The 137,449-nt window shown below is 55.3% G+C and overlaps 8 protein-coding genes and 1 non-coding gene across 12 annotated transcripts in view; 5 read left to right on the top strand and 4 right to left on the bottom strand.

Moving 5' to 3' along the window:
• The first annotated feature begins 4,021 nt into the window (after positions 1-4,021).
• Positions 4,022-5,631, top strand: IER5L (immediate early response 5 like). The gene has a single exon (XM_049774049.1). It carries the CDS (start codon positions 4,234-4,236, stop codon positions 5,590-5,592), a length of 1,359 nt encoding a protein of 452 aa, XP_049630006.1. The 5' UTR covers positions 4,022-4,233; the 3' UTR covers positions 5,593-5,631.
• An 11,984-nt stretch (positions 5,632-17,615) lies between these two features.
• PTPA (protein phosphatase 2 phosphatase activator) lies at positions 17,616-46,902 on the bottom strand. Of its 2 annotated transcripts, XM_049774068.1 has the most exons (11): positions 46,771-46,902; positions 46,382-46,443; positions 33,019-33,116; positions 32,030-32,116; positions 27,619-27,744; positions 26,193-26,310; positions 25,102-25,201; positions 24,124-24,248; positions 23,709-23,809; positions 19,486-19,593; positions 17,616-18,485 (listed from the first exon to the last, which is right to left on the bottom strand). In XM_049774068.1, the coding sequence occupies exons 2-11, from the start codon at positions 46,410-46,412 to the stop codon at positions 18,408-18,410; spliced, it is 972 nt and encodes a 323-aa protein (XP_049630025.1). In that variant the 5' UTR covers positions 46,413-46,443; positions 46,771-46,902; the 3' UTR covers positions 17,616-18,407. The 2 variants fall into 2 exon arrangements, with proteins under 2 accessions (XP_049630025.1, XP_049630024.1); XM_049774067.1 differs by lacking the exon at positions 46,771-46,902 and having other exon boundaries at positions 46,382-46,591.
• A 696-nt stretch (positions 46,903-47,598) lies between these two features.
• Positions 47,599-62,442, top strand: CRAT (carnitine O-acetyltransferase). Its single transcript, XM_049774029.1, has 14 exons — positions 47,599-47,835; positions 50,617-50,880; positions 54,075-54,193; positions 55,129-55,182; positions 55,579-55,744; positions 56,029-56,203; positions 56,900-57,078; positions 57,448-57,548; positions 57,871-57,990; positions 58,273-58,395; positions 58,498-58,633; positions 59,205-59,267; positions 59,783-59,920; positions 61,573-62,442. The coding sequence occupies exons 1-14, from the start codon at positions 47,809-47,811 to the stop codon at positions 61,786-61,788; spliced, it is 1,881 nt and encodes a 626-aa protein (XP_049629986.1). The 5' UTR covers positions 47,599-47,808; the 3' UTR covers positions 61,789-62,442.
• A 5,468-nt stretch (positions 62,443-67,910) lies between these two features.
• Positions 67,911-68,017, top strand: LOC126010419 (U6 spliceosomal RNA). The gene has a single exon (XR_007496449.1). It is a non-coding gene; the product is annotated as a U6 spliceosomal RNA (small nuclear RNA).
• Positions 68,018-71,898: 3,881 nt separating this feature from the next.
• DOLPP1 (dolichyldiphosphatase 1) lies at positions 71,899-80,313 on the bottom strand. Its single transcript, XM_049774089.1, has 8 exons — positions 80,237-80,313; positions 76,794-76,894; positions 75,914-75,998; positions 75,729-75,828; positions 75,548-75,646; positions 75,067-75,195; positions 74,772-74,861; positions 71,899-73,023 (listed from the first exon to the last, which is right to left on the bottom strand). The coding sequence occupies exons 1-8, from the start codon at positions 80,310-80,312 to the stop codon at positions 72,987-72,989; spliced, it is 717 nt and encodes a 238-aa protein (XP_049630046.1). The 5' UTR covers position 80,313; the 3' UTR covers positions 71,899-72,986.
• A 6,225-nt stretch (positions 80,314-86,538) lies between these two features.
• On the bottom strand, positions 86,539-110,882 carry MIGA2 (mitoguardin 2). The gene is made up of 16 exons (XM_049774040.1): positions 110,793-110,882; positions 108,620-108,859; positions 107,132-107,342; positions 103,828-103,940; positions 101,835-101,949; positions 101,566-101,702; positions 96,360-96,477; positions 95,087-95,193; positions 94,781-94,890; positions 94,426-94,498; positions 94,218-94,304; positions 90,907-91,005; positions 90,659-90,793; positions 88,565-88,618; positions 87,865-87,981; positions 86,539-87,744 (listed from the first exon to the last, which is right to left on the bottom strand). The coding sequence occupies exons 2-16, from the start codon at positions 108,713-108,715 to the stop codon at positions 87,538-87,540; spliced, it is 1,779 nt and encodes a 592-aa protein (XP_049629997.1). The 5' UTR covers positions 108,716-108,859; positions 110,793-110,882; the 3' UTR covers positions 86,539-87,537.
• Positions 110,883-116,004: 5,122 nt separating this feature from the next.
• Positions 116,005-126,514, top strand: SH3GLB2 (SH3 domain containing GRB2 like, endophilin B2). 3 transcript variants are annotated; one of them, XM_049774055.1, is made up of 12 exons: positions 116,005-116,163; positions 121,096-121,237; positions 121,321-121,449; positions 122,280-122,413; positions 122,517-122,609; positions 124,080-124,142; positions 124,849-124,872; positions 125,108-125,197; positions 125,288-125,388; positions 125,505-125,519; positions 125,608-125,848; positions 125,986-126,514. In XM_049774055.1, the coding sequence occupies exons 1-12, from the start codon at positions 116,101-116,103 to the stop codon at positions 126,091-126,093; spliced, it is 1,203 nt and encodes a 400-aa protein (XP_049630012.1). In that variant the 5' UTR covers positions 116,005-116,100; the 3' UTR covers positions 126,094-126,514. The 3 variants fall into 3 exon arrangements, with proteins under 3 accessions (XP_049630012.1, XP_049630014.1, XP_049630013.1); XM_049774057.1 differs by lacking the exon at positions 124,080-124,142; XM_049774056.1 differs by lacking the exon at positions 125,505-125,519.
• Positions 126,515-126,858: 344 nt separating this feature from the next.
• NUP188 (nucleoporin 188) overlaps positions 126,859-137,449 on the bottom strand; it is a 59,856-nt gene continuing 49,265 nt past the window's right edge. Inside the window, exons 26-44 of the mRNA XM_049773986.1 lie at positions 136,531-136,737; positions 136,291-136,460; positions 135,431-135,500; positions 135,129-135,196; positions 134,491-134,686; positions 131,981-132,058; positions 131,708-131,793; positions 131,477-131,622; positions 131,164-131,345; positions 130,014-130,214; positions 129,836-129,928; positions 129,507-129,668; positions 129,256-129,393; positions 128,296-128,370; positions 127,999-128,217; positions 127,775-127,906; positions 127,613-127,686; positions 127,399-127,528; positions 126,859-127,302 (exon numbers count right to left, since the gene is read on the bottom strand). Coding sequence (XP_049629943.1) covers positions 127,126-127,302; positions 127,399-127,528; positions 127,613-127,686; positions 127,775-127,906; positions 127,999-128,217; positions 128,296-128,370; positions 129,256-129,393; positions 129,507-129,668; positions 129,836-129,928; positions 130,014-130,214; positions 131,164-131,345; positions 131,477-131,622; positions 131,708-131,793; positions 131,981-132,058; positions 134,491-134,686; positions 135,129-135,196; positions 135,431-135,500; positions 136,291-136,460; positions 136,531-136,737 — 2,604 coding nt within the window. The 3' untranslated portion in view covers positions 126,859-127,125. The remainder of the gene's footprint in view (positions 127,303-127,398; positions 127,529-127,612; positions 127,687-127,774; positions 127,907-127,998; positions 128,218-128,295; positions 128,371-129,255; positions 129,394-129,506; positions 129,669-129,835; positions 129,929-130,013; positions 130,215-131,163; positions 131,346-131,476; positions 131,623-131,707; positions 131,794-131,980; positions 132,059-134,490; positions 134,687-135,128; positions 135,197-135,430; positions 135,501-136,290; positions 136,461-136,530; positions 136,738-137,449) is intronic.
• The window catches only part of ZER1 (zyg-11 related cell cycle regulator), a 253,222-nt gene continuing 250,577 nt past the window's right edge, over positions 134,805-137,449 (top strand). The window contains exon 1 of the mRNA XM_049774015.1: positions 134,805-134,814. The gene's annotated coding sequence lies outside the window, so the exon portion shown is untranslated. The remainder of the gene's footprint in view (positions 134,815-137,449) is intronic.

The following is a 137,449-nucleotide window of genomic DNA, read 5'->3' as shown; positions in this document are numbered from 1 at the left end:
ATTTACTCTCATGGCTGCCTGCAGGTCCTGCTCTCAGGGCAGTTGGCAGAAAAGTCGTGGGGTGTAGATCAAACCAAGGTCACATTCGCCAGCACGGGCCCTGCGAAAGGACTCAGAACTGCAGGCAGAGACTGAGGCAAGCAGTGATTCACAAGGGCCCAGAAACAATCGGGGTCCCAGAAATAATCAGGTTCCCAGGCTGCCTCCTGCCCTGCCTGGCTATGACCTTGATGAGAAACAGTTTCCAAAGTCTGAGTTTCCGGGGGTGGGGTGGGGGGGAGAACTCGAGAGAATGGAGTGAGGGTCGTCAAGCAATCTGGCTGACTCCCTGAACTCCTATAAGATGCCAGGGGCTCCCCCATCCCCAAACCCTGCTCCCGTCACTTCCCTCCCTGTTAGTGATGGCACAAAGGTGAACTTCAAAAATAAGCCTTTGTGTGCCTTTAAGAGCAGCCCAGAGCCAGTACAGAGCTGTTCAACCTATTCCTCCTGGTGTTATCGCCAGAAGCTGGCCTGGTCCTGCGTGTCCCATCACCAGGTCCCTGGCAGGAAGCAAACAGGAAGCCCTTGGTTGCTGTCTGCCAGAAATGTCAGTCCTGGCTACTGGGGGGGGGGGGGGCAAAGGGGGAGAATAGGGGGGCACAGGACTCAGGTGAGCCGGGCCAGAACAGTGTGGCAAACCTGGAACATATATATGATCATATGCAAAGTGAGGTGAAGGATCAGATCATCCTCTGTTTTCACCCCCTGCTCAGTAGAGTTGGAAGAGTGTTGTGGAGACTAATCCAGAGATTTCTTTTGTTTTGTTTTGTTTCCCTTTGGAGGTGCTAGGGATCAACCCCAGGCTCTCACACCTGGAAGTGCCTCCACCTCTGAGTCACACCCCTGGCACTTGGAAAATTCTCTCTCCAGTGGAGTGAGGGGAGAAGTATTCCATGTGGGAGCCACCAAGGATCACTCTTGGCAGGGCTCAAGGGGACCATATATGGTGCTAGGGATCAAACTAGGGATTAGCTGCATGGAAGGCAAGCGCCCTCCATGCTGGACTGTATTTCCAGCCCCTGCCTTAGAGAATTCTTTTGTTGGTTTGTATTTGGGCCACATCTGACAGTGCTCAGGGGTTACTTCTGTCTCTGCACTCAGGAATCATTCCTGGAGGACTTGGAGGGGGACCAGCTGGGATTCTGAAGATTGAACTCGAGTTGGCATTGTGCAAGGCAAGTGCCTGCTCTGCTGTGGGCTCTGCTGAGAATGTTTTGGTTTTTGGTTTTGTTTATTTTTTGTGAGGGCCACACCTGGCAATGCTCATTGGTTACTCCTGGCTCTATACTCAGAAATTACTCCTAGGGGAGCTTGGGGGGCCATATGGGATGGCAGAGATGAAATCCACATGGGCGGGCCCGGAGAGATAGCACAGCGGCGTTTGCCTTGCAAGCAGCCGATCCAGGACCTAAGGTGGTTGGTTCGAATCTCGGTGTCCCATATGGTCCCCCGTGCCTGCCAGGAGCTATTTCTGAGCACAGCCAGGAGTAACTCCTGAGCACAGCCGTGTGTGGCCCCCAAAAAAACAACAACAACAACAAAAAAGAAATCCACATGAGCCATGTGTAAGGCAAGGGCCCAACCTGCTGTAGTCTTGCTCCAGCCCTACCCTGAAAATGGGGGTGGGGGGAGGATACCTGGCAGTGCTTAGAGGCTACTCCTGACTCTGTGCTTAGGAATCAATCCTGACAGTGCTCAGGGGACCATTTGGGATGCCAGAGACTGAACCACCCATGTTGGCTGCATGCAAGGATAACAAACACCTCACCTGCTATACTATCTCATCAGCCCCTAAAAAAAATTTTTTTTGCTTTTTTGGGGGGAGGGCACACATGGTGATGTTCAGGGGTTACTCCTGGCTTTGCGCTCAGAAAACCCTCCTGGGGCCAAAGAGATAGCATGAAGGTAAGGCGTTTGCCTTGCATGCAGAAGGACGGTGGTTCAAATCCCGGCATCCCATATGGTCCCCCAAGCCTGCCAGGAGCAACTTCTGAGCGTAGAGCCAGGAGTAACTCCTGAGCGCTGCCAGGTGTGACCCAAGAACAACAACAACAATAACAATAAAAAGGAATCCCTCCTGGCTTGGGGGAACATATGGGACACCAGGGATCAAACCAAGGCCCATCCTGGGTCAACTGCATGCAAGGCAAATGCCCTACCTATCTCTCCAGCCCCTAGATTTTTTTTTTTAATTATTTCCTTGGTTTGGGGCCATATCTGGCTCAGAGGGAGGGCTCACTCCTCACTCTGCACTCAGAAATCACTCTTGGCAGGCTCAGAGAGAGCCATATGGGATGACAGGGATTGAACTCAGGTCGGCTATATGCAAGGCAATGCCCTCCCCGATGTCCTATCGCTCCAGCCCCTCCCCTGAGGACTCTTCACACTCCAAGGAGACCTGGAAAATGAAGTGGATACTCTTTACTGCCCAGGGACCAAAGGGTATTGAGACCAGCAGGCCCAAGAAAAGAAGGGGCTCGGGCATATTGGGGGGTCACAAATGATCTGCTCCTAGGACCTTGGGCCACCAGATAGGGTCTGAGCTCTGGGCCCCGAAAACCCCTTTCTCCTCTAAAGACCCACCCACAGGAACCTCTCCCTAGGCAAACACCCTCCTGACTATTTTGAGGAGTCTCCACTTGGTCACCTGGAAACCACACATCACATAGAGCATGAGACCTGGGGTCTCCCCCACCCCCTTTTTTTTTTTTTTGGTTTTAGGCTACACCGGATGGTTCTCAGGTGTTACTCCTGGCTCTGTGCTCAGAAAACTCCTGGCAGGCTCCGAAATTATATATGATGCTGGGGATCGAACCTGGCTCAGATGCGTACAAGGCACAAGCCCTAGCCACTGTGCTATCACTTTGGCCTCTGGAGTCTCCCTTTTATCTGACTGTCCCAATCCCCAGTTGAGAGGTGGCCCTGAACAATTCAGGATCAGAAGGAAAATCATGGGGGCGGAGTGATAGCACAGTAGGAAGGGTGTTTGCCTTGCGCACCAGAGTTCGATCCCCAGCATCCCATAGGGTCCCCCGAGGACTGCCAGGAATGATTCACCTCAGGGCTAGGAGTAAACCCCTGAGCACCTCTGAATGTGCCCCCAAAAAAGAAAGAAAAATCATGTCAATAAAAGGGAAAATTGGGGGTGGTGGCTAGGACCCTCCTTCGCTGACCCTTCTTTCCTGATACTCAGATTCCATGAGGGCCAGCGAAGGGGAGAGATTCAGCCCACCTATTGTCATTGCCAGGGGTGGTGGTGGTGTGTGGGGAGACACACGGGGCAAGCTGAACAGAGACAAGACGCTCCAGCTGGCAACCACTCTGTACCCCAGCTGGTATCCAGACGCTGGGGTTCCTCCTGCATGCATCACACACACCCCCCATCATGCGGACCCCGCTTTTCCCCTTAGCCTGGCTCTCCCCATTAGGAGATGTGCCTTTCAACTAAGTGAGAGGTGGGTGGGTTGCAGATCCAGAAGGACTCTCTAAACCACTGTCCTCCAGACTCCCCCCAAGATCCCCCTGGATTTCCCTAGAAGACTTTGGGGGGTGCGCTACAGGGAATTGAAGGCCTGCAGGTGAGAAGCGAGGCACCTGGCACAGGTGAGTGACCAGCCGCGCATCCCACCCGCCCAAGGTGCCCATGCACCAAACCGGGAGCCCTCGGCTGGGCTCCCCCGCAGCTCCACCGGGTTAAGCCCGGGGCGGCTCCGAGTCCCGCGCGCTGAGCCACGGCCCCAGGAGAGCGTCGGAGGCGGCGGCGGCGTTGGAGGCCCCGGGTCCGTTCGGTATTTGAATAGCACAAAGGAACCGCCTTGTTCTGATTGGTCCGCCGGGTGGCCCGGGGGCGGGCCTCAGCTGTCATTCGGGAGGATCGGCACGTTCCTATTGGCAGGCTGGGCGAGGGGCGTGGCCAGCCCGTCGGTTTAAATAGCTGGGGCCGGGGCCGGCCGAGGCTCATTGCTTTGGCGCCGTCTGGGGACCGCGGGCGCGCGTGGCGCATGGTGGCGGCGGCTCCGAGCGATCGGAGCGCAGCCGACCCGCTGACCCGAGAGCTCCGCGTTCCTTCTGTCCAGCGGGGCCAGCCGGAGGCCGAAACAGCAGCAAAACCTCAGCAGCAGCAACAGCAGCAGCAGCAGCAACAGCAGCAGCAGCAGTAACAGCAGCAGCAGCCACCGTCTCCAAAGGAGCATGGAGTGCGCCCTGGACGCCCAGAGCCTCATCAGCATCTCCCTGCGCAAGATCCACAGCTCCCGGACCCAGCGCGGCGGCATCAAGCTCCACAAGAACCTCCTGGTGTCCTACGTGCTCCGCAACGCGCGCCAGCTCTACCTGAGCGAGCGTTACGCCGAGCTTTACCGGCGCCAACAGCAACAGCAGCCGCTGCCACAGCACCAGCCACCCCATCACCATCACCATCACCATCACCACCAGCTCCAGCAGCAGCAGCAGCAGCAACACCAGCACCACCTCGCCTACCTCGCCGTGCCGCCGTCGCCGCCACCGCCACCGCCGGGCATGCCGCCGGCCAGCGCCGACTTCGGCTCGCTCCAACTTGGAGGCGGTGGTGGAGACGCGGAGGCGCGCGAGCCCCCCATCCGGCATCACCATCACCAGCTGCATCAGCTGCATCACCAGCACCATCAGAACCAGCACTCGGCACCCAGGGGCTGCACGGCGGCTGCAGCAGCGGCAGCGGCGGCGGCGGCCACCGGAGCGCACTTGGAGGTGCCCGGGTGCGCCGCGCTCCAGCCGCCTCTCCAAGCTCTTCATCGCGGGGCTCCCCCAGCCTTGGAGACGCTGCAACCCGGCCCTGCGCCGCCCCACCAGCTTGCCGCCCCTTGCACCTCCACCGTGTTGGGCCAGCAGCGGGACCCGCGCGCCCCGGTGGCCGGCTGCTCCGCGCCCTCTGCGTCCTCCTCGGCGCCTTTGGGGACCTCCACCTCTTCCTCCACCTCCTCCTCCTTGCCCGGCTTCTATCGGGGTGCCTACCCGGCCCCCTCGGACTTCAGCCACTGCAGCAGCAGCCAGACCACCGTGCTGGACCTGGACACTCACGTGGTGACCACGGTGGAGAACGGCTACTTGCACCAGGATTGCTGCGCCTCCGCCCACTGTCCCTGCTGCGCCCTAGGCGCACCGGGACCCGGCCTGGCTGCTGCTTCTTCGGTGGCCGCCAACGCCGGCTGCAAGCGCAAGTACTACCCGGGCCCCGAGGACGAGGTGGAGGACGACGAGGAGGAGGAGGACAACGACGACGACGCGGGTGACCTAGGGCCCGAGCCCCCCGGGGCCGCCCCGTGCAAGCGCGCCCGCTTCGAGGACTTGCACCCCGACGCGTCGTCCCCGGACGCGCCCAACATCTCCAACTTAATCTCCATCTTCGGCTCCGGCTTCTCCGGCTTGGTGAGCCGACAGCCGGACTCTTCGGAGCTGCAGCAGCCGCCCCAGCAGCAGTCGCAGCCGCCGCCGCCGCTCAACGGGCAGCTGTGCGCCAAGCAGGCGCTCGCCAGCCTCGGCGCCTGGACTCGAGCCATTGTCGCCTTCTAAAAAAAAAAAAGAAAAAGAAAAAGAGGGGACCCCCCCCCGAGGAGACCCCCCCTTCCTTCCTCGCGGGGGGCCAGACAAAAGACTTCTCTCCACCCTTGGGGGGGTTCGGGCGAAGTGGAGGAAAGCGGACAGAAAGCCCGGGGGGCTGAGCTCTCCTCTCCGAGGGGAGGCGACTGATGTTTTATAAATTGTAAAAATAAAAGAAAGAAAAAAAAAACATATCCAAGATCTTGGACTTTATTTTATTTTATTTTTTTGGCACAGAGAAAAGCGCCTTTTGTGTTTCTCCTACTCTTTCTGGGCTTTTTATGTGTCTGTGTGTGTGTGTGTGTGTTTTCCTTGCTTTTTTTATTGTAGTGATTGCAGTGGATGAGGACACAGCCAGCCACGTGAGCGTGAGGGCAGCAGCCGGCCAGCCCCCCTGGGGGGCAAAGCCATTTGCCCACCCTGGGTTTTAAACCCAGGGGCGCGCAGTAGAGCTTTTTGGAGAGGTTGGGCGGCCACGGTTCCAATCGGTTGTCAAAGCTTGGGGAAACCTGGCTCTTCGGGGGTAGGGGGCTTGATGAAACCCGACCCCCCCCCCAAAAAAAAAACAAAGGCAAAGTCTCTCCGAAAGGGATACATTTCCTCTCCGGGGCGGCCTCCCCGAAGTTCTCCAAATGGGAAAGCAGAAATGCAAACACTCCAACTTTCTTTCTTCCTTCACTCCCCTTGGGCGGGGGATCGAACCTCTCCACTCTCCGCCCCTCTGGTCCGCTCCCCTCCTCCACCCGGCTCGGCTCGACTCGGCTTGGGGTTTTTGCAGGGTGGGCGCAGGACACTCCCCCCCCACGGCCGGCCCTCTTTGGGGGTCCGCTTTTGGGGGTGGTGAGAGGGGGTGGTGGATGGGTGGGCACTGTGGACTACATTTCCCATCATGCCCAGCACTGCGGTCCTCATTAAACAAAAAAATAACGATAATAATAATAATAATAAAAGGAGGAAGCTGCTGCCTCGCTCCACCTGGCCCGGCGGGCCCCGGAGGGAGGCGGGGAGTGGGGCGCGCTGCGCTCCCGGCGCCCCAGACTTTGCTTAAGTTCCCGGCCCGGTGCGCCCTCGGCTCACGCGGATCTCTCCAAGTTGCCCTGTCGGGGCTCAGGGAAGCCTTTGGTTTGGCATTTCTTGGAACCAGCATTGTTCAAGCTCCGGAGGAACCCCTTGGCCTCCCTTATTCTGCACACACACAAACACATACACACCCTCACACACACACACACCGTCCTGTGTGTCTTCAGCTACACACACACACACACACACACACACACACACACACACTTGGTGGCAAAAAGGTGGGGTTCTCTGCCAGCCGTGGCCATGTGAAACACCCCCCCCCCAAAGAAAGAAAAAACAAAGTTGCCAACCCTTTCTCTGGCTAGTTCTCCTAGTTCTGTACTTCCGCGCATCCTGAATTGTATCTCGCCGGGTCAAACTGTTGCAACTGTTTACATTTATAATCTTAATAATAAAAAAAAAATCGGTTCTCAAGCTTTGGTGACGCCTGGTTTTAAGGTGGGGATGAGGAAGGAGGGAGGGGAGCCCCGCCCCCAAACACACACACACACACACACACACACACACACGAGATCATACACCCGCCCCCCGGCCCTGCATGCAAAGCCCTGTTCTCCGGGGCCTGGGAGGGTCTGGGAGGGCGGGATCCACCCACATCCGCAGTGCCCCGGGGTGGAAGAAGGGAATTGGGGGGGAGGGGTGGTGCCTGCTGCGGGGGTCGGAGCCTGGGCCCCGCTTGCTGGCTGGCCTGGGCCTTGGGGGCGAGGAGGAGTGACGGCTGGGTGGGTGGGTAGGTGGTTGGGCGGGTGGTGCAGGCCCCAGCCCCCATGGGAACCCAGGGTCCCCCACACCCCACATTCCCCACCAGGCCTGGCCTTCCTCGCCGTTGCCAGAAGGGGAGAGTGGCGTGGAAGGCAGCTGGGCGCCGGGGTGGGGGTGCTCCCGGCCACCCATCCACTGGGCCACCCAGCCCAGCGCCCCCAGAACCCCTCCACGACTCCTGCAGCAACTTGGGCAAGTTTCCCCCCCCCCTTTTTTTTTTTTTAAGTTGAGTTTGTTATCACAGCTCTGTGCCACTTGGTGGAGTGCTGGCGGCGGTCTCCCGCCCTCCCCGGCGACGTGGGGCTGCAGGCGGGGAGGCTAGGGGGGCCCCCGGGGCGCGCGCGCGTTCCCCTCCATCCGACCACCTCCGGGATGACCTCAGAGTGGGAGAATGCGAAGGCCCCGAGCGAGCTGCGCCTGATCTCCTCCAAGCTTTTGCAACCCGGAGCCACATCTGGAGCCGCGCACTCGGCCAACCGGGGGTGGGTGGGACGCACAGCTTTGCAAAAAAAAAAAAAAAGAGGGGGTGTCATAAAGACTTGGGGGGTCCTGCGGGGGAGGGGCACTTGCCGAGTGGCAGCTTGCTGTGTTTATTTGCTTCTCTCTGTCTTTTCTCTTTCCACCCACCCTTCCTCCCTAGGCTTTTGCGCTCAGGCCTGCGCGCTCCCCTTTGCAGCACCAACTCCCCTAGGAGGGCTCCCCCAAACCCCCAAGCTGCGAGAGCTCTTGGGGGTGGGGCTGTCGCCGACCCACCCACCCCAAATCCAGACTCTCTTAGGTCTCTGCAAGCCGGTTTCGGTTGGGGGGTTCGTTTGGCTCCTGGTCCCGGTTTCCACGCGTGGCTAAGTTCTCCAAGACGCACCATCGCGCAGGGGAGCGCAGAGGTCCCCGGTGGAGATGGGGAAAGGGGAGGACCGTATGGGGGGAGCCTGAATTCCGGGGAGCAAAGACACTTTGGGGGTCCCTTTATCTCTCCCCCTGGCCCCGAGGGAAAAAGTCTGGAGCTGCCGGGCTTGGGGGCAGCCGGGTGCCTCCCCTCCCCATTCTTGCTGCGCGTCCCCGGAATCAGCTCTTGGGGTTATTTTATTTTTCTTTTTGGTTTTAGTTTTTGCATCCGAGAGCCCAAGCCAGTTGCCACAGCTCCCCCTACTGTCGTTTTGAGGGCGCTGCAGCGACCAGCCTGGGAGGGGAGTGGGCGAAGCCCCCAGGGAAGCGGCTGGGCTTCGGGGTGGCTACGCTGAGCCCACCTGGGACGCCCAACCACCCGCCACGGGGCAAGCGGGGACTGGCACGGCCCGCATCTGGCACGGCTCCAGGGGGAGTTCGCAGGGGGCACGTGAGCAGCCGCTTTTGTTGGGAGTTAGGGCCTGCGCAAAGGAAGGGGACCCCCCCCACACCCCCTGCCATGGGGCTGGGAGCTCCCTATACCCCCATTCTAGGGTCCCTGAACCCCTGAAATACCCACGCGACACGCACTAGCCGCCAGGATCCGATTGATTCTCCCTCAGTCAGGGAGGATCCTGGCTGCCACAACCTGACCTTTTCCTAGAGCTGGGCACCAAATCTGGCCTCTCCAGGGCATAGAAACCTGGGGCCAATAGCAAGCTTGCCCGATGGGCAGAGCCCTGTCACAGCCCTACCGTAATCCAAGCAGCAACCCCCATTTTACCCCAACTGAGGGCGGGCCACAGTAAGGCTGAGGGGTGTTGATGGGAGATGAATCCTGAGCAAGGTGCCACCCAGAGTTGGTGAGCCTAAGGGCCTTCAGAAATGGGTGTAGATTGGTAGCAAACCCCAAATACTTGGGCCTAGGCCTTGACGCAAACCTCTACATTCCCAATGGTTTAAAACATAAAAAGCTAAATCCAAGGATGCTCCCACATCAGTCCGGGGGTGCTCCTTGGAGGAGATTAGAAAGGATTGGAGGCATGGCACAGGGAGAGGTGAGGGGAATTGCAAAGAACCATTCTGGAAAGGAGTCTCTCTTTTTTTTTTCCCGCCCGCCCCCGAAAGGAGTCTCTTGGGCGTACCCCCACCTCTCCCTGGCTCCTGGACCCCCCGCAGGCCGGCTGCCCTTGATGCATTGAGGACTGAGCCAGACTCCCCTACTCCTAGTGGCTAGGATGACAGCCCAGAGGCTCTGGGAGAGAGAGGTGGGCTGTGCTCCAGAGAAAGGGGGCTACCAGGGAGCCCCTGAGTTCTAGGGGGTTTTGTGTGCAAGGTGCATGTCTCTGACGAATGTGGGCATGTGTGTACACAGGTGTGTCCATGTGTGTGCATGGGGTGTGCGTATGCCAAGCTGCTCGGTTCTGTTTCTCAGTCTATGCGTTGCAAAGCAGACATTTGGAGCTGGTCTGTGGGGGTGCAGGGAAGCTAGGAATGACCAAACAGGCCTCCCTGCCTAGCTCCAAGCAGGTTCTTTCTTTTAATTTTCCCACCTCCTCCCCAGTAGGGAGTGAGCCTGTAATGTCCTTGTCTTAGAAAAAGGGAAGTTTGCCCAGAGACCTCAACCTGGGCCTGTCACCGTGCCTGGTGGGAGACTATCCTAGGCTTAGGCTAAGGAGGGGCCTGAGCCATAGCACAGTGAGGAGGGCGTTTACCTTGCACACTGCCAACCAGGGTTCCATCCTTGGCATTCCCCCCAGGAGTGATTCCTGAGCACAGAGCCAGGAGTAACCCCGAGTGCCACCTGATGTGGCCCCAAACAAAAACGAACAAAAATACAGCAGAAAATTTAAATAAATAAGGGAACTTGTGGGGTCTCCAAAAGAAATACAGGTCAATAGAAACACCTTTCTGACTGAGCCGAAACCATGTGTCTGGGCTCAGAGCCGACTCAAATGAGGGGGTGCAGTCTGCCCTCCCCCGGGGCTTCTGGCTGAGGGTGCCAGGAAAGGGTGGCGAGGTGAGACATGCAGGATAAGTGTCTGTGTCCCACCCTGCCAAGGTAGGGGAGGGGTTATTTCCTAGTCCCTTGTTGGGCCAACCCACTTACTCTCAACTTGCACCCAGGTCACCATTTCGCCTCCTGGTGCTGATCTGTGTGTTGGGTGGGAGCTTCAGGTACAGCTGGATCCAGAGGCAAGCCAGGAGGCTCCCCTTTCTGCATTTCCCAACCCTAGAGCAGGCCCAAGAATCCATGGTAGCTCCCAGAAGCCGCTCTTGGCTTCCCACCCAAGATATGTCACTAGGGCCAGACCAAGAGCTGGGTGGGGAGAACCATGCACCTCACATGCTCAGGGATCCCAGTTCAATCCCTGGCACTGTGTGCCCCCCCCCCACCCCAGCGCCATTAGGATTTCCTGGAGACACTGAACAGACAGAACCGCATTACTGGGTCTGAACATCCAATCTATGAGACTGAGCTGGAGTTATAGTACAGCAGATAGGTGTTTGCCTTGCAAGTAACTAATCAGAGTTCGATCTCTGGCATCCCAGAGTCCCCTAGAACTCCCCAGGAGTGATTCCTGACCATAGAGCCAGCCAGGAATAACCCCTGAGTGTGTCACCAGGTGTTATCCAAAAATCAAATAAATCTATGGGCCTGCTTGGCTGAGTAAAGGGGAGGGACGCCCTGGGGTTCCCTGAGCAGTGCTTTTGAGCTCCCCATATAGAAACAAAAACAAAACAGGCGAGGGACGTGACTTACTGGTAGAGCGCCTGCCTTGCACAATGTGTGAGCCCCAGCAATGTTTGATTCCCAGCAATGCAAAATAAATAAATAAATAAAGGGCTGGAGCAGTGGCGCAAGCAGTAAGGCATCTGCCTTGCCTGAGCTAGCCTAGGACAGACCAGGGTCCTTTCCCCCAGAGTCCCATATGGTCCCCCAAGCCAGGAGCGATTTCTGAACGCATAGGCTCATTCCTGATTCTGTGCTCAGAATTGACCCCTGGTCATGTCTGGGACACTGAAGTCCTAGGGATTAAACTAGGGGCCTTTGTCTTCTCACTCATTTTCCTAGTTCCCAAAACTTTTCCCATGAACCTGTATCCCTCCCTCTCTTCCCTTCCTTTTTCTTTTTCTTCCATTTTTCTCTCTTTCCTTCCTGTGTTTTATTTGGGTAAACATCTGGCAGTGCTCAGGGGTTACTCTTGGCTCTGTGCTCAAGGATCGCTCCTGGTGGTGCTTGGAGATGCTAGGTGGGAATTTCACCTGGGTCACAGCTGTGTGAAAGGCAAACACTCTCCCCACTGTGCTACTACTCCTAACCCTGCATCACATTCTTTTTTTTTTTTTTTTTTTGAGTCACACCTGGTGACACTCAGGGTTACTCCTAGCTATGCGCTCAGAAATCACGCCTGGTTCGGGGACCATATGGGACTCCGGGGATCAAACCCAGGTCCATCCTGGGTCAGCCACATGCAAGCCAAAGGCCCTACCACTGTGCTTTTGCTCAAGCCCCTTGCATCACTTTCTATTTAGAAAAATAATTTTTTTTGTCATTATTTTAAAAAAATCTGTCATGGGGACAGATGGAAAGTGTAAGATGTTCTGGCCCCCAGCGGGGTGTCATCCTGTTGGGGGGCAAGCTGGGGCGCCCAGAAGACTCCATACTAAGCACCCATCACTAGCAGCCCCTTGCCTGTGCTCTGGCTCTGTTGGGATAAGAATAAGAGGCTCAGGCTGGAGTGATCGCACAGCAGGGTGTTTGCTTTTCAAACATCCAAGCTGGGTTCGATTCCCCCAACATCCCAGATAGTCTCCGTAACACCATCAGGAGTCCTGAATTCCGCCAAACTGGCACATCTTGCCATGTCCTTCAGGCCACAGAGCACCTAGAAGTGCCAGGTGATACCTGAGATACCAGAGATGGCACCGAGAATGATGCCTTTAGGGGCACAATGGATGCCGAGTGAATGAAGCAGTAAGAAGTAGAGCAATGAGCTGGGAAGAGGGAGAAGTGTGGGACTGGCAGAGGCTGGAGCCATCGCACAGTGGAAAGGTCACCTGCCTTCCACACGCTCAATCCGGGTTCCATTCACAGACATCCCAGATAGTCTCCTGAACACAAACATCAAACTAAGGCTGGAGCGATAGCGCAGCGGTAGGATGTTTGCCTTGCACACAACTGACCCTGGACAGACCTGGGTTCGATCTTAGGCATCCCATATGGTCCCCTGAGCCTGCCAGGATTTATTTTTTCTTTTGTTTTTTGGTTTTTGGGTCACACCTGACATCGCTCCTGGCAGGCTCGAGGGGGGGTGGGGACGACCATATGGGATGCCGGGATGCAAACCAATGACCTTCTGCATGAAAGGCAAACACCTTACCTCCATGCTAACACTCCGGCCCCAGAAGAGAGATTTCTGAGCATAAGCTCAGTAACTCCTGAGCGCTGCTGGGTGTGCCCCCGCCCCAAAATCAAACCAAGAAACTTCTGGGCCAGCTGAGGAAGGTCCATGTCCTGAGGGATGGGAGGAGCTCCAGAATATCAGAGGGGAGCATCACCAAGATTTAGTCACCACAGGGACATAGTTGAAGTGGCAGAAGCATATGGGGGTCATGAGTGTGACCATGGTGATCCCATTATGTGTTTGAGGACCGAAGTGATGTGACGGCGGGGAGGGCACTGGCCTTGCACTGGGATGATCTTGGTTCAATACTCAGCATCCATGGTCCCTCTGAACCTTCCCAGGAGTGATTTCTGAGCACTGGCCCAGGAGTGGGCAAAAACAAACAAAACAAACTAGTTGGGTTTTAGATGAGGACCAGAGGGATAGCACAATAGGGAGGGCATTTGCCTTGCTTGTGGCCAACCCATGCATGTTCATCCCCGGCATCCCATAGGGTCCCGAGTCTGCCAGGAGTAACTTCAGAACACAGAGCCAAGAGTAACTGCTCGGTGTGTCCCCCAAAAAGATGTATCTCCAGAAAACAAAAGGGAATCCACTCAGAATTCCAATATGGTCTTGGGCTCCAATTGCCTCCTTCAAGGCACATTTTGGGGGTTTGGAAACAGAATGAAGGGGATACGTATATGGTAGATGACACACACTTTTTTTCCTGACCCTTCATCTTGGCTCCCTCTCCCCACTTTCCTTATTCCCTTACACACACTCTCTTTTTTTTTTCCTGACCCTTCATTTTGCTCTGAGGGTCACACCCAGTTGCGCACAGAAGTACCAACCACCCCCACCGATGCTTCTAGAACATTCTTCTCATATACATCGCCCACTCTCCCCTAGACTCCCAGTCACCCTCCGAATCACCACATTCACAGTGTGGGGGGCTCCTCTTTCCTCCACTGCAGTGTCGAGCCAGGCTTAGAAGGCTAAGGGTAGAAAGCCAGAACCTCAAACAATGAGCAGGGATGTGTGGGGAAGGGCTGGGTGGCTAGACCATAGCCTGGACAGTCCCTGAGGCGTTCTTAGAGGAGGGAGCAGATAGAGGGGTGGAAGAGGAGGAAAATGGAGGGTATTAGTAGTGGGAATATTGAACTGGTGAAGGGGGGGGTGTTATTTTTTTATAAATGAAACCCAACTACAAACATGTTTGTAATCATGCTGCTTAAATATAAAAAAAAAAAATAGAGAAGGGAGGAACCAGTGATAGCACAATGGGTAGGACATTCGTCTTGCATGTGGCCAACCCAGGTTCGATCCTGGGCATTTTATATGGTTCCCCAAGCTTGCCAGAAGTGATTCCTGAGCAGAGCCAGGAATAACTCCTGGGCACTGCCAGGTGTGCACCCCCCCCCCAAAAAAAAAGGGGGAGCCTAGTGTCCTTCCATGAAGGGTCCTGGGACCTTTGACCAGTGGGGTCAGGCACAGAGAATGAACACACAGGACTGTTCAAGATTTAGGGGCACCTGAGCAACCCCCAGTGAGCTCACAGGCTGCCCAGGTATAAAACACAATATAGTTTCCCCAGCCTCACACCATTAAGGACAGTTCTCAGGCACATCAAGAAATACACCGAAGAACACAGGCTGGGGCGTGCCACTCTGCCAAGTAGCAGGTGCCCACGAAACACAGAATAAGGCAGTGCCAACATCCTGTACTATTTGTGCCCATGCCACCTTCCCCACCAAAAAGACTGGGAAGAGCCAAAGTCTAGCCAAAAGAGTACTTACCTTGCAGGCGGCTGACCCAGGCTTCATCTGCAACAACTCTGATGTCCCTTGAGCACTGCAGGGTGTGACCCCCCCAAAAAGACCTATACAGAAGTTTTTTGTGCTTGGCTTTTGTCTTTCCGGGTCACACCGAGAGGGGCACAGAGGTTATTCCTAGTGGTGCTCAGGGGACCATATAGGATAGCAGGGATTGAACCCTGGCTGGCTATGTGTAAGGCAAACTTTTTTTTTTTTCTTGGTTTTTGGGCCACACCTGGTGACGCTCAGGGGTTACTCCTGGCTATGCACTCAGAAGTCACTCCTGGCTTGGGGGACCATATGGGACACCGGGGGATCGAACCACGGTCCATCCTAGGCTAGCGCAGGCAAGGCAGGCACCTTACCTCTAGCGCCACCGCCCGCCCCCCAACACACTCTTACCTGTACTGTTGCCCCACATTTTTTTTTTTTTTTTTTTTGTGGTTTTTGGGTCACACCCGGCAGTGCTCAGGGGTTACTCCTGGCTCCATGCTCAGAAATTGCTCCTGGCAGGCACGGGGGACCATATGGGACGCTGGGATTCGAACCGATGACCTCTTGCATGAAAGGCAAACGCCTTACCTCCATGCTATCTCTCCAGCCCCTGCCCCACATTTTTTTATACTCTTTTCCTGGTGCTCTTGGGCACATCTCTTTCCATCTAAGACTTGAACTATTTGCCAGGGACTATTCGACCTTGGCATTTGTTTTGTTAGGAGGGTGATTTTCTCAAGGGTTCTGCCCTTTTCAGACCTCAGATCCTTTTTGCGACTCAGGGTTACTCAAAGCAGAGCAGACAGGCTCAGCGTGAGGCAGGGCTGGGGATTCCCAGATGACCCCCCCTGGCTTTATCAGGTGCTCGTTGGCCTCCTGGCTTTGCCACAGCGGGAGCAAGATGGCCGCCTGCAGGAGGTGGTAGGATGGTGGTGGGCACAGAACCTGGGCTCAAAGCACTGGGTTCAGACTTGCTGAGGTTTGGTGCCAGGGATGAAGCTGGGCTCCTGCCCTTGGCTGCCTACTGAACCCCGTCACCAGCTGCCTCTCCAAAACTGAGTAGGCTGAAGTGCCAGCTGAGCAATGACATGAGGCGGTGGGACCTAGGCAGGTTCTTGGATGCCCACTGCTGTTCGAAGCCACCTCTAACCCACCTCAGGGTACAGGTAGGGTAGGGTAGGGGGTATGAGGGGGAGACGTGCCCGAGTTCAGTCTGGCTCAAGATCCAGCTTCAGTGCCAGCTCTGGGAAACTCTTTAACTGATACCACTAGTGCTGAAAGTCTCCGTCCAGGTGGGCACAGAGCCTGTTGGGGAGACCACCAAGGGCTGTTTGTTTGGGGCCACAAATGCCAGGATAAAAACAGCCGCAGGTCCTCCCATCTTCAATCTTCTGCCCCTTGAACCCACAGGAAGCCCATGGTGGCCCCGCTAGGGCCAAGTCCATGCCCCCCTCCCCTCCTGGTGCCACCCAAGGCGTGACACGGGCTCAGCATCTACTTATTGGGCACTCACCCACCTGGGCAGCCCTGCCCCATGCCCCAAGTACTGCAGCATCCACAGGCAGTCCCAGAGCTGCCCTTCTGCTGAGTGAGATGGAAACCAAGATCCCCAGTGCTGGCACCTTTTGGATGCGGCTGCACCATGTGGGTAATTAGAACAGAGGGATGGGGGGCCGGGCGGTGGCGCTGGAGGTAAGGTGCCTGCCTTACCTGCGCTAGACGGACCGCGGTTCGATCCCCCGGCGTCCCATATGGTCCCCCAAGCCAGGAGCGACTTCTGAGCGCATATAGCCAGGAGTAACCCCTGAGCGTCACCGGGTGTGGCCCAAAAACCCAAAAAAAAAAAAAAAAAGAACAGAGGGATGGGGAGCAGCAGTGTTGGGCTCCCTTCAGCAAGAAAAGTGATGGCCTCTGGCAATGTCACCCAGGGTAAGTGCAACAGGAAGGCCAGGCGCCCCCTGCTGGCGGTGAGGAACCTCACCAGGTCTGGTGGGTGGGTGGTAGGCTTTTGTGCAGTTCCATGGAAGGCAGGCAGGGTTGGGTGTGGAAAGCAAAGGGGAAGCTGGGGGTGGGGGGGTCCAGAGAGAGCCAATGGTGAGAGCTGATAGTGGCCGAGGTCCGGAGAGCTACTCCTAGGGCCCAGAACTCTGGGGCCGTAACCTGAGGGTAAACATTAGGTCCTGCTCCTGAGCTGGCGTTGTGGGAAGGAAGAATGGAGGGTCTCTCTCCCAGCGCAGAGAGGTCATTGTTGGAAAATGTTCCAGGCCGGAAAATGAGTGTGGTGATGCCTCTGTCCTTCACGGACCCCAAGGGCACCCGGCTCACAGTATGGGTGTGATGCCTCTGTCCCTCAGAGGCCCCACAGGGCACCTTACACACATGGCAAGTGGACAGGCTGGTCAGAGCCTTGGTTTCTCCTCTGCTCAGGGCACTAAGACACACCCAGGTCTGAGTGGGCAGAGAGGCCCCAGGATGGAAGCTGCACGTGGGGTCACAGCCCACATAGGAAGACACTCCAGGAGCCCAGAGGTCCCCCTGGATCCCCAGCAGAGAGGCCCCACCCCACCCCACTCCAGGAACTCCACACTGCACCCCACCCCGGGGACTCCTGTCTTCTTCCTTGGAGATCCCACAGGCTTAGGAGAAAGCACTGGGACAGGAGTTCCTGGAGTAGGGGGGTGGGGAGCACTCCGGACCCACCCGACTTATCTGGGACCAAGAGGTATGAATTAACACTCTTTCTGGTGAGTCCATCTCCCAGACAAGAAAATGAGGCTCGAGGTGACAGCAGGGCAGTAGCACCTGGAGCTCCCCATCGCAAGAGGGCCCCGGTGCAAGAGTCCACACAATAGCAGCAGTCCAGGGGCAGGAGGGAGGACCCAGGAAGAGGCCAGACCGTGGGCCGAGGGGCAGAGGCAGTGCCCACAGACCGCAGGGTCCATGTCGCAGCCAGTCTTGGCCAAGAAGCCCCAGGGATTACAGTGAGAATCGAGGCCCTGCCAGGCCAGGGCCGACTAGGGGCTTCTGCTCCCCAAGGGGCCAGACAGGAAAGGAGGCGGCACACAGGGCAGGTGCAAACAGGCTTTAATCCCAATGGCGAGGAGAGTGCGGGCGGCCAGGGCGAGGCGGGCGCGGTGTTCTGGGGGGCAGGCGCTGGGCCTCTCCGGACCAGATCGGGGTTCCTGTCCCAGCCCCTGCCAGGAACCTTGGGCCCCTCTTTTGTGCTTCTTGGAGGGCACGTGGACCCTGACAACAGGCAGGGATGGGAGAGGAGAGCAGGGCGGCCTGAGAAGGCCTAGAGAGGGATGGAACTGTCTGGGCACCCCCCATGCCAGCCTCAGAGCCAAGGCTGAGACTCTGGGGCCGTCCCTACCTTGCCCGAAAGGATTGGGGAGTCAGAAGGAGGGGTCCTGGGAGCAAGGAGTGGAAGCGGACATAACACTGCCGGGTAGGGAGGCCCCAAGCCCTGTACAAACCCCTTACGTCCCTGAGTACCACCCCCAATGGAAGCAGCTCTGCCTCTGGGAGCCCCCAGCACCCACCAAAGAGGGGAGAACAGCAAAACGAAGGGCCTGGGAGGGGAGCCAGAGTGGGCGCTGGTCAGGGGGTTCTGGGCTGGGGACGGTCTCTGCCAGATGTCCCAGAGCCCCAGGGCCAGCACTTGGGATGATGACTCTGTGGGGGACTCAGGCCACAGAAAGCGGGGGTTGGGTAAGATCACATACCCCAACTGGGGCACCGCACTGGCCGTGTGGCCAGCATCCTCCGGAGTAGGGAACCCCCCTTGTTCCAGCCCCCACGGGGAGTCAGGACACAGGCCATACTTTGGTCAGACCTCCCCTCGGGGTCCTGGCACGGACTAGCGTGAGGTGACAGGGTGGATGGGCAGCAGGCTCCCGAACTTGAAGTGCTGGATCACTGGGAACTTCTCCAGGCACTGCGGGGAGAGCAGAGGTGAACACCGGGGCCAAATGTCCCGGGTGGGGCCAGGAAGGGGTGCCCCTGGGGGAGGAGGAAGGTGACCTTCTGCCCCCCCATCTCCAATGTGCCCGACAGGAAAAGGCCCCAATGGCAGCCCAGGCCTCAGTCATAGAGGAGCCTCATGCCCCGGCACCCTGTTCCTGTCCTGTCTGGATGTCACTGGGCCTTGTGGTCAGCCTCTGGTATGGAAAGGACAATTGTGGGCTACGTGGGGGGGGGGGGCCAGCTTCACCTCAGCACAGAGGTAACAGAAGGGGGGGAGAGTGCAGAACAAGGAGCGACAGGAGGTGAGCAGGAAAGAAGACAGAAACAGTGGGTGGCAACAGGGAGCTGAGCTCATGGAGGAAGTAGGGTGAGTTTATACTGGGGGATCCCAGGGCCTGGGATTCCAGAGGAGTCAAAGGTCACCCTGCTTCTCCACTCCAGAGAAGCATAGAGAAGGAGCAGGGAGGCCTCATGCTCATCCTAGGGACCCAGCCTGGCTGGGGGAGCCCTCAAAGAAGCTGCTGGGTCACCCCAAGTCTAAGATTTCAGAGAAGGTGCCCTGCATCTGAACCAGCAAAACACACACACACACACACACACACACACACACACACACACACACACACACACACCTGGCTTGCCTATGGAGTGCAGGAGTGGGCTTCCAGCTGAACACACAAACACACACACACACACACACACACACACACACACACACACACACACACACACACACACACACACACACAGCTGGCTCGCCTATGGAGTGCAGGAGTGGGTTTCCAGCTGAACCAGCTCCCCAAGCCAGAAAGGGGGATGCAGGAGCTGAGGACAGGCAGTCCCTAACTGAGCCCAGAACCCTTGGACAAGTAGATGAGGGTGGGATGGGGGTGGGGTGCAGGTGGGAGACCCATTCACATTAGGTGGGGGTAGGGTACTCAGGTGCTAGGGGTTGGGGGAACGGCTCTCACCTCGGCTTTGTACATGCGGACCAGACCCTGGTTCACCTTGGACCAAGTGGGGACTGCGCTGATGTTCCACAGCTGGTTGGAGTGTTCGGCGAAGGGGCCTGTCTTCATCTGTAAGACAGCAGCCACAAGGCATACATGTAGACATTGCACACGGGCACACGTGCCCAGACACACAAAGGTTAGGCAGACGGTCAGTCTTAGCATGTATCTGCAAGCATCTATGTCCAAACATGTAGGAAAGTAAACTTGCATGCATGCCCACAAATACACAAAGGAGTCCACATGTGTTCACATGTGTGTATAGTACACGTGGGCACATGTGCACCCAAGCCTACTCAGCATGTGTTCATAGGTACATGCCATGCAAACACATGGACACAGGTAACGACACACAGATATGGCTACAAACACACTGGCCCAAGTGTGCCATTGTGTCCTAGGATGGCTCCCAGGCCACAGGAGACACATTCAGGCTCATTCCTACAGAGCACGGGCAGGCTGTGTCTGTGGCACATGAGCTGATGCAGATATATCAGGGCTACAGCAACCTACTCCCAGAAAGGCACGGCCCCCATCACCCGCCTCTTCCTTTCCCACAGTCCAAAAGCCTTTCCCCCCAGCCATAAAACCCAAAAGGACTGTTCCCACACCACCAAACCTCAAGTCAAAGCTTCACCCCAAATCCAGACCCAGCTCCCAAGCACTCCCTGGGTCCATGGAAGCCCCCAATCCCCACACGGAGGACTGCACAGGAGGGAGGAGCTCAGGACCCTGCAGACTAGAGGGTCCCTGGAAAGTCAGCCAGAGCCAGTCATCAGGCTGGAGGGCAGTGGCTCTGCAGGTGTCCCCTCAGCAGAGAGCTGACTTCCCCCAAGCTTCTTAGGGCCTGGGGACACTGCTTTACTTTGCAGCCCCTCAACGCTCCACCTGCCTACTGGCAGTGTGGATGCTGGGTGGAGTCTGGGCACTGAGCAGGAGCTGGTGGGGGTGGGGGGGTGGGTCTGCAGTTACATCCCAGGCTTCAAAAGCAAGGCTGAAGCTAGACTGGCAAGGAAGCCAAGAGCTGGACCCTGAGCGAGTGGAAGGTTCCAGAAAAGGTGGGATGAGGAGATGGGGAGGGGTATGCTGTGCCACAGAGCCAGGAGGTGCCCCAATGCTGCCACCACTCTGGGCACCTGGGAATCAGCAGGAATCAGTAAGGGGGCATGGAGCCCGGAGCCATGTCCCTCGCCCACCCACAGGAGACTCTACAGACAGTTGCAGGGTGGAGTGGAGGGGCAGTACAGGGGATAGAGGTGGACCTGCACATGGTCCATCCGTCTTCCACCCCCCGTACCCCACCTGCCCAGAGTGAGCCAAAACTCAAAACCAAACAAGCAAAACATTGATATTTAAGCCCCAAAGTCCAGCACTGTCATCCCTCTCCATGAGACCCCCCCAGAGGGCTGTCCAGATCCAGGGGCTCAGCAGTGCAGTGTTCAACAAAGAAAAACAAAACCTGGGGCCGGGCGGTGGCGCTAAAGGTAAGGTGCCTGCCTTCCCTGTGCTAGCCTTGAACGGACCGATCCCCCGGTGTCCCATATGGTCCCCCAAGCCAGGAGCAACTTCTGAGCGCATAGCCAGGAGTAACCCCTGAGCATTACCGGGTGTGGCCCAAAAACCAAAACAAAAAAAAACAAAACAAGAAAAACAAAACCTGAACCTTGCACCCCAAATCTCCTGCCTGGGGTTCTGAACTTGCATCCCCTCCCCAGCCTATATACTGCAAGGTCAGCCCAAGGCAGTGGGTGGATACTGGGCTGAAGGGCCTCTCATCTTCCTCTGCCTGGCCAGTGCCCTTTGGAGCACCCTCACCAGATATTGGGGCGCCCCCCCCACCCCCAGTGCAGCTTGCCGGGAGTCTGGGAAAGGGAAGCAGCAGAGGGGGCAGGGCTGAGGGCGAGAGAAGAGGGAAGGGAGAAAAAAAAAATGCAAACACCAAAAACCCCAGTGCCGGTTCCAGGCACAAAGGGCAGCCTGGCGTGAGTCAGAGCAGCAGAGCCGGCAGGAAATTACTCACAGCCGCGCCCGCGCTCCCCCGGGAACTAGGAAGGGCCTTTGTAAATGGTCCCTCTGTCGGCCTGCGCCTTCCTGTCAGCTCCTTCCCTCCAGCTGAAACCCGAGCCTCCCTTCCCAAAACTCCAAATTTAGAAGCCAGATAGAAACTCAAATTCTTCCCCTGCCTGTCCGGAGCTCTTAAAGGCGCCGAGAGCCCCCCCCCCCCAAACCCTTTGCTTTCCGATGCATTTCCCCTCCCTCACCTCCATCCAGGGGGTCCTGGGGGTGCGGAGGGTTGTGGGGACCAGCACGCTGCGTCCTGTTCCCTCCCCAGGGCCACCCTCCAGCTCAGTGCTGTGCTGTTGAAGCAGCCAGAACCGCTGGCAGCAGAGGCTGGCACGGGGACCCCCGCATCCCCAGCACCCCAGGCCTAAAGCAGGTTCTAAGCCCTGCAGAGGGAGGGAGGTGTGCACCCCAACTGCAGGGCCGCCCTGGTTGCTGGCCGCTTCCCCATGCTGTGTGCTTCTCGAGCCACCTAGTGGTAGCTCCAGACACTTCAGAAAGCTGGGGACAGGGTCCTTGCCCACCCTGACTCTAAGCAAACCCCAACTTCGAGCTCTAGCCTGGATCCACTCCTGAGTCCCGGAAAACAGGGCAAGCGAGATATGATCCAGTGCTGGTTGGTGGCAACAATGCTGTCCTGGGGAAAAGGAAGGTCCCAGAGCTCCAGGAGGCTTTGACTGTCCCTCCAACTCCACACACTGGGGTTTCCTTGCCTCACCACTTGGCCGGGCTCAGGCCCAGAACCATCCAGATGGCAAAGTCTGGGCTCCCCAGTACTGCTTAGAAACTTCCCCCAGGGGCCAGAGCAGTAACACAGCAGGGAGGGCTTTTGCCTTGCATGAAGCCAACCTGGGTTCAATCCCAGGCAGGGGCCCAGAGCTGCCAGGCACAGGGGCGCAGGCACAGCGATGACCAGGAGGACCCTTCTCTGCCCACTTCACTCTTCCTGCTCCTCCTGGGGGGGATCCTGCAGGGGTACAGGGGCCCAAGCAGGGATGCCTGGCTCTCAGGCCATGCACCGGGAAGCAGCACACCTGACCTGAGTCCTCCCGACCTTGTGCAGCTGCTGAAGGCAGCAGATTTGAGCAGAAGGGCCGCACCCACTCCGCCCGCCAGCCCGCCAACGCCACTTGCACTAGATGGGGAGAACTGCACTTTCTCAATGGGCCTGAGTGCAATGGCACCTGGCTGGGCCTGAAACTCAGAAGTTCAGCTGAGGTTCCTGCGTGGAGCCAGGGACTTTCCCAGACAGCTGGGCCGTTCTGGAAGCAGGTCCCGCCCGGGGAGGTCCTGGCTTTTTTCTTTTTTGGTTTTTGGGTCACACCCAGCGATGCTAAAAGGATCCATCACTCCTGGCTCTGCACTTAGGAATTACACCTAGCAGTGCTTGAGGCGGATCACAAGGGGTGGCGGGGACTGAACCCTGGTCAGCAGCATGCAAGTGCTCTAGCTCTAGTGTTGACATCTTGAAAGCTGTGGGGGTCCCGCTCCCAGGGATGAGTTTGAGCACATAGCCAGGAGTAACCCCTGAGCATCACTGGGTGTGGCCAAAAAAAGAAAGTTTCCGGCTCCTGTCCCCCAAGGCTTGAGACCTGAAAAACTGATCTGGGAAGGTGCATTTTCACAGCCTTTGAGCAACTGAAGTGGAGGCTAGAGGGGGTTGCCAAGCTCAGAGACTCCCATTCCCCAGGAACCATGGAGTGGCAGGAAGTACAGTCCCATCTGTTCGTCTGCCGATAGCTCAGCCTTCTCAAGGCACCTGGACCAAATCACCTCACAGGGGCCAAACTGTTTGGATCTTGCACATCACATTCCTTAGACCTGCACTCTGAACCATCCAGGCTACTAACTGGGCCTCAGTCTCTCCATTAGAGGACTGTGGGGGGGCCAGAGAGATAGCACAGCAGTAGGGCATTTTTGCCTTGCACATGGCCAACCGAGGACCAACAGTGGTTCAATTTCCAGCATCCCATATGGTACCCTGAGCCTGCCAGGAACAATTTCCAAGCGCAAAGCCAGGAGTAACCCGAGCACTGCTGGGTGTGACCCCCCCCCAAAAAAAAAAACAGAGGACCATGGGGCTCAGCAGGGACCCCGGGCCACAGCTTTGGGGGTGAGCTCACCTCCGTGATAAACAGGATGCACTCCAGGAACATGTAGTCCTTGTGGTTCTCATTCACAGCCTTCTCATCCACGAAGTGCCGGGGTTCCAGGTGCGGGTGATCTGGGGACATCACAGAGCAGAGCACGTGGGGCTTCTGGCCCACACAACCCAGCCTGGCCCGGGGTGAGCACCAAACAGGGCCATTTAGGGTGATGATTTTTTGGGGTCTCACCCAGCCCAGGGCCATGCTGAGCCCGGCCCAGACCTTCCAGGACGGCAGGAAATTGCCCACTGGCCCCACAGGTGCTGATCCAGCCTCAGTTTCACCAAAGATCGCACAACAACCATGCAGGGGGTGCACCACCCACCATCTACTGTGGTGTCCACTCCATCCAGGGCTGCTCTCACACAGACAGACAAACACACCACTGTACCTATCAGCTGGGAGCTGCCCCAGATGAAGGGTAGGAACTGGAAGTCGTCCAGCCCCCACACGCCCTGGCTGCCCGCAGGCTCCATCCGGTAGGTTTTCTGCAGCTTCCGCATGACCTCTAGGTACCTGTACAGGAGGGTGGGAAGGAGCGGAGGGTCAGTGGAGAGTCACACCACTGAGAGAACAGGAGGGAGGGAGCACACCAGGATGGAAGCACCTGGACAGGAACATGGGAGGAGAGGGGCATCAGGAGGGGAGGAACACCAGGACAGGAGCACAGGGGAGCAGGAGCACTAGGAGGATAAGTGCACAAAGGGTGGGAGCACCACGAGAAACAGGTACACGAGGAGGGTGGGAGCATCAGAAACAAACGACACTGAGAAATTGGGAGTATTAGGAGGGCGAAAGCACCAAAACAGGAGCATGGGAGGGTGACAGCATAGGAGCATGGGCGCACTAGGACAGGAAGATAGGAAGGTGGGAGCACCAGAGAATGGGAGCATGAAAGAGTGGAAGCATCGGGAGAATGGAAGTACAGTGGGAGCACAGAACGCCAGCAGTGGTCCCATTTCCATGAGAGCCACTCCAGTGAGGCTCCCGGGGGCTCCCCCACACTCCATGTCAATATGGGCCTGGCAGGGGCAAACCCATTGAGACCAAGGCTTGCTGCTAGCTCGACAGCACCAGACCAGCCGCATCAGTGGCTTGGCCAGGCCCCGGGAGCTGGTAGGAATTGTGTCCTGGCGGCTCCAGGCTCTGTCCAAGGGCTACTGAGAAGGCCCACCGGGCTTGGGCATGCGTGGTTGGGAGGGTCTGGTCCTCCAGGACAGAGAAGGTGGAGCCGTGGGGCCTCCCCGTATGCAGTCTCCTCAGTGCTGAAGTAAGGACCGCTGCTCCTAGGGCAGCCTGAAGCCTGGTTCAGTCCGTGCCACCGTCATGGGGACACGGGGGGGGGGGGGGGGGGGGGGGGGGCCCTCACCGATTGAAGACCTTGAAGACGATGGCGATTTGGTCATCCAGCCGAAGCACCCCGATCTTACAGAGGCAGCAGAGGAAAGCAGCAAAGGCTGCCTCGTGTCCTGGGGGGACAGATGGAAATGAGGAAGGAAAGGAGGCTAGCACCTTCCAAACCACAGACAAGGGCCTGCTATAGGATAACAACGTGGAAAGGAAGGTCCCTTGCCCTTTAGAAAGACCAGCCCGCCTGCTAAGGCCCCCAACAGGACAGACTGTGGGCTGCCAAACAGTCAACATATCCAGCCATGGGGGGGAGGGAGGGGGGGAGAGAGAGAGGGGGAGGGAGAGGGGGGGGAGAGGGGAGAGAGGGGGAGAGAGAGGGAGAGAGAGAGGGAGAGAGAGGGAGAGAGAGGGAGAGAGAGGGAGAGAGAGAGAGAGAGAGAGAGAGAGAGAGAGAGAGAGAGCACCCACAGTGCTCAGGAGCGCCAGGAGCGCCCCCTAGCAGTTCTAAGGAGGTCCTACTAGAGCACAAATGAGACAGGGGTCAGCCCAGCACAGTCAAAGGATCTGGGCCCTCTCTGGCCCTTCCACTGGACTTGGCTGGACAGACCATCATTGCTGCTGTACTGGCCACTCAGCACCTCTGGGGGGGAGGTGTGGTGTGTGGTGACACACAGTGTCACACTGCCCTGCCCTGATTGATGGCTCAGGCGAAGGTGCTAATAAGGCCATCGATTCCTCATCAGGGTTAGGTGAGAGGGATCTGGGCACAAATGGGACAGGTGGGTGCAGAAGGCCCCAGAGGTGCAGGAGGTGATCTGTGTAGGTGAAGAGGGGCCGGGCCAGGAAGCGCCTTGTTGCCAGGAGCAGCAGCTGGGCCTCACTTTGCAGAGGCCTAGGCGGAGATGGGAAGTAATGTGGTGATGGTGGCCTGAGGGGTCGGTCGCTCACCCTGACCACAGAGCCCAGGAAAGGGCAGTCAGGAGACAGGGTATGCCTCCCCACATACCCCAAGTCATATCCAGGTGAGGTAAGGACTGGGGAACCGCCAGTAGAGGGAGATGAGGAGCCTCAAGTCTCAAACCCCCATCCAGATCTCCCCGGCACCCATACCTGTGCCATAGTCGATTCGTGTGGAGTTCCCCACCGATTCCTTTAGATAAACAGCAACCTCAGGTACCGCAGCTGCTAGGTGGCTGGGGACCACCGTGGCCACCAAGTTTTCTGCTTCCTGGTGACACAAAAGACGCAAAGTGGCAGCAGCCCGTGATGTGGCACCTGGCAGGTTGTGCCCAGGTCCAAGCCTCTATGCTGGGCAGGCCTGGCTCTCGGTGGTTTAGGCCCAGAGAAGACCCTGGCAGTGGCCCTGCCCACTACCCCTGCCTCCAGGGACCAGGTCCAGGTGAGCGGAGATCCACAAAGAAGCCAAGCCAACTGTATGTCAACTCCTGGGGACAGCAGTGTACTCGTATCCTACCAACATCCAGATCAGACATTACCCAACAGGCAGAAACTGCCCCGAGCAGTGTCTCTTCATGGCCGAGCAGGAACATGAGTGGATGAGTGAAAGGGCAGGGAGGGGACCATGGTAGAGCCCCCCAGATTCAGGACCAAACAGACTCAGATGGACACCTTCAGCACACTCAAGGGCGGCAAAACTGAGGGCTGAAGACCGTAAGAGTCTTGGGGTCCAGAGAACAGAGTTCAGCAGCAGAATCTGCCTCATGCGCAGGCCCCAGCTTTGCTCCCCATTATCTGCACCCCCCTGAGCTGGGGGACCTAACCAGAAGGGCCTGAGGCCTGCTGGGGTGTCTTGGTATTGGCAGGCCGAGTGAGGACATACAAGGCTCCTGACGCAAATGTCTTTTTCTTTCCCCATTTCCTGCCCCAGGCAGCCCCTCTGTTGCCTCTGTAACCCTCAGCCCAGCCCATTCACCCTACAGTCACCATCGGGGCTCCAGGACAAGTGAAAACCTGTCCAGAGGCCAGAGCCCACAGCCACAGGTGGGATTTGGAGGGAATTGACCCACATTTTGTTATTTTGTTTCACTTAGTTTGTTTATTAAACCCCACCTGGTGCTCAGGAATCACTCCTGGCTGTGCTGGGGGGACCGATGGGGGATCCTACAGATGGGGGACCCTACTTGAGGCCAGAGATCAAACCTGGAGATTCAACTTGGAGATGGAACCTGGGTTGGCAACAAGCAAGGCAAATGCCCTCCCACTGCTCTAGCCACTCAACCCACATTTTTGTTTTGCTTTGTTTTTGGGTCATACCTGGCAGCACTCAGGGGTTAATTACTCTTGGCTCTGTGCTCAGAAATTGTTCCTGGCAGGCTCAGGGGACCATATGGGATGCCAGGGATCAAACTCAGGTCAATCTCGGGCCAGCCGCATGCAAGGTACACACCCTACCTGCTGTGCTACGGCTCCAGCCCTCAACCCACATCTTGACCAGCTCCTTGACCAGTGCCCCATTACTATGCCGAGCCAGGCAGTACCTCCACCCCCACCCCTGCCTGCCCTGTGCCAGCCTCACCTCGTCAAGCTTGGCATACCAGGTCCGGAAGGCTTTGTTCCCAAAGCGTGAGGGTTGGTCCACTGGTGGGGTCTCATCAATCCACCTGTCCAGGGTGTTGAGAAGAGCAACCAGCTTCTCGATGGCCTGTGAGGGAAAGGGAGTGGGGAGAAACCCCCAAGTCACAGTGACTAGTGGCCCCAGTAGGAGCCAGAGGGGACTCACTGGACCAGCTAGACCCCAAGTCACAGGTGAGCAGTACCTGGCACGCTCCCCAGGTCGAATGTGTAGGTCAGGGAGTGCACAGAACTTTCTAGAAAGGGACAGAGAGCCGATGCCCAGAGCACAAGCTTCTTGTGAACCCCGATTGCAGCTTATCAGCCACTGATCTCCAACACAGTGCCCAACCCCTTTGCATCATGACTCTGGCCCCTGTGGTCAGAGTCAGGATGCTCGCCTTGCCTGTGGCCCACCTAAGATGGATCCCCTATATCCCATATGGCCCCCCTAGCTTCTCCAGGCAGGATCCCTGAGCACAGAGCCAGGAGGAAGTCCTAAACAATGCTGGATGTGGCCCAAAACCCAAAAGAATAAGTTTTTTTTTTTAATGCAATGGGTTTATGATGGGAGACCTGGAGCCAATAATATCAACTTGCTGCTGTTTCTCATTTCTCAGCAGGCCTGATGCTCAGGTGGGTCAGTGGTCCTCCCTCCTCGAGGCTCTGCGCCCTGGCTCCCGACAGCCATGGCCCCGCCACTTGCTCTGTTCCCTTGTGACTTTGCCCCACTTCACCTCATCTGCCTGCCAGGCCAAAAGTGAAGAGCTTTTGCTTTGTGCACCTCTGGGCAGGGACTATTTGCACATAGCCACGAGCGAGCACAAGCCATGGAGCAAGGGCAGCACAGTGACACATGGCAGGGCTGCTGGGTCAGGCGAGTGACGTAGCCTGCTCCCTACTCCTTTCCCACAGGTCCTGCCTAGTACATTAGCACCCACTCAGTCACAATGAGGCAACCGGGCGTTTAGGGCTGGGCCTCAGCCTACAGGGCGGAGGGCACCCCAGCAAGGCCCACAAGCAGCCGTGCCAAGCCGGACAGCTCGCTTATGTCTGCTGGTACTACCGGTAGGAGGCAAGTGGGAAAGCCAGGAGAGAGGCCAAGCAGGAATGAGAGGGGAGAGAGAGCCCCTGGAAAGCTGCTCTTAGCAGGGCTCGGCTCAGGCCCTTCCCACCTGCAGATGCAATGATGGGGCCCAGAGCTGGATTGGGGTGGGCGGCAAGAGAATTTGTGGAGACAGTGGACCCCCACAAAGAAAGTACTGCCCAGAAGCAAGAAAAGAACCCAGCGAGATAAGATCCAGGGCTGATTGGTGGCAATAATGCTGTCCTTCGGAAAAGGAAGATCCCAGAGCTCTAGGAGGCGTTAACAGCCCTTTCACCACCACCACCAATTCCACACACTAGGGTTTCCTTGCCTCACCACATGGCCAGGCTCAGGCCCGGAACTATCCAGATGGCAAAGTCTGGGCTCCCCAGTAGTGCTTAGAAACTTCCCCCAGGGAGGGCATTTGCCTTGCATGAAGCCAACCTGGGTTCAATCCCTGGTATCCCATATGGTCCCCCAACACTGCCAGGAGTAATCCCTGAGTACCGCCAAGTGTGGCCCCCTAAACAAGAACCAAAAAACTTTTTTTTTCTTTTTTTTTTTTTTGGTTTTTGGGCCACACCCGGTGATGCTCAGGGGTTACTCCTGGCTATGCGCTCAGAAATCGCTCCTGGCTTGGGGGACCATATGGGACACCAGGGGATCGAACCGCGGTCCATCCAAGGCTAACGCAGGCAAGGCAGGCACCTTACCTTTAGCGCCACCGCCCGGCCCCCAAAAAACTTTTTTAAATAACAAAACCCTAGAAACCTTGTGATCCACTTTGGTCAAAATAAAAATTACTATTTAGGGCACGGAGAGATAGCACAGCGGCTTTTGCCTTGCAAGCAGCCGATCCAGGACCAAAGATGGTTGGTTCGAATCCCGGTGTCCCATATGGTCCCCCGTGCCTGCCAGGAGCTATTTCTGAGCAGACAGCCAGGAGTAACTCCTGAGCACCGCCGGGTGTGGCCCAAAAACCAAAAAAAAAAAAAAAAAAAAAAAAAAAAAATTACTATTTAAACAAAACAAAAAACCTAGAAACTTCCCTCAAAAAGGCGGCACTGAGGCCAGCAGGGTCTGCTGGGTGGAGCCAACATGGAGCTAAAAGACTCCTGGCTCCCATTCTTTTTTTTTTTTTTGGCTTTTTTTGGGCCACACCCGTTTGATGCTCAGGGGTTACTCCTCGCTAAGTGCTCAGCAATTGCCCCTGGCTTGGGGGGACCATATGGGACACCGGGGGATCGAACCTCGGTCCTTCCTTGGCTAGCGCTTGCAAGGCAGACACCTTACCTCAGCGCCACCTCACTGGCCCCCTGGCTCCCATTCTTAAGGGTGGGGTCCTCTCTGGTGGGATATGGGGGGCAACTGGGACCTGGGCAGCCAGAGAAAAACAGGCTTCGCCCTTCTACCCAGAAGCAGCACTTACTTCCGAGACTTCATGAACTAGGATAATTTTCTTCAAAATTTTACTTCTCAACTTTTGTTTTGGGGGGGATCAACACCCAGTCAGGGGTTACTACTGCCTCTGCACTTAGGGATCACGCCTGGTGGGCTTGGGGGATCATATGGGATGACAGGGATTGAAACTGGGTTGGCTATGTACAAGGCAGTCCACTGCCTTATTTTTTTTTTTTTGTGGCTCCATTTAAAAACAATGGAAATCTGTGCTTTTTTTTGTGGGGGGGGGGGGGGGCCCACACGCAGCAGCGCTCAGGAGTTACTCCTGGCTCTATGCTCAGAAATCGCTCCTGGCAAGCCAGGGGAACCATATGGGATGCCAGGATTCGAACCACTGTCCTTCTGTATGTAAGGCAAACACTACCTCCATGCTATCTCTCCGGCCCTGGAAATCTGTGCTTAAATAAAGATTTCATAACATAAAATAAGTATGAGAGAAAAATTCCCATGACAATAAATAAATGAATTAATGAATGAAAAAAGTAATGGATATCGGGCTGGAGCAGAGTCTTTTTGCCTTGCATATAGCCAACCGGAATTTGATCCCTGGCACCCAATATGGTCCCCCTGAGCACTACCAGGCGTGATCGCTGAGTGCAGAGCTATGAAAAAAGAAGAAGAAGAACAACAAAAAATGCTCAAAATTAAAAAAAATTAAAACTAAATAGAAATAGTGAAGATCACAACACAAAAAATAAACTTCCAGGGCCAGAGAGATAGCACAGGGGTAGGAAGTTTGCCTTGCACAAAACCGATACAGGACAGACTGTGGTTCGAATCCCGGCATCCCATATGGTTCCCCATGTCTGCCAGGAGCGATTTCTGAGCACAGAGCCAGGAGTAACCTCTGAGTGCTGCCAGGTGACCCCCAAAAATAAATAAACCTCCAATCTGCTATCACTTTTATAAAACTCCCAAGGGTTTTTGTTTTGCTTTTGTTCTGGAGAAGGAATTGGGCATTCCTGGCACTGCTTAGGGTTACTCCTGGGGGACTGGGGGTGCCCATGTGGGTGCCCAGGATGGAACCAGCGTCAGCCACAGACCAGACCAATGTCTTAGCCCGTCCTATCTCTCTGGCTGCCAAACTCCCAAATGTTTAACTGCATCTCCAAACAGCAGAGAGTTAAGTCAAATGGATGCTCCTGCCAGCAGTGGCTGAAGGTCTGGGGGTGCTCGAGTCCCAGTAAGGAGGGGTGCGAAGAAGGCTGGGCCAGGTCCTGTGAGGAATCCCAGCTCCAGTGTGTGGTCAAGCAGGCAAGTACGCTGCAAGGACCAAGAGCCTCCTGGGGTCACTGGCAAGTAAGAGAAATGGGTGAGAGGGGATGATTACAGGGAGGTCACTCAAACTGTCAGCCTGATTTCAGCACCAGAGCTTCAGAACCCTAAGTGCTGTGGAATTAGCCGGTGGGCAGACCCTGCCTGAGGGCAGAACCACACCTGGCAGGTGTGACATCAGCAGCAGCTAAGCCACAGGACTGCAGCCAGGCCTGAGACCAAGGGACAAGGTAGGGCCAGCTCTGCTGGAATGTTCACAATGACCCTTCCTTCCCTCTCCCACTGCACCTCACTCAGCACTGGAGCCCGGTGTGTGCATGCCACTGGGCCTGCAGATGGGCCAGAAACTGAACTGGTCTTATCACAGCCCATTCAGGCCTCTGGGTGCAAGATAAAAGGTTCCTGGTGGCCCTGGGCCAAGTGGAACTGGAACATGGAATACATGAGGCCTGGGCCCCAGTTCCGGACTGTGTATTTGTCCACCCCCCACCTCACAGGGCAAGTGCCTTGGTGGTGCCATGCCTGCCCGCTGCCTCGGCTCCCCTCTGCCTACCTCAGACACCGTGTACTCAAATGTCAGCTTCTTGCCCTTCACGCCTTCGTTGAGGGTGAGGACGAACCCGATGTAGTCGGCATAGGCCTGGAGGAGAGGGCCAGACATGGGTGTCGGTGTGGATCCCCACAGACTCCCACCCTGTCCCACCCTGATTCCCTCACAGCTGGTGGGCACAGGTCACCCAGGACAGCGAAGGCCTGAGAGGTGGCGGGGAGCACAGAAGCTCGCAGAGATTTCCTCTTGACCAAGCTCAAGGAAATGGTCCCAACAGCCCCCAAAGCACCCCAACCACTGGAAGAGCCACATCCAGGCCCTAGGGGGCACTGAAGGCATCCACCACTCTGGGCACAAAGCACCACAGCTCCACCCACAAGGCACCAGAGCCCATCCTGGTAACCAGGGGGACCCCCACCCAGCGGCCACCTCAGCACTCACACAGGCTGAGGGACAGGGCAGTCACAAGAGTGTCGTGGGTGGTCCTGCCACGGGTCACCTCTCCAACCAGGTGTGTATGATTGTGAGTGCATATGTCTGCGTGTGTGTTGTTAGTGTCTGTGTTGAAGTGTAAGTGTTGTAGTTGTTGAGTGATTGTGTTTATGCGTAAGAGTGTGAGTTAGCGTCTGGGTGTGTGTCTATAAGTGTGGGCTTGAGTAATGTGTGTGGGTCTGGTAGAGAAGTGGGGCATCAGAGGGCGGGGGGGGGGGGGGAAGAGTGAACTTGGGTGCCACAGAGGCCGTGGCTCGACGTACAGGCATTTGGGGGAGGAGCCGGGAAGGCCGGACAGTCTGTGGGGGTGCTGTGTGGGCAGGGCTGGGGAGTAGGGAGGCCGCGGCCACAGCCACCTGCTCCCGAGCACCAACATCTCTGCAGCCTGGGAACACTGCCTGCACCACCGCTGGGGTCACCCAGTGGGCACCCCACAGCTCTCCGAGGCCTGTGAAGTGAGATGTGAAAGCAGAAGCCAGCACCACGGGGGCCCGGCCTACCTGGGAGCGCTTCCACTTGCCCATGTCCGGGACCGTGTGAATCTCCTTCTTCGGAATGATGAAGTTCTGAGCGGGTGGAGGGGCATCCTCGGAGGCTTCTTTAGGAAGCAAAGTCAGAAAGCACACGGGTGAGGGCGAGCCACAGCAGAACGGGGGAGGCCCTGCCTGGCATGCAGCTGGCCCCACTCTGATCCCCAGCACCCCAAGCCCCGCCAGTACTTGGCCCCCAAGTACCACTGGGTGTGGCCCATAATCAAAACTAAATACATCTACAAAAAGCATATTGTTGAACAGAGCCTTCCTGGTGTGTGTCTCTCACTCACTCAGGCACACATGCCACACACACACACATACACACACGTGCGCACGTACACGCACACCCCAAACACACACGCACACACACCTTCAAACCAAGACTCCACCAAGAAACTGGCCATAAACCAGACACTGGCTCCAGGACAAAAAGGAGCCCTTGGGGTGGGGAGAGCACTCAGACCCCCAGGACCACATCCAGGTTCTGGCACCCATGCCGCCCTCCAAACCCCCCCCCCAATTCTGGCCCATCAGTCATGAACTGTGCAGTGCTGAGAACCCTAATTCCAAATCCTTCAGCCCAACTGGCCAGGTACTGCTAGGAGTGGCATCCGGGGCCCTGAGGACTGCCTGAGAACTCCCCCAATAAAATTAAAACTTCTTTTCTTGTTTGTTTGTTTGTGTTTGGGTCACACCTAGCGGGGGCACTCCTGGCAGGGGCCAGAGTGATAGCACAGCAGTAAGACGTTTGCCTTGCATATGGCCAACACAAGACGGTCCACAGTTCGAATCTCGGCATCCCATATGGTCCCCTGAGCCTGCTAGGAGCGACTTCTGATGTTGATGTGCAGAGCCAGGAGTAACCCCTGAGCACCACCAAGTGTGGCTCCAAAACAAAATAAAACAAACAAACAAAAAAAAGAAATGACTCCTGGCAGGCATCCACAACTTACACATTCAGTGGCTTAGCCACGTCTCACCTCCTACCCCCCAACTTCCACCAATAAACTCCCCAGTTGTGCACTCCCGGTAACATAGTCCTTGGCCTGGCAACCATGTATCCTGGCAAATGGCACCAGTTCCTGGACACCCCCTACCTCACAGAAGGGACCACACCAGGTACTGACATCCAAGCCTGAAATGGGCTCCAACAACCTTGGGCCTCAGTTTATCACTGTACTTAGGAGGTAGGGCTGGGGTCACCTCGGCATTGTTCAGGGATCCTTCCTGGCTCTACACCAGGGGTCTCAAACTCACGGTCGGTGGGCCGTTTGCGGCCCTCTGTACAACATTTTGTGGCCCTTGGCTGGCCTTCAAATATCACAGTATAATCGCAATAAAAATCGCATTAGTAAGAAAAAAATCGCATTAAACATTCGCATATCCTGAGCAGTTCCGTTCGGGGTATGCAAATGTTTAATGCAATTCTTTTTCTTACTAATGCGATTTTTTTGTTTTGTTTTGTTTTGTTTTTTGGTCACACCCAGCAGTGCTCAAGGGTTACTCCTGGCTCCACACTCAGAAATCGCTCCTGGCAGGCTCGGGGGACCATATGGGATGCCGAGATTCAAACTGATGACCTTCTGCATGAAAGACAAACCTCCATGCTATCTCTCCGGCTCCCCTAATGCGATTTTTTATTGCAAATATTCAGTGAGCAAAATAACTAATGCAGCCCTGCCTCACCCTGACTTCGCCTCCTGCGGCCTCCAGGTAAATTGAGTTTGAGACCCCTGCTCTACACTCAGGGATCACTCCTGGCAGGGCTCAGGGGACCCTATAGGGTGCCAGGAATTGAAAGCTGGGTCAGCTGAGTACAAGGCAAACGCCTTCCTTGCTGGCCCACATTTCTCAATTTTAAGGGCAGCTAGGAGTCAGAGAGACTGCCCAGTGGTTAGAGTGCTTGCCTTGCATGTGGCCAACCTAGATTCGATCTCCAGCATTCCATATGGTCCCCGGAGCACTGCTATAATTCCCCCCCTCCTTTTTTTGGATTTTGGGCTACACCGGTGACACTCAGGGGTTACTCCTGGCTATGCACTCAGAAATCGCTCCTGGCTTGGGGGGCCACATGGCACGCCAGGGGATAAAACCTCGGTCCGTCCTAGACTAGCGCACGCAAGGCAGACGCCTTACCACTTGTGCCACCGCTCCAGCCCCACTGCTATGATTCTTGAGTGAAGAGCCAGGACTAACCTCTGAGCATGATGAGTGTTGGGCAAAAAAAAATTTTTTCTTCAGTATTTAAAAAGGGCCTCTGGGCAGATGAGACAGCACAGGTATTGGCCTAGCATGTGGCCAACCCAGAATGGAGCCCTGACATCACACAGTTCCCTAAGCACCTCCAAGTGTAGTCACCCTCCAAAATCAAAACAAAACAAAACAAAACAAAAAAAAACACAGCACAAATAAACCAGAGAGGGGCTGGGGATGAAACTCAGTAGGTGAGCACTGATTTGCTCTTCAGAGAGCCTAGACTCCAGAACACAGGCAGCGGTAAAATAAACAGATAAACAGATTGAGTCCTAGAGAGGAAGCTTTGCCTGCAAAAGGCCATGGCTTGATCCCTGCACTGCAAGGTCCAGAGAATGTCCAGAAGCAGTCGCTGGGGAAAGGAACAGAGAAAGAAAGCACTGGACACCTGGTATGACCTGAAGTTAATAAGTCAGACTCTGGAAGAGGCCCTGGCAGGGAGAGGTCCTTCCCGCCTGCAGGGGGTGCAGCAGCATCTCCCAATATGAGACCCGGCTTGATGCCTTGCTAGAGAAGCAAGCCCAGCCTGAGAGACCAACTTGGAACAACTCTCTCCACCACCTTACAAATATGTAGTCTGACCCAAGATCCCTCGTGGCCAGGAGACTCTGAAAATCCTTTTCTGAGTGCCTCAGAGGCAACAGATTGAGGTTCAGACTCAATCCCAGGATACCAACACCACCAGGTATGATGGATGGACAGACAGACAGAGCAGGGAGGGGCCCCAAAAAGCTAGTGAAAATTGTAAGAAATAAATGCAAGAACTAGAAAGAACTGCTCTTGTGTTGCTGTTTTGGGCTCACACCTAGCTGTGCTCTATACTAAGGGGCACTCAAGGGACCATAAGGGGTGCCAGGTTGGGCTTTACCCGCTCTGCAATTTCTCTAACCCTATTCTTTGAAATTTTTTATTTTGTTTTGGGGCTACACCCAGCAGGGCTTAAGGGTTATTTGTATCTCTTCACTCAGGAATCATTCCTTAGCAGTGCTTGGGGGATCATATAGGGTGCCAGGGATTGAACCCAGGCCAGTTATGTGCAACACAAACGTCTTACTCATTGTGTTACTGTTCTAACCAATTTATTTATTTATTTTGGTTTTTGGGTCACACCCGGCAGCACTCAGGGGTTACACCTGGCTTTAGGCTCAGAAATCGCTCCTGGCAGGCACGGGGGACCATATGGGATGCCGGGATTTGAACCACCGTCCTTCTGCATGCAAGGCAAATGCACCACCTCCATGCTACTTCTCCAGCCCCTATTTATTTTTTTAGGTCACACCTGGTAGTGTTCAGGGTTAACTCCTGGCTCTGTGCTCAGGGGTCATTTGTGGCAGTGCACAGGGACCGTGTGATATGCCAGGGATCGAATCCAGGTTGACTGTGTACAAGGCAAGCACCCTCCTTCTTGTACTCCTTGTTCCTGTTCCCTTGCCACAAAATCTATGGCTCATCAGGGTCAGAGCAATAGCACAGGGGTTAAGGTCCTTACTTGCCTAGAATGTGACCCATTTGGGTTTGATTCTTGGGACCACTTTCAATCTCCCGAACCCTACTAGGAATAAGATTCCTGACCATGGGACCACATAAGTTGTTGGTCACCTGTCGAGACAACACCATACCTGCTACCCCACCTCCCTGGCCCTCAGTGATCCCTTGTTTACCCTCCACACCCCAAGATTCAACAGATTCGAACCCATTTTAGACAGGAATGATGGGCAGAGTTACATCTTTCAGACCTCTGAACACTCTTGCGACACTCCTGAACCCAATACCTCAGTATATTCAATCCCAAGGTGCCAGGCCTTTCATAATCTAAGGAGTTTTTGGGGCACTGATTACAGAAAGACACCTGTGACATATGTCCTTGTCTTCACACTGCATTGTGTGCCCTGGAACCACTGTTCCCACTTTCACCCCACAAACATCCACCCCTCCCCCACCATTTATCAGATCTCTGCACCATCTGGCTCCATCCCCTCCTCTTCTTTTTTTTTTTTTTTTTTTTTAATTAAGCCACACCAGGCAATGCTCAGGGCTGATTCCTGACCGCATTCAGGGATCACTCGTGATAGGGCTCAGGGACCATGGGGGATGCTGGGGATGGAACCCTGGTTGGTCTGCTGTGTTCAAGGCAAGTGCCCTCCCCACTTTCTATCACTCCAGCCCTATCATGTATGTACCCCTGGCTACATTTTTATCAGCAGCCAGTACTGGGGGGGGGAGGGGTTGGGGAACTCAGACCTGTCTTGACAGTTGGAAGACAGGAGTGGGGGCATAGGGGTGCTCCTGGCACCATTCCAACCCCTCAAACATCGGTTGTAAATGGAAGTAAGGGAGTGAGAGATACTAGCACGAGCCCCTGGCCAAGATGGGGAACCCACTACCGCACCCCACACACATCTTTTCGGTTGGGTGTCCGAAATGCACCCTTTGGGGTATTAAGAAGAAATCTGACCTGACTGACTAGAGAATTGCAAGGCTGCCTGCACAAACCCTGGAGCTCCCAGCCAGCCTGCCTGCCTGGGATGAGCTTCCTCAGGCCCATGGCGGGACATGCTCCCCCTGGGAGGACTTTCCTGCTATGACAAGGTCACCTAGGACAGGTGGACTTGGAAGGTGACCAAACTCTTCAGGCGAATTCAGTCTTTCCTCTTTCTTAGTTATGGTTTCGTCTCAGAGTCACACCAGACTGTGCTCAAGGGCTACTCCTGACTCTGCGCTCAGGGGTTCTCACTATACTTTCTCTCTGGCCCATTGCTCAGTCTTTTCCAGGTCACTGGATGCTGGAGGAGGGAAGCAGACACTAGTGAGGGATGTGGTGTTGGAATGTTGTTCTAGGAAGCCTGATTAATGTCACTATTGTAAATGATGGTGGCACATTTAAAGACTTTAAGTACTAGGGCCAAAGTGATAGCACAGAGGTAGAGAGTTTGTCTTGTACGTAGCCGACCCAGGGTGAACCAGGGTTTGATCACCGGCATCCCATATGGTCCCCAGGAGTGATTTCTGAGCAATGAGCCCAGAGTAACCCCTGAGCGCCACTGGGTGTGGTCCAAATACCAAAAAAAAAAAAAAAAAAAAATTAAATACATGTTAAAAAATAATATGGACTGGAGTGATAACACAGTGATAGGGTGTTTGCCCTGCATGTGGCAGATCCAGGACAGATGCAGGTTTGATCCCCAGCATTCCATATGGTCCCCCAAGCCTGCCAGGAGCGATTTCTGAGCGTAGAGCCAGGAATAACCTGAGTGCTGCTGGATATGGCCCAAAAACAAAAACAAAAAAACACTAACAGGGGCTGGGCGGTGGCGATAGAGGTAAGGCCTTGCCTGCGCTAGCCTTGGATGGACCTCGGTTTGATCCCCGAGTGTCCCATATGGTCCCCCAAGCCAGGAGCGACGTCTGAGCGCATAGCCAGGAGTAACCCCTGAGCGTCACCGGTGTGGCCCAAAAACAAAAACAAAAACAAAAAAAAAACACTAACAGATGATTCTTGGGGGCCAGAGTGATACTACAGCAGGGAGGGCACTTGCCTTACACACTGCCAACCTGGCATTCAATTCCTGACACCCAGCTGGTCTCCTGAGCCTGGCTAGAAGTGTTCTCTGAGCACTGCTGGGTGTGGCCCCAAAACCAAAAGGGGAAAAAAATCGCCATCTGTCAGAGAGAGCTCAACAGGCTGAGCACATGGTCTGCCGGAAAGAACACATATTCTGAGAGCCAAAAACAAACATGAAAGGCAAGATCATTCTGACTTATGGCCTACAATCGCGGTTTGTCATTTCCAGCTGGCTATCCACGGGAACTGGGAATCAGGAATTTGTTGTTTTTTGCTGTTATGGGCCATACCTGATGTGTTATGGACTTATGCTGGCTCTGAATTCAGAGCTCACTCCTGACTCTGGGTTCAGGAATCACTCCCAGATATGAACTAAGAGACACTCGTGGATCTGGACTCAGGGATCACTGCTGGCTCTGCCCAGGTTGGTAATAAAACCCTGGTCGGCTGTCTGCAGGTGAGGTGCCCTACCGGCTGTGCTATCTATCTTTTGGTCCAGGATTCAGCAATTCTTTTTTTTTCCCCTTGGCTCTGCACTCAAAAATCACTCCTGGCAGGGCCAGAGCAATAGCACAGTGGTAGGGTATTTGCCTTGCACATGGCTGACCTGGGACAGGTCCGGGTTCAATTCCTGGTGCCCCATATGGTCCCCAGAGCCTGCCAGAAGCAACTTCTGAACGTAGAGCCATCTGAAGTAACCCCTGAGCATCACCGGATGTGGCCCAAAAACCAATAAATATATAATTTGTTAAAAAAAAAAAAAAAAAAAAAAAAAGGGAGGGTGGGGGACCGGGGAGATAGCATGGAGGTAAGGCGTTTGCCTTTCATGCAGAAGGTCGGTGGTTCGAATCCCGGCATCCCATATGGTCCCCTGAGCCTGCCAGGATTGATTTCTGAGCGTAGAGCCAGGAGTATTCCGTGTACTGTCGGGTGTAACCCAAAAACCAAAAAAAAAGGGGTGGACCACAATGGACATCTCATCAACCACCCTGTCACAACTTTCCACCAATCAGAAATTCTGGCTAAGAACCTCACTTGCATACAGGGGACCTAAACCATGTCTACACATCCCTTTTACATGGATGAGCGCATTTCCATCAGGGAATGCAAACTCGCAGTTCAAATGCTTAGGGGTCTTTCACACTGCAGTGTTTGAGGTCCCCCCATGACCCCTAGTGCTGTGATACGGCCACTTAAGACAAAGACACACAGATTAACAACCATCCCTTGGAGCAGGGTAAAACCCCCCAAAAAAGAAAGTTATGTTTTCAGGAGCCAAAGAAATAGTACAGCGAGCAGGATAATGGTCTTCCATACGACTGGCCAGGTTCTGTCCTTGACATCCGATATAGTCCCCTGAGTCCACCAGACTGACCCAGAGTGACCTGAGTACAGAGCCAGCAGAGTACAGACTTAAGCACCTTTGAGTGGGGCCCCAAAATCGAAGGGGAGTTGGGGTGCCTTTTCAGGGATGACATCGGCCTCTGCACTCAGGAGTGACTCCTGGCACTGCTCAGGGGACCAAGTACAGGTGGGAATAAGAGGCAGCAGTGCCTGGCCCCATGTGCTGGCTCCTCAGCTCACAAGGAGCTTCCATGTTTTCAAATCACCGCATCATTTTTTTTTTTCCTTTTTGGTTTTTGGGTCACACCCGGCACCGCTCAGGAGTTACTCCTGGCTCTATGCTCAGAAATCGTCCCTGGCAGGCACAGGGGACCATATGGGATGCCAGGATTCAAACCACCATCCTTCTGCATGCAAGGCAAATACTTTTACCTCCATGCTATCTCTCTGGCCCCTCCTTTTTCTTTTGTTTTTCTTTCTTTTGTTTTTCTTTCATTTTTTTTTTTTGGGGGGGGAGCCACACCTGACAGCGCTCAGGGGTTCCTGCTGGCTCTACGCTCAGAAATCACTCCTGGGGGCCCGGAGAGATAGCACAGCGGTTTTTGCCTTGCAAGCAGCCGATCCAGGACCTAAGGTGGTTGATTCGAATCCTGGTGTCCCATATGGTCCCCCCGTGCCTGCCAGGAGCTATTTCTGAGCTGACGGCCAAGAGGAACCCCTGAGCAACGCCAGGTGTGGCCCAAAAACTAAAAAAAAAAAAAAAAAATCAAATCACTCCTGGCAGGCTTGGGGGACCATAAGGGATGCTGGGATCTGAACCACTGTCCTTCTGCATGCAAGGTAAAAGCCCTACCTCCATGCTATCTCTCTGGCTCCAAAGCACCATATCTTTTTTAATTTATTTATTTAAAGAAATTGCATTACATAGTTGGCATAACTGATAAAATACATTTGTTTTAGGAAGGCTAAAAGCAACATTTTAAAAAATTGAAAAGAAGGGGCCGGAGAGATAGTAGCATGGAGTTAAGGCGTTTGCCTTTCATGCAGGAGGTCATCGGTTCGAATCCCGGCGTCCCATATGGTCCCCTGTGCCTGCCAGGAACAATTTCTGAGCCTGGAGCCAGGAATAATCCCTGAGCACTGCCGGGTGTGACCCAAAAACCACAAAAAAAAAAAAAAAATTGAAAAGAAAAACTAAAGAGATGGAAGAGAAAGGAAAGAATATTTTTGAAAATTACTGACTCACAATGAATTCATTGAAGCACCAGCAGATAGTTTAGTAAGTTCTTTTATTTAAAAAAAAAAAAGGATAAGAGTTAAAAAAAAAAATACAGTAATAATGGTGTGAGAGTGGCCATTGCTGTTTGCATAGGCCCAGCAAAATACGGGTAAAATGGGAAAAAAAAGAAAAAAAAAAAAAAAACCTTGGCCTAAATACAAGCAGAACTTATCCCTGAAGTTTTCTGGCATAAGATTGACTTGACTCTGGGTTCCAGGCATACTAGGTTGTCCAACCCGAGTCATTCTCTATGTCACGGCAAAACGTATCTTGATGAAAAACTAACATAGGAGTGGAGAGATGGCTTAAGGGGCAGAGTGCTTGCAAGGCAATCATGAAAGCACACGCATCCACGCAGGCCAGCAAACACTACACTGGGCAGAGCCCTTGGGCACTGCTTGCGCTTCCCCAAACAAACAAGCAGAAACACAGATGCAAATCTTTGATCGAAAGAAAAGTAAATGACACTGTGAATGGAACATCTCTTTCCAGGATCTGAGGGAACACAACACAGGACAGTCCCTGCAGTTATTGTGTGTTCTATTAGACACACATGTCTAGTCCTTTGTAGTTCCTAGAGGTTACTAGAGGCACCCGTGATGCCCAAATGCCTCTCTCCAGAAACACTGACCCTCTCTGCAAGTTCCCTCTGCTCTGTGACATTAGCAAACACAGGCTTCCAGCTTTGATCCAGAATCCAAAAGATCTAAAAGACCTCAAGTTTGGGCCACACCTGGAGGTAACTCACGGCTTATTTTAGCCTTTCTCAGGAATCACTTCTGTGGAGCTCAGTGGACCCTATGGGATGCTGGAGATCGAACCCAGACCAGCCATTTGCAAGGCAAGCGCACACCTACTGAATTATCTCTTGGCCTCAGCACCTCAAGTTTCATTGGTTTTGAATCACACAACCCAGAAATAAGGCTCAGGCCTTACTCCTGGCTCTGTGCTCAGGGATCACTCATAGCAGGCTCAGGAATCAAACGCTGGTCAGCCACGTGCAAGGCAAGCACCCCCTCTGCTCTACTATTGCTTTGGTCCCAACACCTCACTTGGTACAAAGTTTAAAAGCTAAAAGGATGTGCAGATTTGACAAGTCGGGGCTAGCTGACTCCACTGGGAAATTTACATTTCACTGAAAAAAAAAAAAGGTTTATATAGTTAACAGGCACAGCATGGCAGAGACACATCTGAGCCCACAGCAGTTAGCCTGAGGCTGGGGCCCAGTTCAGCTACTTTTTTTTTTTTATTATTTTGGGCCATACCTCGTGGCAGTGTTCAGGGGTTCCTCTTGGCTTTGCTCTCCAAAATTACTCCTGACAGGCTCAGGGAACCATATGGGATGCAGGAAATAGAACCCGGGTCGGCTATGGCAAGGCTGATGCCGTACCTGCTATGCTATCGCTCTGGCTACTTTTTCCATTAGTCACTGTCTTCCTCCCAAACAAAAACTCTCCAAAAAGAACATAGTTATCCATTTGTAGTCTGAGATCAAACTGGAATCTCTATATCCTTCTAAAACCACAGCAACATCAGCTATGTGGGCCAGAGCCAGTGATCCGGAGGGGACAGAGTTGCCCAGAGAAGTGCTAGAAAAGGAAAAGGTGTCTGCGATGCAAAGCAGTGAGCCAAGAGGCTTGAGAGAAGAACAGAAGATAGCCCGGCCTGGTTCCAAAGGCACAGCAGACAAGGAAGAGATAAGCAACAATCTTCCTTCGCCCACGGGTCTTGGGGGTAGAGCCCCCCCACATACACATCAACGAGTTCCCAGAAGCCACACTTAAGGCAGGCCCTGCTATTAGCAAATTGCTACTGTAAACCAGATGCGAAATAAAAGCTTTGTAGGTCAGGCGGTAACTTATCCATCCATCCTCAAAAGAATCAGATGGTAGCAAAGAGATGGACGAAGAAGCCCTTCTTGAAGTTAGAACCTTCTTCCCCACCCTGGCCATTTTGCTTCAGGTTTTCTCAAAATCACCCTATGGGAAGCGGCAGGCAGCTCAGTGAACACACGTGTGTTCCCCTACAGCCCACTACCCCAAAAAGCAAAGCCAGCAGCCTCCCAACTCAAGCTCCCCAGCCTCGAAGTCACTGACAAGGAGATCAAAGGGCAGGGAGCACCCCATAATCTACCAGGATGACCCTTAGGATGCTTTAAGAATATGTGCTGTTGGGCCTGGAGAGATAGCACAGCGGCGTTTGCCTTGCAAGCAGCCGATCCAGGACCAAAGGTGGTTGGTTCGAATCCCGGTGTCCCATATGGTCCCCCGTGCCTGCCAGGAGCTACTTCTGAGCAGATAGCCAGGAGTAACCCCTGAGCACCGCCGGGGTGTGGCCCAAAAAACAAAAAAAAGAAAAAAAAAAAAAAGAGTATGTGCTGCTGTCAGTGGTAGGGCGTTTGTGTTGCACATGGCTAACCCAGGACAGATCTGGGTTCGAATTTCTGCAACCCACATGGTCCCCTGAGCCTGCCAGGAGTGATTTTTCTTGTTGTTGTTTTGGGGTCACACCCGGCAGCACTCAGAGGTTACTCCTGGCTCCACGCTCAGAAATCGCTCCTGGCAGGCTGGGGGGACCATATGGGATGCTGGGATTCAAACCAATGACCTTCTGCATGAAAGGTAAACACCTTACCTCCATGCTATCTCTCTGGCCCAGGAGCGATTTCTGAGTGCAGAGCCAGAAGTAACCCCTGAGCACCACTGGGTGTGACCCAAAAACAAAACACAACAACAACAAAAAAATGTGCTGTGTTACCTACCCTCTCCTGCCTAAATGCCATTCTCTAAAGTAGTTTGAATTCTGGACTCATCCCAATCAACTTAAAACACATCTGGTGTTTTAAATACATAGGCTAGAAACAATAGCACAGCGGGAGGGTGCTTGCCTTGTACATGGCCAACCCCAGTTCAATCCCTGGAATCCCCGAGCCCCGCCAAGATTGATTCCTGAGCGCAGACCCAGAAGTAAGCCCTGAGCACTGCCAGGTATGGCCTCCTCCAAATAACAAAAAACCCACAAAACTGGGGTTGGGGAGAGAGAACAGAGGCAGGGCATTTGCCTTTCAAGTAGCTGGTTCAGGACAGACAGTGGTTCGATTCCTGGCATCCCATATGGTTCCCCATGCCTTCCAGGAGTGATTTCTGAGTGCAGAGCCAGGAGAAACCCCTGAGCACCACTGGGTGTGACCCAAAAAAAAAAAAAAAAAAAAAAAAAAAAAAAACAGGGCCCGGAGAGATAGCACAGCGGTGTTTGCCTTGCAAGCAGCCGATCCAGGACCAAAGGTGGTTGGTTAGAATCCCGGTGTCCCATATGGTCCCCCGTGCCTGCCAGGAGCTATTTCTGAGCAGACAGCCAGGAGTAACCCCTGAGCAACGCTGGGTGTGCCCCCCCCCCAAAAAAAAACCCAACAACAAAACCAACCCACATTCATAGTCCTTCTGTGAGGATCAAAGCTGTGGCCAGCCCTTCAGATATGTGAACCGGATATGTGTCCCAGATAAGGACAGCTGGAGGAGTCAAAGTGATCCTATTCCTCTGTGCCATGGTTACCAGCTTTCAACACTCACGGGCTAACCCAAGGTCCCTAATCCTGCCACCCAGCAAGGGTGGACCTCTGGGCAGCACTGAGCCAACTGGTCAGAGAGCCAGTTCTATGTAAACTTCAGAACCCCAAGTGGTCCCCCATCCCTCCTTTCTAACTCAACCCCCCAAAAAAATCCTGCTTCATGGATAGGAGCAATAGCACAGCAGGTAGGGTATTTGCCTTGCCCCCCAAACTGCCAGGAGTAATTTCTGAGTGCGGAGCCAGGTATAACCCCTGAACAATGCCAGGTATTGACCCCAAAACAAAACAAAAATCCTGCGTCAGTCCATCACCACTTCTGGAGACATGCATCCTTCCAGTCACTGACAATTTCCCCCCAACTGAAACCCACCTCCAATCTTTAGAGGCTACTTCTCCTGAGAATCCTCATCAGTTGCAGATCTGGAGACCCCTGCAGAAATTTACTACCAAATTTGGGATATTCTGGGTTGGGAGACTGTTAGATCTCCAGCTCTTGGTTCATCTATTTGGGGATGGGGGTGTCTTTGAGGGGAAAGGTGATGCTTCAGAGCTTTAGAAGGATGCTACCTTCCTGGGACCCTTCCAGGTGTCCCCAAATGCTCAGCACCTAAGGCCTTTCCTACATTGCAGGTGCACATTACTTATTTGATCCATGGGTGGGAACAGGTCTGTCCTTGGCTAGGAGCCCTGGGGGAATGGGAGCAAGAGAAATAGCCCTCCCCTTCAAAGAAGGTGCCCCTATGATAGTACCACCCAGGAGAGAGCATCCCTGGGCACCCCAGAGCCCCCAAAAGCGGCCACCCAGGAGTGATCCCTGAGCACGCCCCAAAGAGATAGAGTGAGTGGGTCTTTGGAAAACGCCCCCGCTAGGTTTCCCAGGTCCTTTCCTTGCGCCCCAAAGGAGGCCCCGCGTCCATCCATCGTCCCTCCTTGTTCTGGGGGTGATGTCAGTGGCATCACCCACTCGCCTCTTTTTAATGAATGGTTGTGCCCAACCCCGAGCAGTTTCTCCCAATAAAAACGCCCTGAGACTGAAACTCTGGGCAGGGCTGCGATAGAAGTGGGAGAGGGGGGTGGGGGCGGGGGTGCTGCACCCCAACCAAGCAAGGCCCTAGGCCTGGGCGGGGGAAGCAGCCCTGCAGGGAGGGCCTGCAGGATGGCGCACAGGCCCGACCTTAGGGGCCTCCAAATGGGGCGCTGCCCACCCAGCCACCCAGCCGCCCCTCACCCACCCCCCAGGGCGCCCCACTCGGGCTGCACCCCGAGGCCTTCGGCTGCGATCGCCGGCACCCCTGCAGCCCGAGTGGGCTCGGTCCCGGCCTACCTGGCGCCGCCTGCCGCTCGCCCTCGGCCATCTTCGTCCCGTCCCGCCTCACCGCCTGCAGGCTAGAAGCGAGCGCCGACAACGGGAGTTACCCCCGCGGGCACGGCCGCCATGTCGCTGCGGGGCGCCCAGCAACGGCCCCGCTAGCGCGCGGTGCCCGTGGGGGAACACGCTCCCCGGGACGCGGCGGCCATGTTGGTGCGGGGCACTGCGCACGCGCAGACGCACGCGCACGCGCACCAACGGCGCCCCGCCGCCAACCGTCCGCCGCCATGTTTCCGTGGGGCACGAAGGCCGGGCGGCCATCTTTGAGTTGGGCAGAGCTAAGCCCACCCCCGTCCTCTTCCTGTGGGGTTCTGACCCTAAAGAAGCGACAGGGGAGCACATACCCCTGACTGAGAAGAAGACTGTGCCTTTTCTTTTTTCTGTCCCCCTGGGGTTCGCGCTCGAGGGCGTCCGACGGCTGAGAGGAGAAACTAGAACAGCGGCCCCCGTTCCCACTTCACTTCCGGGTCATCCGTCCCTAGGAGGTCGCCCAGCTGCTCTGGCTCCGCCCCGCGCCAAGAACCCCGCCCCGTTTTGCTTTGGCCACGCCCCGCCTCGAGCTCTGGCCACGCCCCACGTTATGCTCTGGCCACGCCCACGATGCTGCTTGACTCCGTCTCGCCTCTCGCTCTAGTTTAGCCCAAGCCCCGCCCACAAAACCGCTTGCCCCTGGCCCCGCCCCTAGCTCTAGCCCCGCCCCACGCTATGTCCAGGCTCAGCCCTCGATGCGGCTTGGCCCCGCCCCGCCCCTAGCTCTTCTAGCCCAACATCCGAAGCTATGTCCTGGCCCCGCCCACTATGCGGCTTGGCCCCGTCCCACCTCTAGCTCTAGTCCAACCCTGTTCGAAGCTGTGTCCTGGCCCCGCCCATCATCTTGCTTGCCCCCGCCCCTAGCACTAGCCCTGGTCCCGCCCCGCGCTGCGAGCTAGCCCCGCCCCTCTCCTAGCTCTAGCCCAATCCCGCCTCATGCTATATTATGGCCCCGCCCATTATCCTGATTGGCACCGCCCCTAGCTATAGACCTGACTTCTGGCCCCGCCTCACCTTTCGCTTTAGCCCAATCCCGCCTCACGCTATGTCCTGGCCCCGCCCATCATCCTGCTTGGTTCCGCCCCCGGCTCTAGCCCCGGCCCCGCCCCGAGCCCCGGGAGAGCCTCCAGGGCAGCAACAACCCCGAGGCCCCGCCTCCAGCGTCACCTCCCCCGGGGCGGCCACCCCGACACTGCCCGGGTGGGCGCGGGGCCACTCGACCTGCTGGCGTCCTGCCGTGACTCGGACACTTGGCCCGGAGGCTCTAGCGAGCACCCACCGACCACAGGACTTTGCCCAGCGCCAGGGGTGGAGCGGACCGTCCGGGCGGCGTCCCCAGGCTGGCCATAAACATGTTGGCCTTCGCAGCCAGGACGGCGGTGAGTACACGATCGAGCAGCGGGGACCGGGCACCCGGGGGACATGCAGGGCGGCCAGGCCAAGAAGAAGGGGCCACCCCACGGTGCCTGGAGGCTTTGGGGCCTGCAGTTGCCAAGGTGGGGTACACGCAGAGGGCCACCCCCAAATCTGGGGGTTGACAGAGGAGGAAACTGAGTCTCAAGGACAGAAGCAGGATGAAACCCCCCAAGAGAGCTGGAAGGGACATCAGGGCCACAGGCAGCTCCCCCCACTACCCTACCCTACCCGCCCCCCCGACTTAGGTTCATAGGACAGGGACTAGGGAACTGGGCAGGAGGTGTAGACAGCAGCCATCTGACTCACATTAGCTAGCACTTCCCTCTCAGCCTAAGCCTGACTGTCCAGCCGGACACAGTTCCTGTTCCAGATGACCCGGCCTGCTAGGGCTGACTTAAATAAAGCTCACAGGCCTGCCTGAAGGGTTCTCCTAGGCAGCCAGGGAGACACTGGGCAGAGAGACACAGAGGTGGAGTGACTCCCAAAGTTTACAGAACTGAGACAAGAGTGTACAGTGTACTCGAGTGTTTGCCTTATTGCACTTGGCCAGTCCAGATTCCATCTCTAGCATCCTCAACCCATATGGGCCCCCGAGCCCCTGTCAAGTGTAATTCCTGAGCATAGAACTAGGCGTAAATCCTGAGCACTGCCGGATGTGGGTACACACACACACACACACACACACACACACACACACACACACACACACACACACACAAAGAAGAAAGTTTGTAGAACTGACCCCATTGGCCTCTGGGCAGCCTGGAGCTAAAAGATGCTGCCTGATGTGGGATCTTTCCTGCTGTTTTGAGCATATCTCTGCTTGTATCTCCCTTTGCCTGAGCCAAGAAGCAGGTTCCAACAGGAAAGTTTCTGGCCCAGAGGGACTAAGAGCTCTGTCCACACATCCACAAGTTCATCCCGACACCTCGGGTGCCACCTGCCCCCCTTCTCCACCCTCACAGCCTCACAGGCTGTTTGCATCACACACCTAGAGGTCACCTCTCCAGGACCCTCCAGGCAGCCCAATCGCTGAGCCAATACAACAACTGAGGCCAGGGGCCAGAGAGATAGCACTGCGGTAGGGCATTTGCCTTGCTTGCAACTGACCCAGGAGGGATCAGGTGGTTTGATTCCCAGCATCCCATATGGGCCCCCAGTCTGCCAGGGGTGATTTCTGGGTGTGGTTCCAACAACCAATCAATGAATTAATCAATCAATCAATGCAGTTTAAAACAAAAACAAGGGGCAGAGAGACAGCATGGAGGTAGGGGTTTTGCCTTGCATGCAGAAGGACAGTAGTTCAAATCCCAGCATCCCATATGGTCCCCTGAGCCTGCCAGGAGTAACCCCTGAGCGCTGCCAGGTGTGACCCCCCCAAAAAAAAATCTGAGGCCTGGAGAGAGGCAGAATTTCCTGGATCTGCTCTCAGATCCAGCCCAATAGCAACCATACCAATGGCTCTTGAGTTTGTCCAGTGCCTGAGTCATCTGGGCTTGGCTAAAGGAATCTCCGTGTCAGAGCACTGGCAAGAGGAGGATCCTGAGTGCTGTCCCCCTCTAGAGTTCCCAGGGCATGGAGGTAGTCACTACTGGTTCCCTGTCCTCAAGCCTGTGATGGAACCTCATGGCCCCTGCAGCCTCTGATCTCCAAGTCCTTTATGGGCAAACATACACATGCTGACAGGTGGATTTCTTTTTTCATGAGCTCTTGGCTGGCTTCCCTGGCATGAGGCCCTCCTGGCAGGTCCAGGAGTGTTTCCTGGGGTGATTCTCACCCAGATCCCCTTGCTGTTCATTAGCTACCTGAACCCCCTTTCCTCTGCTCCTGGAAGCTAGGTGCCTGGATAGGGTCAGAAGATAACTTCCCCTCCATGTAGTCCCCTCCCACACACATAGCCCTCTCCTAGCCAGCACCGCCTCGGCCAACTGTCCCCCTGAACTTTGCCTCTTTTCTCTTTCCAGCCAGGGCAAGCGGCTATGTCTTACTAGGTGCCCGGCTGGGTAGCACAGTTAGGGCTTTAGCGCCCGGCCCAAGGCAGACAGACAGGGCTCTGAGCCATGGAAGACGGGCAAAAGGAGCAGGTACGCATCGCCGCAGCCTTGCTTGCTGGCCCTTTGCCACCACTTCATGGGCCCTCCTGTCTCTCTGCCCGTCTGCAGGGCCTCCTCTCGCCACCTCTCGCCTCTCTCTGCCTGCAGCACTACCTCAAGCCCCTTACCCTCTTGCCTCACCCCACCATCACCAGAGACCTACTTGGCAAAGACCTACGTGCCCAGAGGCGCTGCCAGCCAGCATCCCCTCTCGCACCCAGGCTCTCCTTCAAAGCAGCTCCACTTCCCTTTGGATTTCTCAACCCGGGCATGGCGGGCAGGGTAGGGGTGGTGGGTGGGGAGGAGGAGGTAGTGGCCTGGACTGGGGTTGGGGAGGAGCTGCAACTCACTACTGTGCAGAGCAAGAAAGGCAGGGCACCCACACACCCCGCCCCGTGTCCTGGACAGGTGAGAGGTGCCCTCCAAGTGCTCTGCCCACCCCCAGCCAGGTGCCAACTGCTCAGGTCAGTGGCCTCAACCCCTCCTCTCCCCTCCCCTGGCAATGGAAACACCTCCTGCTCCAGAGCTTGGAAACCTGGTAGGCACCACCCCAGAGGCAGTCTCCGACCTCAGGGCTAGGCACATAAGTGCCCGAGACGCCAGCTGGGCCCTGCCAGTGGCTCCATGAACAAGGTGCTGTACTACCTACAGGTGAGACCGCCCGGCCTCCTCAAGCCCAGGGCCCTCATGAAGACCGTCAGCCGCTTCAAGGCCCACCAGGACTCTCTGCCTCGCCTGCCTGTGCCCCCTCTGCAACAGTCCCTGGACCACTACCTCAAGGCTCTCCAGCCCATTGTAAGCCAGGAGGAATGGGCCCAGACCAAACAGCTGGTGGAGGAGTTCCAGACATCTGGGGGTGTCGGGGAGCGTCTGCAGAAGGGGCTGGAGTGCCGTGCCAAGAAGTCAGAGAACTGGGTGAGTGTGGAAGGCGCTGGCCACCCTAAGTGGGGTGGTGGTGGAGGGGATGCTCAAAGAAGGCAGTAGTGCAGGTTTCCTGGGACTCAGCTGGGGAAAGAGACAGAGGTTCTGGGTCCAGGGGTGTGTGGTCCCTAGCTCCCCATCTAGAACGTTCCAGCCCTTGCTGTGGCTGGCATATGCTTACTCACCTGTGCCTCAGGGGCCCGGCACTCACCTGGCAGAGGAGGGGAGCCAAGAGCACAGAGGCAGGTTACAGGTGAAATGGGAACAGCAAAGAATCCAGGGTGGGGCTGCCAGGAGGCTCCCTGACTCTGTCTGGGTGGACTGACACTCGTGGAGATGGCCCCGCCTGGCCAAGTCAGAGACAGACCGAGGGAGGAGGGGCGGCTGGCTGTGGGGGTGTAGGGTCCATGGGTTCCCGTGGGAGAATGCATCTACACACCAGTCCTGGCCTCACACCGAACTCGAGAAGCAAGTTGCTGGTGTGGGGACACAGATAGCAGGCAGGGGGTGTGGTGGGGTGGGGTGGGGAGTTCTCACTCTCACCCTTGCCTCCTGGGAGGTGAAGCCCAGAGAGAGGTTGGATCCCCTTGTGTTGTCTGTCATTATTTAGGCATCCCAGGGGACTGCGCTGTGTCTCTGGGCTGCACCCCACTTTGCTTTCAGTATCTGTTATGTTTGGTCTTATGATAACACCTGGACTCTGTGCCTGGCTCTGTGGCTCAGTGTTCAGTGCTGGTGGTGCCAGAGCCGATGAGGTGGTTTGTCAAGCTTGAGTCCCTAATTTTTCTCCTGAAGGACACTTCTTTTTTTGGGGGGGCGGGAGGGGCCACACCCGTTTGATGCTCAGGGGTTACTACTGACTAAGCACTCAGAAATCGCCCCTGGCTTGGGGGGACCATATGGGACGCCGGGGGATCGAACCGTGGTCCTTCCTTGGCTAGCGCTTGCAAGGCAGACACCTTACCTCTAGCGCCATCTCACCGGCCCCAGGACACTTCTTTTTTTTTTTTTTTTTCTTTTTTTTTTTTTTTTAGTTTTTGGGCCACACCCGGTGTTGCTCAGGGGTTACTCCTGGCTGTCTGCTCAGAAATAGCTCCTGGCAGGCACGGGGGACCATATGGGACACCGGGATTCGAACCAACCATCTTAGGTCCTGGATCGGCTGCTTGCAAGGCAAACACCACTGTGCTATCTCTCCGGGCCCAGGACACATCTTTTTTAAGTTAGGTTTTTTTTGTTTGTTTGGTTTTTTTTTTTGGGGGGGGGAGCCACATCTGGCAGTGCTCAGGGCTGATTTCTAGATTTGTGCTTAGATATCATTCCTGGCAGGCATAGGGGACCTCATGGGATGCCAGGGATTAAACCTGGGTTGGACACCTGCAAGACAAAGGTCTTCTCCCTTGTGCTGTCTCACTCTGGCCCTGCAGACGCTTCATTTTTAAACTGTGAAGTGCAGGGCAGAGGCTTGTTGTGCAGGTGACAAAATGCATTTTGAAGCCCTGAGCTGGCTCCCAGCACCAGCAAAATCCAGGCTTGATCTTATTTTATTCCTGGTTTGGGGCCACGCCCACCGGTGCTCAGGGCTGGCTCCTGGCTCACTCGGTGCTCAGGGATCACCCCTGATGAGACTTGCGGAGTGTAGAAGATGCCGAGGATCAAACCTGGGGCATGTAAGTCAAGTGCCTTAACCCCTGAACCATCTCTCCAGCCCCTTATTTGATTTGATTTTGCTTGATTTATTATTTACAGGCTTGGGCTCTTTGTAGCTCATGTTTTTTTTTTTTTTTTTTGGGCCACACCCGGCGATGCTCAGGGGTGACTCCTGGCTTTCTGCTCAGAAATAGCTCCTGGCAGGCATGGGGGACCATATGGGACACGGGGATTCGAACCAACCACCTTTGGTCCTGGATCGGCTGCTTGCAAGGCAAACACCGCTGTGTTATCTCTCTGGGCCCCGTAGCTCATGTTTGAGGGACCTTGTGATGCCTGAGCTGGAGCCAGGCTCTGCCCCAGGAGGCCCGTGCTCCCAGCCCTTTGAATTCTCACCCCAGTGCTCCCCTCCCCCAAACTCCAGATTCTGACCCCTGCTCCTTTATGTACATCTGTGCTCCTTTCTGTGCATTTGTGAGCCCAGAAACTCCCACAGAACCGACCATCCTGTGTTGAAGAATCCCAGCCAGGCCTACCCCCTTTCCGCATACTTTTAGGGTGTTTGTATTTTATTTTGCTTGTGGCCCACACCTGGAGATGCTTGGGGCTCACTCCTAGCTCTGCACTCAGGAATCATTCCTGGTGATGCTCAGGGAACCCTCTGGGATGCTGGGGATCAGAAAACCTGCAAGACAAGTGCCCTCCCCACTGTACTATGGCTCTAGCCCCAATTCTTAGGGTTCAGGCCACAAGTTCCTGGTAAAACAGCTGCAGTATTTCCCCTGTCAAACACAACATTGGCTGTCAAGGATGGGCTGCAGGGGCCGGAGCCCCATGCTGGTCTGGCTGACTCAGGGACAGAGTTGGGCAAAGATTGACACATGTGGGGGTGCAGGGAAGGTCTCCTGGAGAGAGGGGCTCCCACTGCTAGGCAGAGGCAGCCAGGCCACCCTTTGAGGCACTGGGTGCTGTCCCCCCAGGCTCCCTGGCTCTACATGGTAGGGTGTTTGAGCCTTGTTGGGCTCTGTGTAGCCCCCAGAGATGCCAGGGGCATCAGGCAGACCCGGTCCATGGTCCTCCATGGGCCAAATGAGGTGAACCCCCAAACTTCCTTCCTCCTTTCCTTCCTTTCATCCCTTCTCTCTTTTCCTCCTTTTCCTTCCCTCTTTCTCTCCTTTCCCTTCTTCCTTCCCTTCCTTCTTTCCTCCTGCCCCCCTCCTTTCTCTCTCTCTCCCTCCTCCTCTCCTTCCTCCGTCCCTGCCAGCTTCTTCTTCTTTCATTCAGGCCACTACAGGACACAAGTCCACACTCCATCCTTCCCATCTTTTCTCCTCTCACCGTTTTTTTCTTGGCATCATGACCACTTCCTCCATGTTGTTCATGCTCACGGCTGGTTTCCAAGGGGAAGATAACGGGGTGACTGGGCAAGGAAGTCCTGGATCAGAGCGTCCCCTGTGGGAGTCTGCACTGTACAGTGAGGTGAGAGTCCCTGCTGGGTGCCAAGATGCCCCCCCACTCACAGTCTGGCCCTCCCACAGCTGTCTGAGTGGTGGCTGAAGACGGCCTATCTCCAGTACCGCCAGCCTGTAGTCATCTACTCCAACCCCGGCCTCCTCTTGCCCAAGCAAGACTTTGTGGATCTGCAGGGTCAGCTGCGGTGAGTCCCCCGGAGAGGGGTGGGAACCCTCTTCCCCCAAGTCCAGCAGCCTCGGAAGGCATGTGTCAGGCCTGGAGTAATAGCATAGCAGAGAGGGCATTTGCCTTGTAAGCAGCCAACCCAGGTTCCATCCCAGGTACCCCCACATGGTTCCCCAAGCCTGCCAGGCATGATTCCTGAGCACAAAGCCAGGAGTAACCCCTGAGCACCGCTTGGTGTGGCCCCAAAAACAAAAGTCAAAAATAGGAAGGCATGTGTTTCAGAGAGGGAAACTGAGGCTCGGCTCCGAGAAGGGGTGGAAAGCAGGTTCCATAGCAGGTTCCAAATGAGGTGAAGCCACCCAATGCCGGGACTGTCCTCTTCCACCTACCAGGCCACAGAGTGGATGAGCCATCAGCTCCCCTCTCTCCCTCTGGCCCCAGGGCGACCTTTGTACACACTTGCCTTTCCCACATTCGGCCTCGTCCCGTGCCCTGGCCTTGGTTCCGTCTGACAAGTGACAAAAATACCCATGCCTGGGCCTGGCTCTCCCGAAGGGCACTGGGCGCTGTGCCCCAGGGCCACCTGCCTCTCTTAAAGGAGCCGGGCCCTGGGAGGTGAAGCCCTTGTTGGGGATCAGGGGCCTCCCTGGCATGACTTCCTCTTGGATGGTTAAGGGGGATCCCAGTGCAAGAGAGAGAGACTCCTATGCCCACATCTCAACTGCCTGCAGTCATAGTTTTGGGGCGGGGTGAACCCTTACAGATTCCAGGCTCTGGTTCTAGGGTGGATGGACCCACTAACCTGCCCCACTGTGAGAAAGACAGTGGGGCTCTGGAAGGCTGCCCTGAACTCCACAGGACTAGGATGCTGGGGCTTAAGGGGCTGAGCTGGGTGCCCCATCGCCAGCCTCCCCAGCCCCCCACCAATCCCATCCTCGCCATTTGCATCCCCAGGTTTGCTGCTAAACTCATCGAAGGGGTTTTGGACTTCAAGGTCATGATTGACAAGTGAGTGTCTCTGCTTAGGAATCGCCACAGCTGCTCGGGCCCCCACAAACCCTACCCCCACTCCAAGCCTCTCAGCTGTTTTCACTTCCCTATGGCCTCCTCAACTGCCCATCAGCTCTTTCCAGTCAGTCCCTGAGTCCCATTGTGGCTACACCCCATATTGTGACCCTGGATCGAGGCACCCTGACCCCTAGACTGTCTCTCGTGCTCCATTCGGGAGGGGGTGCCCTGAAGGTCTGGGGTTTGGGGGTCCTGTTCAGAGTGCAGTCCTTTGTTCCTGTGGAGTCCCCCATCATTCGGCTGGGTCATCCCCCTGTTCCCATGGGGTTTCCTCTCACTTGGCTGTCATCCCCCTGTTCTCACGGGGTCCCCAATCACCGGCCATCTGCTCCACAGTGAGACCCTGCCCGTGGAGCACCTGGGCGGCAAGCCATTATGCATGAACCAGTACTACCAGATCTTGTCATCCTGCCGCGTGCCAGGCCCCAAGCAGGACTCAGTGGTGAACTTTGGCCGAGACAAGAAGCCACCCACCCACATCACCGTGGTTCACAACTACCAGGTGGGAGCTGGCCCCCCACTTAGCGACCTCCCCAGCCCATTGCCTGAGTTAACCCCTCTGTGATCACACCCTGGGCCTCTCCCATGGGGTCCCCTACTACAGTCCATGATCTCCCTTTGTCCCTTGTCCCATCTCCATTCTCCTCCCACCGAGGCCCCACTTCAGTGGCTCCCCCAATTTATCCCCACACCCAGCGGGCCTCAGGGCTTCCCTGGTTCTCTGGGCTGGGTGGGCCACATGCCAAGCGATTGCCTTCACCCTGGTGCTCCTTTGGCCTCTCTCAGTTCTTCGAGCTGGAGGTGTACCACAGCGACGGCTCTCCGCTCACGACAGACCAGATCTTCGTACAGCTGGAGAAGATCTGGAATTCATCCCTGCAGACCAACAAGGAGCCGGTGGGCATCCTCACATCCAACCACCGCAACTCCTGGGCCAAGGCCTTCAACACCCTCACCAAAGGTACCCACCCAGACCCCCCCATGGGCTCCCATGCCTGCCAGGAGCAACTTCTGAGTGCAGAGCCTGGAGTAACCCCTGAGTGCCACCGTGTGTGGCCTAAAATCTAAACACCAAAAAAAGCAAAGGTATACTAGTTCAGATCTGTGGCATACTGATTTGGAATTTGTATATATTGTATATATTGTGAAAGGAATATAATGGACAGCATAGACCATAAAGAAAAAAAAAGGCAAAACAAAAAAGCCGAAGAGATTGCACAGCGGTAGCGCGTTTGCCTTGCATGTAGCCAACCCAGGAAGGATTGTGGTTCTAATCCCGGCACCCCATATGGTCTCCTGAGCCAGCCAGGAACGATTTCTGAGCACAAAACTAGGAGTAACCCCTGAGCGCCACTGGGTGTGACCCTCCGCCCCCTCCAAAAAGAAAAGCCAAGATACCAACCCCTTCGTGCTGGAGCTAGACCACTGTGGAAGGGGATTGGCTGTGCACTTGGCTGACCCTCTGGCATCCTCTAGGGTCCCCCAAACCCTGAGCACAGAACCAGAAGTCAGCCCTGAACATGGTGGGTGTGGCACAAAACATAACACCGCCACCCCTGCCTCCTCATTTCCAGGGGTCATTGTTCCAATGGGGCATGGCAGGGCTGTGGAGTGACCCTGGTTACCCACTACCCCATCTTTTATGGTTTCCCTGCAGACAAAGTGAACCGGGACTCTGTCCGCCGCATCCAGCAGAGCATCTTCATGGTGTGCCTGGACGCACCCATGCCGCGGGTCTCTGACCACACGTACCGCAGCCACGTAGCCGGCCAGATGCTGCACGGGGGTGGTGGGCACCTCAACAGCGGCAACCGCTGGTTCGACAAGACGCTACAGGTGAGCCCCCGCGGATGCACTCGAGGCCCCTGCACAGCCCATAAAGCAGGCGAGGCCTGCAGTGGGCTCGGTGGCGGCGGTAATTAGCCCACAGACCCGTCATTACCACCCGGCCTGGCCCAGATGCCGCTGTCTCACGCCCTCATGTCCGGCCCTGCACACAGCCAGATCACAGTGACTCCTGGGCTCTGCAGTGGGGGTGGTAGCACCCCGAGAGAGGCTCGCTCAGATAGAGGAGCCCAGGAGCTGTACCATTTGGCCAGCCCTCCCTCCATCCCATGCATTTACTGCCACTAATGCCAAGTGGAGTAGTAATGCCAAGTGCAGAGTTGATGCAGGGCCGGACTGGGGTCCCCTTCTTCCTTGCAGTTCATCGTAGCTGAGGATGGCTCCTGCGGGCTGGTCTATGAGCATGCGGCCGCCGAGGGGCCCCCCATCATCACCCTCGTGGACCACGTCATGGAGTTCACGTAAGTATGGCACCCTCTTGCCCCCCACTGTCCTGGTCCTGGAGACGGGAGATCCACAGGGCACAGGGAGGAGGCCCAACAAGGATGTGGGTCTGGGATCTGGCGATGCTTTCGGGCCCCATGTCAACCACAAGGCTGACACCAGGCTTTGTCCCTCAGGCAGGTTACCTTTGGCTGTACCAATGACGGGCTAGGGCACTTCGTAGGGAGGAAACTTCAAGGGCTGCCTGGGATGCCCCCTCCGGGCATTGTGGGTCCCCCACTCCCAATCCTCCAGACCTGTGAGCCTCAGTGTACACCAGTCCATGTTCCTCCCACACAGGAAGAAACCCGGGCAGGTACAGTCAGGGATGGTGCCCCTGCCTATGCCCAAGAAGCTGCGCTTCAACATCACGCCTGAGATCAAGAGTGATATCGAGAAGGCGAAGCAGAACCTCAGCATGTGAGCCTGGGCAGGGGGATTGAGGCTCAGGATCTGGGGGTGAGAGAACCTGGGGGGTACAGGGCCACTTCCTCTGAAGTGTGCCAGCCTTGCCAGCCACTCCTCTTGGGATCCGTCTCTGTGCTGGCAGTTCAGGCGCTATTCTCAGGCCTCCCAGGGATGGCAGGGCCCTGGGGTACCTGACCCTCATCCTTGACCTTGCCCATGACCTTCGCCCATAACCTTCACTCCTGACCTTCTCCCCCGACCCTCACTCTTGACCTTTGCCCCTGCCTCCCCCAGCATGATCCAAGACCTGGACATCACCACGCTGGTGTTCCCCCACTTTGGCAAAGATTTCCCAAAGTCCCAGAAACTGAGCCCCGACTCCTTCATTCAGATGGCGCTCCAGCTGGCCTACTACAGGTTTGGTGGACCCCCCAAGCCTGTCCTGCCCTGGAGGTTGGAGGAGAGGGGCAAGGAGTGTGGGGCAAGGGGCAAGGCCGGCTCAGCCCTATCTCCCAACAGGATCTATGGGCAGGCCTGTGCCACCTACGAGAGCGCGTCCCTGCGCATGTTCCACCTGGGCCGCACTGACACCATCCGCTCGGCCTCCATGGACTCACTGGCCTTTGTCCGGGCCATGGATGACGCCGGCACGACGGTAAGGGCCAAGGCTCAGCCTATCCTTTCTGCTTCCCCCATCAGCATACAGTCTTGCTGTATTTCCGCCCCAGGGAGGGGCTGGGCTGGGTGTGGGGGAGGCCCCCCCATGGCAGAGCCGAGTTCTTGGCACTGAGAGGAGAAGAGATGACAGCTCCCTGCCATGCCCTAACCCACTTTTTTTATTTGTTTGTTTTTTGGGGCACACCCAGAGGCACTCAGGGGTTACTCCTAGCTCTGTGCTCAGAAATCGCTCCTGGCAGGCTCAGGGTACCATATGGGATGCTGGGAATCGAACCAGAGTCCACCCTGGGTTGGCCACATGCAAGGCAAATGCCCTATCTCTCCAGTCCCCACTAACCCACTTAATTTTATTTGTCTTTTGGTTTGGGGGCCACACCTGGCTGTGCACTGGGGTAGTTCCTGGCTCTGCACTTAAGAATCATTCCAGTGCTCAAGGGAACCTGTGGGATGCTGGGGATCGAACCCAGGTTGACTGCATGCAAGGCAGTGCCCTTCCCGCGTGCTATGGCTCTGGTTCCCCAAACTCCCTCTTGTCATCACCCCACCAGGAGCAACAGAAGGTGGACCTGCTGCGGAAGGCCATACAGTCACATCGAGCCTACACGGACCGAGTAAGTGACTTTCCATCAGTGTCCATCCTGCAAGCTCACTGGACCCCAGCCCCAAGAGTCAGGGAAGAAGGGAGAACAAGGCACAGATGTGCCTGCCCCCCACCAGCTCCACCCTTCTGACATGGCCTGCATGACTGTCCCAAACTGGTGTTTAGCTCCAACACACCAGCAGATTTCCCAAGCTGGGACCAAGCCACCACCAACCCTTTTGAGTTTGGGGGTCACCCTCAATAGTGATCAGGGGTTGTTACTCCTGGCTCTGTGCTCAGGAATCACTCCTGGCAGGCTCAGGGAACCCTATGGGATGCTGGGGGTAGAACCTGGGCCAGCCATGTGCAAAGCAAGTGCTCTACCTGCTGTGCTCGGGGCCTGGGCCTTTCACCTACGCTATTCCCCAGTCCTTGGTCCTAACAGTCCCCGTACATGCATAGTTTTCCTTGCTTGGAGACAGAGCACTGGGAAAATACAGGCCACCTAGTGACTCTGTCCCCCTTTTCTCCCCTTCCTCCCACCAGGCTATCCATGGGGAGGCCTTCGACCGCCACCTCCTGGGCCTGAAGCTGCAGGCCATCGAGGACCTGGTGAGCATGCCTGACATCTTCATGGACACGTCCTACGCCATTGCCATGCACTTCAATCTCTCCACCAGCCAGGTGCGCACTGCCCAGGGACCCAGGGGAGGTGGTGGGCACCAGACCAGCTCATCGCAGGACGAAGAGCACAGCATAGGGCCAGGACTTGGCTGTGCCAACGTGGCAGCATAACTTATAACACGCCCATGGCCTGAGCAGAGGAGGTGTTGGCCAGGGGCTTCAAGAGTTCAGAGAAAGAGGGCCCGGAGAGATAGCACAGCGGCGTTTGCCTTGCAAGCAGCCGATCCAGGGCCAAAGGTGGTTGGTTCGAATCCCGGTGTCCCATATGGTCCCCCGTGCCTGCCAGGAGCTATTTCTGAGCAGACAGCCAGGAGTAACCCCTGAGCACTGCTGGGTGTGGCCCAAAAACCAAAAAAAAAAAAAAAAAAAAAGAGTTCAGGGAAAGGAAAAAAAAAAAGAGTTCAGGGGAGGGGCTGGAGAGATAGCATGGAGATAGGGTGTTTACCTTGCATGCAGAAGGATGGTGGTTTGAATCCCGGCATCCCATATGGTCCTCAAGCCTGCCAGGAGCAATTTCTGAGCGTAGAGTCAGGAGGAACCCCTGAGCACTGCCATATGTGACCCAAAAACCAAAAATAAATAAATAGGGGCTGGCGAGGTGACGCTAGAGGTGAGGTGTCTGCTTTGCAAGCCAAGGAAGGACCGTGGTTCGATCCTCCAGCGTCCCATATGGTCCCCCCAAGCCAGGGGCAATTTCTGAGCGATTAGCCAGGAGTAACCCCTGAGCATCAAACGGTGTGGTTCGAAAAACCAATAAATAAATAAATAAATAAATAAATAAATAAATAAATAAATAAATAAATAAATAAGAGTTCAGGGGAGATGAGGGGAGCCAGAGCGCCTGATGGGAAGAGAAACCAGTTTTATTCAGAACAAAGGAACATTTCCTGGGGCCCAATACAATCCAAAGGCCACTGTCCCTGAAGCCTCTGGGAACCTCCAGGAAGCTGGAAGCACCCAAGGAGACCATGATAATTCTAAGGGAAAGTGCTGGGGGGGGGGCATCAGGAGGAGGTAGCTGAAGCAACAGAACAGCAGCAAAGGCACTTACGTTGCTCATGACTGACCTGGGTTTAATCCGCAACATCCCATATGGTCACCTGAGTACCACCAGGAGTGATTCCTGAGCACAGAGCTAGGAGTAAATGCTGAGCACTACTGTGACCCCCAAACAAAACCAGGAGGGGCCAGAGCAACCTGGATTCTACTCCCGGCATCTGGGGGCCGGAGCGATCACACAGTGGCAGGGCATTTACCTTGCAAACAGTTGACCTGGGATGTCCCCTGAGCCTGCCAGGAGCAAATTCTGAGCGCAGAGCCAGGAGTAACCCCTGAGCACCACCAAAAAACCCAAGGGAAAAAAACATCTAGAAGGGATCAGAGAGTTCGCATACGGGTAAAGTTTGCCTTGCATATAGCCTACCTGGGTTTCATCCCCTGAACTCCACGAGTAGTAAAAAACCCTGAATACTGACTGGGTGTGGTCCCAAACAACAAATAAGCCCCCCTGAGAAGGTTAGGGAAGGTTTCCAGAGGGCGGTGCAGTCACTGGGGGAGGCGAAGGGGCGCACAGTAGAGCCCCAGTGGGAGGGTATATGGGTGTGCCAGCCAGGCTGGGGACTTGAGCCGGTGTTTATTCCCTTCCCTCCTAGGTCCCTTCCAAGACCGACTGTGTCATGTTCTTCGGGCCCGTGGTCCCGGATGGCTACGGTGTGTGTTATAATCCCCGGGAATCCCACATCAACTTCTCCGTGTCTGCTTACAACAGCTGCGCTGAGACCAGCGCCCAGCGCCTGGCGCAACATCTGGAACAGGCACTGCTGGACATGCGAGTACTGTTGCAACACCACCTGCAGGCCAAGCTCTGAGCCACGCACTGTGCCTGGCCCTGTGGCCAAACCAAGCACCTTTTGGGGTGTATCTAGCCCCAGCTCTGGCCACTGCGGGACCCCCATCCTGGGCCCAGCAGGACATCAGGCCCAGGCACCCAAGTGCCCGCCTCGTGAAAGCCTCCTGGAAGGTGAAGAGGCTCAGCCAGTCTCTGCAGAATGCCCACAAGGTATCGGCCATTAGTGGAGTTTAGCTGTGGACAGTCTCTGCCATGGATGCAGGCACACCGGGTCAGCACCCCCAACTTGCCCAGGACCTAAGGACAATGAACTGAAAGTAGAGGGTCCCTGGGCCTCTCCGGGCTGAGCACAGACTCCCCGAGTTCACTGCCCATCCTTGGAGGCAGTGGCTGAGGCGGCCCCTGCCCACAATTCCGGAACCATATTTGCTGTATGACTGTGACAGGAACAATCAAAGGAAAGTGGCGAAGAGGTTTTGGCTGAGAGGGCCACAGCTTGGTCTGGAGCTGCTGTGGGGAAGCGGGAGGATCCCTCCCGGGAAGCCGTGAGGTGAGATCTATCTTAGATAGGGTCTCCTATCTGTAAGCACCAGCGTTGACCCGACTACACCCAGTGAGCAGCAGGGCCAAGTGGGTGACTATAAAATAAAAATCAAAATCCATGAGCTGGTGAGACTGCTCCAGGCACTATTTCTTTTTTTCCTTTTTTATTAATTTTTGGGCCATACCCTGTGATGCTCAGGGATTACTTCTGCGCTCAGAAATCACTCCTGGCAGGCTCGGGACCTTATGGAATACCGGGAATCAAACCACCGTCCATTCTGTGTTGGCCAGTAGAAGGTAAATGCCTTACAGCTGTGCTATCGCTCTGGCCCCCATCCGGGCACTATTTCTCACCCCTTAGGGCAAACGGGCACAGGCAGCTGGGGGCAGGAGTGCTAGGGGGTGGGAGCATCCGTGGACACACACACATATACAGTACACAACAGGCATATACACAGATGGGGCCCATACACACGTACATGGATGCACGTACACACACATCTGGGCCCACACACAATACATGGGTACATGTGAACACAAACATGGGGTCCATGCACACATACATGGCTAGATATACAAAAACAGGGCCCACACACAGCACACATACACAGACCTGGGCCTACGGGACACACACAGTACACATAAACACAGACACTGCATACAGCCTAGGCACATCTGTACATACAAGCAGTGTTCACAGATACATGGAGCGCACACACATATGCATACAGACACACATGTGGCTACTCTGGCTCCTACACCTCTGCTCACCCAGGGACTCCCAGGCCCTGAGCCAACAGGGAAAAACTTTGCTGGCTTCTTTCCTTCTCGCTAAGCACCAGCAAGAGGAACCATCCTATCTGTTATCTGTGGCCAAAAGATCTTGTATTTCGGGGCCGGGAAGGTGGCGCTGGAGATAAGGTGTCTGCCTTGTAAGCGCTACCAAGGAACGGACCGCGGTTCGATCCCCCGGCGTCCCATATGGTCCCCCCAAGCCAGGGGTGATTTCTGAGCACATAGCCAGGAGTAACCCCTGAGTGTCAAACGGGTGTGGCCCAAAAACCAAAAAAAAAAAAAAGATCTTGTATTTCTATTTGTCACGAAACCCACAAGTTCAAGAGGACTTGGCCTTGACTCAGACCCAGTGTGTGGCCGGACACAGCCCAGTCTTCACTCTTTCTTGGCTCAGATGAGACCTGTCAGGGGAGAAAGCTGGGAGGTTCCCACGAGACGTGGGGAGGGGAGGTCCTGTGTAGGTGCTGTGGCCAGGACTAAGCTGCAGGGAGAGGAAGGAGTGAGAAGAGTGGAGGAAAGGGGGGCAGCAAAGGAGAAGGGCTGAGGGTCACTTCCTGCGGGCAAGGAGTGGTATGGGTGGGCCCCACCCCACCCAAAGGCTCCCCAGCCAGCCTCCTCCCTCCTTGCTCCTGTTTGGGTTTTTTTTTTTTTGGGGGGGGCGCACACAGTGGCACTCAAGGGTTACTCCTGGCTCTTCACTCAGAAATCACTCCTGGCAGGCTCGGGGGAATCATATGGGATGCCAGGGATTGAACCCGGGTCTGTCCCAGGCCAGCCACATACAAGGCAAATGCCTACCACTGTGCTAACACTTCCAAACCCGTACCTTGCTCCTGGAAGACTACAGTTTGCTGTGTGGCAGCATTTTATTTGATTTGGGGCCTACACCCATCAGTGTTCAGGACTTACTCCTGGTTCTGCACTCAGGAATCACTCTTGCTGATGCTCAGGGGACATTATGCAAGACAAGCACCTTCCTTGCTGTCCTATTGCTCCAGCCCTCTTATAGGTATTTGAAACTGACCTGCTTCCTTCCCACACTTTCGCTATTGGCCCTGTCCCTTTAGATCCCCTGGGGCTGGCTTTCAGCAGAGATGTTCAAGTTGGTCTTGTTTATCAGGCACTGCTCAAAGGGCTGAAGCACAGACAGGCTTTGCATGTGCCATCCCCAGCACTGGTTGGGAAGTGGCCCGAGTACATCCGGTGTGACCCACCAATAAAAGAAACACCTAAAAGAATAAATGGGGGGGGGCCCGGAGAAATAGCACAGTGGTGTTTGCCTTGCAAGCAGCCAATCCAGGACCTAAGGTGGTTGGTTCGAATCCCGGTGTCCCATATGGTCCCCCGTGCCTGCCAGGAGCTATTTCTGAGCAGACAGCCAGGAGTAACCCCTGAGCAACGCTGGGTGTGGCCCAAAAACCAAAAAAAAAAAAAAAAGAATAAATGGGGGCACCCGTGCCCACCATCACCATCTTCCTGGCAGAAAAATTGCCCATCTTCTTCACTAAACTCCAAAAGGAAATACCAGTCACTGATACTTCCAGATAGCCCGGTCTGGACTGATTCTAGAATATGGGGGGTTGGGGGGGTATAGATTCCCCTTTTCTGCATGAACCACAGTAGCCCACCACCACACCCTATACCCCTACACCTTCCAACAGAAACAGCAGTTCCACACAACAGCTTTTTCAGACTTCCAAGTCACCAAATTTGTTTCAGATTTATAAATTCTGGGCCGAAGCAGTGGTGCGGAGCTGTAAGGCGTGTCTGCCTTGCTGGTGCTAGCCTAGGATGGACCGCGGTTCGATCCCCCTGCGTCCCATATGGTCCCCCAAGCCAGGAGCGATTTCTGTGTAGGATTTCTTTTTTCCCTTGATTTTTTGGACCACACTCGTTTGACAATCGGGGGTTACTCCTGGCTATGAGCTCAGAAAATGCCCTGCCTTGGGGGGACCATATGGGACTCTGGGGGATTAAACCACGATCCATCCAAGGCTAGCACTTGCAAGGCAGACTCCTTACCTCTAGTGCCACCTCTCCATCCTCGGCCAGGAGTGATTTCTGAGTGCATAGCCAGGAGTAACCCCTGAGCGTCACCGGGTGTGGTCCAAAAAAAAGAAAAGAGTTATAAATCCTGCCATGCAACACCTCAATATATGGGATGCCGGGATTTCAACCAACGTCCATTCTGAATCAGCTGCGTGCAAGGCAAATGCCCTACTGCTATGCTATCTCTCAAGCCCCAACACCTCAATATTTTATAGTAGTATCAGCCCAATAGTACCCCAGGAAATCTGATGGGAAAGTTCCATAGGAATCTCCCTTGCTCAGGGAGCCTAAATAGCAATACAGAAGCTCAGCTTGCGCCAACTCAGCCCAGTCAATACTCAGAAATGACTCAGTGATACCAGGGCAAGATAGAACAATCATTTCAGACTGACCCAGTTGACCTAAATTTTGATAATTCCATTTGCCTTTGTGTTGTAACAAACAAGGTGAAGTAAATGGATGACAGTAAAGGGGACAGGTTGGAGTGGTGTGATGGGTGTTGGAACATTTCATGCCTGAAATGACTGGATTAAGGACAACTTGGTAAATCAGTGTTACAATAAAAATTAAAAAAAAAGAGGCCAGGAAGGTGGCGCTAGAGGTAAGGTGTCTGCCTTGCAAGCGCTAGCATAGGATGGACCGTGGTTCTATCCCCTGGCGTCCCATATGGTCCCCCAAGCCAGGGGCAATTTCTGAGCGCATAGCCAGGAGTAACCCCTGAGCGTCAAATGGGTGTGGCCCAAAAACCAAAAAAAATAAAAATAAAAATAAATTTAAAAAAATAGGGGGCCGGGCGGTGGCGCTGGAGGTAAGGTGCCTGCCTTGCCTGCGCTAGCCTAGGACGGACCGTGGTTCGATCCCCCGGCGCCCCATATGGTCCCCCAAGAAGCCAGGAGCAACTTCTGAGCGCATAGCCAGGAGTAACCCCTGAGCATCACAGGGTGTGGCCCAAAAAAACAAATAAATAAATAAATAAATAAAGATTAGGGCCCGGAGAGATAGCACAGCAGTGTTTGCCTTGCAAGCAGCCGATCCAGGACCTAAGGTGGTTGGTTCGAATCCCGGTGTCCCATATGGTCCCCCGTGCCTGCCAGGAGCTATTTCTGAGCAGACAGCCAGGAGTAACCCCTGAGCACCGCCGGGTGTGGCCCAAAAAAAAAATAAAATAAATAATAATAAAAATAAAGATTAGGCGCCAGAGAGATAGCATGGAGGTAGGACGTTTGACTTGCATGCATAAGGACAGTGGTTCAAATCCCGGCATCCCATATGGTTGCCCGAGCCTGCCAGGAGTGATTTCTGAGTGTAGAGCCAGGAGTAACCCCTGAGCACTGCCGGGTGTGACACCCACCCCAAAAAAAAAGAAAGATTAGGAAGACTGGAGCGATATCACAGCAGCTGACCAAGGCTGGGTCTGGGTTCAATCCCGGGCATCCCATATGCTTCCCCTAGCCAAGAGCGATTTCTGAGTGCAAAACCAGGAGTAACCCCTGAGCATCGCCAGGTGTGGCTGTCTGCTCAGAAATAGCTCCTGGATGGCATAGGGGACCCTATGGGACGCCAGGATTCGAACCAACCACCTTAGGCCCTGGATCGGCTGCTTGCAAGGCAAACACCGCTGTGCTATCTCTCCGGCCCTGCCTGGAGTTTTTAATTGACCTATGACAGGTTGTTTCATGGGTAAGGAACACCCTGTTTTTAGGCCAAAGGTTTATTCTTTCTATTTTCCCCAACTTTTTCTGCACCTGTGCAAAAGACTGCCTTTTGTTTTTAATCTTTTAAATAGTGGCTCCGCCTTTTTTCAATAGAACCTTGTGCATGAATTACTGTTTTATGTCATATTTCTTTTTTCTTTTTTTTTTGGGGGGGGGTCACACCCAGTAGCACTCAGGGATTTACTCCTGGCTCTAGGCTCAGAAATCGCTCCTGGCAGGCTAGGGGGACCATATGGGATGCTGGGATTCAAACCAATATCCTTCTGCATACAAGGCAAACATCCTACCTCCCTGCTATCTCTCTGGCCCCATATTTCTGTATTTTCTATGAAATTAAGGGGAGTGGGGCCGGAGAGATAGCATGGAGGTAAGGCATTTGCCTTTCATGCAGAAGGATGGTGGTTCGAATCCCAGCACCCCATATGGTCCCCTGTGCCTGCCAGGGGTGATTTCTGAGCCTAGAGGCAGGAGTAACCCCTGAGCACTGCTGGGTGTGACCCAAAAACCAAGAAAAAAAAAAAGAAGTAGAGAATTAAAGAAAGGATAGGGGCCAGGGGCCAAGTAATCTCAGGTGCATTGGTGGAAATAATAAAGAACAGAACTAACTATACAAGCCAAAGTCAACAACAGAATCTAAAAACCCAAACTATAACAATAAAAACATAAAATGAGCCTGTCATACTGGCAGGCCAGGGGCAAAATGTGATTGGTGGAAAGAGGTCGATACTGATGGTGGGATTGGCCCTGATTCATTGTATGCCTGAAATCTGTCTATGAAGGACTTTGTAAATCACAATGGTTTCAATAAAATAAACTTTAAGTAAATAAAAAATAAAGAGTAAATAGAGACTGAAATAATACAAAAAGGAGAGTATATGTCTTAAGTATGATTGACCCTGATCATACCTTAAGCATGATCAACCCCCAGCACCACATATGGCCCCTAGAGCACTCCACTCCCAGAAGTCAACCTTGAGACCAGAGCCAGGAGTCAGCCCAAAATGGGAAGAAAGAGATGCCAGAGAGATTAAGTACCCTTGTGCTCGCTTCGGCAGCACATATACTAAAATTGGAACGATACAGAGAAGATTAGCATGGCCCCTGCGCAAGGATGACACGCAAATTCGTGAAGCATTCCATATTTTTATGGTCTGAAGCTCTGTCTTTTCCACAACCACCCCCAGCTCCTTTCCTTTGGGCCCCCTTCACACAGTTCACCCCAACTCTCAGCTCACCCCCCAAACCTTCACCTTTCTGTATTCTGTTAGGTGAGCTGTTAGAAAAGAAGAAGAAAAAAAAAAAGAGATTAAGGCCCTTGCCTTGCATTTGGCCGACCTCAGTTCAATCCCCAGCACCAGATGCTCCCCAAGCGCAGAGCCTTCTCCTGAGCACTCCTGGGTGTGGTTTCCCCAAAACATACTATCAAGGCAGTATCCACACCCCACTTAGGCCAGCCTTGAGTCTGACAAGGCCATTTTCCTTCTGCAAGGACACCTCCCCAAAGCAGCTGTTTTTTCAGATACTCAGTAATTCACGCAATGGAAATGCTGTTGAGAGCTGGGGTGAGTCTGCTGGGGAGGACGCTTGGCTCACAAGCAGCCAGCCAGGAGTGATTCCTGAGCACAGTCAGGAAGAACCCTTGAGCACAGTGGGTGCAGTTCAAACCGTACCCCCCAAATAAAGCAGTCAAGATGTGGAAGTGAGAGAGATATCGAGGAAGAAAGACATTTGTCTTCTCCTCGCCATCGTCTGTCATCCCTGGGAGCTGCAGCCATGAAAGTGGAGAAGTGGAGCTGTGCAGTTTCAGCAGGTACAAGATCTACCCTGGCCATGGGAAGTGAGATGCCAGAACCGATGGAAAGGTTTTCCAATTTCTTTTCTTCTTCTTTTTTCTTGGGGGTGGGGGCTACACCCGTGATGTTCAGGGGTTACTCCTGGCTCTGCGCTCAGAAAATGCTCCTGGCTTTGGGGGACCATATGGGACACGAGAGGATTGAACCGCAGTCCATCCTAGGCTCGTGCTGGCAAGTCAGACGCCTTACTGCTCCGTGCCATCACTTCAGCCCCAGTTTTCCAACTTATTATTATTATTTGGTTTCTAGGTCACACTGGCGGTTCTCAGGGGTTTATTCCTGGCTCAGTGCTCAGAAATCGCTCCTGGCAGGCACAGGCACATATGGGATGCTGGGATTCGAACCACCGTCCATCCTGAATCTGCTGCGTGCAAGGCAAATGCCCTACCACTGTGCTATCTCTCCGACCCTATTTTTCCAGTTTCTTTGTTTCTTTCTGATTTTGTAATTTTGTTTTTGGGTCACACTCGTTGGCGCTCAGGAGTTACTCCTGGCTCTGCATTCAGAAATCGCTCCTGGCAGGCTCAGGGGACCATATGGGATGTCGGGATTCAAACCACCATCTGTCCTGAATCTGCTGAGTGCAAGCCAAAAGTCCTATAACTGTGCTATCTCTCCAGCTCCATTTTTCCAGCTTCTTAACGCAAAATGTGCATTTGCATTTCTTTCCAAGAGAAACTCTCAGCAAATAAACTGATCTGTCTTCTACAGAAGAAAGCACAAAAAGGGTCAGAAGAAATCCAGGGGCCGGGAAGGTGGCGCTAGAGGTAAGGTGTCTGCCTTACAAGCCCTAGCGTAGGGCGGACCGCGGTTCGATCCCCCGGAGTCCCATATGGTCTCCCCAAGCCAGGGGCGATTTCTGAGCTCATAGCCAGGAGTAACCCCTGAGCGTCAAACGGGTGTGGCCCAAAAACAAAAAAAAAAAAAAAAAAAAAAAGAAGAAATCCAAAAAAGAACTCGCTGTGCAGTCCAGTTCCAAGGGGCCATCACTGGTACATCTCTTACTGATATAACGACCGAGAGGAGCCCAAAACCTGATGTTAGAAAGGCTCAATGGGGGGCTGGTGAGGTGGCATTAGAGGTAAGGTGTCTGCCTTGCAAGCACTAGCCAAGGAAGGACCACGGTTCGAACCCCCGGCATCCCATATGATCCCCCCAAGCCAGGGGCAACTTATGAGCGCTTAGCCAGGAATAACCCCTGAGCATCAAACGGTATGGCCCGAAAAACCAAAAAAAAAAAAAAAAAAAAAGGAAAGGCTCAATGGAACAAGCAATCAGGGCTGCCAAGGAAGCAAAGAAAGCTAAGTAGGCATCTAGAAAGACAGCAATGGCTGCTGCTAAGGCTCCCATAAAAGCAGCCTCTAACCAGTGGTCCTCAAACTATGGCCCAAGGGCCACATATTGTATCTGTTTTGTTTCTTCATTGCAAAATAAGATATATGCAGTGTGCATAAGAATTCCTTCATAAGTTTTCTTTTTACTATAGTCAGACCCTCCAATAGTCTGAGGGACAGTGAACTGGCCCCCTGTTTAAAAAGTTTGAGACCCCTGCTAAGCAAAAGTCTGAGGTTTCTGCTCCTCCAGTTGATGGGAAACACTAAGTTAACAGATCCAATTTTTTTTTCTTTGTTTTTTGGGTCACACCCGGCAGCGCTCAGGGGTCACTCCTGGTTCTACGCTCAGAAATCGCTCCTGGAAGGATCGGGGAACCATATGAGATGCTGGGATATGAACCAATGACCCTCTGCATGAAAGGCAAATGCCTTACCTCCATGCCAACTTTCTGACCCCCAGATCCAATTTTTAAATAAAGATTTGACTATCGGGGCCTGAGAGATAGCACAGTGGTAGGGTGTTTGCCTTGCATGCAACCAACCCAGGACAAAGGGTGATTTGAATCCTAGCATCCCATATGGTCTCTTGAGCCTGCCAGGAGCAATTTCTGAGCACAGAACCAGGAGTAACCCCTGTGCGCTGCTGGGCACGATCTCCGCCCCAAAGAAAAAGGTTCAACAATAAAAAAAAAAAAAAAATTAAAGGGGCACAGCGGTAGGGCATTTGCCTTGTACACAACCGATCCAGGACGGACAGCGGTTCAGATTCCGACATCCCATATGGTCCCCCGTGCCTACTATGAGTGATTTCTGAGCACAGAACCAGGAGTAACGTGAGCACCACTGGGTATGACACCTCAAAAAAAAATTTAAAAAGACATTCGTCTCGGGGCCGGGCGGTGGCGCTAAAGGTAAGGTGCCTGCCTTCCCTGCACTAGCCTTGGACGGACTGCGGTTCGATCCCCCGGTGTCCCATATGGTCCCCCAAGCCAGGAGCAACTTCTGAGCGCATAGCCAGGAGTAACCCCTGAGCGTTACCGGGTGTGGCCCAAAAACCAAAAAAAAAAAAAAAAAAAAAAAAAAAAGACATTCGTCTCAGTAAAGCCCAGTTCAAACCCCTGGCATTGCATATGATGTTGTATTGTCAGGGGTCTTGAAACAGCCCCCCAAAAGAACACTACATATCACTATGTGAGGTGAAGAATGTTACCTAGACTAACTGTGGTAGTTATATAGCAAAGTATACAAACATGTCGCTTGGTTTGGGGTTTGCAGTGCTACGGGCTATTCTAGCAGAGCCTGGACCATAGGGTGGCGGGTGGGCACCTGTTCAGCCCTTTTGTGTCTCTTTGGCCCTGGAGTGCAGGTGTTCACAGGAGTCCTGAGCTAAATGCCCAGCACTGCGAGTGACCCCTTTCCCCATCACTCACCCAGTGTGGCCCCCAAACAGAAAGAAATGTCCCATCAATCATGCCCCACTCGGAAAGAAATAAGGGATTACAGCAGAGTGAGGGGTCATGGTGCTAAGGCTGGCATGATGCCATCATCCTGTCCCGGGGCTGCCCAGGGCTGGGGGCGCCTTATCCCTCCATCCAATCCCGAGTCCTTGGGGGCAACCCCAGTCCCTGATCCTGGCTGCAGTCACCTCAGAACTCAGGCCGCCAGAGTTCAAAATTTTATTTGAAAACAAGAGTAAACAATTTCATTGGGTTTTCATCAAACCACCTCACACTTGGCTTGTCTCCAGCAACAACAACAACAACAAAAAGTAAAAAAGAAACCGAAGCCGAAGGGGGTGTGTGTGTGGGGCGAGCAAGTGGCCCATCCCAGCTGGCCCCGGGATGGTCCTGGGACACTGTCTGGGACAAATGACAGGACGAAGCACCCGGCCTTGTACTTCAACAGACTAGTACCCTCCACAGCGAAAACGGGGGCCGGGGTGTGTGGGGTGTGGGACCGGGAAATTCCAACACAGGTCCTGAGCTGCCAGGGTCACTTCTAGAAACTTCCAGAAACATCTCCTCCCTACCCACTGGCTTTCAAACTGTCAGAGGTGCCCGCCTCAGTGCCTGGCACACGGGGCAGCAGTGGGGAGGTCGTAAGGGGCCTGTGTGCACCCCACAGCCAAGACACAGGCTGGTCCCAAGCTCCCAGGAGTTGAGTCAGACAGGAGTGGGGTGGGAAGAGAAGGCTTAGAGCCACGGGGGGGCGCAGGGGGCCCCACCTGGTGCTTTGATCACATGGAGATGAGGGTGACCGCTACCAGGCAGCGGTCAGAGCTGTAAACAGAGCCTGGGTGTGCCCTGAAACACACACATGGACAGGCTCGGGATGAGGGGTGGAAGGGGGGACAAGAAAGCCCTTGTGATGGAGGGGGACAGACAGAACATAATGAGCAGCGCCAGATGCATACTGGGGGAAGCCCCAGGCAGGAAACACTGAAGGAGTTGGGATGTGTGGGAGTGGTGGTAGTAGGAAGGGCTCAGAAGACTCCCCTCCTCTGGGGTGCCTGGGGGCTGCTCCCCACCGGGCTCATGGACCCCCTGCATTGGAGCAGCCACCGGAGGTTCTCCGGACCCTTTGGAAACATCCTAAACCTGCCTTTTGAACAAGCCCCCCTCCCTCAAAATAAATAGTGTGAATTTCTCACGCCACCCCAATTCCCCAGGGCCGCTGGGGGCTGCAGCAGCACTTGCCCGAATCTCTGGCCTTTGGTCCCCTGCAGCAGGCCCACCAACGTCCCAGGGGAGGGGCCAGCCCAGCCCTTTGGTCCATCTTGTTCATCAAAATAAAAATATGAAGAAAGAAAAGGCTCCACACGGCAACTTGGGTCAGTCGAGGTCTCAGCTTTGTCCCTTGGTCACTCTGTCCGGCCTTGCAAGGGCGGCCCCAGGGCCAGATAAGGTGGCTGGACTAGCGCACCCCTGGTCACTGCAGTTTCGTCCCCAGCTTGCGCTGTCTGTTCCTGTAACACAGGGTAAAGATCAGAGGGCATGGCCCCCACTCTGACCCAGCAAACACACCCCCACACACCCCCACCATCAAATGCCAGTCATCTTAGTAGCCCCACGACTGGCTGGAGCTGGGCAGCCTGAGTTCCTGATTTGGAGCTGAGCGTGGCCCCCTCTTAGGCCAGGCCTGCAGAGGACCCAAGTGGGTCTCAATGAGGCGCTGGATAGCCCATCAGAAGATGAGGATGGGATGTGGGTGGGGACAGGGAGACAGAGGCCACCTGGCAGGCCTCCAGGCAATTGTGGGGAATTCCCTTTCTTGGAGCCCACACAGAGTGGGTTCCTGTTTTGGCTGGGGAGCCAGACAGGAGACTAAGAAATGATCTCATCAAGTGGGAAGTGTGTAAGCAAAAGCTAGCCCATGGCCTCACAGAGCGAACCTAAGAACTAGGTTGTATGTGTGTGTTATGGGGGGGATAACTGTAGTCAGAGGGCCCCAGGACTACATAACAATTCACTGTACTACATAACAAAAACAAAGCCAAAATTTTCCAGAAGAACTGGGTGCCTGGAAGTTCAGAAACCAGGAGGGTCTGAGAGCACAGGAACCCCATTAAAAGCAGGAAGCCTCGGGCTAGGAAAGTGCTTGCCTAGTGTGACCGAGGGCCTGTGTTTGAGCCCCACAACACAAAAATATAAATAAATAAAGTGAAAATATCTGGAGACCTGAGCCGTATAGATGATACAGCGGAGAAGACGCTTGCTTCGCTTGTGGCCAACATGAGTTCAACTACATAGTCCCCTGAGCACCCGTCAGGGGCAACTCCAGAGCACTGCTGGGGATGGCCCCCGAAAACCAGCCACAAGATTCAGACACCTACAGGCAGGGATGGCTACAGGCTGGGCCCTCCCAGGCACCTGTCCTGGCACTTGTCTGGTGAGTGGACTATGCCTCTCCCAACTTTGGGCTGGTACTCCAATGCCTAGCCAGTCTTTCTGGGATTTAGGATCAGCTGTTCAGGGCAGTGCGCCTTAACTCCACGACTCTGGCACTTGGCTCCCTCACTTCCCTTTGTCACTCCAGAGGCGGCTGCCAAGTGCAGCACAAAGGTAGGACTTGGGGTCTGGGGTAACAGAGCATAACTAGGGCTAGGACTGGTGGGTGGGGCCTGAGCCAATGGTCAGGGCCACCTGGCAGGTGGAGGTGCCCAAGGCCCTTCCAGTTCTGGCTCCTCTACATCCAGGCTTCCCCCTCTTGCCTTGGGCTAACTGCACCTTGATGCAGCAGCAGCTGCTCGCCCCACACAGCCATGTGCTTGTCCCTGGGCCTCCCCTGAGGCCTCACCTCATCTCAGCAGCGGGGGTGGAAGAACCAGGCCTTTGCACCCTGCCCAGGATTCAGGGCAAGTGGTAGGGGACCACCACAGTTCAGCTCTGCCTGAACTTGCAGAGAAGCAGGCACCCCCAGATCCCTGCACCACAGTGCACCCGACCCCGGGAATGAGTGTCAGTGCAGAGTAGTCCCAGGGGATCCTGTCCACACCCTGTCCTGTCCTGGCTACCTCCCTCGATGGGCCAGCCTTCTCACCTGGGAAAGCAGGCTAGGTAGGGAGGGCTCTGAGGCAATCTGAGGAAGAGCTTGGGCAGGGAACTTGCTCTTGGGAAATCTCCAAAACTGGGGCACTGGCTGCGCCCTGAGGGGAGTGAGGGGCGTGCCCCACAGCACAGGGGGCCCCCTCAACACCTCTGACCCTGGACTCACCTGGCTTCCGCCCGGGTGACCGTGTACTCGAACCAGAGCACGTTAGGAATGAGGCTTGTGTCCCGGATGAGGAAGAACTCAGACACCGGCCTGGAGGGACACCCCATAAAACCAGCACTGCATTAGCAGTGGTGCCAAAGTGCCCCCTAGAGGCTGGAGTAGGCACTGCATCTACCCCCATTCCCCACCCCACCACCCCGACACACCCAGTGGGGTGACCCAGGACCCAATAGGAAAGGGGAGTCTGGTGAGGGAAGGGATCCCCAAGGTGCCCACTCCCAGGAGGGGCAGTTACCAGGCCGCTATCCTCGGGAAGAAGGGTGTGAGGACCTCCTGCGTGAAGATGAACCACACGATGGCCATGAGGCCGCCTGCGATGCCCCCATACAACACCTGGCTCCAGGTGTGGTAGAGCAGGTAGACCCTGGTGGGCACAGAGCTCTGCTCAGCTCAGGGGAGCCCGCTGAGGGGGGCCCTATCCGGGATGTGTGTGCACATGCGGAGGCCACACCTGGGCCAGATCCCCAAACAGCTGGAAGTGGGGGGACTGCACCCCAACAGCGGCACCCTCAGCCCTTGCTGTGGCTCAACTGGGACCCACCTTCCTTCCCGACCAGACCTTGAACTCTGAATGTGTCTGTGACTCGGGATATAGGGGGGTCCCCAGTGCCCAGTTCAGAGCTGCTGAGTGGGACGGGAGAACAAGTCTTGACCCTCTGCTTTCCCAGCTTTGCCCCAGGAGCTCGGGGAGAGGGGTTCTCCTGGAGGAGCCTTACCTGCTGTAGGAGACCAGAACGGCCACAGTGAGGAGGCCGGCGGACACCACATGCCGCCACAGCAGGTCCAGACACCTGGCATTGTTGGTCTGGTGCATTCTGGAAAAGTTCCCACTGGTCAGACATGAGCCCCGTGGACACCCTCCCCCACTCCCCACCCCTTGCCTGGGGAAGCTCTCACCGTAAGTACAAGAATAGGAATGAGTAGACAGAGAAGAACCACATGAACTGGGAGTGGCTGGAAGGCATGCCGTACTGGGTGCCCACAGACGTGTGGGGGCCTGGGGGGGAGAGACGGGGGTGAGGGGGGATGCCGCACTAGTGAGGGGTACAGGGCCAAGGCAGGGGCACCACGGTGGGACCTACCTCCACAGGGCCGCGCCTCCTGTACAACATGCTTGATTAGCCAGTTGACCCCCTGGTTCAGTCCCAGGCCCCCCAGGAATGAGATCTGCAGGGAGAGGGGAGCCGTCAGCTGGGCTTAGGGAACCTCTTGTCTCCCCTCCCTGCTGTGACCCTGAGAGAACAGCCAGCCATTCCCCAGGAGCCTCCACACAACTCAGGGAGGAAGGGGCGGGGGAGGGAGGCAGGGGGCCTCAGAGGGTGGGCGAGACCTGAGTCCATCCTCCATACTGACCCCTGAGCACTGAGCTGGGGGCAGCAACTCCCACTTTCCCCTCAGAACCACTGCATGTGGCCCCAAAACAAAAAGAGAAAGAAAGATGGGAGCAGAGGTGGCGCTAGAGGTACGGTGTCTGCCTGGCAAGCGCTAGCCAAGGAAGGACCGTGGTTCGATCCCCTGGCGTCCCATATGGTCCCCCCAAGTCAGGGGCAATTTCTGAGCTCTTAGCCAGGAGTAACCCCTGAGCATCAAATGGGTGTGGCCTGAAAAACCAAAAAAAAAAAAAAAAAAAAGATGGGAGCAGGGCCAGAGAGATAGCACAGCAGTAGGGTGTTTGCCTTGCACGCAGCCAACCCAGGACTGTGTTCAATTCCCGGCTTCCCATATGGTCTCCTGAGCCTGCCAGGGGCGATTTCTGAGCGCAGAGCCAGGAGTAACGCCTGTGCACTGCCAGGTGTGACCCCAGAAACCAAAAAAAAAAAAAAAAGAAAGATGGAAGCAGAACCGGAGAGCCGCAGCTGGGGCAGAATGCAGTACAGGGATTCAAGGGCAGTGCAAGAATGTGGGGAAGCAATACAGGGAGTCAGGGGTGTAGTGCAGGGGTGAGACCGGGGACAGACGCACCGTGTGCAGTTCCCGCTTGAAGATGATGAGAGTCACGAAGCCGATGATGATGGCCACAGGGCTGAGGCTCAGGTAAGCGAGAATGTGGCCGGACAGATCACCTGGGGAGATAGGGGAGAAGGAGTGAAGGCCCTGAAGGGGTGGCCTGGAAGTGAGGTACAGAACATTCTGGAAGAGGAGACACATGCTCTCCCTGACACACTCACTCCTAGGAGGGCCCCGGGCAGGCTCAGTCATGGCCAACACATACCACAGCAGAAAAGGCTACCAGCCCATGGGACTATCTGGACACTGAGAGGGCAGGAGAGAGAGTGTGGCCAGTGGGGGCAGAGACAGTAGGCGGGTAGAATGGGAAAGGCACACCAAACAGGGTGCTCACCTGTACGCTGCCCACTGGGGTTTGATTCCCTAGCACATAACAGGGCCCTCCAGGATTTTTGGGAGCACCCCCTGACCAACACTGGGTGTGACCATCAGCCCTGCCCCTCACAAAAGAGAAAACAGTGCCTCTTGGATTGAATGGACAGTCTGTGCTAAGGGATGGAGGGCAGGAAGAAAAGCTGGTTCCCAAGAGGTTCTGCTCTTGGGTGGAACCCAAACAGTGAAGGCAAACAAACGGGGGAGGGGACCCTGGGGGGGACAGGATGGGTGGTACCTCACGAGGGAGGCTGAGTTTCAAGCCTGACACCCAGCAACACATTAGGTCTGATCAAAACCACAAGCTGGTCACACTCACAAATCTGAGGCGAGTCATAGCTCAGCAGGGAGGGCACTCATCTGCAGTCAATCTAGGATCTATCCCCGGCACCCAGAGGGCTCCCCTGAGAACCACCAGGAGTAACCCCTGAGTATATCTGGGTGTGATTCCTAGAACTAAGGTGGCTCCCAGAGGAATGTACTGAAATCCTTTTACAAGAGAAGACGGGCTCTTTAAGAGGTGGGGTTATGAGAACATAATTTCACCTATGGTGGGGGTGCCAAAGCCCCCAAATCCCATAATCTATGCCTCCAAGATATCTATTTTTTTGTTCATTTTTGGGCCATACCCAGTGGTGCTCAGGGGTTATTCCTGGCTCTGCACTCAGGAATCACTTCTGGCAGACCTGAGACCATATAGGATGCCAGGGATGGAACCTAGGGTGGCTGTGTGCAAAGCAAGGACTCTCCCTACCCGCTGTACTATTGATCTATTGATCTGACCCCAGGTATGTCAATTTAAAAAAACTAGATCAAATCCCTAATACTGTATCCCCAAAAGAATTAAAATGAGAGGGACCACCAAGTCAAGATGAGCTTGACTGAAAAGGGGGAGTCCCTCAGAGGAGAGGGCCATGCAGAGGGGTGCCTCCATGTTCCAGCTGGCATCTGGGTTCACAGACTCCAGTGGTGGAGACTGACTACCCAGTCCAATCAACCAGCCAAAGTGGAAGTTTACACTGAGAGTTGGTGTAAACTGCTCACTGCCTGGGCACCAATCCCAGTTGGAGAGATCTGACCCAACAGGTCTGACCCAATGCCTAGGATTCTAAGCCCTCCCCAAAAGTCTGCAGAATCCAACAGGGCCAAAGGTGAGTGACCCTAACTGCAACTGGCCCTGCTTGAGGTCAACAAATCAGCTCCCAGATTTACCAGCCCCTTATCTGAGAGGTGTGTAGCAGGCACCCCCGTGCTGGAGCAGAACTGGAAGGCATCTGGGTCAAGGCACCTTGAGTCAGCAGACAGTGGGGCCCTCTACAGCACCCTTCCCCACGCCTCAGCTTCTGCCTGCAAAATGGGGTATGTCACCTGGGGACACTGCTCCAGCCCGCTATGCTAGCAATGATGCCACTCAGGGGCTGGGAAAGGGTCCACACCACTGGCTGGGCTCCAGGGAAAGGTGCCTATGCCAGGTCGAGCCCACTGCAAGACGCACTTCACCTCACCTTTCTGGGGAGTCGGTGTGGGATGTGGGTGGCTCCTTCATGCAGTGTCAAGCCCTCCCACTCGCGACTCCAGTCTTGAGGCTGCCCTGCCCATGCCCACAGAGCTGGACCCGCAGGACAGGAGGGGTCCCCTGACATGGTGTCAACGGGCCTTGGGGCAGCCCCTGCTCCATTTGCGGGTCTGTCATGCGCTGCGCTGCCCTATTTTTCTGGACCTCAGCACACTGGGGACACTCTTGGGGGGGTGAATTTAGCAGAAAGGAAAGAGCTGCTGTCTTGTTCCTGTGGGGGCTGGCGGAGCACTGAGACTCAGGCCAGGGTCATGATGGGGGGGCAGCATAAAGGGGCCTCAATCAACCAACCCCGTCATCCCCAGGCCTGTTTCCCTCAGGTCAAATGGGCCGCACTGGCCAATTCACCTCCCATAACCGTAACCAAGGATAAGCTGAGGGCCTGGCCCTGAGGAAGCACTCAGAGGGCACCAGCTGAATGAATGGGTGTACCTGGTGGGCAGCCAGGTGGGTGGGGCCCAGCACCTGGCAAGGCTGCCCCTGCAGCTCATGATAAGCCGGAACACAAGAGGGTCAGAGTTCCCTGGCATTCAGCCTTGGGGCCTCACAGTTCCGGGGAGCTGCAGGGACAAGCCTCAAGTGAGGGGCTCCCTCCAAGACCACACCCTCCTCCTTCCTCACTTCAGAGGGTGCCCAGACTCGGCTGGGTGATAGGAACTGGGAGCTATTGATGTCAAGTCTCGAGATGCCAGGCATTGCACTCGCTTTGCTCCTGGCATTCAAACCCTCAAGCCAGCCCTGGCAAGGGTTGGGTATGAGGATTAGTTAAGACTGGAGGCAAAACAGCCACAAACCAGCAGAACCTGAGCTCCAAAAGCTCTGATTTCCCCACCCAGAAAGCTACTAGCGGGAATAACCCTAAGCCTATGGGATAGGGTCTCCTCTGAGATAGAAAGCTCTAGAAGTGAGGATACCCCTACTCCACCCCACCCCACACACACAGCCACCAGCTCTGCCTTGGAAGGGTGCCCTCGATTATGCCCTGATCAGAACCAGGCCTCCCCAAGAACTCAAACCATGAAGACCCTCCTAGGACACTGTTTGCACACTCTCCACCATAGGGGGGCTCATCCCTGCACCCCGCAGGATTGAAAGGAAGCAGGGTCACTCACTCCCAGCATGCTGGGAGGGCAAGGAGCAAGGATCCCCACCAGGTTAGGCCCAGGCCTCCTTCTCGACTCCCACAGCCCCCCACTCCCCACCCCAAATGGGCCCACCCGAGCCGCAGGCCCCGGGGGAGTGCCCAGCCGCGCAGGCGCAGAAGGGCGCCCTGCTCATCGCCGCCCTACTGCGTCTGCGCGGCCAGCGCGGGCCGAGCCCCTCCAAGGCTCCCAGTTTGACAGTTCCCACCCCGCTCCCGCCGCGGCGGCCTGGAGAAGGGGCCGGGGCGCGTGAGCCGGGCGGGCCGGCCCCGGGGGGAGACGTCCTCGGAGTCGAGGCTTCTTTTTACCTGCGGGATATTCGACGTGGGTGAGGGTGACTGGCCGCCATGAAGCGGGGAGCGAGCACTGCCCGTCCGCTGCCATCTTACCCGGAGACCGGGCTTCGCGGAGCAGCCAATAAGGAGCCGGGGGGGCGGTGGGATTGACCAATCAGAGTGCGGAGGCGCCGCGCAGCCAATCGGAAGCCGAGGTAGTGACCAGCTCAGCCAATTAGCGTGCTGGGCCTAATGGCGAATCAGAGAGCGGGATTCCGAGAAGCCCCACCAGTTGGGCGGGGCAACACCCGTTTGGAGGCGGGGCCTAGGTAGCTGCCAGGCCAATCAGAGAAGAGGACGCTTCCAGCGCAGAAGGGAGCGCGCGAGGACCAATCCGGAGGCGCGAGACACTCGCGCTGTGCGCGGGGCGGGCCAATCAGGCAGCAGCTCAGGGGGCGTGTTGGCCTTTGGTGGGAGCTTTGGTTTGGCTGTGCCGGTGCCTGGGATCCCGCCGCGTGCCTGCGGGGCTCGGGCGCTTCTGGGGCCGGAGCGGTGGCGCAAGCGGTAGGGCGTCTGCCTTGTACGCGGCTGACCCAGGACGGACCTGAGTTCGATCCCCACCATCCCATAAGGTCCCCCAAGCCAGGAGCGATTTCTGAGCGCAGAGTCAGGAGTAACCCCTGAGTGTCACCGGGTGTGGTCCCCCCAAAAAATAAAATAGGAAAAAATAAAAATAAATAATAAAATAAAATAAACTGGGGATCAGAGAGCAATTTATTTCCCCCTGCCTTTTACTGCCAGGCCACACAGTGCAAGTGACACCGAGGTGGCCCAGTGAGGACCCCCGGGAGGGAGCAAGCGCTCAGCGCAGCACCCACTTTGGGGAATGGAGGCCACTTAGATGCCCCGTGCCTTGTCCTGGCTCCCTGGGAGGAGAGGATGGAAAAAATCTAGGTGTCGACCCTGTTTACTGGTAGCTGAAAGTGGACGGGTTCGAATCTCATCTCTCCTGATTGATGCCAAGTGAGTTTTTTTTTTTTTTTTTTTTTTTTTTTTTTGGTTTTTGGTTTTTGGGCCACACCCGGCATTGCTCAGGGGTTACTCCTGGCTGTCTGCTCAGAAATAGCTCCTGGCAGGCACGGGGGACCATATGGGACACCGGGATTTGAACCAACCACCTTTGGTCCTGGATCGGCTGCTTGCAAGGCAAACACCGCTGTGCTATCTCTCCGGGCCCTAAGTGAGGATATTTTAATAGGATAAAAGACTTGGAATGGAGCCTGGAAGCATATACTGCAAGGGTTCCAGCTCTTTGAACCGTCCCCAATATATGGAAGTATTTTCTAATATTTTCAGATATGTGTGTGTGAGAGAGAGAGAGAGAAGGGGGAGAGAGAGAGAAGGGGGGGAGAGAGAGAGAGAGAGAGAGAGAGAGAGAGAGAGAGAGAGAGAGAGAGAGAGAGAGAGAGAGAGAGAGAGAGAATGTGTGTGTCACACCCTACAGTGCTAGGGAAAACCACACCTGGCGGCGCTCAGGGGTTACTCCTGGCTCTGTACTCAGGAATTGATCCTGGCAGGCTTGGAGTACCATATGGGATGCCGAGGATCAAACCCGGGTTAACCTTATGCAAGGCAAACACCCTACATGCTGTGCTATTGCTCCAGTCCATGGATAAGCATTTTAAAGAAACTGTTGGGGGGGGCAGGAGCGATAGTACAGCGGGTATTACAAGCTGCCTACCTGGGTTTGATCCCCAATATTCCATATGATCCCCCAAGCTTGCCAGGGGTGACCCCTGAGCACAAACCTAGGACTCAGCCAAAGCACCACTCGGTGTTGCCCCAATACAAAATAATAAATGGTTTTACATGTTCTTTTAGGTTTGGGCTGTTTTGTAGGGTACCCCCATACTCACCAGTGAGCCAGGATGTTGCCTGCCTTCCCCCCCTTGACTCTACTCAGTTCCTTGCAGTCCAGCCTGGGATTGTTCAGATCAACTGACTCTATTCCTGTCTCCCACCTTCGTTCACCAGTCACTCCCCATTGTCAGTCGGATAAGGATAAGACGGAGGGAGGTGTGATGGGGTTGAAAACTACTCAAATAGTTTCAGCTGTTTGCACTGACCCTGGGGGATTGGGGCACATTTCCCAGGCAGAGAGGCAGAGCCCCCACGGAACCCTAAAACCATCGTTGGAAGAATTTCACCCAGCAAAGGAGGGTCAGGAACCTCCAAAATGAGAGGGGGTTCCTGGGGTGAGGTTTCCCCAGCAGAAAAAAAGACATGGACAGGTGGTCCATGCCAGAGGTGAACTGGTGAGACAGGAACAAGGTAGAGTATGGGCACAGGGGTCAAGGTTGAAGGGCTCCCACTGACTGTAAGCAGGTCTGCATAGAAGGAAGGAAAGATTGGGCAGAATGACTTTTTTTGTGTGTGTGTGGTTTTTGGGTCACACCCGGCAGTGCTCAGGGGTTACTCCTGGCTCCATGCTCAGAAATTGCTCCTGGCAGGCACAGGGGACCATATGGGACGCTGGGATTTGAACCGATGACCTCTTGCATGAAAGGCAAACGCTTTACCTCCATGCTATCTCTCCAGCCCCAGAATGACTATTTTTTATCTCCATTTTTATAGCTTTTTAGGGGGGTTGGGGTTTCTTCTACAGTGCTCAGAGATGCTATGGTGTAAGGGCTGGAATCTGGGCACTTTGATCACCAGTCACCACCCACACTTCCTTTGTGCCACTTCCCAAGACTGGGCTTGGCTTCTCTCCACAATTAGTACCTGGTCTCGGATTTCCTGGAATTAGACAAGGATCAACTGGCACCCCACCAGGTAGATCCCAGGCCCAAAGCCTGCAGGAGCTCATGGTCCACCACCCCCCCAACCACACTCCCAGCTTGTCCTGGGGAATAATGAGTCACCCCACCTTGTCTGATGTTACTCCTGACTGCTACCTCTCCCCTCTCTTGGAATTCCCTCTTGGACTGGGTCAGAAGCTACATGGAACACATGGATGTCAATCCAGGAGGGAAACCTGGGTGTGGATGGCGCCTGTGCGCACTGAATCTGAGAACAGTGGGTCGAGGGCAGACAAGTGGCTGGAGATTTTACGGCATGTAGACACTCAGGCTTGGGGTGTTTGTGTGAAGCATTGTGCACTTCTGTTGATGTAATGTAACGGCAGTTGCACCTGGACACACCCCTAGGATCACCCCACGCTAATGACAGTTAGACCTGGACACGCCCCTAGGATAACCCCACTCTACTGACAGTTGGGCCTGGACATGCCTCTGGTTACACCTGGTAAAAAAATTGGGACAGTTGGAGGGGGGGCCCAGGATAGAGGCCAGAGCAGCACCTGCCAATCTGCTGGTCTGCCAGGAGGCTGGAGATAAGCATCTTAGATGCTGCCTGCTTTGTATCTATCCCTCTCTCTCTCTCTCTCTCTCCCCCAGATCTACAGGCCTCCCCCTCTAGCCAGTAAATTGAAATCTCTCAGAAAACCCCAGGAAAGCAGAAGGCTTCAGAATTCAAGCGGGGATATAGGGGTCAGAGTGATGGTGCAGCAGTAGGGCGTTTGCCTTGCATGCGGCTGAATCGAACTATAGTTCGATTTCCCAGCGTCCCATATGGTCCCCCCAAGCCAGGAGCAATTTCTGAGTGCAAAGCCAGGAGTAACCCCTGAGTGTCACCAGGTGTGGCCCCCCAAAAATTTCAGGGGGCTGGAGCGGTGGCACAAGTGGTAGGGCATGTCTTGCTATGCACTAACCTAGGACAGACCGTGGTTCGATCCCCCGGCATTCCATATGGTCTCCCAAGCCAGGAGCCATTTCTGAGCACATAGCCAGGAGTAACCCCTAAGTGTCAATGGGTGTGCCCCCCTCCCCCTCAAAAAAAGAATTCAGTTGAGAGTAAAGACATTGGATTCCTACGTCTTCTCTCCTCTCCTCTCCTTTCCCTCTCGAGCTGGGCAGGCAGTGACAGAGCCCAAGTGGCTACACACTTCTAAATTGATGGAAATGTTCTGTGCTGCTTTAGGGGTCACATCTTGTAGTGCTGGAGACTGAATGTGGGCTGTGTGCCAAGGCACCTCTGCCTGTCAGCTGAGCATGGGCCAGGTCTACTGTCCAGGATGGGGGGCCCTGGACACCTTCCTTTTCTGTATGGGGAATAGGAATGGACACCACTTCCGGGTGCAGCTCTGGACCCCAGCACCATGGTTGGTGACCCCTAACCATGGCTTCATAAGTCCAGGGTGATGTGTGGTTGGGCTGTCAAGGGGTTGAACCCAGGGCCTCATACAATGCAAGGCTTGGACTTAATATGAGTTACAATGAAGTACCATTAGGAGAGAACAGTGGGACCAGAGTGAGGAGTGAGGAGTGTGCTTGCCTTGCACATGGCCAACCCGGGTTCTATTACTGGCATCACATATAGAACCCCAAGCAATGCCCAGAGTGATGCTGAGTGCAGAGCCAGGAGTAAGCCTTGAGTATCACCAAGTGTGACCCAAAAACCAATGAATACTGTCCATGGCTACGGAGATGCTCAAGGGACTGAGCACAGGTTCTGCATGCAGCGGGCCTGAATTCAAGCCTGTAGGTATCCCTTCCCCCAACTCATCTATCCCACCTGAATGATCAGAACTGCCCACACCTGGAATGGGTGGGCAGAGGAGTCTGCAGGGGAAAGAGAGGGGAGATAAGGAGAGTTAGAGAGAGAAGCGAGAGAGAGGCATCATCAGAGATTCGGCATCAGATTCATCATTTGCAATTGAGCATCATCGAAGCAGCAGCAGCAGCAAAGGGAGTTAGTCATTCTGGAAGCCAGTTAGGAAGCCTGGTGGAGGCAGCTGAAAGGGAGACAGAGGCCGAGAGAGCCAGAGGGAGTAGGGAAGTAGCTGCGAGGAAAAGGCTTAGTATAGAGGCCATATGAGGAGGTGCACATGGCGATAGGGATTGTGAAATAAAGCTGGCTGACTCCTGGAACTTCATCTCTACGCCTTCACCCTGCAATCTTCAGACCCGCCAGACCATAGGTACTTTGGGAGCCTGGTCGAGCCCAGAAAGGCCTCACCATTTCCACACCAACTCTAGGACTCTTTAATTTATATTAAGAGAACACAAGCCCCACAATCACGGGTCCCTTAAGTACCTCAAGGACCAGCTCCTGAGCACTAATGTAAATAAATATAAACAAATCTTCCATGGGGTTCAGGGCTACTCCCTGAGTTAGGTGTTCTGCCTGCAGGAGATCCAGATCCAAGTTTGTTTTTGGTTTTTGGATCACACCAGACAGCATTCAGGGGTTACTCCTGGCTCTACATTCAGAAATTGCTCCTGGCAAGCTCGGGGACCATATGGGATGCCGGGATTCAAACCACCGTCCTTCTGCATGCAAGGCAAATGCCTTACTTCCATGCTATCTCTCCAGCCCCTTTTTTTGGTTTTTGAGTCACATCTGGCAGTGCTCTGGGCTGACTCCTGACTGCACTCAGGGATAACTCCTGGTGGGTTCAGGGGACCATATGGGATGCCAGGAATTGAACCCAGTCTTCCACAGAACCAAGTTTGGTTGACAGAGGGTCCCCCAAAAGCACCAGTGGGCATGGACCAAATACCAATAAAAAAAAACTGAACAAAAAAAAAACCTCTCAGGGGCCACAGATGCAGCACAAATGGCTGAGCCCAGCTTGTCTGAGGCCTGTTTGAGACGAGGTTTGTTCTCAGTCAGGCTTTATTTTTTTTTGGCAGGGTGTGATGCCATACTCAGCAGTGCTCAGGTATCACTCCTGGTGGTACTCAGGGAATCATGTGGTGCTGGGATCAAACTTAGGTCAGCACCCTGCAAGTACTTGTACATCTGACTCTGACCCATTTTTTTGTTTGTTTGCTTAGGGGCCCCGCCTGGGAGTACTCAGGGTTCTTTGCTAAGAAGTCATACCTGGTAGGTTTGAAGGATCCTATGGAGTGCCAGAGATCAAACTCAGGTTGGCTTACGTGTAAGGCCAAAGTGTTAACCTCCTGCTGTGCTATTTTTAGCCGTGTGGTGTGTCTGCTCAATGCTGGCAAAGACCCGGCCAGCCTCACCCTGGTCTGCCGGCTTGGGCTGTGCCCAGCGCTGTCCCACGCTAGAAAGCACCCCAGGCTGCCTGCCTACACCCAGGTTACAAATGCCCCACGTCTCTCCCCCAGGGGAGCCCAGACCACCTAGGGATGCCAGGCCTGGCCGGGCTGCACAGCATCCCCTGGTGGCTGCCACCACCCCCTTCTTCCCCCCGAGCTTCTGCATCTCACTGCTGGGTCCAGGGCACCGTGACACAGCCAGCGACATGCAATCATGGAAACATTTATTGGACCCGCTGCTCACCGCACAATAGCTTGGAGCTGCGAGGTGAGAGCGAACCCAGCGGGCGTGGGATGCGTGAACACGGACGCGACACTCCACGGCACACGGGCCGGGACATTCACAGCGCAGGGTAAGTGCAAATGAACGGAATGTGGGGGTGGGGGTGGGAAAGACCCCAGGCCGCCCTAAGAGCTGGGTTAGTGCTGGGGGGCAAAACAGGCTGCACCCAGAAGCCCTCCTCTCTCTCTCTCTTCAGCCCAACCCCAGGGCCCCTCTGCCTTTGGGGGAGCCAAGGCACCAGGTCCCCCACCTTCTCCAGCACAGAAAACCAGATGACCTGGGCAGAATCTTAAAATAAAGTGTTAAGGCGATAAATAAAATACTAGCCTCCAGTGCAAATGCTTAGGGGTGCGGGGCTGGTGGGGCCAGACCCCAACACAATGGGGGTGAGTATGGTGTGAGTGGAGGCGGGTGGTCCCTGGGCGCTGACTCCATCCATGCACCCCACAGGGCTTCCTGGGAACGAGGGGAGCCGGCACTAGTAGATGTGGGAATGTTGAGGATGGGGTCCCGGTGTGGGGTCTGGACTGGCCCAGACATGAGCATTTCAAAGTGGGCACCCTGTCCGCTAATCACCCCCAGCCTCACACTGGCCCCCACAGCCTCTTAGGACTCTCTGGAGTTGGCAGTAAAGGGTGTCCAGGAACCCAACATAGCACCCCCAGGTCCCTCCTGAGCTCTGCTGAGCTTGAGGGTAGGTGATGTGGGGGAGTCTCCTGCCCAGGGCAGCCCAGTTCTGCTGTCCTGCCCCCTCTGATACCGCCTGTCCACCCCCATCCTCTCCCTCGGTCCCCACCGGACAGAGCTATCTGTCAGTCCCAGGGTCCCAAGGCTCAGCCACTCAATCTGGTCCTGGGGTGGTCCTGGGTGTGGGGCGGGAAGGTCACTGCTCCGGGATGCACCCGAATGAGGGTGCTTCCCTGCTATAGCAGCTCTCCGGGGGTCCCGTCATCCCGTGGCAGAGCCCCGTTGGCGCCCACGTTGCTGGCGGCCGGTGCGCCCAGGAAGCCTAGCAGGATGTCGCTGCGGCGCCGTGACAGCTGCAGGATGTCATCTGCCAGTGCCGCCACCGACGTATAGCGTACCAGGTCCAGGTCAAACATGTCCCGCAGGTACTGCACCACCTGGTGCTGCAGGGGTGGTGGGAATGGGGACTGGGTATAGGACTGGGACCTCCACAGTCACCACACCCCCGCTATCTGGCCCCACATGCCCCATTCCCCTACTTTCCCAGTTCACAGCCTCGGTACCTTGAAGAAAGCGCAGACTTCCGCAAGCTGCGGCTTAGGGCCAAGGAAGCCGAAGGCCAGCACGGGGCTCACGTGCTCCGATACGGAGTAGAAATGAGAGATGAAGCCGTCGGGCACCTGGGGGACAGCCAGGCTGAGGCCGAGGGAACCCCAGGGACAAGGTGCCAAGAGCCCCGAGCTAAGAGCTCATGTCACCCCAGTCCTCACTTCCTGTAGCATGGGGTGACTCTGGCCCCTGTGGGCACCGCACAGAGTGAAGGAGTAGGGCAGCAGCTGCAAGATCAGTGGGGCAGCCTAGGAGGCAGCCGGGAGGGGAAACACTAGGCTAGACTGTGGCCCTGACAAGGGCCAGTCGCTGTCTGGGGTGGCAGATAAGGAGGCCCAGTGGGTGGGGCAGGGCGGGCACTCTGCTCCCAGCAAACCAGCTGCCATGCCTTGAGTGCCTATCCTCCTCTTCCTCCTCTTCCCTCTGTCCACTCCTCCTTGTGGCCCTGCCTGACAACCTAGCACACACACACACACACACACACACACACACACACACACACACACACACACACCCATCCCTCTGGTGTCCCTGGGGGACATCATCACACCTCTGATAGGGTCCCAGTCAAGGAAGCGCCCAGTGCTGGGACACACAGACGGGGGCTAGGCCAGGATCCCTTCTACCCCTGTGCCAGCTCCAGGAGTCACTCACCATCAATAGCCTCCTCTTGGCTTTTAACACCGACCAGCAAGCAGTAGCCAAGGCCTAAGGGGGACAGGACACAGCCAGGATTAGGTAGGGTCAGTACTGCAGGAGGGGGGGGTTCTTTTGGACTGGCACATTCATTGCCTGTTTGTTTTGGGGCCATACCTGGTGACACTCATGGGTGATTCCTGGCCCTGCACTCAGGGATCACTCCTGGTGGTACTCAAGGGATCGTGAGGAATGCCCGAGATGGAACTCAGGTCAACTGCATGCCAGGCAAATGCCCTCCCCTAGACTATACTATCACCGCAGCCCACAGGGACACATCAGCCTTTGATCTCGACTGACTGGCCCTGGCAGGGTCAAGCACGCCAGAATCATCCAGAAGTGCCAACCTGTGTCCCTGCCGACCACCTGGAGCACTGTCCTGGAGCACCACCTCACATCCCTGCAGACCAACCCGGACATCATCCAGAAGCACTGCCCACAGCTCTGTGGACCATGCTGGGCCTGAGACAGGCCTCACTGGGTTTTGCTTCTTTTTATTTCTTGGTTTTTGAAGCACACCTGGAGGGAAGGGTTTGCTCCTGGCTCGGTGTCTGGGGGACCATTGGGACATCACACCCAGGCATCCTGCGTGCGGAGCTTGTCCTCTCTCAGGCTCCTCCATATTACAGTGATGGCACAGGCTGTACTGAGGGGCCAGCGAGATGGGACAGTGGGGAGAGCGCTTGCCTTGTAGGCACCATTCCAGGTTTGATCCCCGAGCCACATATGGTCCCGAGCCCCCCCAGGAGTGATTGTTGAGCACAGAACCAGAAAGTAAGCCCTGAGCACCTCTGGGTGTGGCCCAAAACCAAGGCCTGTGTCCTTGTGCCAAAGTCTGTGTCGCCCAGCTCAAAAGTGAGCTCGGCTCACCCTGCCCAGTGAGGTGCCTGTTGTCTGATGGCCAGGGACCCCCACCGTCCTGCTGAAAGCCCAGAGATGCAGGTAGGGGGGGTCCCAACAAGCCCAGGGGGTCACCTGTGCATATGTGTGTTTCATGCATGGGTCAGTGAGTGCCTGCGTGAATATGTGTGTGTGTGTGTGTGTGTAAGCATATGTAAATGGATGTGAGAATGTTGGCATGGGAGTGTGAGATGATGAGTGTGGTTGTTGGAGTCTGTGAGCAGGTGTGTGAGTTTGTGTGAGTCTGGTACATGTATGAGCAGATGAGTGTGGTATATGACTGTGTGTCTTTACAAGCATGAGTGTCTAAATGTAGGAGTACAGAAATGCATAAATATGTGAGTGTATAAATGTGTGAGCATATAAGTGTACTAATGTACGCACATAAAAATCTCTGCAGGGGGCCAGAGAGATAGCATGGAGGTAAGGTGTTTGCCTTGCATGCAGAAGGATGTGGTTCAAATCCCGGTATCCTATATGATCCCCCGAGCCTGCCAGGGGTGATTTCTGAGCATAGAGCCAGGAGTAATCCCTGAGCGCTGCCAGGTGTGACCCAAAAACCAAAAAACAAAAAAAACAAAAAAACAAAAACAAAGTGAGTCTGTGTGAAAATATGTAAATGTATGATGTCTGTGCATATATGACTGTAAGAGTATGAATGTCTGGGCCCGGAGAGATAGCACAGTGGCGTTTGCCTTGCAATCAGACGATCTAGGACCTAAGGTGGTTGGTTCGAATCCCGGTGTCCCATATGGTCCCCCGTGCCTGCCAGGAGCTATTTCTGAGCAGACAGCCAGGAGTAACCCCTGAGCAACACCGGGTGTGGCCCAAAAACTAAAAAAAAAAAAAGAGTATGAATGTCTGTATGTTTGTGAGTTTATTTGTATGACTCCATGAATGAGTGCAAGTATATGAATTGAGTGTCTTGAGTTTGTGTGTAAGTTGTATGTGTCTAAGAATGTGTGTGCCTATGTGTGAGTAAATGTGTATGTGTGTGTCTGAGTGGATGTGTGAGTGCCTAAGTGTGTGTGAGCATCTACACGGGTATGTCTAAGTGTGACTATCTTAGAGTGCATCTGAGTATGAATTTGTGTGTGTCTGAATGCAAGTGAGAGTGTCAAAGTGTGTGAGCGGAGCCATGGAGGGACGCACCGTCTCCTTGAAGCTGTCGGAGAGCCAACGGTTGCGCAGGACGGCGAGCACCGAGGAGGGCGGGTTCTCCAGGTCCTCGAAGGCGTCCATGAGGATGAAGTCGAGCACGATGTCAAAGAAGCTCATGCACACCACCTGTGCGAGCGAGTGAGCGAGGGCTGATGGGCAGGCTGGTGCTGAGCCCCCGGAAAGGGAGCAAGCTGTCCCCTAGCCCCCTTCCAGGCTGCGGGGCCCCACCGGACACTCACCCCACGGCCCTCCAGCTCCTGCCTCGTGGTGGCCCAGGTCTCAGGGCGCCGGGCATAGCTCAGCAACTCCTCGTAGCTCTCAAGGAAGCCTTTGGGGCTCTGTGGGGAGAAGCAGAGCCGGTTTGGGTCAGGTACAGGTCCCGGGTCATGAGGAGCAGTCGGGCACTGCTGGGGAGAAAGGAATTCTGGGGGCTGGAGTGGGCAGGTGATGAGAATGTGGAAAACTGAGTCTGATCCCAGCACCCCATGGCCCTGAGGAACCACCAGCCTGAGCACTGCTGGAAGGTTTATAAAATCAAAAAGCAGGGGCCAGAGAGATAGTGCAGTGATAGGGCATTTGCCTTGCACGCAGTTGATCCTTAGATCCTAACAGTGAGTGGTTTGAATCCTGGCATCCCATATGGTCGCCCACACCTGCCAGGAATGATTTCTGAGCGCAGAGCCAGGAGTAACTCCTGATGCCGCTGGGTGTGACCCAAAAACCAATAAATAAATAAATAAATAAATAAATAAATAAATAAATAAATAAAACCACAAAGCACAGGGGCCAGAATGAAAGCACAGGGGGGAGGGTGCAAATCGTGCACATGGTCAACCTGAGTTTGATCCCCAGCATACCATAGGGTCCCCCGAGTTCCACCAGGAGAGATCCCGAGCACAGAGCCAGAAGTAACCCCTGAACACTGCCAGGTATGGCCCCAAAGTGAAAGTAAAGAAATAAAACACAAAGCTCAGGGGTCAGGGAGATGCTCAGAAAGATCCCCAGGGCTCACCCCTGCACAGGGTCCCTGAGCACATCCAGGAGTGACCACCGGGCACAAAGCCAGGAAGAGCTCTCTGTCCTAGCTGGTGTGAACCAAATGTCACACAGACACACCACACAAAATACACACAATATACTCTCAAACACACACATACAAACACGATAGAGGCAGTTCTGACAAATCTGGCAGCTCAGCTCTGAGTGCTAAGCACTGAGCACTAAGCATGGCCTGGAATATACTGAAAGGTGCACAGTGATATGAAGCGGCTGCAGAGTCTAGTGTCCCTAGTGTCCAGATACCACTGGAGACTGCGGTCTCACAGATCTTACGTTCTCCTGGTCATGCTGAGGAGCCAGTGGCCCCACAAGTAACGCCAGCAGCCTGAAGCTGGGGCCAGCAATGAGTGATGAATAGTGGATGAGGTGGCTGCAGGCCCGCGATGGGGCAGCCTCACTTTCTGGGTGTGAGGTACAACCAGGGGACTGCCCTGGGGCAGATGAGGACATGTATGAGGGACCCAAGAAGCAGGCCAGGTTTGGAATAGGAAACCACTCATTTCGTCGGGGGGGGGGGGGGCATAGAACCACTCTCCAGCCCTATCCTGGGACCCAGGTGAGATCTCTAGACTCACGGTGCCACCTCCTGCCCTCCACCCCTGCATCATCCTCCTAGCAAGAACAAACTAGGGGTGCAGCTGGGCGCAGGGCCCCGTGTTCTAATCCTGGCTCTCCCCACCCTGCTGGCTTTCCCCATTGGCCCAGCCGAGACCCCACAGGGCTTCGGTATCCACTCAGGGGCCAAAAGACAGAGCCGGGGCCTGCCCAACAGCCTGGCACACCCCGAGCTCGATCCCCAACACTGTGCATATGGCAACAGCCCCACCAGAACCATTGACCCATCAGGGCTGTATATACCCTCTAGTGCCACCAGGGGTGGTTCCTGGACACCCAGATCTTCTGGGGAGGCCCATGGGATAGGAAGATTGAGGAATAAGTGCAGTAACTGGGCCCATGTCCATACATGGTGCCCTGGAGTGCCCACAGGGCTGCTCACTCTAGGCTTGAGGCAAAAGCATGTCTGTAGCTAGGGGCAGTGGCGGGGGCAGGCAGAGGTGCGGCCATCAGCGTCAAGGTGTGTTGAGAACTTCACTCCTGCGTTGGAGAAGGGCTTCAGGGCAGAAGGCCTTGTTCCCCACACAGCCGAGAAAAGAGCACACACAGGTTGAGATCGTGAGCACCTCCAGTCTAGCTCTAGCCAGAGACACCGGGGAGAGGCGGGCTGGGGGCGGCAGGCACTGCAGAACCTGGTTCCGCCTGAGATCACAGCAAATCCGCCCACAAGGAACAAGCCAACAGAAACCAGCGGGAATGAAGCGTGGAAGGAAACCCGCCTAGTTTCGACAACTAGGTGGTTCAGAGCTATAATCTCCCCACCAGCCTCTCCCTCCACCTCAGGAGCTCTGAAGCTGTCACTGCAACTGTTCAGCAGTGCAGGGGTGAAGGTGCCCGTGGTAGCCCCCAAATTCCCCAAACAAGCCCAAATAATTGTTCTCTGTTCAATTTGTCTCACACTCCTTTCTGATTTCACAAGATCAGGAAGATCTCTCCCTTTTTCTTTTTTTGTTTTATTTTTTTTTTGGGGGGGGGTCACACCCAGCAGCGCTCAGGGGCTACTCCTAGCTCTGTGCTCAGAAATCGCTCCTGGAAGACTTGGGGGATCATATGGGATGCTGGGATTCGAATCACCGTCCTTCAGCATGCAAGGCAAATGCCCTACCTCCATGTTATCTCTCCGGCCCCTAGGTCTCCCTTTTTCTATGTATTCCCTGGTTTGGATTTAAAGGCCTTACTCAGCAGTGCTCAGGAGTGACCACCTGGCTATGCAGGGGGGACCTTATGCTGCCAGGAATAGAACTCGGTGGGGGGGGGGGGGTTATAGGGACAAGGCACATACTGCTTCCTGCTTTCCTTGCAGGATGAGCAGAGTCTGAGAATTGAAGCTGTTTCCCTCTCTTCCCCCCTTTTTTCTTTGGTATTTGGAGGTCACACCCTGTGGTACTCAGAGGTTACTCCTGGCTCTGCACTCAGAAATCATTCCTGGCAAATTCAGGGGACCATGGGATGCCAGGGATCGAACCCAGGTCAGCTACGTACAAGGCAAACACCCTCCCTACTATGCTGTTACTCTGGCCCCTTTTTTTTTATTTTGTTTTGGTTTTGGTTTTTGGGTCACACTGGCAGTGCTCAGGGGTTACTCCTGGCTCTGCACTCAGAAATCGCTCCTGCCAGGCACAGGCACAGAGACCATAAAGGATGCCAAGATTCAAACCACCATCCGTCCTGGATTGGCTGCATGTAAGGCAAATACCCTACCACTGTGCTATCTCTCTAGCCCCTCTTTTCTTTCAAATGAACATCTAAAGCTATGACCTCCACTCCCTCCTCGGCCCTGAGTCTAGAACTTTGAGGAGCCTCTGAGCATTACCAGAAATAAAGACAAGGGTTTGTGGGGACAGGAGGGGCCCAATGAACCCCAGCCCCCCGCTACCTTCTCGGCCTTGGTCATTAGCCCCGCCACCATCTGCCGGCCGACCTCCCCGAAGAAGAGCTGGTTCCTCCTGTCTTCCAGAAGGCCCTGGGGGACAAGAAAGGAAGGGAGCTGCCCTGAGAGGTGGGAAGCAACATGATGGGCCAGGCTGAGCAGGCGCCGCTGACTGGGGGCCCCCTCCCCACTCCCCAGGGTCCGGCACACCAACCTCAAAGGCTTGTCGCACACAATGCAGCTTAGCCAGGAAGTCCTGGTCACTGTAGCAGCCTAGCAGCTCTGTCCTGGGAGAACAGACACTCAGGAGCCTATGGGGCTGGGGGGGGGGGGGCATCCGACACCCCAAGGAGCCAACTGGACACTCCCTAGGCCCTGTCCAGCCCTTCCCCCCACAGGGAAGCCTGTAGGGAGCAAAGGCCCAACAGCACCTCCAAATGGCAGGGGCGGGTCCCAGCCAAGATCCTAGTCAGCACCCAGAAGGGAGCGCTGGGGTGAGGCCGGAAGTGCCCTTCTGAGGAGTGGCCAAAGGGCACCTCTGTGGGGGAACCCAGCTAATTGCTACTCACCGGGGTGTCCGGCACAATACCCGGCCCTCCTTCACCAGCTGCAGGGCCTCCTCATAGGCAGCCGCTGGCCTGGACAGTGGGGCCGGAAAATCTTGCAGGGATTCGAAGAGCTGGGAGGGGGGGAAATTAGGGGGTGTCAAAGTCAGCATCAGTGGGTCAGTCCACACTACGTGAGTGTGCTATGGTCTGGTGGGCGTTGGTGACACCCCCATTCCCACCCCAGCTGCTGGAAAGGAAGGGTCAGCTCCACACTCCCCTGGGACGAGGCCTCCCCACACTGTTCCATGGCCCGGCCCAAGCCCTCACTTCGGTGGCTGAGAAGAAGGAGCCATCAGAGCTCAGGCTGTCCTCATCGTCGTCGTCGGGCCGAAAGCGCAGCTGGCCTTCAGTCAGCGGCAGCATGAGGGTGCGCTCTGCAGAGGGGGTACAGGGGTGCTGGGACCTGCCTCTGCCTCCCACATGGCCTTGGGGAGACAAGGACTCCACCCCACTCCCCCAGGCCTCCCAGGACTGACTTCCCTCTCAAGCTGAGGGTCCCCTGTCCCCACCCTTCTGCTCAGGAACTCTAGTCTGGAGGATTCTGGCCCTCAAGACTCTCAGCGTGTGGGGCACAGTGGGGAGGGTGTTTGCCTTGTATGTGGCTGACCCCAGTTTAATCCCCACCATAGGGCACCCCAAGCCCCGCCAGGAGTGTCTGCTGAGCGCAGAGCCAGGAGTAACCCCTGAGTGCTGCCTGATGTGCTCCCCCATCCTCTACAAGGAAGTATGTTATGGAGCCGGAGCAATAGCAGAGTGGGAAGGGCACTGGAGTTCAATCCTCAGCCCCCAGGAGCGATCCCTGAGTACTGCCAGATACGCCCATAAAACAAAGAAGAAAATCCTCATCGTGTAAGCAGGGTCAAGGCCTTGAGTGCGCCCACTTTATGCTGTGGGGTGATAGGATGTGGGGCTCTGGATGCCGGGATCTGGGACTTTTGGGGTCTGACCTCACTGGGCAGAGCTGGGATTCCCCATTCTCAGACCCTGCTGAGAACACTACTGGGTGATAGGGGGCAGTACTGTTCTGGGCCTGGGAGAGGAGTGAGGGTACCTGAGGGTGTGGCTAGGGCACTGGGGGTGGGACAAGAGCACCTGGGGTGGGACTAGAGCAAACTACCTAGAGGAGGGGCTAGTGCTCCTGGGACTGGGGCATGGGCACTGGGGGAAGAGGGTTCAACACTGCCTGGCACATGGGACCAGAGTCAGGGCATTCAAGGAAAGGGGCACAGTCACTGCCTGGGGCCTGGGAACACTAGGACCAAGAGCTTCACTCTAGGCAAGATCATGAACTGTCACCCTGAGGGCAGGCCACAGAGTGCTACTGTTCTGGGTCCTCTGGCCTCCTCTGGGCTCCCATCCACATCCAGCGCCCTCTGCCCTCTCGATTTCCCAGGAGGGACTTGGGCTGGACTGCCTGAGAGTGAGTGTCCCTGGGCCCTCGCCTGCTGCACGCAGGACACAGGCCCATCAGTCCTGCTGTCTCTGGCCCAGGGAGGAGCTGCATGTGCCCCCTGCAGCTTATCTGGGGGTGCCAGCTTACCCAGGTCCAGCAGCATGCTGTCAGCCGGAAAGGAGGCCCCGAACTCCTCCTGCAGGTGGTAGGCCCGGTGCAGAAGCATTTCCAGCTTCTCCGCGAACTCCCGACGCTGAGATTCGGGCTGTGGAGAAATCCCGCCAGTGAGCCAGGCCTGAAGCCCCCTAAAGAACTCCTTAACCCAGGGTCCGGAGCAGTGGTGCAAGTGGTAGGGTGTTTGCCTTGCATAAGCTGACCCAGGACCAACCGTGGTTCGATCCTCCAGCATCCCATATGGTCCCCTAAGCCGGGAGCGATTTCTGAGTGCATAGCCAGGAGTAACCCTGAGGGCCACCGGGTGTGGCCCAAAAACAAAACAAAGAAAAAAGAACTCCCTACCCCTACAAACGGAGTGGGTACAGCTCTGCCCTCAGCACAAGCTCAGAACCAAGGGGTCCTAGACAGGATTGGATAACTAGGGCAAGAGCTTGGGATGGCTGATCTACCCTGGAATGCAGACAGCATGCACCCCAATTCTAGCATGTTCCCTCCCTCAAAAAAAGAAGTAAAGATAAAAAAATATTCTGCCACTTTCCCAGTGATTACTGTATTTTCCGGCGTATAAGATGACCCCCTAATTTTGCAGTTAAAACAGGTTTAGGCCTATATTCGCTGTATCAGACAGAACGTTCTTGTGCTGCAACTGTATGTACCACAGTGAGCCAATCACAACAAGCAAAGGTTCAAAGTTTATACTGTAATAGACTCCCTCTCTGACTCTGGCCAATCTGAGCAGGCTTTTGACAGTGTAGATTCGGGTCCAAAACATTGTCTAATTTGCATGCATCAAAAGCCTGCTTAGATTGGCCGAGTTAGAGAGGCGGTCCGAGCAGCCTTGCAGTGATTGGTCCCTTATCATAGGCACCTTTTCTGGCAATTCCCTGGTGGCGTCAGTTAATCTCCCCCACTACATGAACCAAACAACACCCCATCCTTGGACCCTAGCACTGAACCACCAACAGTTAGCTGGGTTTTGCCAGAAGTGGCCCCCAGATCTCCTGAGTACTGTTTGGGAGCCCCCAAGAAAGAAATTTGGAAACTCTGCGGCCTGATTTTTTTTTGTTTGTTTCGTTTAACGGCATAGTGAAACATTTTTCGGGATATACTCGGCATATAAGACGACCCCCGATTTTCGATTGGCATTTTTGTTTCAAAACTCGTCTTATACACCGGAAAATACGGTACATGTAGGCACCATACCAGTTTGAAGCCACACTGCAGAAATCCATTTCACCCACTTGCTTTTTATTTTCTAATCCCTTTTTCTTTTTCTTTCTTATCTTTCTTTCTTTTTTTTTAGTTTTTGAGCCACACGGCAGTGCTCAGGGGTTACTCCTGGCTCTGCGCTCAGAAATCGCTCCAAGCAGGCTTGGGGGACCATATGGGATGCCGGGATTCAAACCACTGTCCTTCTGCATGCAAGGCAAATGCCCTACCTCCATGCTATCTCTCCGGCCCGAATCTGGAGCTTTTGAGCCCAGCGCCAGCACAAGTAAGACTCTCTGGAGTCGGCAGCTAGCTCTTGCTCCTTCATGTAACCAACCCCCAAGGAGGACACAGGGCCAACTGGCCTGGACCACAGGGACAGGGCCGGAAGCACTCAGAGGGGACAGCTGTGGCAGCGACAGAGGCCTCTGGTGAGGCTTGGCCAGCCAGGCTACTGTTGTCTCAGTTCACAGGGAAGCAGAATTCTTGTTTTGCTTTGTTTTATTTTGCCTGGGGCTACACCCAGCGGTGCCCACGGGTTATTCCTGGCTCTGCACACAGGCATCATTCCTGGCAGTGCTCAGGGGATCCTATGGGATTGAACCCGGGTCCATCCCGGGTCAGCCAAGTGCAAGGCAAATGACCTACCCACTGTGCTATCATTCCGACCTGGCAAAGTGGGATTTTTAGATGCCCAATTCCTGAGAAACTTGAGGGGGCAGAGAGCTGGTAGAACTCACAAAGCCCCAACACATTAGTCTTCACTGAGTTCACAGAAGCCAGCCCCCAGGTCCCCAACTCTGTACAGGAATGGAATTGCTCGTTATTTGTAAAGTCACAGGGATCAGAGAGAGTTTCAAACAACATAGCCCCCAAAACACAAATGACAAAGGGAAAACAGACAGACTGGTCAGGGATGTGATTCAGGGACATCATGATAGCCTTGGGTATGGGTATGTGAGACTCTGGGTGTCTACAAAAATAAAAATAAGAGATCAGAGCAATAGAACAGCAGTAGGGCATTAGCCTTGCATGTGGCTGACCCGGGATGGACCCAGGTTTGATCCCAGCATCCCACATGGTCCCCCAAGCCTACCAAGAACAATTTCTGAGCGCAGAGCCGGAAGTAATCCTAAGCACTACTGGATATGGCCCAAAAACAAGCAAAAAATGTTTCTCTCCCCTTCCTCTCTCTCCCTCTCCTCTCCTCCTTTCTTCCTTTCTCTCCCCCTCTCTCTTATCTCTCTCCCTCTCTTAACTCTCTCCACTCCACTCTTCCAATCTCCTTCCCTCCCGTTCTCTCCTCCCTTCATCTCTCCCTCCCTCTTCTCTCTCTCCCTTTCTCTCCCCTACTCTCTCTCCTCCTCCTCCTCCTGCTGTTCATTTCCTCTTGCTCTTCTCCTTACTTTGCTTCCATATATCTGGGTGGCCCAGTAATAACAGCTTAATAATTTGGTACTCAGCCACAGTAAGGCAGTGATACTTGGGCTTGTATGCCTGAGCAGACTCAGGCCACACCCAGTAGTGCTAGGGGGTAGGGAAGGACCATGTAGTGCCAGGACTGAACTCAGAGCCTCACACATGCAATCTAGACCCCAGAGATTGATATCATAACAGCCCCTGTTCAAAAATTTTTAAATTTAAAAGAATTAAAAAAAAAAAAAAAAAGAGGGCCCGGAGAGATAGCACAGCGGCGTTTGCCTTGCAAGCAGCCGATTCAGGACCAAAGGTGGTTGGTTCGAATCCCGGTGTCCCATATGGTCCCCCGTGCCTGCCAGGAGCTGTTTCTGAGCAGACAGCCAGGAGTAAGCCCTGAGCACCGCAGGGTGTGGCCCAAAAACCGGAAAAAAAAAAAAAAAGAAAGAAAAACAAGACAAAAAAGAAACAGTGAAAAAAAAAAAAAGAAAAGAAAAGAAACAGTGTTGGAGCTGGGGTGATAGTGCAACAGGTAGGGCATTTATTTACCTTGTATGCTCGAGTATGTATGTATGTATGGCAGGGTTCAACCCTGGCATTCCATATGGTCCTCTGAGCCCTGGTAGGAGTGATCCCTGCACAGAGCCAGTAATAAGCTCTGAGGATCTCCAGGTGTGACCCCAAAAATCAAAGAAACATCCCAAATCTGCATTTCTGCAGAGAGAAATCAGATCACAGGTTATCTTGTTGTTTGGGGCCAACCAGGGAAAGAAAATGCCAGGATTGTTTCTAGAGGTGAGGAAAAGGCTCTAAAATGAACTAAAGTGGGGGACTGGACTAATAGCACAGTGGTAAGGCATTTGCCTTGCACGAAGCCAACACAGGACAGACCCCGGTTCAAATCCCCTGAGTCTGCCAGGAGTAACTCCTGAGCACCGCCGGGTGTGACCCAAAACCAAACCAAAAAAAAAAAAAAGAACCAAAGAACCAAAGCAGGGTTAGAGCAATAGCACAGTGGGGAGGTGTCTTGCCTTGCATGTGGCAGACTTGGGTTTGATTGCTGGCACCACATATGGTCCCCCGAGCACAACCAAGAATGACCTCTGAGTGCAAAGCCAGGAGTGAGCCCTGAGTACTGCTGGATGTAGCCCCAAAACTAAAAAGATAAAATGCACTGAAGAACACAAAACTTTATCATCTTTATTTGGGGGCCACATCTGAGACTGCTCGGGCCTAGGGCCCAGGTCTCCCCCATGAGCAAGACCTGTACTCTGCCACACTGAACTGTCTTTGGCCAGACTCATCTTTACTGCTGATTACAGGTGGTTCTGGCTAGGGGATCCTTTTTTTTTTTTTTTTTTTTTTTTTTTTTTTTTTTTTTTTTAGTTTTTGGGTCACCCCCGGCAGTGCTCAGGGGTTACTCCTGGCTGTCTGCTCAGAAATAGCTCCTGGCAGGCACAGGGGACCATATGGGACACCGGGATTCGAACCAACCACCTTTGGTCCTGGATCGGCTGCTTGCAAGGCAAACACCGCTGTGCTATCTCTCCGGGCCCTGGCTAGGGGATCCAATTTCAGTCAAACCGAGATGCCCAGAAGGCAAACAGGCAGTGAGGTGATACACACAGGACCTGGCAGTTCTCTTAGTGACGCCCACTTGGTCCCCAGGCCAGTGTCGGGCTCAGCAAAGAGCACTTTATGCCCTAGCGGCCTTGTCTCTCCCATCCTTACACCTGCCTATCAACTTGCTGCACCCCAACTCCACCTCTCCTGTTCCTCTCCTGTTCCCCAAACAACAGGGCCATGCCTGTGTGAGCTGTGGCCCCCAGCTGGGCAGAAGACACTGTACCCCCAACTTGTATCCCTAACTAACTCTGCCCAAACCCTGTTCCCCTGGGCCAGAGCAATAACACAGCAGGGAGGGCGTTTGCCTTACACGCACACAGCCAACCCAGGTTCGATCTTCAGCATTCCATATGGTCCCCCAAGACTGCCAGGAGTGATTCCTGAGTGTAGAGCCTGGAATAACCCCTGAGCATTGCCAGGAGTGGCCCAAAACCCAACCAACCAAACAAACAAACAAACAAACAGAAAGAAGCCCTGTTTTATTTGTTTGTTTTGTTTTTATTTTGGGTCATACCTGGCCATGCTCAGGGTTTACTCCTGGCTCTATGCTCAGAAATCGCTCCTGGCAGGCTCAGGGGTTACTCCTGGCTCTATGCTCAGAAATCGCTCCTGGCAGGCTCAGGGGTTACTCCTGGCTCTATGCTCAGAAATCACTCCTGGCAGGCTCAGGGGACCATATGGGATGCCGGAATTTGAACCATCGTCCTTCTGCATGAAAGGCAAATGCCTTACCTCCATGCTATCTCACCGGCCCCAGAAGCCCTGTTTTTTTGTGTCTCAGCCAGCTGGTTGACAGCCAAGTAAGTGGGGGTGAAGCCCCCACCTCATCCCACCACTCCCCCAGGTGGGGCAACCCAAAAAAGCCAGCCGCAGGAGCAACACCCTTCCAGAAGACTATAGCAACAGGAAGTAGAGGGGCACCCACCTCTGGCAGCAGGTCACACGCCGTGTCGGGGTTTCGGGGGCCTTCCCCCGTGGTGGGGGTGCTGCAGCCGTCACCCCTCTGCCCCACACTCAGTGCCTGCTCCCACTTCTGTAGTGCCTCCTCGAACAGCTCCATGCCTGGGCAAGGACCAGAGAGATGAGGGTGTTCCAACAGCAGAGGCTTCCCATTCAGGGAAGGGTGGGGGAATTCTGCCAGGCTCCCCAGGGGGGCCTGCCCTGCCCCTCTATTGCCCCCCAACCTGCGCCTACCTTGCATGTATAGGCTTTCAGCCTGGCCATCACTGGTCACCGACTCTTCTCCACCACGGGCATCCCATGGGCCCGAGCAGGCGGCCACGGGGCTAGAGGAGTTCACGGCTGCCATCTGGGTACCAAGTAGCGCCGGGGACCCACAGGGGACAGCGACATACTACTGAGCCCCGGCTGGGACAACGAGGTACTCACCCTCTCAATGCCCTCCATAGAGAAACCCTTCCCAGGAGCAGCAGTACCGATCCCCACAACCCAAAACTGGAGGGGCACAGGCACTAGCCTTTCCCTAGGTACCCATCCAGCTATTCCTCTCCCATGGGGCCAGCCCAAGGAGGTGCCCAAGTTGGGTAGGTGCCCCCCGCCCACAGTGCTGGGTGCTCAGGACATGCCCAGCTTGAAGCTGAGTTCTGTTCTTGGGCCAGGGATTTGGTCAAAAGGCAGAGCAAGCTCATGTGCAAGGCCCTGGGTTTGATCCTCAGCACTGCGGGGGGAACACCCCACTCCAAGTACAGCCAAAAATGGCCACAGTCAAAAATCAATTAAAATAAAGTACTAGAAAAAAAAAAAAAAGTACTAGGGGGCCCGAGAGATAGCACAGAGGCGTTTGCCTTGCAAGCAGCCGATCCAGCACCAAAGGTGGTTGGTTCGAATCCCGGTGTCCCATATGGTCCCCTGTGCCTGTCAGGAGCTATTTCTGAGCAGACAGCCAGGTGTAACCCCTGAGCAACGCTGGGTGTGGCCCAAAAACCAAAAAATAAATAAATAAATAAATAAAGTACTAGGGGCCAGAGCGATAACATCTATAAGGCGTTTGCCTTGCACGCAGCCAACATAGGACGGACCCCAGTTCGAATCCCTGCATCCTATATGGTCCCCCGAGCCTACTAGGGGCAATTTCAAGCACAGAGCCAGGAGTAACCCCTGAGCCAGGTGTGACACAAAAATCAAAAATAAAATAAAATAAAGCACTAAAGGAGGGCATTTGTTTTGCACATGGCTGACCTGGGTTCAATGCCTGGCATCTCATAGGGTCCCTGGAGCCTACCAGGAATGATTTCTGAGCACAAAGCCAGGAGTAAACCCTGAGTAGCCCAAAAATAAAAACCAACCGGAAACAACCCCCATCCAAAACAAAAAACAACTGATCTTGTTTGTTTTTTTGTTTTGTTTTGTTTTTGGGTCACACCCGGCAGTGCTCAGGGGTTACTCCTGGCTGTCTGCTCAGAAATAGCTCCTGGCAGGCACGGGGGACCATATGGGACACCGGGATTCGAACCAACCACCTTTGGTCCTGGATCGGCTGCTTGCAAGGCAAACACCGCAACAACTGATCTTGAAGAAAAGGGGTTAAGTCATTCCTGGAAGGGGGTCTTAGAGATAGCACAGTGAATAGTGTGTAATCCTTGCATGTGGCTGACCTGGGTTTGATTCCTGCCATCTGAGATGGTCCTCAAAGTACAGTCAGGAGGTACATACACACTGTCACATGTGTCCCCTCACCCAAAATAATAGCTATCTTTTTCTTTAGGGCTAGAACGGTGGTGCAAGCGCTAACCTAGGACCGACTGCAGTTAGATTCCCTCAGCGTCCCATATGGTCCCCCAAGCCAGGAGTGATTTCTGAGCTGAGCGCATAGCCAGGAGTAACCCCTGAGCATCACTGGTTGTGGCCCAAAAACCAAAAAAAAAAAAAAAAAGTCATTCCTGGAAAGGAACAAGCTTCCCTTTGTCCTTATCTCACACCCTCCCCTGGGTGATGGGTGCTGCCTGCCTTGGGGTGGATACCAGCCCAGATAAGGCTCTTCCAGACCTTGACCTACAGCCAAAGGACTGGTCTGAGCCCTTCCCTCAGAGAACACCTTTCTGCTCAGGCGAAGGGCCGCAGTGTGGCCCCCCCTTTCCTCTCTCCCCACTTCCGCCACCTCAGCATGTCTGCAGTCCCTGTGCCCATTTCCTTATCTCTTTCCTCCCCATCCCAGTCCCCTCCTCACCGAAGCCAGGCTGTGGGAGGATCCGGAGCGCTTGCTGGGCTCCAAGGACGAGATGCCGCTGAGAGTATCATTGCTCTTGCTCCCCGGGCTCTGGACCCTGCAGCTGGAGTAGCCTGTCAGGAAGAGCCAGCTCAGGGGGGGAGCCTCCCCCCTGTTCCACCAGGACCCCAACCCTCCTATAAGGAGCCCCAGACACTCTAGAGCAGGGGGACCCTGGACTCTGCTCAGGATCCTTCTCTCAGCTGGCAGAGATGAGCTCTGAAACTCCTCTGAAGCACCTGCAGAGACTGAGGCCTGCCTGCCTGCTCCCTTCCTCAGCTTCAGGGGTACCCGGACGAGAGAGACTTGGGGTTCTCCCCCTCAAAAGGATTTGAGGCAATAACTTTGAGCCCCATATATCTGGGAGCTCTGGCTCAAAACCTCCAACTATATAACCAGTCAGTTATTAAATAAATGAAAAATGAGAAAAGCAGGCAAGGGCCAGAGTGATAGCAAAGCCGCAGGGCGTTTGCCCTGCATTTGACAGACCCGGGTTAGGGTCCCAGCATCCCATATAGTCCTCCGAGTCTGCCAGGAGTGATTTCTGAGTGCCAAGCCAGATGTAACCCCTGAGCACAGATGAAGGGTGTGGCCCCAAAACAAGAGGCAACACCCTCTGGTAGTTATGAGAAGGACAGGCTGATTCTTGCTACCAGAAGCCAAGCTAAACCGGAAACCCAACTACACTGCATTGCTCAGAGGGTTCTACTAGACCAGCCTGGAAATTCTTTTTTTGGGGGGGAGAGGGGGGCTTCTGCAGTAGCTCAAAGGGCTGAGCACATACTTCTTTGTTTTGGGACCACACCCAGAAGTGCTCATGGATCACTCCCGGCAGGCTCAGGGGACCATATGGGATGTCAGGAATGGAATCTGGGCTGGCTGCATGCAAGGCAAGTGCCTTACCCACTATTCTATATATCTGTACACTTTTTGCATGCAGGAGCCCCAGGTTCAACTTGATCCCACATGTATACCCAAGTATTGCCAGGAGCAATCTAGGACTCCATAGCCTCTCCCTGGGCATTGTAGCCCCAAATGCAAAGATGAAATTTTCCTTTTGCAATGCAACTTCACAATTAAAATTCATGGTCGGGGCCGGAGAGATAATATGGAGGTAAGGTGTTTGCCTTGCGTCCAGAAGGACGGTGGTTCAAATCCCAGCATCCCATATGGTCCCCCAAGCCTGCCAGGGGCGATTCCTGAGCGTAGAGCCAGGAGTGACCCCTGAGCGCTGCCGGGTGTGACCCAAAAAAAAAATTCATTGTCACACAGGGGTTAGGGGTGTGAGAAATAGGTCTCTCAGAGAAAAACAATTTTAACAGTTTTGAGAGAGAGAAAGAGAGACACACAGAGACAGAGAGACAGAGACAGAGAGAGACAGAGAGAGAGAGAGAGAGAGAGAGAGAGAGAGAGAGAGAGAGAGAGAGAATGCTCAAGGGGCTGAGCACAGTTTTTACATACAGGAGTCTTGGGTTCAATCCTAGTACCCCAGTGCTCTCGGAGCACCAAGCACAATGGATGCCTCTGAGAAACTCAGACCTTGCACAGAGCTCCCTTCAAGCAAGGTCAGCACTGGGCCTGATTTAAAAAAGATCAGGGGCTGGAGCACAATGGGAAGGACATTGGGCTTGCATACATCAGACCTGGGTTTGATCCCTGGCATCCCATATGATCCCCAAGCCCGCCAGGAGTGATTCCTAAGCACCTCTGGGTGTGACCCAAACACTGAAATAAATAAATAAATAAAATTTAAAGAGATCAAGAGAGGCTGCCAGATAGAGGAACAAGGCCAGCAGCAATAGGTAAGATAGAAAATGGACAGGGGGACTGGAGAGATATCACAGCCATAGGGCATTTGTCTTGCAAATAGTGGTTCTGGTTCGAATCCTGGCATTCCATTTGGTCCCCCATGCCTACCAGGAGCGATTTCTGAGCTCAGAGCAGGAGTAACTCCTGAGGTGTAACCCAAAAACGAAAACAAAACAATAGGAATGGGCAGGGACAGCAACATATGGACAGAGCCAGGACATGGGAGGGCCAAGAGCAGGTGGGTGAAGTCAAAACATGAATGGAGCCAGCAAGGCCCTTGCTTTCTGGCTCATTTGTTAGTTTTTTTTTTTCTTTGCACCCACCCAGGGGATGGAATGCAGGCCACCAACGTGGTACAAGTGAGCCATGCTCTCGACCACCACTGAACACGTCCCCCGAGAACTGTCAGGAGTGGTCCCTAAGAACAGAGCAAGAAGTAAGGCCTAAGCAGAGCTGGATATGGACACAAAAACACACCAAAAACTTCATACTGAGGGGCCGGAAAGATTGCATGGAAGTAGGGCATTTGCCTTTCATGCAGGAGGAGGTCGGTGGTTCAAATTCCGGCATCCCCAAATGGTCCCCTGAGCCTGCCAGGAGCGATTTCTGAGCTTGGAGCCAGGAGTAACCCCTGAGCACTGCCAGGTGTGACTCCCCCCCCCCCAAAAAAAAACAAAAGAACAAAAAAAACTTCATACTAAAGAGAAAGTACAAAAGATTAAGACACTTGCCTTGCATTCGACTAACTAACTCCATCAATCCCCAACACCAAGTCTGGTCCCCTGAGACCAGACTAGACCAGACTCTGATCCCCAGAGCCAGGACTAGTTCCTGAGCACCACTAGATGTGGCCCAATGTCCCTTCCACCTCAAAATTTAAAATGTGTATGAAAATTCTATTTTCTTGGTTTTTTGGTGCTTGAGCCACACTTGGTTATGCTCAAAGTTTACTCCTGACTCTGAGCTTAGGAATCACTCCTGGTAATGCTTGGGGACCATATGGGATGTTGGGATCAAACCTGAGCTGGTCATGTGCAAAACAAATGCCCTACCTGCTATGCTGGCCCAATTTTTTTTTTTTTTTTTTAGTTTTTGTGTCACACCCGGCAGCGCTCAGGGGTTCCTCCTGGCTCTATACTCAGAAATCGCCCGACAGACTCAGGGACCATCTGGGATGCCGGAATTCGAACCACCATCCTTCTGCATGCAAGGCAAATGCCCTACAGCTGTGCTATCTCTCCAGCCCCTCTGGCCCAATTTTTTTTGACAATTTTCAAGACATGGGAAACCCCTATGGCTAAAAAAACCCCACATGATCCAGCTCCATAGAAATCCCTCAGAAAATGGAAAAGGTCATATCACTCCCCCAAATCCTAACAGGGACTCAGGGGAGAAGAGTTTTGATGATGAGGGTCGCCACTAGCTTCCCCCACTCAATGGGCTTCCTCACACCTACCTTTCTTCACTGATGAGGTCTTCCTGGCCATAAGTGTGGGGAGGGGCACAGAGCCCAGCTGCTCAACCCCCCTATCAGGGCACACTTGCTTCTTCCGCCGCCGACGCCGTTTCAGCTGGTGGGCGGCCAGGGCCAAGGCCACGGTGCCCAGGGCAGTGGCAAACAGGACCTTCCTGAGGCCCGGGGTGAGTCGCAGCTGAGAGAAGGCAGACTGTAGGGAGAGGGGTTGTGTTAGGCAGGCCTGGGTCAGGAACAATCAGTGCTCTCAAGACAAGGAGTCGGCTGGGCCCCAGGACTGCAAGGTCCCCAAGCACTGAACCGGGAGAAGCAGGCATGGCCACAGGACGAGGGTCAACCAGTGATCAGAACAAGAGGACACTGGGGTCCACATGCTGGTAGCAACAGGGGGTGCACAACCTGCCAGGCTCCCCTGTCCAGACCCCTATCTTTTCCAGATGTGACCTCTGTGCACCCCAACTAGTTTAAGGTATAACAGCAGACTGGAGCAAATGCTCTGCATGAAGAACCGTGAATCACACAGTCCCCTGAGTGGCACAGAGGGGGTACTTAGTTCTGGAAATGGCCCCTAAGCATTGCCAGGTGAGGCTCCGAACATTACCTCTCCCACCAAAAAAGAGAAAAGTGGGTTGGAGGGATAGTACAGAGGGGAGGGTATTTGCCTTGTACATAGCTGACCCAGACCCAGGTAAGATCTCTGGCACCCCATAGGGTACTCTAAGCCTGCCAGGAGTAATTCCTAAGTGCAGAGCCAGGAGTAACACCTGAGCATCACAGTGTGTGGCCCAAAAACAAAACAAAACAAAACAAAAGGAGAGAGAGAGTTTTAGAGAGACAGGCTCAAGATGTTAAGACAGAAACTGGACCCAGAGGGGCCCGGAGAGATAGCGTGGAGGTAAGGTGCTTGTCTTGAATGCAGGTCGGTGGTTCGAATCCCAGCATCCCATATGGTCCCCTGAGCCTGCCAGAAGTGATTTCTGAGCATAGAGCCAGGAGTAACCCCTGAGTGCTGCCAGGTGTGACCAAAAAAGAAAAAAAGAAATTTGACCCAGGGGCTTAGTGGTACAGGCCTTGTTTGCCAGAAATCCTGGGTTTCATGTCTAGCACCGCAAAGGGAAAAAAAAAGGAGGGGGAGTGAGAAGTCTAGGAGTGCTAACCCCATTTCTCATGTATTTTTCCTAGGGGACCTTCATTCCTCCATCTCTCTGCCTGGGCCCAGCTGAGGAACTCACTTCCCTAGGACATATTCTGAGGCCTGGTGGTATTTCTGACCCATTTCATGGACTGAGAAACTGAGGAGTGAATATTCAGAAGGTTGTGGGGTACAGACCAGCTCTGGAGCTTTAGACTAAGGGGAAACAGCTGGGGGGCAATCTGTGTTGATACAGATTCATGTGGGTGGGAGAGTGGGGTAGAGAGCAGGCTGAGGGGCTCTGGGGACAGGAAGCCCACCTGCCACCCCACTGTTACCTGCCCGAATGTCGTGTACAGGAACACAGGGATCTCAGCCACCGTCATGGCCAGCGCTTGGATCATGGACACGCCCTCAGTCCTCCGGAACGCCATGGCAAGCCTGCACCTTCAATGTGAGCCCCTGGTGGTGCCAACAGCTCCCAGGAAGCGTCCTCAGCTGGTGGCAGCCCACAGTGCGGGCACCGTCCACTGCCTGGTCATACAGCCACGCACAGAGCAGCGAGCCCCTCTGCAGAGCTGAGACAGAGAGAATCACACATTAGACCCAGGATGTGTCCTGGTGAGTCAGAAAAAGTCCCAATACACCCTAGGGCTCAGTGGGATCAAGGTGCCTTTCTTCAGTGCCCGCTCCAGTTGGCAGGCAGCCAGCCAAATGGCCTGCAGGGCCATCTGCCCAGTGATGCCCAGGAGTGGACAGCAGCACTTTGGGCCAGTCCCAGAGTTGGGGGCCTGCTCTCAAATCTGAAGTTCCCTGTGCCTTGGTTTCTCCCAAAAATAAGCTGGTAAAACTGCAGGAGGCAGTGTATTATGGAAACAGCAGACATAACCAATGCAGGCACCAGGACCTCCTTGCATTTTCCCTTCAATTCTGTGAAGTAGATGTCACCCCATTGCCAGAAAGGACACGGAGCTCAAAGCAACCAAGTTGAGAGTCTAAAGTTGTACATGGATGAGGTCTGGGTCAGTCTCTACCCAGGGTGCCCTGTTTTCAAATGCTGGGTACAACCTGTGTTGCATTTGACTGTAGCAAATCCTGGCCCAAGCAGCGATCCGGGGCAACTTTCTCCCAGGACCTTCTGAGAATGTTCCAAAACCATTAAGTAAGTGGTCCACCCACACACAGGCCAGTTCTGCCTACAAATGCCTCTATCCCTGCATAAGGGACTGCAGCTCAGTCCTGAGACAGACCCCAACTCCAGAGCGTGGGAAGGCAGGGCTCTTCCTGAAGGAAGTGCCTGGCTGGGGGGCAGCGCTAGGCTGGGCACAAGTGTGGTCCAGGCTATCAGCCAACCAGCCAGGCTGGGAGCTCGGTGACCGCCAGGGGTCAGGGCCCCATTAACATCAGCCAGGCTGGGAAAGAGCCAAGAACTTGGGTCAGGGAGCGAAGACACGACACCAACTCTAACGGGCCTGCTGGAAACCACAGTTGTGCCTGGCCGGAACCAGGGAACTGCAGCTGGAGGAGGAGATGGGAGAACAGCCTGACAGAGGTCCCCTGCCAAGGTGGAGCTCAAACAGGAGCTCCAGGCTACGGGAGCCCAGGGCTGCCTGTCTCAGGGGACAGAGCGGGCATCATCACTCCTGAGAACCCCAGAGGAGTTAAGGAGCTAGGTAGAACCAGCCTTGGGGTTGTCTGTGTTAGAACAACCTCTGTCAGGAGCAGATCCTGGCCACCCTCTACCTCTAAGGCCCTCCGTAGAGGGGGAGAATAATCGATGCCAGGTGGTCGGTGGCACAATTGGGCATCCCAGGGGTGAGTCCACTTGGTGACACGATACTTGGCTCAGTCTTATCCCCACATCTCTGGCTTCCCGCCCTCCTCACTTACCTGGACGTCACCTCCAGCCCCATAACCTTGGGCCAGCGCCTCCTCATTCCACCCACCTTGGGCAGTTTCAACAGAAGAGGGCTTAAGTGAATGCCCACACTTTAGGGCACAGCTGGGCGAACCCATCCAGCCAGGACAGGCCTGAAAGGCCCCTTTCCACCTCCCTGGTTAAGACATCCGTTGCAGCCACCGAAACCCCCACCATGCTGACCAGTGGATTTGGGGGGGACCCTCTCCATCCCTGGGACCCCATTATTAGCCCTTTCTTGGGCCTCTCACCCTAACCCTACCCTGAACCTCTCCATGCACAGATCTCCAATATCCTTGAGGGGGTCACCCCCCGTGCAGCCCCTCATCGAACCCTGCAGAGTTCCAGGCCCGGGGTGTTCCAGGCGTGTTCCACCTCCGGGCTCCCCAAGGACCCCCCACTACCTACCTGTTCCTTCCAACCCCGGCCCCCTTCCAGCACAGCTTCGCCCAGAAACCTGCAGGCCAACCCGCCTGGGGACTCCACTATCCAGGCCCGGCTCCCGCCCGTTGCAGGCCGCAGCAGCCCCGATCGCGTCCCCGTGCACCCCAGTCCCCAGCGGGCTCAGCCCCCCGGAGAAGCCACTCACTCACCCGGGAGCCCATAGCTGCAGAGGGCAGCGTCTCCTTCCCCGGCACCCGCGCAACCAACCTCGATGTCGCGGAAGGCGTGGCCTCGCCCGAGGGCGAGTCTCTCCGGACCAATGAGAGTCGCCGAATGGTTGGGCGGGGCTTAGACCTATGGTCAATGGGCTGTTTGACATGATTTTAGGGTCCCGCCTCTTCTCCCTCGATGCCACACCCGCCAAGTGCGGTTGAGGCGCGGGAGGGAGCTCTTCCTGCCTGCGATTGGGCCTCGGGGTTTGATGGACAAGGTGGGTTGAATTGGCCCGGGCCCTCTCTTAAAGGGGCCGAGGCAGTACAAATTGGGGCTTTCTGCAAGGCTGCAAGTGGAGAGAGCATACTCTTTCCTAGGTCTTTCAAACGCCTGTTTTCAAATGCCAGGGCTTCTGAAGGACAGGCCATCACGTCTGTTATCTAAAATAAATTCTCAGTAAAAATGAAAATTAAAAAAGGAAAAATAAACAAATAAATAAAATAAATTCTGTATTATCCATTTTCTTCTGGAGTTTACCAACGTGCCATTGCACCTGGGATTGGAATAGTCACCCCAGAAGCTCAAGTGATAGATATAGTACAGCCTGTTGGGCCCTTGCCTTGCAAACGGCAGGCTTAGGTTCCATCCATGCCACCATTAATGATCCCCCCAAGTCACTAGGAGTGATCCCTGAGTGCAAAACCATAAATACCTAAACACCGTTGAGTGAGACCCAAAACAAAGAAATCACAGAGTAATTAGCAAAGTTTCATTTCTTCATTTAATCACCCCCTATTTAGTACTTTTTTTATTGTTATTATTTTTTATTTTTTGGTTTTTGGGTCACACCCAGCAGCGCTCAGGGATTATCCTGGCTCTGCTCAGAAATCACTCCTGGCAGGCATGGGGGGATCATATGGGATGCCGGGGTTCAAATCACCGGCCGTCCTGGATGGGCTTCATGCAAGGCAGATGTCCTACAGCTGTGCTATCTCTCTGGCCCTTATTTAACGCCTAATATTCCATGTGCCACCCTCTCTCTGCTTGGGTATAGGAACGGAGTAGTAGATACTCGCATTATATTTTTAATGGGGCGACACACAACATTTCTCAGGTGTTACTTTTGCTCTGGAACTCAGGAATTACTCCTGGAAATGTTTGTAAAAACATATGGGGTTCTGGGGCCGGAATGGTGGTGCTAGCTGTAGAACTTCTGCCTTGCATGCACTAATCTAGGATGGACCGCAGTTCGATTCACCAGCATCCCATATGGTCCCCCAAGCCAGGAGCAATTTCTGAGCTCATAGCCAGGACTAACTCCTGAGCATCACAGGGTGTGGCCCAAAAAGCAAAACAAAACAAAACATATGGGGTTCTGAGAACTGAATCTGGGTTAACCGCAGCAAAGCAAGTGCCCTGTCTGCTGTACCATCTGCCCAACCCTGTTTATTTCGAGATGTAATAATAATATAATAATAAAACAACACTCTTGTGAGACGTAATAATACACCTCACAATAATACACCTCTTAAAAGGAGCTCAGGAATGTGGGGAGAGCAGTAGGGTCACAATGGCTCACACAGGGAGGTGAGACTCTCCAGCAGGCAAATATGCACGAAGGGAAGGATGAGCGGGAACTTGCTGGAAGCCTCATTCTGGGAGCAGCATGGATTATGGTCCAGAGGCAAGAAGGAAAGAATATGACATCTTTGATCAGGAAGGTCTTGGAGGGAGCAGGGCCCCAGAGAACCCATGGGAAAGGGAGCCAGAGTTCAGCTCAGCTCCTGGAGTTCTGGGGCTCATCCAACACCCACTTTCTCTTCCCTGTGACCACAGGCAAATCACTTAGCTTCTGTCAACCTCTTCATTCTACTTCCTCTTCATTACAATGAGGATCTTAGAAGGACCTTAGGTAATCATTCACTTGGGGCAATCTGGTCTGGCATTTTGACCAATGCTATTAGAGAAAAACTTTAAGGGCAAAAGTGAAGAAAGAGGGGGCCAGAGAGAAAGCATGGAGGTAGGACATTTGCCCTGCATACAGAAGGATGGTGGTTGCAATCCCGGCATCCCATATAGGTCTCCTGAGCCTGCCAGGAGTGATTTCTGAGCATAGAGCCAGGAGTAATCCTTGAGCACTGCCAGATGTGACACCCCCCCCAAAAAAAAAGGTGAAGATAGAGGGACTAGGTGATAGTACAGCAGGTAGTCTTTTTTTTGTTTGTTTGTTTTTGTTTGTTTGTTTGTTTTTGGGGCCCACACCCGGTGGTGGTCAGGGGTTACTTCTGGCTGTCTGCTCAGAAATAGCTCCTGGCAGGCACGGGGACCATATGGGACACCGGGATTCTAATTCAAACCAACCACCTTTGGTCCTGGATCGGCTGCTTGCAAGGCAAACACCGCTGTGCTATCTCTCCGGGCCCCCAGCAGGTAGGTCTTTTGCCTTGCATGTGGCTGGCCTGGGTTCAATTCCTGACATCCCATATGGAACACACCAGGTGTGATTCCTGAGCACAGAATCAGAAGTAACATTGAGCACCACCGGGCGTGGCCCCAAAACAAATAAACAAAAAATAAAGTGAAGTAAGAATGTTTGGGATCAACCCTCCATGGCACTAGGACTAGAACAACAGCACAGCGGGAGGGAGCTTGCACTGCAAGCAGCTGGCCAGGGTTTGATCTCCTGCATCTCATTTAGTCCCCTGGGCCAGCCAGAAATAACACCTGAGCACTGCCGGGTGCACTCTTACCCCAAAACAAACAAAAAGAACCCAAATAATCCTCCACGACACTGAGGAAAAAAGAAACCACCAACCACGCCTACATAGCTGAGTGAAAAACTAGTTAAACAGGTGGATGATGCATAGAGATTGCGCATAGGGACAGCTGTGAGACTAGCAGTCACTGCTCTCAAGTGTCTGGTGCTCTCTCCCCTGTCCCCTGCTGTGTTTTCGGCCCAGAACCCTTCATGTGTTATGGTCTGTATTTGTTTGCAAGAACAGGCCGGGCCATATTTGGCTCATCAGTGCATCCGCGGAGCCTGTGCATAGAATGTCTAGCACAGACGAGTAGATGCCCACACGGTCTCCTGCTCATTGCTGGCAACTGTTTTCAGGCTCTGCAGTGCCCTCTGCTGAACAAGGCTCAGATTGTAGTCTTAGGAGGAGTCCTACTGAGTGCCCAGAACGAAGCTCCCTGCCTTCAGCAGGAATACCCCCTTGCCTTGCTAGTTCATCCCATTTTACATTCTTGGACCCCTGAACCAGCTCTTTGGCTGTAAATCTCTATTTGTCTGGGGGTCTTAAGGGAATGATCACAATGGTGGTGCTTGGGGACTGAACCTGGGGTTCCCACATGCAAAACATGTGCTCCCACCTTTGAAACCTTATCCATTGGAGTTGAGTCCAACCCTCTCCCCTCCTGCAAACTTCCACCGTAGTGGTTCCTCTCGAACAAAGCTTTTCCCACATCTATAACAATGATCATGAATGCTTTATGCATTCATGCAGTGCGCAGGAAGCTATTGAGTGAACAAGCGCGTAGTTATATTGACATTTATATAATCTATGTGTTTGATGAAAGATGACACAGCTAGCTACATTAACAATGAACCAGCTTTATAGAAAGAGGGCTTGGAGAGATAGTATAGTAGGTAAGGCATTTTGCTTTGCACGCCTCTCTTAACACCCAATGGTCCCCCAAGTCACTAGGAGTGAACCCTGAGTGCAGAGCCAAGAGCAAGTTCTGAGCAATGCCAGGTGTGACCCCAACAATGCCCATAAAAATGCCCTAAAAAGTCCAAGGGGCCAAAGCGATAGTACATTGGATAGGTCTGTAGCCTTGCATACCTTTTATCTAGTTTCAGTCACCAGCACCACAGATGCTCCCCCAGCCCTAGCCAAAAGTGATCCCTGAGCACAGACCCAGGAGCAAGCAAGCCCTGTACACCTTTGGGCTGTAAATGGCCCCAAAATAAAAACCCAAATGGGGAAAAGAGAGACTGGAGGAGGAGGAGGAGGAGGAGGAGGGGGAGGAAGGCTGTAAATGGCCCCAAAATAAAAACCCAAATGGGGAAAAGAGAGACTGGAGGAGGAGGAGGAGGAGGAGGAGGGGGAGGAAGGCTGTAAATGGCCCCAAAATAAAAACCCAAATGGGGAAAAGAGAGACTGGAGGAGGAGGAGGAGGAGGAGGAGGAGGAGGAGGAGGAGGAGGAGGAGGAGGGGGAGGAAGGCGGCCTTCCCAGCCGCCTCCGAAACCGCCTTATGATGCTTAAGCGCCATCCTTGTCCCTAGAGGATCCGCCGGACCCGGAGACTCCGCCCCTAAGCTCACGAAGCCCCGCCCCAGACTTAACAGGTCCCGCCCATCTCATATAGACCACGCCCATCTTCTGAAGGCTCCGCCCCACCACCACCGCAGGGGCTCCTCCCTCCCGAGGTCAACACGGAAGCTCCGCCCCCAGGTCACTATAGGCTCCTTCCCGACCCGGAGACCCCGCCCGTCTCAGGAAGACCCGCCCACCTCCTGAAGGCTCCGCCCTGCCACTGCAGGGACTCCTCCCTCCCCTACCTAGAAACTCCGCCCCTTCTCCCCGGAAGCTCCGCCCCAAGATCCTAGTGGCTCCTCCCCATCCCGGAAGCCCGGCCCCATCGTCAAAGTCCTTAGAAGCTTCTCCCGAACCCGGAGACTCGGCCCCGGTTACACAAAGCCCCGCCCATATCCGGAAGGCTCCTCCCCGAATTAGAGACTCCGCCCACTTACCCCAAAGGCCCCGCCCCGGGTCCCTTGCGGCTCCTCCCCGTCCCGGGAGCCCGGCCCCGCCGCCTAGGTCCCTAGACTAGAGGCTTCTTCCGGATCCGGAGACCCCGCCCCGTCTCACGGAGGCTCCGCCCACTGCCAGAAGGCTCCGCCCCGCCACCGCCACAGGGGCTCCTCCGTGACCCGGAGACCCCGCCCCTCAATACGAAGCCCCGCCCATGTCCCGCTAGGCTCCTCCCCGTCCAGGAAGCCCGGCCCCGCCGCCTAGGTCCCTAGAGGCTTCTTCCGGATTCGAAGACCCCGCCCACCGCCTGAAGCCCCTCCCCTTCCCGGAGGCCCCTCCCATCCCGGCCCCGCAGACCCCGCCCCGCGCTGGGCTAGGCCGTGCTGGGCTGGGCTGGGCTGGGCTGGGCCGGGCCGGGCTGGCTGGCTCGGCTTGGGCTTGGGCTCTGGCTCGGCTTCGGCGGTGGCGGTTGCGCTTGCGGCCGGGCGGCCCCGGCAGCAGGTGGGTGGGCGCGGTGCGGGCGCGCGGGGTCCGTTGGGCGCCATGGACTTCAACATGAAGAAGCTGGCATCCGACGCGGGCATCTTCTTCACGCGGGCCGTGCAGGTGAGGCCGGGCCCGGATGCGGGGCGCACGGTGCGGTGGGGCGGGCGGGAGAGCGGGGAGCGCCGCGCTGCAGGATCCGGGGGGGGCCCCTGCTGCAGCCCGGCTGTCTGGGGCTCCCCGGGCCCCCCGAGGGCGGAGCCTCCCTCCCTTCTTCCCGGCCTGGCCCCGCCGTGCACGCGCCCCCGGGGCAATGGGCCCGCAGCCCGGCTCCAGCTCGCTCCCTTTGGCTCCCTTGGCACGTCTGCCCGGATGGAAGTCGGGGGGCCCCGGAGCTCCTTCCTGCCTGCCTGCCTTCCCTTCCGTTCCGGGCACCCGGGGAGGAGGCCCGTTTCCTCTTCTTCATCCCACCCCCGCAGGTTTTGGGGTCCTGGCTGGCTGGGCCCTTGGCAGGCAAGCACCTGCGAGCACGCCCAGGCCAGCCCAGCCCCTGCAGGGACCACGACTTACAGCTAGATGCATCTCCTCTGGGTGCACCTGCTCCCTCTTGTGACCTTGGCAACCAGGCACATCCCCATCCCGGGGCCTCCATCTTCCTATCTGGAAAGTGGGGTGTTGGGGGGGCCTGGAGAGATAGCATGGAGATAGGGCGTTTGTTTGTCTGGCATGCAGAAGGACGGTGGTTCGAATCCTGGCAGCATCCCATACGGTCCCCCCCTGAGCCTGCCAGGAGCTATTTCTAAGCGTAGAGCCAGGAGGAACCCCTGAGCGCTGCTGCCGGGTGTGACCCAAAAAACAAAAAGAATGAAAATGGGGTGTTGGGGTGTGAGGCTGATGCCAGGCCTTCCTTCCTCATGCCTTGCCACACAGAACTTGGTGCCACCAGGCTGCTGTGACCTTGGGCACCGCTGTGGCTGTGCTCTCTAAGCTCCATGGGCCCCCCTCGGCCAATCCGGTATGGGCCCAGTCTGCCTGGGGGGACTGGCAGTGCTGTGGGGACAGGCCTGACGTTTGTCGTTGCTGGGCCTGGCTCTGGAGTCGCCAGGGCCATCTGCCATGTTTACTAGAAAGCACAGCGCCCCGGAGGGTTTGCTGGTCCCTTGTGTCCCCAGCCTTATGGGCCTTGGGGGCCTCCCAGCTCCCCTGGACCCCCTTGGACAGTCCACAGGAGAATGAACACCCCCATGTTCATGAACCCCGAGGTTACCTCCCACAGCAGGTCAGAATCTGATCTGGCCGAGTTCTGGTTCTCAAAGCCCTGGAACCTGACCTGGCCGAGCGAGGCCTGTTGCCTGACCCCAGAGACTAGTGCTCTGTCTTGGGTCTCTCAGTCCTGGAGCCAGCCAGCCAGTCTCTCAGTCCCGGGTCCCCACTCCCTGGCGGAGGAGGGGGAGCTGGCAGCTTTATAAATAGAGGCTTTCTCCCTCCACTCGCCCACCCGGCCCTGTGCAAAGCAACCACACACTCCGCCTTTGACACTCCCCATCTTCCCCTGCGACTGGCACAGAGTGGAATGGGGAGACCTCTCACGGTGCCCCCTGAGGCCAGTCTGTCCTGGGGATATAGGAGATGGTTCCTTTGTGGGGGGAGGGCCACACCCAACCCCGGAGGCGCTGGGGATTGCTCCTGGCAGTGTTCTGGGGACCATGCAGGGCCTGAGCCTCTCCCAAAGGCAAGCCTGGGAGCATCTCCCCTGCCCAGGGAAGGGGGGCACCCCTGCTTGGCTCCCACACTGGTACCCCTGTGCAGGTTATCAGGACAGTCTGATTGAGTGCCCGCTTAACCCCTCCAGGACTTGCCTGGGATGGGCATTCTGAGTCCTGAACTTAGGGGGGCCACAGTGTTGATATGGGGGAATATGTGGTTTGCTGGGCGGCTGGAGCAGCCCAGCTTTGGGCACCAGCTGGCAAAAGCAGGTGTGTATCCGGGTGAGGCGGCCACAGGCTTGGGGGGCCTGGCCCAGCCCCAGTCCTCCAGGCTGGCATGGCACAGGGAACGACAGCAGGCAGGCCCAGCCCAGGGGCTAGCACCGAGTGTGGCAGGATGTTAAAGAAGCAGGAACAGGGGCCGCGTAGTGCCTAAGGCTGGATGCCTAGCAGTGGCATTTTGGGAAATTCTGTTCCCTGCAGAGCTACTGAGCGCAGCTTTGGGCCCCAGCGATTGAATCAGTGGGGAGAGTCGGGACTCTCGTGAACCCTGAGAGCCTAGGAAGGACCTCGGGTAGGCTGTGACCCATGAGGACAGCACAGATGGTGACCCGGCCTGGTATACACTAGGCCTGAACCATTTACTCAAGGGCCAAGCACCTTCTAGAAATTTCCCCACACTTGGGGCCGGAGTGGTGGTGCAAGCAGTAGGCTGTTTGCCTTGCATGCGGCTGACCTAGGACAGACCTCGGTTCGATCCCCCGGTGTCCCATATGGTCCCCCAAGGCAGGAGTGATTTCTGAGCACAGAGCCAAGACTAACCCCTGAGTGTCACCTGGTGTGGCCCCAAAACAAAAACAAATTTTCCCACACTGTTGAAGACTGCTTGGCCTTCCTCTGCCTCTCTGTGCTAAAGTCACCCCATCCCAGGGCTGGGGGCCCCAGGTTGGGGCATGCGGATGCAAAGAGACAGTAGAATAAGGAGGCATCAGAGAGGCCCAGAGCAGCTGATGTAGAGGGATCTGTAGGCGGGCACCCCGCCCCCAGCCCAGACTCTGAAGAAACCCAAGCTCTGACCACTGCATAATTAATGGTGTCCAGTGAGCGAGCACCGTGACTCACCATCACCATGGCCCAGTCCCTGGGAAGGGCCCGCACAGGTCCAGAGAACCTGCTTCCCGCCTTGGCCCTGCCTGGGGAAAGGGAAACATGCCCCTAGCATGGGTGGGGCCAGTGTTTGGGATTCCTCATTGCTCTCCATAAAATGTGGGGCCTGAGCAGACCTTGGGGGAAATGGCCACTGAGGTGGACATCTTTCTTTGCCAGATGGGCCAAGGGTCTGCTAGGGCACTCTGGAAACCCCCAAGCATTAGTAGCTACCCTCCCACTGCTGCCCTTTCACGCACAGTGAAGACTGAAGCCATCACACAGTGGGGAGTGCTTTAGTCTTGCATGTGGCCGACCCAGGTATGGAATGGTTTCCTGAGCACCGTCAAGAGTGATTTCTGAGTGCAGAGCGAGGAGTAATCTCTGAGTACTGCTGGGTTTGTCCCCCAAAAACTAAAAATATAAAACATCCACGCATATAGTAGCTGTGGGGCACCAGTGTTTCCTGAACCTTCCACCCGAGTCTCCACTCACCTTGGGTAGCACCAGAATTCAACTGCACCTGTTGCTGAGCTTAAAAGACTACCCAGGGGCCAGAGCTGTGGCACAAGCGGTAAAGCGTCTGACTTGCCCGCGCTAGCCTAGGATGGACTGCGGTTCAATCCCCTGATGTCCCGTTTGGTCCCCCAAGCCAGGGGCGATTTCTGATCGCATAGCCAGGAGTAACCCCTGAGCGTCACCAGATGTGGCCCCCCCCCAAAAAAAAAAAAGACACAAAGCTATTGACCCAACATCACACAACTCTCGGAGCCAAACCTGAGATGGAGCCCTTGACTACTGATACTTCCCAGCTCCTTAAGTAATTTTCTAGTCACCACACATCTTTTTTTTTTAATTTTTATTTTAATTTAATTGTATTTATTTATTATTATTTTATTTTTTATCACACCAACTGATGCTCAGGGCTTACTCCTGCCTATTTTGTTTCGATTTGGTTTTTGGACCACATCCAGTGGTGCTCAGAGGTTACTCCTGGCTCTGCACTCAGTAATCACTCCTGGCAATATTCAGGGAACCATGTGGAATGTCAGGAATCCAATTTGGGTCATTCTTGTGCAAGGCCAACACATTCTTCGCTGTACAATCACTCCAACCTCCCCTCTTTTTTTTTTTTTTTTTTGGGTCACACCTGGCAGTGTTCAGGGTCTACTCCTGGCTCTATGCTCAGAGAACGCCCCTGGCAGGCTCGGGGGACCATATGGGATGCCGGGATTCGAACCGCCGTCCTTCTGCATGCAAGGCAAACGCCCTACTGCTATGCTATCTCTCCAGCCCCACCCTTTTATTCCTGGCTCTGAGCTCCTGGAGGTGCTAGGGCAGTGATGGATAACCTTTTTGAGCCCGAGTGCCCAAACTGCTGCACAAAACCAAAGAATTTCCTCAAAGCGCCAGCACGTCAATTAAACCTTAATAACAAGATTTTAGTATCTAAAAACCCTTTATAAATTTTATAACTGTATTAATTGCAGACCTTCCCACATGCCAGCTGCAAGGCCTCTGTGTGCCACAGCTGGCACGCGTGCCATAGGTTCACCATCATTGTGCTAGGGGACCACATGAGGAACTGGGAATCAAATCCAAGTGGTCTGTATACAAGGAAGCGCCCTCGACACTGTACTGTCTCTAGCCTCTCACCCCCCAACTTAGTGCCTCCAGCCCTTTCTCCCTAATCTTTCCTTCCTTTTCTCAGGCCAGAGACCTCAACCTGCCCAAGATTTTTGCTAGATTTGGTAACCGGTGTTGCTTGTGAGGTTGAGGGAGATTCCGTAGCTTTTGTGGAGTACACCCCTAGGGTTGAAATTGCATCATTTGGGGCTGGAGTGATAGCACAGTAGTAGGGTGTTTGTCTTGCATGCTGCTGATCTGGGACGAACCCGGATTCTATCCCTGGCATCCCATATGGTTCTTGGAGCCTGCCAGGAGCAGTTTCTGAGTACAGAGCCAGAAGTAATCCCTGAGCACGCTGTGTGTGGTTCCAACAGCCCCCCCCCAAAAAAAAAAAAAAAAAAAAAAGAAAAGAAACTACATCGTTTTACCATTGGGGTCCATAGAGGTCTGGAACCAGTTGACTCAATAGAGGTCATGGAATGGTCTGGGGGCAAGTTTCTTGCTCTTGGGGGTTTGGGTTCCAGTTGGGAGCCTCCCTCTCCCACCGGACTCTCCTGATCCTAGCCCCCTGCAGTTCACAGAGGAGAAGTTTGGCCAGGCTGAAAAGACAGAGCTGGATGCCCACTTTGAGAACCTCCTATCCCGGGCCGACAGCACCAAAAACTGGACAGAGAAAATCCTGCGGCAGACAGAGGTGCTGCTGCAGCCAAACCCCAGTGAGTGGCAGGGGATAGCGGGGGTGGAGGGGTGCTGGCTGTCCCCATGCATGGGCTGAGGAAATGGGGTGCTGTCCAATCAGGTGCCCGCGTGGAGGAGTTCCTGTATGAGAAGCTGGACAGGAAGGTCCCCTCCAGGGTCACCAATGGGGAACTGCTGGCCCAGTACATGGAGGAGGCGGCGAGCGAACTGGGGCCCACTGCACCCTATGGTGAGGCTCCTATCCTTTATGCTTCATCCTCTTTCTTATTTTTTGGGTGTTCAGGGATGGAATTTGGGCCCCTTGCCTGCAAAGCCTGTTCTGAGTATAGTCCTTTTTTATTGTTTTGTTTTGTTTTTGTTTTGGGGCCACACCCATTGACACTCAGGGGTTACTCCTGGCTATGCTCTCAGAAATCGCTCCTGACTTGGGGGGACCATATGGGACGCTGGGGGATCGAACCGAGGTCTGTCCTAAGCTAGCGCTTGCAAGGCAGACACCTTACCTCTAGCGCCACTGCTCTGGCCCCTGTTCTGATTATAGCCCTTTGTTTTGGGATCACACCAGTGATGCTTAGAGGTTACTCATAGTTTTGTGTACCAGGAGGGATTCCCAAATGCAGCACCAAGAGTCAGAGTCAGACCCCTGAGCGCTGCTGAGTGTGGCCCCCCAAACCAACAAAAATAAGGCCCGGAGCCATAGCACGGCAGGTAAGGCATTTGCCTTGCACGCTATCAACCCAGGTTCTATTCCCAGCATCCCATAAGGTCCACTCAAGCCTGCCAGGAGTGATTTCTGAGTGTAGATTTAGGAGTGATCCCTGAGTGCTGCTGGGTGTGACTCAAAAACACAGAAGCAAAGAAAAAGAACAAAAATAAACCAAACGAAAAGGAAAATGAAAAGGGAGATTTGTTTCCTTTTCGGAAGGACACACTCTGTGGCTTACAGGGGACCATGCAGTGCCCGAACACAAACCAGGCCAGGGCCAAGGGGTATGTCTGACTCCAACTGCCGGTCTCTGGCCTGGCTTGACTGCCCCCTCCTGGCCGGTTTGTGCTCAGGGAAGACACTGCTGAAGGTGGCCGAGGCAGAGAAGCGCCTGGGCACAGCCGAGAGGGACTTTATCCACACAGCCTCCATCAACTTCCTCACGCCCCTGCGCAATTTCCTGGAAGGGGACTGGAAGACAATTTCGGTGAGGCCACGGGGAGAGGAGAAGGGGGTGCCCCAGGCCATTCCTGCTGCCAGAGGGAGGTCTCCTGGCCAGCACATGCTGCCTGTCCCTCTTCACCCCACAGAAAGAGAGGCGGCTCCTCCAGAACCGGCGTCTGGACTTGGACGCCTGCAAAGCGCGACTCAAGAAGGCCAAGGCTGCCGAAGCTAAAGCCACGGTAGGTGGCCCTGGTTGCGGTGCCCGGCCCTGAATGGCATGGCCTCCACCCCGTCCCTACCTGCAGAGGCCTGGCTGGGAGGTCCTGGGCTATATCCACCCCAGGGGAACTCGATTGGCTCTGAGGGAGGGGGAAGGTGTTTATGTTTCCCCTGGGGTCAAAGCAGACCCGGGGGTGCTTCTCGCATGTCCCTGCCCGGCCTTCTCAGAAGCTGCAGGTCCCACTGTTTCAGGGCCTGACTTCCCTTACTAACCCCATCCACTGCATCGATCCCGAAGGCACAGTTGGCCTGTGTTGGGTTAGGGATCCTAGACTCCTGCTTAGGGAAGGTGTAGGAGTGGAGTGTTTCTGGGTAGCTCCATGGGACTGGCTGGGCCATCTGGGCCCCTGTGCTCACCAGGGCCTGTTCAGCCTGACTGGAGCATGTGATTGGGGCCAGGCCAGGATGGAGAGCAGGATCTGAGGGATCAGGGTAGAGGGCCAGAACCTCCAGGCTCTGGCAGGCCTGATGAGGGGAGGGGAGGACATCCCCAGCAGTGCTGTGTGGGTGGTGGGCTGCACAGATGCAGTCTGGAAAAAACTCAGCTCATCTAGGAACACTGGTATGAATGGGATGGGGGGACAAGTATGTCCTTCTTGGCCACATCACCCAACAAGCCAGCACCATCTCGTCGCTCAGGGCTGGACTAACCCTCTAGATTAACTCCTCCGTGCTCTGTCCTGTCAGGGTGCCTATCTGCTCATAGGCCTAGAGCAGCACAGCTGGCCTGGCCAGTCTCCCACTTTTGAGCCTGGGCAGTCTCCAGGACTCGTGCCCTGTGGCTCTCTGGTTCCTGGCCCCCTCAGCCCTCTGCTCCCAGAGGGCAGGTCAGGATCTGCCTTGGTGGGGGATGGGGGGTCCCCTGCTTGTGCGCCTGCGCTGTGGACTCACTAACTCTGTTTTTGTTCTTTCCGACCTGCTTTGGGTAACTTGGCTCAGTGTGAGGGAGATGTGAGTATACTTGTCCCATGTGCTGTGTAGCATTTGTGTGCCCGCGGGCCCTGTGCATACATGCGTGCGTGGAGGCGCAGGGCATGGCCACAGAGCCTTTTGCAAGTAGCTGTTCTCCCTGCAGTCTCTGGTTTGGGGGAGGGGGCACCAGGCACAAAAGCCTGGGAGGCAACTCTTTGCAAAGGTCGCAAGCCTGTCACCACCCATCTGTGCATCCATCTGTCACCCTCGCTGGGGAAAGGCCAGGTCACGTGCAGGGCCGGGTGCCCCAGCAGAGTCGGGGCTGGAGGATTTGGGGTGTCAGAAACAGCTGGAGGACGGACTAGTGATTCTGTGACCCCTATTGATCCACCTGGTGACTCCAAGTCTGGATCCTGCTGAGTTGTTTGTACCTCCGTGTCCTGGGTTGGGGCTCCTGGTCCCAGGCAGCCCCCCTCAGCCCCATGTGACCCCCTTCCCGTGACCTCTGTTCCCGCCAGACGGTGCCTGACTTTCAGGAGACTAGACCTCGTAATTACATTCTCTCGGCCAGCGCCTCCGCGGTAAGCCCCCGTGCCCCGCTGTCCCCTGGCTGCCCCGGCCATGAGCGCTACTGTGGAAGATGGAGGTGGGAGCAGTCGGACCCACAGCCCCTGGGGCCACCTGTGGGGGTACTGCCAGCCAGCCGTGTCTGGAGGCCTGAGGGGAGCCGGGAGAAGCAGTGAATGTCGACTCTCTACAGCTTTGTTGTTTTCTGGTTGACTGCCAGTGGGGGCCTCGGCAGTCAGTGTATTTCATTGCATCCTGCACCCCATCCTGCTGCTGCCTTTCTGCCCTCTCTGTCCACACGCTGTCCCTGCACAACCCCCCCATCCTGCTGCGATGAACTTGTGACCTCCTGTTCCCACCCCTCACACGGCCCCCAGTTGATCGTGAGAGAGTGGGGTGGGGCCTTCCTCCCCCTTCCTGCCCTTATGGAAAAGTTCTTGAGCCAACTGTCTGGGAACCCTAGCCAGACAGGGCATGAAGCTCTTTCCACCAGCCCTGCAGCTCAGAGGTGTCAGGTGGGGTGGGGACACTGCAGGCCCCCCATCCCATCCCTGTCCCTGCATGTGGCTCAAAAAACAGCCAACTGTCACCCCAGGCCAGGCCTCGGCTCCGGTGGTGGCTTGGGGCAGGGAGGGCCAGGGGTCGGTTGGGGAGCGGGGCTAGGATATGGCTGTGAGACTCAGCCATCCTCCCTCTCCCCATGCCTACTGTGTGTTCCAGCTCTGGAATGACGAGGTGGACAAGGTGAGCAGCTGCGGTGTGGGGAAGGCTGGCCAGTTTGTGGCCCTGGGCTCTGGCCCTGGCGGCCAAGCCCCCATCACAAACCCTGATGAGGAAACCACTTGGGTGGGCCCAAGGGTGGTGAGGCGAGGGCAAGACAGCCGTCCTGTCATGTGTTCGGAGGACCCTTGTGGGGCAGGCTACCTGGAGAGGCCACCTGCGGCCTGTGAGAGCAGGTGCCCTCCCCCGTATCCCCCAGGCCGAGCAGGAGCTTCGAGTAGCGCAGACAGAGTTTGACCGGCAGGCAGAGGTGACGCGGCTGCTACTGGAGGGAATTAGCAGCACGCATGTGAGTCTAGGGGGTGGTGGGCTGTTCACTCCCCGACCCCTGCCCCGCCCTAACACCCCAGGGGCTTACACAGCTCCCTGGCCTCCCCAGGTCAACCACCTTCGCTGCCTGCATGAGTTCGTTGAGTCTCAGACCACGTACTATGCCCAGTGCTACCGTCACATGCTGGACTTACAGAAACAGCTGGGCAGGTGCTGCGGGCCGCCAGTTCCCTGTTCTGGGCTGGAGGTGGGGGTGGGCACAGGGTGGGCAGAGGCCAGCCATGTCACCTCACTGTCCCCTCGCTTTGCTTCCCTCATGCTACCAGCTCCCAGGGAGCCATGTAAGTCACCCAGACTGTCCCTACCTAGTGGGGTCCGGGCCGCTCCTGGACTGTAGCAGCTGAAATGCCCTCCTTCATTCCTCACCAGATTCCCGGGCACCTTCGTGGGCACCACAGAGCCCACTTCCCCGCCCCTGAGTAGCACCTCTCCCACCACCGCGGCTGCCACCATGCCTGTGGGGCCTCCTGGGGCTGGCCTGACCCAACCGGCGGAGGCTGCACTCTGCCTGGAAGAGGTGGCACCCCCCGCCAGTGGTACCCGGAAGGCCCGAGTGCTCTATGACTATGAGGCAGCCGACAGCAGTGAGCTGGCCCTGCTGGCTGATGAGGTGCGGACACGGGAAAAGGGGCCGGCTTGGGAAGGGCGGGGGCACCCAGGCTGAGCTCTGACTTGAGGGCAGCAGCCTAGCTGGCAAGCTTGTGCCCCTGCTTCAGAACTGGCTCAAAATCCTTCTGTCCTCCTCAGCTCCTCACGGTCTATAGCCTGCCCGGCATGGACCCCGACTGGCTCATCGGGGAACGAGGCAACAAGAAGGGCAAAGTCCCAGTCACCTACTTGGAGCTGCTCAGCTAAGCAGGCCCTGCCGTCCTGGCTGAGATGGGACAGATGGCACAGCCGTGCCCATGTGGGGATGCCCTGCGGCCCAGGGTGGGGAAACCAGCCATCACCTAGCCGTGAAGAGCCCTACACAGCCCCGCTTCTGATCTGTGGTTCTGCACCCCCCTTGCCTGCACCCCAGCATTTAACCCTCCCGCTCCTACGGCGGGGGGTCTAAGTGGGGGCACCCTTGGCAAGAAGGGAGCCCCTCACTGCCTTTCCATTGCCCACAGGCAAGGCAGAGGCCGGGAGCTTGGCTGCAGGGGTACCCCAGGTGCTTACCCCGCCCCAGGCTGCAGCCCATAACCGACACCCACTTTTTCACAATCTTTCTACTTGGCCTGTCTGCTTGCTGTCTAGCGGTGATGAATAAAAACCCTTCTGCGCCTGCGTGGTACCTGGATTGTTGGAGGCCTGGCTCCACCCCATCTCCCCCAGGGACAAGCAGAGAAGCTGCTGGTCACTGAGGGTAGAGGGAAGGGGCTGTGACCAGGGATGGCTTTGGATAGCCCAAGCCAGGACCAGGTCCCCAGGGGCCCCCTGGGGGCGGGGGACCAGGCTATAAATAGGAGGGCAGGGATCTGGCAGGCAGCAGGCAGCTGGCAAACAGGAACCAGCCTCAATGTTCCCACCAGAACATTCTCAGGGGCAGCCACGACCCCGCTTCACACAGACACTGGGCCCCAGGTCCAGGGAGGTGGGGCAGGGAGGGACGGCTGGGCTGGAAGCCATAGCACACGCTCTATAAAGAGAACTTTAATATTTGTATAAATAGACCGCAGTATTACCAAAAATCTCAACCATGGAGCCCAGGAGACAGCTCCTGACCCTGGGCCTGACCACTGGCAGGCAGCGAGTGACCAGACCCTGTCCTGCCTGGTCCAGGCCAGGTCTTACAGGTGCTGGGAAGGAGCCCCCCTCCTCAGGAGTGGGCCTGCTGCCGACCTCTTCTGTTATAAAAATAATGCCAGCAGGAGTGGCCGGCGAATGGGCAGCAGGGGTGCTGCTCTATCTCTGCACGTGGCGCACGAAGGCCTGCACCAGCTGGATCAGGGGTTCCTGGCTCTCAGTGCTGGCCTTGGACGAGGAGCTGCACTTGCCCTGAGGCGAGGGGAGGACCCCAGTTGCAGGGGAGCTGGGGGTACCACGGCGGAAGTAGCGGGAAAGGCTGGAGAGCAGCGTGCTCTGGGGGAGAGGAAGTGGCTGTGAGCCCTGATGCCCCCCACCCCCCACCGGCCACTCCTGATCCCACCCCTCCCGCCTCCCTACCACCAACCCTACCAGCTCGGAGCTAAGCTCCTGCCTCATGCGCTGCTTGTCCCGGGATGGCACGGCCGGGTCCCGCAGGTAGCGCATGGCCTGGGAGATGAGGAGGTAGAAGCAGTTCTCCATGCTGAACATCAAGAGGGCCCTGCAGGAGAGACAGGTCGGGCAGTGTCTGGGCCCCCACCCAACGCAAGGCCCGCCCCACCACACCCTGGAGGGTGCCCCTTACTTCAGTGTCCTGCTCCCGTCCGCCTGCGTGCTGAGCCCGACAGCCTGTGTTAGAGGCTCCTTTTTCTTGTCGAGCTGTCAAGGGGGAGGGAGGAGCGTGGGGTTCAGGAACTGCTTGGTGAGGCCACAGAAGTGGTGCCCAAGGCCTGTGGTACCCACTCACCTCTCCAAGCATGTTGAGAGCCACATTAACCGTGGCCAGCAGGGTGCCAAAGGATGGGGCCACTTCAGAGTCAAAGGTGGGAGTGGTGAAGCTCAGGGCAAACAGGAAGTTGTACTCGGCCAGGTCCAGGGACTGTCAAGGAAGACATGCACAAATGCTTGAGGGCATGATCAGGCGCACACACGGCAAAGCATCTGGCTCGAGCAGGAAAGGCAGTGTGGCACCTGGTCCAGCAGGATCTGGCAGACATCAGGGGTGAAGTGGCGCAGGGCCGCCAAGGTCCTGCAGAGGATCTTAAGGAGGGCGTATTGGACTGCGTGTAAGGCCCGCTGCTTCGAGGCCTCTGTGTCAGCACTGGGTTGCTTAGACGAGGTGGACAGGGTGGCCAATTGCCGCTGTAGCCGGGGGCCGGCAGCTGAAGGGCGACCGTTCCCATTTTTGTTCTGGAGATTTGAGAAATGGCCGTGAAGGCAAAGGCACACGGAGGCCAGCAAAAGGACCCGTGGCCCAGCCCGTCTTACCTGCAGGTAGTGTTGCAGCATCTTGCGGCTGTGCAGCAGGGATGTGCAGGCCTGGCACAGGTAGCACAGGTTGACCTGCAGCAAACAGGGGTTCTGATGTGCCTGATCTAGAGACCCTGCACTCTGCTTTAGCACACCCCGCCCACCTCGACCACTTCCCCATCTGACAGGAGAAAGCGATACTTCATTAGGAGCCCCAGGCCTGCTCCTCCAGAGGCTACCCAAGGCCTCAACAGACCCAGGTTCTTTGCTGTTGGAGGTGGAGCTCACCAGGGGTGCTCAGGGGTCCAGTGGTCACTCCTGACATTGTGGGCCTGACAAGTCAGTGTTTGGAGCCGAGCAGAGCAGGGATCCAACTCTGCGCTTCGTACATGACAAACATGGGCTCCATTCTTTTTGTTTTAGGGGTCACACTCCTGGATCTATGATCAGGGGTCACTCCTGGAGCTTGAAGGGACCATATGGGTCCTGGGATGGAATTCAGGCCAGCCACATGAAGGCAAGCACTCTTACCTGCTGTGGCTCTTGCCCCAGCTTCATCTTTTTGAATTAGGCCTTGGGCCGGGAGCCTCAGTGTTTGTATGTGTGCTGGGACCCAAAGAAGTGTTTAGGCATGCTAGCCAATACCCCATCTTGGGCTGTCAGTTTGGACCTGGAATTAAGTTTGTTTCAGGAGGGGGGCCACACCTGGCTGTGTTGCTAGAGAGGCTTTCTCCTGGTCTGGAGAACTGCATAGTGTACCAGAAATGGAAACTGGGTCAGTCCTGTGCAAGGCAAGTGCCCTCCCTGCTGTATCATGGCTCCAGCCCGTGAGATATAAGTCTTTGCCCTGTGGCAAAGGGCAGTTGTATCCCAGAGCAGTAGTAAATCCCAGTATGTGTTCCCCAGTTGAAGCCCCACCCAGAGGGGTCTACAAGGCAGGGGCACATGTCTCAGGGGCCCATGCCCAGCCCAGCACACCTGGACGTCCCGCATAAGCTGGGGCAGGTGGAAGCGCCACTCCTTAGTGAAGTTGGATAGCTGCAGGATGAAGCCCACTGTGTGATCAGCCTCCTCCAAGCAGGCCACACTCTGCACCGTCCTCACCGCATTGAGGCACTGGATGGGAGGCAGGATGGGGGACATGAGCCTCACGGCCACTACTGTCCTCCCAGGTGGCACAGGGGCTGGGAGCACCACAGTGGCCCACACAGCTGTCACAGGCCGCCCACCTGTAAGGTGCGCTCCTGATGCACCCCCAGAAAGTCCAAGGCCTCGGTCAGGAAGTTGTAGCGCAGAGTCTTGAGAAGCCGCTCCATCAGGGACATGGACAGGCGGTAGACCCCTGGCCACGACGGCACGTCCACCAGAGACTTCCGGGAAGTAACTGTGGCCTGTGCAGAGGAAGAGCAGGCAGGATGAGGACACCAGAAGGCCAGGCCATGGACAGAGATGTGTGTGGCTCCTCACGGTGGACAGAAGGCAGGAAAGCCACCGGGGCCTGAGGTAGCAGACTCCCTGGGAAAACAGCTCCACCAGGACAGGGGACACTGGCACCCACCTGTCCTGTGCCATTGCTGCTGAGCTGGTACACGCTGAGGAGTGGCAGGCAGATGCTCTGGATGATGCCGGCTCCTGCCACGGCTGTGGCACCCTAGAGAGCAAGAATAGCATGAGCCAGCGAGGACGCGGTGAGGGGCCGAGCCCTGCCCTGCTCTGCCCTGTCCTGCCCTGCCTACCTGCTGTGTGCGGGCCAGCGTGAGCAGCAGGTGCAGGGACGCCTCGGTGAAGTGCAGGTTCTGCTTGAGGCGCAGGCTCACCTCCAGTGCAGTGAAGAGGGTGGGCAGGATGGGCAGCCGCCGGGTCACCTGCAGCCACGAGTCACCGTCCTCATCCACGTCACACAGCTCCTTGGCCAGGTGCAGGCCCAGCACACACACCTGCCAAGGCCAGGGCAAAGAGGGGTGAAAAGGGAGGAGACAGCATAGGGGCGTAGGGGGTCAAGAAGTAGACATGGCCTGACTCGATTCCCCCTGGTCGCCAAGTGAGTACAGCTTAGTAGAACTCAGTTCCAGGAACCAGAGCCAGTGCCTGCCGAGCAGACCCCATCTCAGTGACCCCTGCCCAGCTCAGTGTCCAGAGCTCCATGTCTGTCCTCCCAACCTCCAGCACCTCAGACATGGTAGTATGTTTTGTTCCAATGTATTTCTATTTTAGTCACACCCAAGGATGCTCAGAAGTTACTCCTGGCTCTGCACTCTAGTAAGACCCAGCAGGCTGGGGGGGACCACATGAGATTGTTAGTGATCAAACTCAGCTAAGGTGCATACAAGGCAAACATCCTACCCGCTGTGCTATGGCTCTGGCCCTGTTATTCCAGTATATTAAAACTGTCAAATGAGGGCCCGGAGAGATAGCATAGCGGCGTTTGCCTTGCAAGCAGCCGATCCAGGACCAAAGGTGGTTGGTTCGAATCCCGGTGTGCCATATGATCCCCCGTGCCTGCCAGGAGTAACCCCTAAGCACCACCGGGTATGACCCAAAAACTAAAAAACAAAAAACAAAAAAACAAACAAAACTGTCAAATGAGCACATTTCAGACACAGGCTTCAGTCGGGCCCTGCAGTAAAACAAAGTAGTGCCCTGGACTACAGTTTCCCAGGAGGAGAGAGCTGCCTGCACGCCTAGCCTGGCTCCCCATTCTGCAGGAACACCAGCCTCTCTTGGGGTCCCGCATGCTCTCCACACTCAGTCCCTGGGCCAGCCAGAGTCCTGCAGGACACATCAGGAGAACATGCACGACACTTTGTGGCACATCCCCAGCCTTTCCCTGTCCCAGCAGCTGTAGTTCCCAGAGTGGGAAGACAGGCACTCTCTAGTGGAGCTCACCCCATCACGCTGGTCCTTAGAGCGTGTCCGGGAGCTGTCGTCCGTCTCCATGCTGTCTTTGTCCTCGGTGCTGCTGCCAGTAGCCAGACTCTGACGTGTCTGGTCGAAGAGTGCAATCAGCTGCTCCTGGAGCGCCCCACATACGCTCAGCACCAGCTCTGAGTACTGGGGAATGTCGCTCACTGTGGGGCACAGGGGAGGAGTGGCCGTGGGCAGGGCACAGGACGGAGGTGAGCAGAACAGGGAGGGGAACAGGGCTCCTGTCCCCAAAACAAGCCTCACAGGAGTGGAGTGCCCCACCTTGGAGCCTCACCTCGCAGCTCCTTCATCTGCAGCACAGTGATGAAAGCAGAGAACACCCTGGCCTTGGTCTTCTCCATGAGCTGCTGGTCGGCCTGCAGCACGGCCTCCAGGATCTCAGTCAAGGGCCCCAGGATTTCGTCCACAGACCCCAACTCTCTACCACAAGACGGAGGAAAGGCCTCACAGAAGGCCCCAAGTGCCTATTCCCCAGCCCGGGGCGCCTGGGGGCTCTAAGACTCACCCCTTCCACTGGCGGAGCAGGACAAGTAGCAGAGTACATAGCATGGAGCCCAGGTGCAGGCAGTTCACAGAGCCTGGGACCAGGAGCTGCAGGGAGGCAGTGGGCGGGTCAGGCAGGGCAAGGCGCAGGACAGATGCCCTTGTTTGCTCCTGAGGAAGCCTAGGGGGTGGGGGCAGAACTACAGCCAACCTCTGCAGCCCGCTCACTGCACCCACTGCAGCCTCAGCACTGATCGTCCTCACTGGGGGAACAGGAACCCCCAGACACACTTACTAGAACCTTGGTCCCATCAAGAACGTCCAGGAAGAGCTGGCGGCGCACTTCAGAGTCCGTCAGGTGCAAGATCTCGGCCTGCAGAATGGGAAAGTGGCCGCTGGCAAACACCTCAATCTTATACTGCTGTTAAGGCTTGGAGGGGGGCACTATCCAGCAGTGCCCAGGGCTTACTCTTGGCTCAGCACTCGGGACCATATGGGTGGGGTGCCAAACGTGGGCAGCCACAAGCAAGGCAAGTACCCTCCCTGGTGTACTATCTGCTCCGGCCCGCCCAGATTTGAGAAGCTAAGAAACGTGGTGCTGTCAGTCAGGCAACATCTCATCTGGGTCTATTTGGGGCCTGCACCCAGCAAGACAGCAGGAGGAAGGCCGGGCTCTGTTGGGGAACCAGGTGGTACTTGGGTGGAACCAGGACTTATGTGGGCAGCCTGCTGCGCTCTCACCAGGGCAGTTAGATCTTTGCTTGGTGTTTTTGGGCCACACCAGTGACGTGCAGGGCTGATTCATGGCTCTGCACTCGGGGACAGACCGTCCCAGTCAATATGCAGGGTTCCCAGACTTGCCCGGCAGATCCTGCTCTCATTCCCTATGCTTAGCATCCTCCCTCTAGGCACACCCCAGGCTCCTGTCCACTTCTGGCTTGTGCCTGCCCAGATGACCTCCCGGGGGCAGTCAGGTCTTAGCTCCTAGATACGAGGGAGGCCCCACACGAGGCCTGCCCACTTCACCTGAGAACCAACCCACCTTCCCATCCTGCTTCTCCCAGGAGCATGGACCAGTCAGCCTTCCTTCCTCCCTCCTGCCTTATTCACACCCTAGTCCCCAGTGTCTGGTAAGCCTCCTAACGGATGAACTATGGGTATTCTGGATTTAATAGAAGACCATGGCGAGATTTCCAGAGCATGATTCCAGACCTGCTGCTGGCCAGGGCCTACAAAGCTGCAAACAGGGAGTTCCTGGAGGCCAGGCAAGATCTAAGAAACTGGGTCTTACTGTGCGCTTTGATGGCAGGGGCCCTAAGGCACTGACACTACCTTGCTTATAAGAGTGGCCTGGTTCTGGGGAAAAGACTCACAGGAAACAAGTGAGTGGGGCTGGAGCCATCAGACAGCAGGGAAGGAGCTTGCCTTGCAAATAACCAATCCAGCTTGTTTTTTTGTTGTTGGTTGGTTTTTGGGTCACACCCAGCAGCGCTCAGGGGTTATGAACCACCGGCCTTCTGCATGCAAAGCAAACGCCTTACCTCCATGCTATCTCTCCAATCCAGGTTTGATCCTAGATGGTTCCCCAAACCCTACCAGGAGTAGATTTTTTTGTTTTTGTTTTTGGGCCACACCCGGCGTTGCTCAGGGGTTACTCCTGGCTGTCTGCTCAGAAATAGCTCCTGGCAGGCACGCGGGACCATATGGGACACCGGGATTCGAACCAACCACCTTTGGTCCTGGATCGGCTGCTTGCAAGGCAAATGCAGCTGTGCTATCTCTCCGGGCCCAGGAGTAGATTCTTGAGTGCAGAGCAGGGATAAACCCTGAGCATTGCCAGATGTGACCCCAAAATAACAACAAAAAGAAGACATGAACACATGCTTGGAATAAGGAAAATAGAATGGGCTAAAGCTATTAATGAGGTCAAGATACTGATCTGGATTGCTCGGAGAAGAACAAAGAACTTTGGTTAGAGTAAGTTCTTACTACACAGTGATGATATTCAACTACCAAAAAAGATAAGGGGCTGCAGCAATAGGGGGGTACTTGCTTTGCATGAGGCTGACCTGAGTTTGAACCCTGGGATAGATACCATATGGTCTACTGAGCACCTCCAGGAGTGATTCCTGAGTGCAGAACAGGAAGGAGCACCACTGGGTATGGCCAAAAACAAAACATCTTGGGGGGCAGAGAGGCTGGAGTAAAAAGCATAGCAGACAGGGTGTTTGCCTTGCACGCAGCCCACCTGGGTTCAATTCCTGGTATTACATATGGTCCCCTGAGCCTGCCAAGAGTATTTTCTGAGCGAAGAGCCAAGAGTGACCAGCTTGCAAGATCTCATATTCCTGGCACCACACATGATCCACACACACACACTGCTTGGGGTCACTCCTGAGCATAAAACCAGGAATATACTGAGCACTGCAAACCAGACAGAAAATTTCCACTGGCAAACTTTTCCCAGTGTTAACTGAAAACACCAACTCGGGTGCACAGAATGATCTGTCCCTTCCCTCAGGAGGCCAAGAAGTAGTTTCCAGAACATGTGAAACCTCTTGAGAAATAGCTGCTTTAGTTGGTAAATATGGAGCTGGTGCCCGCAAGGCCCAGGGCACAAGGCCCATGGGAACCCCCGCAGACTAGAGATGAGTCCCAATGCCCCCCCACAAGCACACATAGCCACGGGAGCTCTGGTGACTTTACCGCACCCAACAGGCTTTAGCTGGGCTTTCTCACGCAGACAACCCTATGAGTCAAACCTGGGGCTCCCGCACCAACTCCCGCCTCAGCCCAGGGCCTTACGTGGCTGGTGGCAATGATGAGCAGCATCCTCCAGGCCGAGACGAGCATCTGGTACTCGAAGGAGAAGGCGCAGCTGCTGCCTTCCGTCTGCGCCGTGTGCACCGCCAAAGACCGCACGTAGCCTGACCAGTAGGTAAATCGCTCCTCACGGGAGAATCTCAGCAGAGTGTCTTTGAGCGACTGGTCCAACGAGCCCCTGGGGAGGCAGAGGGAGAGAGACAGGTGAGGCCCAGCAGGCAGCCTGGGCCGTGATGGGCGCAGACCCTGGCCGAGGCAGAAAAGGCGACCTCACATGGGCATAAAGGCAGGTGGCTCCAGGGGCGCTCCACTGTGGGGGGCTCCTACGTCTCTCTCAACATAATGGGCTAGGTGAGGCCTGTTCCAGGGTTCCTCCTCCAAAAACTCCCGAGCACACGGAGCTGGCGTCCCAATAACTCTCTGACAATCATAAACGCCATCAATGGAGTGGCCAGGAACATGCTCAGTGGCCTCCACAAATGGCTCCACACCGGCTGTCACCCCTGCCTTGGTTCCCAGTCCTAGGCCAGTGGGCTGCCATGGTCCTGTCGTTTCCCCTCCGCCTCCACCCCTGCTGCCTTCAAGTGTGAATGAAAATCCCCAAAAGGCAAAGGACTCACTTAACTACATAGTAAAGTTCCAAGCAAATGATCTTCATGATGAGAGCACAGGTTTCCAGGACACTGGGCTGTGGGGGCCAAGTGGTAGGGTGGGGGAGCAAAGCAGACATGGGTCACCAGGGGACTTTTCCATGAGGGACCCCACCTGTGGGAACGGGAAGGCACATGCCCCCTGGGCTATGAGGGAAAGCCTGAGCCCAAGAGCAGGGAAAAATCTCTGAGGATGGAACCCCGATGCTGAAAGCTGACTCGCTCACCACTGGCACAGTGGGTCATGCACTGCCCCCTACCCACCAGCTTACCTCGGATGTTTCTGAAGGAGGAGAAAGAGTCCCAAATAGTGGGCTGGTGAGATTCTCCCAAAACTTGGGTCTGGAAGGGACATTGGTGCTGGGTATAAGACATGTTCCCTCACAGTTTGCTCCTCTCCTCCCTTCTCGAGCCCACAAGCTCCACATCAACACCCACAGCCAGCTCGCCTAGTCCCATAGAAATGCAGCCATTTCCCAAAACTAAATGACACCTGCCTCCCAACTAAGGGAAGTGACTAACAGAAATTTCACTGTCCTCCCCAAAGGCACAGATGCTGAAGGTCAAGGAAGGCAGTGGGAGCAATAGCACAGAGGGAAGGGCATTTGCCTGGCATGTGGCCGACCTGGGTTTGATCTCCGGCACCCCTTAGGGTTCCCCAAACCTGCCCTGAGTGATTCCTAGGCGCAGAGCCAGAAGTAGAGTCAGAGTGTTGCCAGGTTGGCCCCAAAACAAAACAAAAACAAAACAAGGACCAACAACAAACAAAAGATAACTGGGGGCTGGTTGTCAGGTCCCAGACTGGGGCTAAGCCCCTCTTTAGTGGCGTCTACCATTTCTCAACAACAGTGGCACTGAACAAGCCTCACCAAAAAGAAGGAGTTAACAGAAGGCACCCAGGGACCCCATGGAAAAGGCATCATCACGTTCTAGGACAGATGGCTCCTGGTGGTAGGCATATAAAGGGGGAATTGGTCACCTAGTCCATAAGTACCACATGCTCTGGCCTCACTGCCATGTTACCCAAACTAGACCCAAAAAGTAAAGAGTCAAATGCCCACACGGAGCCAGAGCTCCGTGACTATTCTTTGTGATCACCCAGCCAGGACTAGTATCTCAGGAGGGAGCTCACTTGGTTCTGAGGACAAGCATGGCGCTATCGCGCCGGTCCTGCCACAGAGCATGCAGGAAGGAGATGGCGGCACGGTGCAGCAGGGGCGGGCACCAGTAGCGGTCCTGCTGCTGAGTGTCAATCAGCTCCAGTACCACGTGCAGGCAGCTCCAAGTGCCAAGGCTGAATTCCTGGGGGCAGGCAGGAGTCAGCGTGGCAGAGGGCACCCCACCCCATGCCCCAGCCCAGGAGCACCTTTACCTTTGAGCCGTCAGCACTGTCCTTCACCTCCAAGTTGAGAAACAGTTCGATGAGGCCCGGCTGTGTCTCGACAGCAACTGTGAGGAATTCCAAAATCATGACTTTGATGCGCATGTCCTCAATCTTGCTCTTGAGGCGCGTCAGGAAGGCATCGCGAATGGCTGCGGCGTCATTGCCTAGGCAGGCATACACCGACATCGGGGCCACCTGGTGAGGGACATGGCTGATAGCATTGCTTCCCAGACACACGCAGCAAGAGCTCTCTGGGCCACAAGGAGACCACAAGCTAACACTGCCCAATGAGGAACAGTGGATAGTGATGGCACCCAAGGAAGAGTATAGGAGGGAGAGGACGTGTAGAGCAATAGCAAATTGGTAGGGGGTTTGCCTTGCATGTAGCGACCCAGAATGAACCTTGGCATCCCAAATGGTCCCCCGAACCTGTCAGGAGCAAAATAGGACAGGAGTCAGAGAGATAGCAGAGCAGAGAGGGTATTTACCTTGGGCTTGGCTGACAAGGGTTCAATCCCTGGTAACCCATAATATGGTCCCCTGAGCCTGCCAAGAGTGACTGCTGAGCACAGAGCCAGGAGTGCCACCAGGTATGGCCCAAAACAAAAACAAAACAAAAAAGGACACAGGGCTAGAGGAATCAGGGTGTTTTGGTTTTGTTTAGAGGTCACACCAGGAAATGCTCAGGGGTTACTCCTCACTCTGATCTAAGGGATCACTCTGGCAGTGCTCAGAAGACCATGTAGAATGCTGGAAATCAAACCCCAGTCAGCCATGTGCAATAAAAGTGCCTCCTGGGGCCGGAGCGGTGGCACTAGTGGTAAGGCGTCTGCCTTGCTTGCACTAGTCTAGGACAAACCGTGGTTCAAAACGTGGTTCGATTCCCAGAGTCCCATATGGTCCCCCA

Source organism: Suncus etruscus, chromosome 5 (assembly GCF_024139225.1).
Source record: "Suncus etruscus isolate mSunEtr1 chromosome 5, mSunEtr1.pri.cur, whole genome shotgun sequence".
NCBI lineage: Eukaryota > Metazoa > Chordata > Mammalia > Eulipotyphla > Soricidae > Suncus > Suncus etruscus.
The sequence above is the reverse complement of the archived record's forward strand: the minus strand, read 5'-3'. Positions and strand labels throughout refer to the sequence as shown.

Bases quoted from the DNA above. Each gene is read 5' to 3' on its own strand.
- IER5L (XM_049774049.1), top strand. From the start codon at position 4,234: ATGGAGTGCGCCCTGGACGCCCAGAGCCTCATCAGCATCTCCCTGCGC.
- PTPA (XM_049774068.1), bottom strand. From the start codon at position 46,412: ATGGCCGAGGGCGAGCGGCAGGCGGCGCCAG. The intron at 32,117-33,018 runs GTAGGCCGGGCC...CCTCTCCTCCAG, and splicing joins GCAAGTGGAAGCGCTCCCAG to GCCTATGCCGACTACATCGG. The intron at 23,810-24,123 runs GTACAGTGGTGT...TGATGTCCCCAG, and splicing joins GGGCAGCTCCCAGCTGATAG to ATCACCCGCACCTGGAACCC.
- CRAT (XM_049774029.1), top strand. From the start codon at position 47,809: ATGTTGGCCTTCGCAGCCAGGACGGCG. The intron at 57,549-57,870 runs GTAAGTATGGCA...CCTCCCACACAG, and splicing joins GACCACGTCATGGAGTTCAC to GAAGAAACCCGGGCAGGTAC. The intron at 58,396-58,497 runs GTTTGGTGGACC...ATCTCCCAACAG, and splicing joins CTCCAGCTGGCCTACTACAG to GATCTATGGGCAGGCCTGTG.
- DOLPP1 (XM_049774089.1), bottom strand. From the start codon at position 80,312: ATGGCAGCGGACGGGCAGTGCTCGCTCCCCGCTTCATGGCGGCCAGTC. The intron at 75,196-75,547 runs GTAAGGCTCCTC...TGTGCCCACCAG, and splicing joins GTTCTGGTCTCCTACAGCAG to GGTCTACCTGCTCTACCACA. The intron at 73,024-74,771 runs GTGAGTCCAGGG...CCTGTGTTACAG, and splicing joins GTCACCCGGGCGGAAGCCAG to GAACAGACAGCGCAAGCTGG.
- MIGA2 (XM_049774040.1), bottom strand. From the start codon at position 108,715: ATGGCGTTCCGGAGGACTGAGGGCGTGTCCATGATCCAAGCGCTGGCC. The intron at 94,305-94,425 runs GTTGGTGTGCCG...CTTGTCCCCCAG, and splicing joins GTGTGCGACAAGCCTTTGAG to GGCCTTCTGGAAGACAGGAG. The intron at 90,794-90,906 runs GTGAGTGTCCGG...TCGCTCGCACAG, and splicing joins AGGAGCTGGAGGGCCGTGGG to GTGGTGTGCATGAGCTTCTT.
- SH3GLB2 (XM_049774055.1), top strand. From the start codon at position 116,101: ATGGACTTCAACATGAAGAAGCTGGCATCCGACGCGGGCATCTTCTTC. The intron at 121,450-122,279 runs GTGAGGCTCCTA...GTTTGTGCTCAG, and splicing joins GGGGCCCACTGCACCCTATG to GGAAGACACTGCTGAAGGTG. The intron at 124,873-125,107 runs GTGAGCAGCTGC...CGTATCCCCCAG, and splicing joins GGAATGACGAGGTGGACAAG to GCCGAGCAGGAGCTTCGAGT.